We start from the raw sequence: 144,179 nt of genomic DNA on the forward strand, positions 1-144,179 counted from the left end.
AAAGCTGGAGGCATCACACTACCTGACTTCAAACTATACTACAAGGCTACAGTAACCAAAACAGCATAGTACTGGTACCAAAGCAGAGATATAGATCAATGGAACAGAACAGAGCCCTCAGAAATAATGCCACTTATCTACAACTATCTGATCTTTGACAAATCTGACAAAAACAAGAAATGGGGAAACTATTCCCTATTTCATAAATGGTGCTGGGAAAACTGGCTAGCCATATGTAGAAAGCTGAAACTGGATCCCTTCTTTACACCTTATACAAAAATTAATTCAAGATGGATCAAAGACTTAAATGTTAGACCTAAAACCATAAAAACCCTAGAAGAAAACCTAGGCAATACCATTCAGGACACAGGCATGGGCAAGGACTTCATGTCTAAAACACCAAAAGCAATGGCAACAGAACCCAAAATTGACAAATGGGATCTAATTAAACTAAAGAGCTTCTGCACAGCAAAAGAAACTACCATCAGAGTGAAAAGACAACCTACAGAATGGGAGAAAATTTTTGCAATCTACTCATGTGTCAAAGGGCTAATATCCAGAATCTACAAAGAACTCAAACAAATTTATAAGAAAAAAACAAACAAACCCATCAAAAAGTGGGCAAAGTAGATGAACAGACACTTCTCAAAAGAAGTCATTTATACAGCCAACAGACACATGATAAAATGCTCATCATCACTGGCCATCAGAGAAATGCAAATCAAAATCACAATGAGATACCATCTCACACCAGTTAGAATGGCGATCATTAAAAAGTCAGGAAACAACAGGTGCTGGAGAGGATGTGGAGAAATAGGAACACTTTTACACTGTTGGTGGGACTGCAAACTAGTTCAACCATTGTGGAAGACAGTGTGGCGATTCCTCAAGGATCTAGAACTAGAAATACCATTTGACCCAGCAATCCCATTACTGGGTATATACCCAAAGGATTATAAATCATGGTGCTATAAAGACACATGCACACATATGTTTATTGCAGCACTATTCACAATAGCAAAGACTTGGAACCAACTTAAATGTCCATCAATGATAGACTGTATTAAGAAAATGTGGCACATATACACCATGGAATACTATGCAGCCATAAAAAATGATGAGTTCATGTCCTTTGTAGGGACATGGATGAAGCTGGAAACCATCATTCTCAACAAATGATCACAAGGACAAAAAACCAAACACTGCATGTTCTCACTCATAGGTGGTAATTGAACAATGAGACCACTTGGACACAAGAAGAGGAACATCACACACAGGAGCCTGTCATGGGGTGGGGGGAGTGCGGAGGGATAGCATTAGGAGATATACCTAATGTAAATGACGAGTTAATGGGTGCAGCACACCAACATGGCACATGTATACATATGTAACAAACCTGCATGATGTGCACATGTACCCTAGAACTTAAAGTAAAATAATAAAAAAAAGAACAAAGTCTTGTTGAACCACCAAGGAGGAAGAAATTTTCCTTTTTGAGGATATCATGGAAAGCATCCCAGAAGAAGTCTGTTTGAAATGTTTCTTAAAGAATGAGTGAGAGTTCAAGAGGTGGAGAGGTGGAGAGGTCATTGTAAGCATGGAAAATTTAAAGATTTCAGGACTTAGTTCCTATGCTCTAGATTTATCACTAGGTGTTTGTGTGGGAAGTCATGGGAAATGAGATCTGAAAATTATACAGTCTGCTGTAAATGTGTGAACTCTTGAGTTTTCTGCTAATAAGTTTGGGTAGTATGCAGATTTTGTTGATCATTTAAAGAAATCAATGTAACATGCTAGCATCAGAATCTGCTTCCCCCTTCTATCGGGGGAACCCACCCCCAATATTTCAACGTAGGTTCTGTCTATTTTCCATAAGTGTCGGCCAGCTGAGAAATAAAGAGAGACAGTATAAAGAGAGGAATTTTACAACTGGGCAGCTGGGGGTGGCATCACATATCAGTAGGACCATGATGCCCACCTGAGGCTCAAAACCAGCAAGTTTTCATTAAAGGTTTTAAAAGGGGAGGGGGTATAAGAACAGGGGGTAGGTACAAAGATCACTTGCCTCAAAGGGCAAAAAGCAGAACTACTAATAAGGGTCTAACAAAGATCACATGCTTCTGAGGGAACAGGACGAAGGGCAAAAGCAGAACTACTGGTAAGGGTCCAACAAAGATGACAAGGCAAAGGGCAAAAGCAGAACTACTGGTAAAGTCTATGTTCAGTGGTGCACGTATTGTCTTGATAAACATCTTAAACAACAGAAAGCAGGGTTCAAGAGCACAGAACCAGTCTGACCACAAATTTACCAGGGCGGAGTTTTCCCCACCCTAGTAAGCCTGAGGGTACTGGAGACCAGGGTGTATCTCAGTCCTTATCTGAACCACATAAGACAGACATTCCCAGAACAGCCGTTTATAGATCTCCCCCCACGAATGCATTCCTTTCCCAGGGTATTAATATTAATATTAATATTCCTTGCTAGGAAAATAATTTAGTGATATCTTCCCTACTTGCATGTCCCTTTATGGGCTCTCTGCAAGAAGAAAAATGTGGCTCTTTTTGCCTGACCCCACAGGTAGTCAGACCTTATTGTTGTCTTCCCTTGTTCCCTAAAAATTGCTGTTATTCTGTTGTTTTTCAAGGTGCACTGATTTCATATTGTTCAAACACACGTTTTACAATCAATTTGTACAGTTAACACAATTATCACAGAGGTCCTGAGGTGACGTACCTCCTCAGCTTAGGAAGATAACAGGATAAAAGATTAAAGTAAAGACAGGTGTAAGAAATTATAAAAGTATTATTTGGGAACTGATAAATGTCCTTATTAAAATGAAATCTTCACAATTTATGTTCCTCTGCTGCAGCTCCAGCTGGTCCCTCCATTTGGGTTCCCTGACTTCCCGCAACACCCTTCCCTTTTAAAGAACAGATGTTTCTATTTTGCAATTTTTTCTGACTTGTGAACTACCTTTAATAGTATTTTTAGTATTTAGTATTTACTTTAATAGTAATGATATGAATTCTATAAAATTATTGCTATTTAACCATTCCAACCTACAAAAGCATCAATTTCATATGGTTCAAACTGTATATTATGACAATAATACCTAAACTTTTAATAATTTTTTAATAATACCTAAACTTTTAAAATCATTTTAATGTTTTTTATGTAGTTGATAATAAAATATGCTACTTAGTACTTTTAAAAAATTATATAATACATTATGATTGTATTATAAAGTTTATTTAATATAATTTATACTATTAAAATAATTGGTAACCTCTTATTTACAAATAGAACACTTGTTTTTAAAAATACTATTAAATTATATAAAGAAAAGCATTTCTTTTCAAATTTTCAATGATAATATATCATGTTGATCTAGGAAAAAATGATTGTTAACGTGTTTATATACCAAAATATGGCCAAAAAATAGTTTTCATAACCTCATGTCTGAAATTGCTGGAACTTATTTAGAATCTCATTGGAATTATTTTTATTAAAATGTTAATGATTTTTAATAAATAAAGAAATAAAATTTATCTGTAGGCATTTCTCCAAAGCCCAGGATGAGAAAGGGTCTCCTGGTTCCTGGTTCCTTTGTGATGTGTTCCATGTGAGAGGCAGGCCAGTTTCCTTAACTGTAAGAGTGTTTAGTGTAACCTTATCTACATACATCTTCCAAGAGTGTCATTTATTTTTCCCTTGAAAACCAGTCATCCTAAATCCACAGAGATAAATGAAGTAGTCCTTTCACTGGTCCATAATTTCTTCCCTTGAAATTGGTGCCCTAAGTTTGTTTTCTGCTTTTTCTCAAGTCTGCCATAATTACAACTGAGCAAAGGTTAGTTGTTGATGGCTGTTTCTGAGTTTTATCAAAGAGACTTTGAAAACCTCCTAAGTGTGTGACTAAATTTAAATCCTAGCTAAGGAATTTTAATTCTGTTCGGACTCCCATCTATGGGAATCAAAGAAAACGTTAAAACAACAAAACAAGGACAAGAAAAAAGCTACTTCACAGCACAAATGGCAATTTATCTTGTCAACTAAAGTTTATTGAATGGCTGCTATGTTTACAGATGCTTCTTGGCTTAGAAAGGAAAAATCTGTTAAAAAAAAGTAATTATTCAATTCCTAAATATATTATAGCTCCTGATGAACAAGAGCTGTATGTATTAGATTGGCTTCTGCATAAGAAAGTCTGAGCCCAAGATAAGGATTTGGGGGATGGGGATTTATCTGGGAGATGTTCCCAGAAAGTAGTGAGGGACTAAGGAAGTTGAGACAGGAAAAGAGCCATAAATAAATTATTGAGGTCAATGTCAGGAGCAACTGTGGGTTGCTCTGGGCTATTTGAAGAAAGGTGCAGAATCCTTTCAGAACTCCCCTACTGAGTCAGCATTTCTGTGTCTGCCACAATCTATCACTGTTGAGCAAGAAAAAGAGTGGGAAATTGCATTGGCAGACAGGAAGATGTTGCAGCAGTTTTAAGCTGTGAAGGGTAGATGGAAAAAGAAAAGTTAACATCTTATGGAAGAGCACATGTGGTGCTTTGTAGAAAGAAATATTGTGATGGCTGAAGGGATGATCTTTATAAACTCCTATTCACGTTCAGAGTTTAGCTCAATGCAAGTTCCTGCTAATTCTCATTGCTCTACCCTCGCAGGCTCACTCTTTTCTGCACCCTAACCTTAGAAATCAAGAGGAAAGACCTAGAGACAAAGATTTTTGTTATAATGCTTTATATCTGATTTTCATATTCTTTTACTACATGTCTGAAAAAGAAAGTTGCTATATCTCTTAGCTTTCTAGTATTTTTACTTCTGAATATAGATTAGATGGTTTCTAGGGTAACTTTTAGGCCCAGAATTAGTTACGATTTGCATCTCCTTAAACATGCTCATCTACCAGTGTTGCCTCCAGCATCTTCCTTCTCTAAGCCATGTGTGCACAGAGTTATGTGCATATGGAAATAGAGTGGGTTTAGAAGGTTACTGCAGATCATTGCCTGTACCGGTAGAATCTCCTCTCTTGATCTGTTAAATGTCTGAGGTTCTATTACATTGTATTATTTGAGTTAAAGTATATTTCCAGAAAGTCTGTGTAAAATATTCAGTATATAAATAAATAGGGAGCTGTAGATACTATAGTCATAGAAATTCTAAATCTGAGCCTAGGAGCAGTGGCTCATGCCTGTAATTCCAGCACTTTGGGAGGCTGGGATGGGTGGATTGCTTGAGGCCAGAAGTTCAAGACCAGCCTGGTCAACATAGTGAAACCCCATCTCTAAAAATAAAAATAAGAAATAAATTCTAAATGTGATTATAAATAAAAGTTTCCTAATTAGATTATCATCAGATGGACAAATTGGGTTCGAAGTGGCAAAATTTAAGTATTGGCAAATGATGACCAGAATATAACTAGTAATACACTTGATAATGCTATTGCAAAAAATAATGAGGATGTGTGTGTATGGGGGCCTTCCACTGTAGTTACTCTCCTGGATGAAGAAAATAAGTTATTTTTAGATTAGCTTGCAGTTTCTCTGATGCCCCAAAGTCAAGTCTTTCAATGATCAGTTCTTGTGATGTAAAAGCAAATATTGAATTGATACTACTACTTAGGAGTGAAATGTCATTTCTTTAAAAAATTTTTTGTTTCTAAAATATCTATTTTTTCCAATTCATAGGAAAATTTGTTTCCTTATTTGTTTTACTAGTATGTTGACCAATAAGTGAAGGAAACTTCTCAGCTCGAAAGGCTTAAAGAGAGTGGAATAAATTATTTAGCGTTATTCGCTGTAAACACGTACCCAGTTGAACAACTATGTAGAGAAAGAGGGGCTGTTAACCGTTCTCTGCTTCCAAACACTCTAAGCCAGGACACCAGGAAAAGCAACAGTGACTCCACCGCTCTCTCAGGTAAGGTCCCTATCCAGTGTGTAGGCAATTTCCAGGATCATTCATAAAAACTCAAGGGAAATGTGACAGGTATAGCATATAGTTTTGATGATTTTCTAGTTCAATTATAACATGGCATTTGCATGTTGTTTATCTTTCTGTACTAGATATATAATTTATTATTCAGTAATAAAATCAAGATTTTAACCTGGGTCAGGATCTTGAAGATTATAATCAGCTTAAACACTTTCTATTTTGGTGAGGAAATTGATATGTACAGAAATTCAGTCAGTTTTTCTCATATTACAAAGGTAGTCATAGAGCCAAGACTAGAAATCAGGTTTCTGACTTCCAATGACTTTGGCTAATTAGACAAAATTCCGTCATGGTAGATGATTAAATAAAGGCTAAGTGCTGTTTCTGCCTATAGTTCTTAGTGAGTAGCAGTGGCGTGCTAAGGATAAGGCCATGAAGCTTCTATCCTGGCTTAATTGTTCTCGGGGCAATTGTTTAGAGCTTAGATTAATAAATGATGTTTCAAGGAGGAATATTTTTATCACTGACACTGTATAGAATTATGGGCACATGGCTATTATTGGTTTTTGTTGTTGTTGTTGTTTTGCTTTTGTTTTGAGACAAAGTCTCACTCTGTTGCCCAAGCTGGAGTGCCATGGCACAATCTTGGCTCACTGCAACCTCCACCTCCTGGGTTCAAGCGAGTCTCCTGCCTCAGCCTCCCTAGTAGCTGGGACTACAGGCACGCGCCACCTTGCCTGGCTAATTTTTTTGTAGTTTTAGTAGAGATAGAGTTTCGCTACGTTGGCCAGGCTGGTCTTGAACTACTGTTTTAAAATTCTATATAGGCAATGTATGCTAATGTGGATGACTCCTAGCTACCCTGTCATTGGTATGCCACAGATGAATAGTAAACTGATAATGTTCATTTAAATTCCAATACAATGTGTTGAGAGCTTAACTGCTGCTGATTATTACATGATATTTAGGTCAGAAGAACTCTGATGATTGAATGGAAGTGGGCTTTGAGCATGTACCCAGACTTTATTATACAGTTAATTTCCCTAGAGGTGTTAAATTTCAGTTTTTGGTCTAGAAGCTGTAAGAATATTCAAATTTGAGAGAATACATATTTGTTTTTTACAAGCTCATCATCTTATGTATCCTAATACTATGCCAAATGTTTTCTTGGGATTGAATAAATGTAATTTTTTTAACTTGGCCTCTGTTGATTCATTGGATGTTTGTTACTTTGAATATAAAAGCAGAACTTGGCAAGTCATACAACTCTATTTGGCAGATCACTCACTCTTAGCAAATGAACTGTGCCCAACATAAATCCACTCTAAAGTTTACAGAGGTTCAGTTCTGTACCAGTGGAAATGAGAAGTTAGCTAAGAGTACAAGAAGCATGCTGATTGGCTGATGCAGGGTAAGCAGGCTACATAAAAGGCAGCTGTAGAACATCTGGGAAGGTCAATGATAGCATCTGCCTAGAGTCAAACCTCCGTGCTTCTCAGACAGTGCCTTTTCACCATGAGTGGGTGCCCATTTTTAGGAAACAACTTTGGGTGAGTATTTATCTTTATTCTAAGTGGGTTTTGGCTTTTAGAAGTATCAGGTGTGAGCATTTTAATTTCTGAATTTAAGGAGCATTGAAAACTGTCACCTTTATTCCTTTGTCTAACAATCTACTCTAAAGAAAATTTGCAATGAGAATTTTAATCACCCATATCATTAGTTAACTGTGTTTTCTAAAGCACTATTTTTCCCTCTTGATTTATTAAATTTGCAGATATACTTTTAAAAAACTCCCCGTAGAAGGCAGCGAAGAAGACAAATCACAAACTGGTGTGAATAGAGCCAGCAAAGGAGGTCTTATCTATGGGAACTACCTGCATGTAAGTGGCAGGGTCCTTACAGGGTTTGGTGTCCATTGTTAGGCACTCAACTCTGCCAAGTGACTTTTTATGATTTTATTTCTTGGAATTAGGGAAAGTCACCAATCGTTTTCTGGACCTAAGGATATTTTTATTCATAAACACTTTTACGTTTTCAACTTTTGTTAGAATAATTCAAGAGACTTATAGGATAAAATTCATATCTCCAGTGGAAGTAAGAGCAGAGAATCTAGAATCTGGGAGGTGTATACATGATAAGATACACTGTGGATAATTCACAGGCATTGTGCAACTTGTATAAATAAGACATGGTTAATAAATGTCAGCCTAGATAACTGCAAATGTATCTTGAAAAAGTTCTCCTTTAAATCTCTTATCATAAAGTCGAAATGTAAAAGGCACACAGAGAATTTTCTTAAAATCATTAACATATAAAGAGGGATGTTAATGAATGAGATATTGGGAGATTATTCTGGGCCAAGTTTCAGCCTGTTTGTCTTCTATTTTTTTTTAAGAGGCAAAATGATTAGTCCTTGATGTCTTCATCGGTGAGTTTCTAAGGATTAACTGATAAAGAATGTTAAAATATTCTTAGAATAGGCTCTTTAGGGGAATAAAAGAATGCCAAATGCATAGTCAGCTCAGCAAGTTTTCAAGTTTTCACCATATTCATTTCATGAAAAGGGATATGATGTCTCAAAGAGCTTAATAGGATTTATTATGATAAAATCCTACCAAATAGAAATTTTCTGAGAAGAATAAAAATCACAAATTCAATTCACTCTTTATGATGAGATTCGTCCATTGTTTAAAAGAAACTAGATTGGTTTCTGAGAATTTTGAGTTTGGAGGAGCATTTGTCATTATCATATTCTACTTCTTACTAAAGTTGATAAAAACCAAGTTCTGCAATTTCAGACAGGCTTTTTATTTTTCATTTCAAGTTGGAAAAAGTTTTGAATGCACAAGAACTGCAAAGTGAAACAAAAGGAAATAAAATCCATGATGAACATCTTTTTATCATAACTCATCAAGGTAAGTTGCACAAAGGTTTTGGACAATATTCCACAGGCATTTCTCATTGATAACGAGGAAAGCTACAATTTTTAAACTACAAAATGATGAAAGATCATGGAATCACCTCTGTTAGAAATGTTTGAGAATATTTTGCTGCCAGATGAATTCTCATAGGACTGATATAAGGATTTCAATAGTCTTCTTTATGTTACTCCTCTGCTAATAGGTGAAGTAGGACTTTAGCTTTGTTCTTAACTCCAAGGGGACTTTCTGCCTCTTGGAATTTCACTAGGAATTCACAAGTGAAGATGTTACGTTTCTCACTTCGGAACACTAAAAAACTATTTTCAAGATCATTGAAATTTATGCTGGATTGACATAATCCTATACAAATATGGTAATAAAGACAAATGTAAATTTTGTCCAAAAATGTATGTTTATCCTTTCCAGATTTCTATAATAATTTCTGGGCAGTGGGTTTTTTTTTAGCCTATGTGTTCATGACTTCAGAAGTTTAGAAGGTCCCTGAACTCCAAAATTATGCACAAATTTTCATGAATATTACCTTAAAGAGGTCTGTGACCCCAAAATATTAGTAACATTTACTTTAAGCTTTTCAGTACCACTATACTGACCTCTTAATGACTGGAGCCCAATCACTGTTGCCTGCCAGTGCCCCACATCTAGATGTGTTTCCCTGCCTTACCAATTCTTTGTGTTCTTTCCTCAAACGGATGCTTTCCAATGTGATTGACTAAATTAATAAATTCTGGTAAAGAAATTAAAAGTTAAAAAACTGGCTTAATGTGTCAGTTCTCCTGTTTTTATGTTTATACTTTTATGGGTGGCTTATACCGAGGCAATATCAATAGGAGAAGAATCATGGTATGGTAGCATAAATTAGGAATTTAAAAATTGTTTAGAATCTCAGTTCTACTGTTATAAATTGTGTGACTCTGGTCAAGTTGCTTAGATCTCAGGACCTCCATTTCCCCATATGTAAAATGGAGAGAATTACTGATGCTCTCACTTACAGAGTTCCTAGGAAGATAAATAAGATAATGTGCATTAAGCATTTAGCCCGAGGTATAGCACATAATAAACATGCAACAAATGGTAGCTATCATTATTTTATAAAAACACTTTTCTTCTATTCTTTAGTTATAACATGTAGGCAGTGGTTACATAGGGTTAAAAAAGATATACATAAACTGATCAATAAATGTTTGATTGTTCTTTGCTCAAATATAAAAATTAGGTCCCCCAAAGTCTTTTTAAACATAACTTAGAGTTATAATTGGATTCTCTTAATTAGTATGGAAACATTGCCTTTATCCATATGATAGAACCAAATAGGATGCACTGAAGATCTCTAAGATTATTGACTTCCTGTGTCATCTAATTATTACAATGTCTATTTAATTTATTCATAAAAATAAAAATAATCACCCAATATTTACTTTGTGCCTGACACTGTGCTAGGTACTGAAGAAAAATGGATGAGTATGAGTAAGTCCTTAGTTTCTAGTGACAAAGAATACTATGGGAAGGACAAATCAACGGGGAGAACCATTTATATTTGCTATGAATCATCTAGCAACACAAAGGAGTCAAAATGTCTATCCATGTCTATCATACTGCTGTAAGTCTTAAGGTTTTGAATCATAGGTTTCCAATTGTAGGTGGGTAACTGATCATTTTGCAAATGAATCAACTGAAGTTAAAGAAAATGGTTTTGCCCCAATTGACACAGCCCGTCACTTCAGATAGATTGATTCCAACTATGCTTCTTCCAACATGTCATTACCGTATCACTTTTCTTTAACGCCAATGTTACTGTTTGACAGCCCATAGTAAAAGGGGAGAACAAACCTAATCCTTTGACAGAAAAGCTTTGGCAGTATTCAGGTTTGAACAAATAAACCTTGGACTCATGGAAATTCTGAAAGATGATCTACTGGATAATGTGAACTCAATTGCCACAAAGTTCCCCCGGGAATTAGCTGTTACAGTAATATGAAGCTTTGTCATTTTCCTTTGACCACAAACATCTGGCCGCTTTCCCATATGTGCTAAGTCTATGAGTTGCTAGGATTTTCACAAATAAAACAAACAGACAAAATGCTGCATTTTAAGTAACTTAGCTTTGTATTTTCAAGTTCTTAAAATCCTACAGTCTTTCATTTAGGTTAGGAAATATTAATTTCTCAGTGTGTAGTTGAAGTTGATTATCACTTCTGCTTCCCCACATACTTCCAGCTTCCATAGAGGAAGCTAGAATTAGGTTATGTGCTATATCCTCAAAGACCTAAAAATGCATTTGTTGAGAGGAATTAGTGTAATAATAATGAATATGAAGCATTAGGTAACATGTCTAGCATATTAAAACATTTAATAAAAGGAGGCTATTACAACTTTAACACTAACATTTATTTCTGGCATACAATGGGACTATATTTACATTTATTGATTTTAAGGTAACATTTTAATTTCTCTTTCAACATGTTAAACACATCTTTCATATAATAATGGCCAAAAAGGCTCCCATAACTTTCCAACTGACAATGATTTCCTTATTACAGCTTATGAACTCTGGTTTAAGCAAATCCTCTGGGAGTTGGATTCTGTTCGAGAGATCTTTCAGAATGGCCATGTAAGTTCTTATGTCACAATATTGGTTTCATGTATATTTTTGGAAGATATGGAAAGTATTATTAATGAGAGAAAAACATTAACACCTAATGGTGGTCTTAACGTTTAATGATAGAACAAACAGACATTTTATGAATGAATGAGGAGTTCAGTCATATTTTTCCATTGCTATTTTGAAATTACATGTGACTTTAAGGTTCCATTCAAATTTCAGTTTCAAGTCCCTTGTTTAGAACTCATTTCCACCCACAAAGATGTTATAAATGATGGTGGATTACCAAGCTAATGGGGATCCTTTAATTAACAGGTACCAGAATTGTATTTCTACTGAATATTAGCTGCAGGAAGATGGGAGCAATAATAAGGAAAGTGAAAAAGGAAGAGAAGGAGGCAGTAGAGAAAGAGTGGTGGGAGGAAGAAAAAGAGGAAGAAAAGGGGGAAAAGGGGAATGGGGCAATGGGGAAGGAAAGGACAGGAGGACAAAGAGTGAGAGGAGAGGAGGGAAAGCTTCCAGTGATGGCAGGAGTTTGAGGTGCACTTCTCCATCTCCCACCCTGCTTTCTCTTGCCATGGCTCTGAGGATCCTTCCTTGGGTCCTCTACCTCTGAGCCCCTGCTCGAAGAAGGGCTAGGAGACAGAGCACATGGGACCCATACAGATGGGACCCTTCCTGCCTGCATGAATCCACTTCCCATTTGTGTCAGTGGCAACTTTGGCCCTCAGTAAAGAGTAGATTGATCCACATGTTGTTTAACCCTCACTCAGAAGTTCCTGTGTTATCTTGACCTCTGTTCTTTGAAACAAAACTAAAAGAGAAACTTGTTTTGAAATCAGTGGGGGGTTGTATTCTAGAATTTACTTCTACTATGCTTCTATATAATTTTCTATTGTCAAAGAAAGAAAAAATTTCTTATTTTGCAGAAATTCCTTGCCCACAATTCAGAACTGTTATATACTCTTTGCAAATTTTAGTTTCAAAGTTTCCCTTTAAAACCAAATTAGAGACAAAATTAATGGGAATGCATTGCCATTGTCTATTTTGTATTTTCTAGAGGTCAGCATTGCTAACTCAGTGTTTCATTTCTTAACCTTCAGGTCAGAGATGAAAGGAACATGCTTAAGGTTGTTTCTCGGATGCACCGAGTGTCAGTGATCCTGAAACTGCTGGTGCAGCAGTTTTCCATTCTGGAGACGATGACAGCCTTGGACTTCAATGACTTCAGGTGTGCACATTTGGCATTTTAAAAAATGTGATGGAATTTACTTTCTCATTTTGGTGGGGTAAAAGCAGCATGTGTGTGTTTTGTGCCATGAGGAGCCTGTCTTACTAACACTTTGTCACTATATGGACTTAGGGGTCTTCGATCACAAAGCATTTGAGAAGTTATTAAAAATATTTTATTATTCATTTTTACATGTAAGCATAATATGATCAATTAATTTAAATTCATCACTGTGTGTCCTGTTTTTCTCCAAAAAGAATTTTAGACAACTTAGCACATTGACTAAAATAGCTAATAAAATACATGTAATTAAATTTAAAAAATATAAAAACTCAAAACAGGAGTGATATATACAGAAGCATGTCAATCAAAGTAGAAGTTATGGATTAAACCATAAATTTTACCTGTACATTTCAAGGCAATACCATATAGATAGCTTTTTTCTTACCAAAATGTGAGAAGAAAAAAGTTTAAGAAACTTCCATTGGGTGTAGGATGTAACATGCATGTCCTGAACATGTCTGACAAAGGAAAAGTAGAATTTGTGGTGAATTTAAAACGTTAAAGTCTTAGCAGCAGTGAAATGAAAGACATTCACAAAGATATAATATGGGGAGTGGGAGTAATAACATTTTTGATATCCGATGATATTTAAGTAGCTCATTTTTCTGATTTCAGTGAGTCAAATCACAGGTCTAACTCTAGACAGTTGTGTGTATCTGCTCTTGATATCCAAGAGTAAAACTGACAGTCTCTACAATCTCTTACAATAGAAGAAACCATTATGGTGGTTGATAATGTCAGCTCTTCTCTTCTCTCCTCTCCTCTCCTCTCTTCTCCTCTCCTCTCCTCTGGACTCCTCTCCCCTCCCCTCCCCTCCCCTCCCCTCCCCTCTCCCCTGCCCCCACTTTCTCTTCTCTGCTCTTCTCCTCTCCTCTCTTTCCCTTCCCTTGCCTTTCCTTCCACCATTTAATCTCAAAGAGAGTACTTATCTCCAGCATCAGGCTTCCAGAGTTTGCAGTTCCGACTATTAGAAAACAAGATAGGTGTTCTTCAGAACATGAGAGTCCCTTATAACAGAAGACATTATCGTGATAACTTCAAAGGAGAAGAAAATGAACTGCTACTTAAGTCTGAGCAGGAAAAGACACTTCTGGAATTAGTGGAGGTATGGATTCATACAATTTATAAAGTTTAACTCAATACATCTTCTTAATTTAGCTTTTGCTAAATCAGAATTTTAAAAACTTATATCGAAACTGAGTTACATTCAGTGGAAATAAGGATAGAAAGAATTCATAAAAATACATGAATTTGTAAATTCATGTTACTAAAATATTGAAAATGTCAAGAACCCTGCTGAGAACTTCGGAAATACTTATGTAATCAATTGTATGCTAATATTTAATAACCTTATCATCTCAATAAAACAATTCCTTAAATATCCCTTCTGACACTTAATTAGCTGATTTTTAGACTGAGTGTGATTATTTAGTGAACTTTATTGTTTTAAAATATTCTGTAATTGAAAATTTCCAGTTATTTAGTATTTTTCTTAGCTGAACTAAATTACTAAGAATATACATCTCAGAAAATGTTCCCTTCATATCCAAATTTCCTAAAGGTCTGTAAGTAGCCTTTAGGAATTATTAATTTTTTCTTCAAAATAGATTATTAAACAAAGATTGTATTGTCTTGCTTTCCATTACAAAGCCTTTTCTTCTGCAAATTAACTTTTCTTGTGTTGAATTATACTCTGCTCATTAATCCTCTGGGTATTGTAAATGTGGATTTAGGTTAATGTATTATATATAATGCCAAATAATGGCATATAAGAATAGGGAGAAAAAGAATTACAAAGCTAATTTCAGAATTATAATAAGTATAGGTTAAATGAGAACTCACAGAGGTACATGAATTTAGTTTTATTTCTAGATTTAAAAACATTTTAAAATCTCAAAGTAATTGCATGGATGGTTAATTTCAAAGTTGCTAAGTATACAGTGCCCATGAATTTAGAAGAGATCGTATCTTATACATATCGTAATTTCTTAAGCTCCTATGACATAAAGTAACTTGAGAATAAACCAGAATATATTAGTAAAATAATTATTAAGAATATACTCTTTAAATATGTTTAGATAGAACATATGTTTAAATATGTTTGTAGATTTCTAGAAGACAATTGGAATTTCTGTAATCACATATTTCTTAAGAAATAAAGAGTAAACATTATTAACCATTGCCATAAAAATTAAGAAAATTGAATATATTAATTATTTCATAAATGAAGAAATTGAAGAGAAATAAAAAACATTTACAAATAAAACTTGTAGCATATGTTTCTGGAAACCATGAAGATTTCTTGTTTTAAGTTTATACATGTCGGTTACAATGAATTTTACATAATTTTACCATGTACTCACTTAAAAAATAATGTTTATTTAAGGCATGGCTGGAAAGAACTCCAGGTTTAGAGCCACATGGATTTAACTTCTGGGGAAAGCTTGAAAAAAATATCACCAGAGGCCTGGAAGAGGAATTCATAAGGATTCAGGTATTTAGATGACATGAGTTAATATAAATTCAATACAGAAATATTCAAAATTTTATTTTAATTATTTTTTGCTTTTCTCTTAACCTTTTCTCTTTCTCATATTTTTTTCTTAGACAAATGTATTTTCTTGGACTATGTGACATGATTGATTTCATTTTCTTTATGTGTGATAAATATTATACTAAAATAAGACCTTCATTGCACGGGAGAATTTTGTCTATGATAACTAGCTGAGATTAATATTATTTTTCATTTCTATTGAAAATTCTATATTAGAACCAATTTTAGACAGAACTAGGCCCACAGTGGACTAACGAACCAAATCTATTTAGCCCTGTAGCTTTGCTTTTGCTCTTGTATATTTACTGGGTGCTTTCTGGCAGCTCTCAGACAATGTCAGTTTTCTCCTACTTAAAAGATACTGTTGATTGCTCATTGCCCTGATCTTTCAGGTCTCTCATCCTCTTGGCATGACTAAATTTCCTGGAAGACTTGTTTAAATTCTACATCTTGAGAGGTTGCATCAGGTAGTGCTGAAAGCATAGACTTTGAAGTCATGCTACTTGGGTTCCATTTCCACTTCCACTTCTTAAACAACTATGTGACAGAGAACAAGTGACTGCACCTCTCTTAGCCTATCTTTCAGCATTGGCAAAATAGAAAAATAAGAATATCTAACTCATAAGATTATTATGAACAGGAAATTAAATAAATACTTGTAAAGCATTGAAAGCAGAAGTCAGAATAATTATCTCTCAGCTAATCCTGAGCTTACTTCAAGCTGTCTTCCTGTACCATCATTCTCATGTGGCCTTCATGTACATAAATCCAATGGCCATTTTTAATCTTAACTTAGTTGACCTCGCAGAAACATTCAATACTAATGACTACTACTTATTCTTTCTTGAACATTCTTTTCTCTTGGATTTAGTACATACCATTATGTTTGCTTCTAATTCTCTGGCCCTTATTTCTCTATCTCTTTTACTTGCTCTTATTTCTCTCTCAGACCAATAAATGGTAGAGTTTTGTAGTCCATTGGCTTAGATCCTTTCTGTTCTATCTCTATACTCTTTCATTAGATGGTGTCATTTATACCCACTGCTTCAATATCTACTTAGCCACCATAATTCTCAAACATTTATCTCTGGTTTATATATCCCCTTAGATTTCAGAACACGTATATAATACCTTACTTGATATTTCCTCCTGGTCCTCTCAAAAACACACCAATAAAACCAAACTTGAACATTTCCCCTTCCGTCCACTCTCGTACCAACATTGTCTTCTCTGCATTAAAGAATTTTTTCTCCTATAATCCATCTAGGCTGTCGTCAGACTCTTATCAATCAGTGATCCTTGGCTCCGCCCTCTTGTTTCACCACTTCTTCAAGCTATCATCAAGTCCTACCAATGTTACCTATTAGCTCTCAAATATCATCCTTTAATCTACCACTACCACTCAAGTGCAACCCTCCATCGTTTTTCACCTGGACTATAATAATATCTGAACTGTGCTCCCCCACCTTCCCAGTATGCCTCTATTCCAATTTAGTCTCCACATTGCAGTCTGAGTAATCTTTTCAGAAGGCAAATCTGATCACATCTCCCTTTTGTGTAAAGCCTTTTGATGTTGCCTCATTGTTTTTAAAATTAAGATAAAGTTAACCTGGTCTATAAGGCCTTTATGATCTCACATTCATGTGGTCAAGCCATATTAAGTTTCTTTATTAGCTAAGTTTAGTTCTTTGGATTTATCACCAAGGAGTCCTTTTATGTGTTCTCCTCTGGGCTTGGAATGTTCTTCCCCAACTAACTCCTTCCCACTCTTAAGATCTTGGCTCGAGGAAAACTTCTTTAGAAAGGTCTTTCCTAAACTCCTTATTACTTTAAGTTATGACATATAGCATAGTCTATGGTTGTAATTTAATGACTGTACTGGGTGATTATTTGTTCAATGTCTTATTCCTACCAGATAATTCCTGTATAATATCACGACTCTCAATTTTTGCACACAATTTTATCTCTATCATCTTAGCATGACATGTATTGAATAAATAAATCATTAATTTGAAATAATATGCATATAGGTTAGTACTACACAGTGTGGTGGTTCTGATGAATTGGAAATAATTGGGTTAAATAATTTGCCCCAGCTCAATTAATTGGCTTATAAGCAGAATATGTGTTGTAGGCAGAAAAATAAGAATTTTCTTAAACCAATCAATAGATAGATAGAAAATGAATAAAACATGAGTGAGAAATATCTAAGAAATTATATTTACAGAATTCAACACTGAATATAGAACATAGAATTTCAATAGGGTTAATAGTTCTTCTGACTAGGAATTCTTAACTTTTTCTAAGTGAAGTTACCTTACTTCCTGTGTTAAATAATTCTTGTTTAAAATTAGATCATTATTAACTGCTGGTAGTTATCTCCAATTTTGTCCATCTGAGTCCATTGCTCATTATATTTATGAAGATAATATTTAATATTGAGAAATCATTTAAACTTAAATAAAAGAATAGAACCACTGAGTATGTGGAAGATTCCTTCTCATAAGACATAATTTCCAAATAGTAATATTAGAAGATACAGTAAATATTAAAAGTACATCATTTCTGCAACCACAAGTCTTTTCCTCATAAGCAAAGTTTTCTAAAATATCAATCTACTTATTCTCTCTCAGGACTATTAATGCCATATTTTTCCTAAAGGCTAAAGAAGAGTCTGAAGAAAAAGAGGAACAGGTGGCTGAATTTCAGAAGCAAAAAGAGGTGCTACTGTCCTTATTTGATGAGAAACGTCATGAACATCTCCTTAGTAAAGGTAGATATTTTTACTTTATGAATCTTTTCCCTGAAATGTGTGAATATGAGATCAAGACATCATTTTATAAGACTATCAAGCCTTACTTGGGAGAAATAGAATGAAAATTGATATTCTACTGATAGAAACAAAAATGGAGTAAATGTTTTTGGTGATAAACCTATTTTAACGGGTTTCCATGCCCAGATTATTTGAAAAACATTAGAAAAAAATTTATAGTCTCTGCCAGATATATGGGATATCAAGATGAATTACATATAGTTTCTCAAGTAGTTCACAGCCTAATAGGGACAGAAATGAAGACAAATCATTGTAACAGTAAACACTATGGTAGAGGTAAGAAAAGGAAGGAATAGCTACCGTGAGAGCAAGTACTGATGTCGCCCCATTGTTTTAGAATTAAGATAAAATCTTTAACGTGGTCTATAAGGCCTTTTATGATCTCATATTCATGTGGTCCAGCCATACTACGTTTCTTTTATTAGCTAAGTTTAGTTATTTGGATTTATCATCAAAGAGTCTTTTTATGTGTTCTCTGGGCTTGGAATGTTCCTGCCCTCTTTCTCTCTTCCTCCCTCCTTTGTGTGTGGGTGAGTTCTTTCATACAAATCTGCTTGACTGACCAAGATACCAGGAAAGCATACATTTAGACTTTTGGCACAATTGGTACTGAGCTGTTAGTTCCTGAAATTTATTGAGCCATAAAATCAGTACTTTCATTTCTAAACTTTTGTGTTCATTTTGACTTAGAACTTTTATTGTAACGCATCCCAAACCTTTTTGGAAATATGCAGAATAAAAGTAAAAATTAATTTTTATAACACAAGTACAAAACATAGCAATACATGAAATTGGTATTAAGTTTTATAAGCTTAAAAGTTGTTAGCTTCTGTTTTCTTAAAAAAACAAATCTCAGTAAAGAATAGCAAAATCTTGTTTCGCTGCAGCAGGGAGAAAGTCTTTCATTAGAGCACACATGTATGATTTTACATAATTGTGCTCATTAAAAACAAGTTAACTAATGTCTAGTGAATTAATGAAAACTACTTTGAAATGATGCTTATAACACATCACTACTTTTTTGAAATGAAAGACACATATTCTTTTACTCGGAAAATGAATTTTATTATGAAAGTCAAGTATTTTCTAGAAAAATCAGGTTTTCCTAACATGCTATTTGAAGGTTTTGAAAATTTAAAATATGTACATTTTTAGTTTGTTTTTTAAAATCCAATGTTAAAATTGTATTTTAAGTGATATGTTTACAAATTCAACCTAAGGGATAAAAAATGTAAACTGAAACTTATATTGATTTCTAAACACATGTAATCCATTAAATTTTTTAAGATGACGATGCCAAATTAATACAAAATTACCTTAAATGACCTAAAAAATTTAAATTTAGTATGTATTTTGCAGGTGAAAGACGGCTGTCATACAGAGCACTTCAGGGAGCATTGATGATATATTTTTACAGGTAAAGCAAATCCGAAGAGAGACTGAAGTTAAAATTGAGGGGTGGATATGGATAACATGTCCAGTATAAAACCTAAAAATTACAATCATAGTTTAATGCAGTAATTTAGTTTTTGTAGAAAACTTAGAAGATAATTAGTAATGAAGTTTTATGCCCCCGTCCCTTTTTTTTTCTTTTAAATAGTAAAGGCATAACTTTTTCCCTGAACAGGGTTAAAAGGGGTTAAACACTGCACAAATTAATCAAATATCCTTTTTAACTGAATTCTAAAAAGCACTATGTAACATTAAGTGTCCTAAATGGCCAGTTTACTCTCTCAGAGACTCACTCATGAAATGTGTTCTATCATTAAACAATGCTCTAAGATTATTCCTGTTTAAGAAAATAAAAAATGCATGAAGTGAAAATAACTTGCAAACTGTACCACTTATTCAGCAATTTCAAGTAAAATTAGCTTCATTGTCTAAAAAGTTTGAAGTATTCCTGAAATATTGACTCACTCCTACTCTATTGTATGAAGGTCCCATCCTCAGGGTTCATGAATTAAATGTGTCAGAACAATAAACATCACACTAGTAAAAAAATACCCATATTTACAGGCTGTCATGCTTCTGTGTATTTAATTTTTAAAATCTTCTCAAGTCTTTCTTCAAAATGGCAACATAAACAAAATCTTTTGACTTTTTTCCTAAACTCAAGTAAATGTATGCCGATTAGGCATATGTGTCCTAAGTAGAAAATATGCTGAGAAAGGTGAAGAAATAGATGTAAAAAAAAAAAAAAAACACAAAACAAAACAAAAAAACAAATCGATGAAAAGAAATAAAAAGTGGTTTTTCCTTTTGTGTTTTAATATCTTTGCCTAGAAGTGTTTGATTATTTTCGGCTGGGAAATCTGTAATAGTGCACCTGTCTCGCTTTTAATAAGAACCAATGTTAGGTGCGACTCTAGGTGATTACTTCATGTATATTACATGGACTTTTCTAGGCTTCAAACAAACACTGCAAGTTGAGTAGTATTATTTCATCTTTGAGACGGAGAAACTGAGACTGAGAGAATAAGCCAAAGCTGCCACAGCTCCTCACAGGCAAAGCTGACATTTGTTTCCAGGGCCAACTGATTGTCAAACTCATGCTCCTCCTAACACACTCGATTTACTTGAATATATTCTTGTTTTTCTTCTTTTTTTCCTTTAGGGAAGAGCCTAGGTTCCAGGTGCCTTTTCAGTTGCTGACTTCTCTTATGGACATAGATTCACTGATGACCAAATGGAGATGTAAGTCCTTCCCACTCACCCCATGTTGCTTCCCCACATGCTGTTCCTGTGCTCTTTATCTTGGTCTTCTGTGTGCCCTCCTGCCCACTTTCTCTCTTTCCCCCTCCTTTGTGTGTGGGTGCATTCTTTTATACAAATCAGCTTGGCCATCACTCTCTCCCAGGGCCAACTTATCCATATACACACTAGGCACAGTACCTAAGGCCCACAATACTTTTGGGGGCTCACGAAAATATTTTATTTTAAAATCTAAAGGAAAAATTAAACTTTAGGTCATAAAAGTTTTATTACATAAGAGTAATTTATTTGCCATTATGCCAATGCAGTTTTAAATTTTTAATTTTAATAGTTTTTTTATTTTTTTAAATGAAGGACCCCATAAAGGCAAAGGTGGCATGGACTCATGAGTCATATTATGATCCTGGTCTCTTCTATTGTATCCATGGGCTAAATGCAGTGAAGGATGGAGTGAAATGCATGTAGCCTGAAGCAAGTGGAGCGCTAGGCAACCTCACAGTCTCATCTGGCTCTCATGTATGAGCCTTCCATATGGCCGTTAGTTGTCAACATTTTCTCAGAAGCAATTATCATTACCAACCCCTCATTGTTAGAACATTGTGGAACTAATGGTGGAAAAATATCCATGGAGTAAATTTGTATGTTTGCCTAGATAACCATGTGTGCATGGTGCACAGAATGCTGGGCAGCAAAGCTGGCACCGGTGGTTCCTCAGGCTATCACTACCTGCGATCAACCGTGAGGTAGGTGGGGAAATTCTCCTTTCTTCCTGGTGGCAGTCACCAACAATTAGTTTCTCCACCTATACATTTGTTATCTAAAAAAAGCCATTTTATTTGCTCCTGTCTGAACTACTAACAACACGTTTGTAGTTAGAATATTCCAATTCAGTCTTTTGGTGGTAATTTTATAAAATCTTTAATTATGAACCTTCACTGTTTTGATCCTGTATGAAAAGGGATATGGTATCAATGCCTGCATGATATGTGAGGACACAAAGGGTTTAACAGTGCTTACATCCAGGCAGAAAAGTCTTCAACTCATTGTGGCTCAAGTTTTGACCAGACTAAGACATTGATCATTAATTCTACTAATGTCTTCCTGGCTAGATTAATGACACAGTTAAAGTAGCGTCTTGTTTTCTGATATGACTCTATTTTATATTATAAAACTATTTCCATGTACTCCAGAGAGTGCCCCTTTTAAAGTGTTTACAAGGAAAGAGATCAACATTTATTGAGGACTTAAAATATGCTAGAGAGGTTTCTAAGGGATGTACATTCTTATTTTGATATTCACAATATCATAGATAAATGGACAAATGGATACATCGGGAAACTGAAAAACTTCTATGGTCCCTTGAAAAAGAAGAATCAATTCAAGAATAAATTAGACATTTGCATTTAGCCCCACCTCAAATCTTTACAGCACATTGCTTTCGTCCCTACTGTTATTACCAGCTTGGTTGGTTTCTAAAATACGCAGGTTTAAATTTTCATCATTTTTAGACATTTTCACTTTCCCTGGAAATGAATTCTGTAAGCACAAAACAGTTGATAACTGCTTATACCAAATAAGCACACACATCTGTGGGTGGTGGGAATAATGAACACAAATGGCATCTCTAGGGTGTTGTTATCTCAGTTTTAAAAAGATCTGACCAAAAGGAAGGACTAAAGTTTTCATTTTATAGAGTTAGAAACTGGGGCATTGAAGTTTAAACAACTTGTCAAAGGTCCTTGAATTGTAAGTGATAGAACCAGAATTTGAACCCAGATTTATTTGACTTCAAAGGCAAATGTTCTTCCTCCATAAAATTGCAACAGTTAAAATTGTTGACTAACAACACAAAAGCAATTTTAGTGTTAAAACTACTTCATGGACATTTATTATGAGTCTAAGATGGCATTTCAATTTATTAAACCTTTCAGGGCAGTTATTTGGCATCTTTTCAGTTGGAAATATTTCCAAATGAGCATCTAAGACTCTGTATGCTTTAAATGTATTACCTTGCATAGCATCCTTCAGAAGTAGGAAATGAGAACACGTCCTTATCTTTATGAAGGTGTCAGCAATAAGACTCTCGGTTTTAATAGGAAACACCCTGTTCTAAAACACATAATACTGTTTTATGGGCATAAACTTTGAAAATGGAATAAAAAGTAGGCAATCAATACTAATACTACATAATACCTAATTTAATATATGATATATACAACATGCAATATATATTATAATATTGAATACTAACTATGGAAAATATCTGAGAAATAAATTTTCTGATTGAAAACTTTAAATATTTCATGTCAACCAGTGTAACACATCTTCATGTATGTTTTTCCAGTGATAGGTACAAGGTATTCGTAGATTTATTTAATCTTTCAACATACCTGATTCCCCGACACTGGATACCGAAGATGAACCCAACCATTCACAAATTTCTATATACAGCAGAATACTGTGATAGCTCCTACTTCAGCAGTGATGAATCAGATTAAAATCGTCTGCAAAATCTATGAAGAATACTGGTTTCACAGTCTATTTTTTATTTTCTATGGATTTTCATAAATACAGTTTGAATATATGTATACATATATTGTTCAGCACCACGATGCTCTGATTTAGTTCTAGAAATAATTTGATTACCTCTTGTTTGTGACAAGACTAAGCATTAAGATGAAAAAGAATGCATTTAAATAGTAACATTGTACATAGGGTGTTTTCCTATTAAAAATTCAGTTTCCCCTGAGACTTAATGTAACCATTTAATGTAATCACTATCTCATTGTTTCATCTTTATAAACTTGTAAACTTCAGCTATTTCAAATATTTTATGCAGTACATTATGTTATTCTGTACAAAGACTTTCAAACAAAATTTTTAAAATAATAAAGTATTAATCTTTCTCCCTGTATTGTTTTTGAAATATTGATTGTATTTGTTAGGAATCTTAATGACCAAAGACAGAAATCTATCTGAAGTTTGTCTAGAGGGGATATACTGGAGAATTACTAGCTTGCAGAATTCAAATGAACACTGTCCAAAAAGCCTTGAAAGAGGAGCCTGGAAACTCTGATGCCGCAAGGACTGGGTCCAGTTCCTGGAGTGCTATATTCCTGGAACACTCTGAGATCTTTTTTGTCTCATCTCTTCTCTGCTGGTGTTGGCTTTATTCTTTCCTGTAGTAGAACAGCTTCTGTCTCAGGCTGGGTCCCAGTTTCCAGCACCATCAGACTCACACAGGGCAAAGCTTCTCTTTCCCCCAGCTCCCATGCCTGTGGTCTGGGAGGTGGAGTGAACTCTAATGCATGCAGAACTGAGGTAGAAGCAAGGAACAGTCCCCTCAAAGAAGATGTGCTTTCCAGAAGAAAGTACAGAGACTGGACAGTGACCCAGTTCATTTCTAATAAGATAGTAACTAAGCTAAGAGTTTAGATCAGACATGAGTTTTAGTCTTCTTTTTCTAGCTTGGCCAGGTTATTGGGAAAACTTAAATTTTTGTTATGGGAGGAAGTACATAATATTATTTAAAAAATCTAAAATGTATGTCAACCTTGACCCAGAGTGATTATCACTGGCAAGCAGTAAGTTATTGATGGAATTGAACTATTCTTTGGTTTCAATTGCAAGTTTCTTCTTATAAGGTCTTATAAGGATTATATCATCTAGTTTGTCTCAGAATTACATATAATTGCTTTTGTCTCCATGACTGTTGTGTGCTTATGTATGTGTGTATACACAGTATCTGATGGTGGCTAGGCTGATATAATACAGAGGCAAATGGCATGGTGGCTAAAAGGCACTAGCTTTGAAATCAACAAGCTCGAGGGCAAATTCTGGCTCTGCCATTTATTAACTATCTGGTACAATCACCAGTTGAAGCCTAGTTTCCTATCCATCTGGGGATAAAAGTACTTATTTTATAAGCTTTGCTATTTCTCAGGAAAAAAATGTGTTAATAGATATTCTGTCACCAAAGTGCCTTAGAATATTGGTATAAATGTTATTTGTCAATGTTTATCATTATTTTAATAGACTGTATTAGTCATGATTCTCCAAAGGGACAAAACTAACAGGATCGACGTATATATGAAGGGGAGTTTATTAAGGAGTATTGACTTACAAAATTACAAGTGAAGTCCCACAATAGGTCTGCAAGCCAGGAAGCCAGTCCAAGTCCCAAAACCTCAAAAGGAGGGAAGCCAATATTGCAGCATTCAGTCTGTGGCTGAAGGCCCCAGAGTCCCTGGCAAATCATTGATATAAGTCTAAGAGTCCAAAAGTTGAAGAACTTGGAGTCTGATATTCCAGGGCAGGAAGCCTCCAGCATGGGAGAAAGATGGAGGCCAGAAGACTCAGCAGGTCTGTTCTCTCCATGCCTCCTTTCACACTGGCAGCTGATTAGACAGGGCCCACCCAGGCTGAGGGTGGGTCTGCCTCTCCCAGTCCACTGACTCAAATGTTAATCTCCTTTGGAAACACCCTCACAAACACATCCAGGAACAATACTTTGCATACTTCAATCCAATCAAGTTGGCACTCAATATTAACCATCACAACTTTGTCAACTTGAACCCAACCACATCTCCTGAAATCACACATAATCTTCAACTGAAGCCAATAATAAGGTCATAATTACACCTAACACAATACAGCTATCCTTTGTACAACTGGAAGTGCACCAATCCCCAATCCAAATGCTATTACCTAAAGTTAACAACACTTAAATGCTGATATGAAGTCAACAAATCTTACATCACATGATAAAGGAAAAATAAAGGAAATAAAATGAATATATTTTCTTAGTACAAGTGTATATATGTGCAAACATGTTCTCAACAAAATAAGGAGGAAATACTCATGACAATTACAGTCCTCATTTCTGCAACTGGTCACATGGCTGAAGCTGCTATTGATGACTACCTTATTCCACTACCCCCATTCCTTATTCTCTTTGCCTTCAGCAAGCACCTCAGCAGGTTGTGGTTTTGTACCTGCTGGAGTGACCCAAACCTTCATTCCTGAAGTGTCTGGGCCATTTGTAGTCCTGCCAGGATTGTGCCATTGTAGTTTCCCATTGACATTAATCACAGGGCATGGCAATACTAAGAGACACCCTAAGAGTTCTCCTGTGTTCCATGCCTACTCTTCCTTACCTCCATTGTGGAGTAGTAGACTGATTTCGTCTTCATAGTCCGGGTCAATCACCCTGGCCAATATTGTAACTCCCTTCTTAGCCTGTTGTATTAGTCTGCTGTTATGCTGCTAATAAAGACATACCTGAGACTGGGTAAGTCATAAAGGAAAGAGGCTTAATGGACTCACAGTTCCACATGGTTGCAGAGGCTTCACAATCACGGTGGAAAGCAAAGGAGAAGCAAAGGCATGTCTTACATGGTGGCAGGCAAGAGTGCTTGTGCAGGGGAACTCCCATTTATAAAACCATCAGATCTTGTGAGACTTATTCACTACCATGAGAACAGCAAGGGAGAAACCACCCTCATGATTCAGTTATCTCCACCTGGCCCTGCCCTTGACATATGGGGATTATTACAATTCAAGGTGAGATTTGGGTTAAGAGACAGCTAAACCATATCATAGCTAAACCATATCATAGACTATATGGTTATATTTAGTTCTTTACACCTATATTTCTTGGTGTGACTAAGCTAGAAGTTGCAAGAGTTTTATCAAAGCATATATCAGTCATTCTTCATGTAAATATCAAAATAATTTAGACTGCAAGTTCCCACCCTCCCCAGTCACACTTGCTTCTAGTGCTGATGACCCACTTTATAACTTTTAAATGGGTTAGAAAATCACTGTAAGGTTGGCTAATTTAGTATTCACTTTGAGATCTTTGTGAAACCACATCCAGAAACACGTTGATGACTTTCATTATGACTTCTAATTATTAGGTGAGGATTCTGTTGCTTTGACTTCAAGTAGTTTGTTATGGCTGGATCACAGCATAAGAGTGATCAAACTATGCAGCACAGCAGCAATCATGGTTGAAAAGGTAGAGAGGGGCTTCTTCATGAAAACTCACTTAAAAGAGCTCACATGGTATCATAAGGCATTGGGAGCCCTTGAACGGTTGTGAACAGAGAAACTGATAACGTCTTTGAGAAACGTAAATGCAGGGGAAATATAGTAGATGGACTATAAGAACACCAATCTGAATCACCAGACTTTGGGTCTGGACTAAGGGACATAGAGAATAATGAGTAGGCTACTGAATAATGGAGATAAATGACACTAAAGAACATGCAACTAAGAAATGACAGTAGCCACAGGAGGTAGGTAATTCATTGATGGGTTACCAAGGTGTAGATGACCTGCTTAAATGTTTAGGATTTGTCTTAATTTTATTGATTGGGTGATTCCATAATGTTGATTCCGTTAACCAAAATAGAGGCTCTTGGAGGTAAAGGAACTTTTTGTTGGGGGCGGTGGGAGAAGTTAGGGAGGATGACGAATGGAGTTTTGGAAACACTGAGGTTAAAGTGCCTATGGAGAAAACCAAAAGCTGGATATATTAATTTAGAGCTGAGAAAACAGTGTAAATATAAAGCACATTAATACTGTGTTGACAAAATGTAAGCCATACACTTAAGAAGAGGTTCTTTTTAAACCAAAGTCAAATGTAGGTTGTTTTATCGTAAATGTCATCAAAATCCAGAACAGCAGAAACATATTAATCAGTTTGAAATTTTAGAAATCCTTTAGCACTTGAAAAAGAGTATTACAAATGCATCTATATCCCATAGAAAGTCAGCGAATACAAACTAGACAAGCAGGACATAGTTCTTTTCTGGCATTCCCGGATAATAAGAATATTTATCAATTAAAAGGTCAATATCTGTCTTCCTGAAATAACTCCAAACCTGAGTCAACACACATTCTTTTCGTATTGGTTCTGATTGGCATAAGAAGAGAAATACAGCATTTTGTTTTTTATTTTGTTTATCTAATCACAGGGAAGGATAAACAAAGGGCAAAAGTGAGAGAAAAAGTTAGATGTCCTTGAATTTTTTTTTTTAGTGGTTGCTACTGCATTTCATGTTTCATTTTTGTTAGATCATATACATTAGAAAATAATGATACATTTTAGAGAAGAAATATGTACATACATAGTATCAGAAATAATTTTCTTGTATTGACTCATTTAATATGGTTGTGCTTATATTCAATCAGAAGGTCAACTCCTTTGCTCTAAGGTTCTTACACTGCTAACAAGAAATGGCTTTTTTCCTGTTGCAGGTCATGAGCAGCACACAGTGTCCTTTCTAGGCACACAGGATCACTGATCACTGTGTGGACGCAGGCTAATCAGAATTGCACCTGAAATCACTTGTGCAATTGGTGATGCAAGAGTGATCACAGGAATCAAGACTGGGAGCCAAGAGAAAGAACAAGAGGTGCACAAAGAAGCAGTTCGGATGGGAGACCAGGAAAGCCAAGGGGAAAACTGGGAAACAGATTCTGGAAAACTCACAGTTTGATTGATACCCAGGGTTAAGAGATGGGACTTTGATAGGAGTGGTGCTTATGAATTAGGGGAGGAAGAAAGAGGTGAGATCCTAATGTCGGTAAAGGTACAGAGACAAAGGGAGCCAACTAAGTGGTAAGAAAATAGAAATGGAAAGTAAAAATGAGACTTAATTCTTTAGTCAGGGAAGCCAAGCCACCAGGAAAACTTGGTAAAGAGTAAGAGAAAGAGGGAGAAAATATGAGATAATATTTTGGTATTTAGATATACTACAGAACAAAATATTATTCTGTAGTATAAAAAGAACAAAGTAAGCAGTATGATCTATTGGATTCCTATTCACAATGAAAATTATCAAACAATAATTTGTCTCTCAGGCAATGCTACTAGAAGTTACTTATATAGTTGCCTTATTGTTCATTTAATTTCAGTTTAACTGAAGTGATTTTGCCCTTTTCCTTCCTCCTACGTGGTCACTCTGCTGTTCAAAGGGTAAGCACCATTTGTTCAGGTAAAGCAATTGGTGTTTGAAATCCTTCCGATAGATATACCATCTCAGAGGGCTGCTAATATAACTAACTGTACAAGACACAGATAATTTTAGGTTGGCCATTCTTGTGTATAGGGGTAATCTAAAGCTAGTAGTTACACCCCACAAAAGAAAATAAATTCTTATGACCTCTTTGATCCCACCTGAAATATCTCACAATAAACAAACAAATAAATAATAAGCAAACAAAAACAAACAGTAGCCTTCCCCAGTTGCAGGGGCCTAAAATATCTCCTAATCTGAATTTCGTCTCAGGACAGGAAACTATTCCATAGGCTTCCTTGCAGGCTTCTGTGCTGGAGTTTGTCCCACTGACTTTGGTTGTCCATCTCTCTACAAGAAGGGAACATTCTGAAACTTAGTTTAAATACTACTAGGCCTTAGAATCTTTTGTAGGTAGTTGCTGAAACTTGAAGTCGAATAATACTTTGAAGTACTATGTTACATTGCATTATGAAAACCTTCATTTTTGTAACTGTCTCTTGATCTGCCCAACATGTCACACAAATATAGAAGAAACGGAATCTGCAATACCTAAGGGAAAAAAAAGGAATTATTAGTCTATTTCCTCTTTAGATGCTTTTGAAATTGTAAATTGAAGCAATTTTTCATTTGGGTTCAGAAAGAGTATCTACTGAGAAAATAATGTAATACTTATCACAGCTTGTCAATGTAAACATGGTATCATCAAAAGCAGATATTAGAAGAGATTAGGCATATTAGAAGTATGCCTAATATTTTTGTTTTAAGAAACTAAAATAATTTTAAAGATTTTAAAAATCCACAACAAAAACTACCTGTTAACTGAATAAATGAATGCATCTGGAAACTGTATTAAACTAATACATTATTTCTTAGAGGCAAAATAACTTAAGAATTATTTTAAATACAATTTCATAACTCAAATTCTAAAATTTGAATGTGGGTAAAACTTTAATAAATCACAAGTGTGCTATGCTTTCTTTACACATGAGAACACAGATTGCAACATCATGGCAAAAGCAATAAATAGCCTATCTGAAGACTGGCTTTTATTGTAACTAACCGTATCTTCGAAATCTCTTGCAGCTATGAAATACTATCTGCCTTATACCATTGTTCATAAGAGTAATATGACATCATTGTAACTTTCAGGGAATACTCACTTTCAGGAAGAATTTGAATCCCTGTATGATTACTAACCAGGCATGCCCTTAAAGATTTACATTATGAAAGCAGGTAGAGAGCAGAAATTATCTCCACTCACCCTTAGTAGCTGAGGGATGGAGAAAGGTTGTGGTGAGGGACATAGTTATAATTGAGGCAATTATGAACCAATATTTGAATTATGTTATTTTAACACTCCTGTAAGAGGTTTGAAAGCAGTCACCCCTCAGCCCAAATCCAGGATCCACCACTGCTGCAGTTGGACATAATATACGTTCAGCAGCAAGGGTTCAATGATTAGCATCAGTAATTTATCTGCAAGTTCCAAAGATGTACGAGTCCCCAGTGATGCTGAAAAGTGGAGGCCTGATGGGGTTGCTAGTACTCTGGCCAATATATTTCTGTGATGTTGACTTTTTTCAATGAATAACTTATAAAAACTGTCTCATCAGGGTGATAGAATAGATCACTCATGAACTCTCATGGATTCTGCCTTATGGAATGATTGGTTAATAGTCATTGAACATAAACTTTCAAATTTTTCTGTAACTATTTAATCAGTCTCATAATCTGAAAGACTCTGCATTTAAAAAATATTGTATATATGTTGGAACAAATTATAATAAGAAATGACATGATTGCTCTAATATGTAACTTAGTTTGGGTCTAGCTTGATTCAGAAAATATGTTGATTTCTAGACCAAAAGTTTTAGAATATAGGTTTGAATATAGTTTTATAACACGGTTAAAATTCTTAACTAGCTATTTTAGTTTGGTTGGTGGTTCATTTAAAAAGTTGTCATTCAGGCTGGGCGTGGTGGCTCACGCCTGTAATCCCAGCACTTTGGGAGGCCAAGGAGGGCAGATCACGAGGTCAGGAGATTGAGACCATCCTGGCTAACACGGTGAAACCTCGTCTCTACTAAAAATACAAAAACAAAAAATTAGCCAGGTGTGGTGGCGGGAGTCTGTAGTCTCAGCTACTCCCGAGGCTGAGGCAGGAGAAGAGTGTGAACCCGGGAGGTGGAGCTTGCAGGGAGCCGAGATCATGCCACTGCACTCCAGCCTGGGAGACAGAGCGAGACTCCATCTCAAAAAAAAAAAGTTGTCACTCAATAAAAAAGCATGTTTGGTATTTGCCTAAGCCTCTCAATTCTAGTAGGTGTTTTGCTAGGATTTTGTAGGTGGCAAGGGGCATATTAAATCACAAACAATACTAATGCTTAGTTTTCGTATATTTTAAAACAAAGAAAAACTCTTGATAATCATTGAGCAGATATTATAATACACAAATTAAGAAAAATTTATAGTTATGAAATGTAAATTTGGAACAAGACATTTCTGCAGGAGTCCAGTCTCCTAAGCTGTGTGTTTATCTCATTTTTAAAGCAATTAACCTTGGTAAATTATTACTTTATCTTATGTTTTGAGATATACATGTAATATATATTTTTTACTAAGGTCCCTCTTCCTTTTTCAAATACTAATATGTTTAACAGTTCCTCTTGCAAAACACTATTTTTTTAATCATTTGGTTAAACGACAAAAATTATTACTGCTAAAGTGGTTTAAGTAGATTGTAACTCTAAAATATTCAAATAATCTCCTTAATATTTATATTGAGGTTTTAAACACAAACTGATGACTTACCACAAACATTACTTCCCATTTTGACATGGGCATAACCATCTACTCCCCATGAACTTCCCCAGGAATTCCGCACAATCCAATATGGAGTGCTTCCTACAGTGAAACATAAATAGTAACAAATCCTGAAAACTCAAATTTGTTATGAATGTTTAAGTTTCTTTATTTTAAGTTGGATTCTTGCTAAGGATAGTAGCTCTGAGAAGAAGATTAAAAATGTAATTTAATGGTAACTTAAACTACTTTATTTTAACTAAGTAAACCTGAGCAGTACTTACGGACACTCTACAATCAGTAGAAATATATGTTTGAATTCACTTCCCTTTATACAGGGACTGCATAAAATGAAAACAAACACTAATTTCCAAGGAATCAGAAAAAGAAAAAAGAACTTTTAGATATGTATGATAAAATAATATGCACTTACCTTTTCCCAACAATTATTCTAAATATTCCCGATACAGTTTTATATCAACAAAAATTATCATCATTTTAACAGGATATCCACTCAAAAATTGACAGGCGGAATCTGACAAGACATTTACATTGGGAACAGGCCCCCCAAATCCGGCCATAAACTGGCCCCAAAACTGGCCATAAACAAAATCTCTGCAGCACTGTGACATGTTCGTGATGGCCATGATGCCCACGCTGCAAGGTTGTGGGTTTACCAGAATTAGGGCAAGGAACACCTGGCCGAACCCTGGGCAGAAAACTGCTTAAAGGCATTCTTAAGCCACAAACAATAACATCAGCAATCTTGTGCCTTAAGGACATGCTCCTGCTGCAGACAACTAGTCAGACTTATCCCTTTATTTCGGCCTATCCCTTTATTTCCCATAAGGAATACTTTTAGTCAATCTATAATCTATAGAAACAATGCTTATCCCTGGCTTGCTGTCAATAAATATGTGGATAAAGCTCTGTTTGGGGCTCTCAGCTCTGAAGGCTGTGAGACCCCTGATTTCCCACTCCACACTCTATATTTCTGTGTGTGTGTCTTTAATTCCTCTAGTGCTGCTGGGTTAGGGTCTCCACGACTGAGCTGGTCTCGGCACATTTACTCCTATAAGATTGTTGAGAAGTTGTGAAGGTCTTATGAGGACTTAATCATAGCAGAACCAAATTTCAATGTTCTACAGGATGGTGATCATTTTGCAGTCAGTGTCCATGCTGGAAAGCAGTCAACTGAGTCTTATCAGCACTTACCTGTTTTATCAAACCCAGTTATGAGAACTGCATGATTTGCTTCTCCACTAGAGCAGTGATGCTGTATAATGCCTCCCAGATAATCTTGCCAGCTCACTGCATCTACTATGACTACCAAAGGGCCAAAGGTAAGAAGTGCTTTTGCCATTTCATCTTCTTGGTTACTACCAAAAGAGGAAATATTTGGTTAGAAAATTTAGTTTTTAAGGTAAAAATAACAATGATCTATATAATCTGTGTATGATTCTGAGTAGGTTTGGTTGCAGTTACAAAGGACCTAAACAATGGAAGCTAAGTCTGAGAGACTGGTAGTCTATGGCTGGGGTAGGGTTTTAGGATATCAGGAACCCAAGCTCTTTCTCTATCATTGCCCTGCTATTCAAAAGTTTCCATTTTCAGGGTCCATTCATGGTCCAAGGTGGCTGCTGGGACTCCAGCCATTTAACACATATTTAAGACAGCAGGAAGTAGAAACGAGAAGTGGTACATCTCTGTTGAGAAGACTTCCCAGAAATAACCCGCAACACTTCCACATATATCTTCACGGATCTCATTGGCCAGAACTCAGTCATATGGCTAAGTCTAGCTTAAAGGAAGATGGGGAATGAGTTCTGTAGCTGGCTGGAAAATTAGTTAAGACATAGGGCTTCTTTTATTAAGGAAAGTGGAAAGACTAGATATTTGGAGATACCTTGCCATCTCTGCCACACCATGAGAATCAAGAGACTAACTTATGTTAGTCATTGTCAAATATAGAAATTATAGGGAAGGGCTACTCAAAAGTGGCTAATATAATTATACAATAGAAGCAATGTTAAGCAAATATTTTAAAAAGAGAAGAAATGTTAGGATGCTTGGAGAACTAGGTGTTCAACTGTGAAGACTGCAAAATACACAATTATTGTTTTCACACATGGACATAAAGTCTCATATTATACAACATTTGTCCTTCATTGGTCTTACAAGTGAGTGATGAAATCATTATTTACTCTTTTCAAAGGTCAGCTTTGTGGGTGAAGGATACTGAAACCAAGTTCCTAATAGTTCAAACTATTAAGATAACATTTGATAGTTTACTGCTATAGCAAGCCATGGGTGGATTAGTGGTAATAATCCACTAATAAGTAAGTAAATAATCTTTCATGACGACCAGCTGGAGACCAGTTTCTAGAGAGGGAATATTTTGTCCACAGAGGAGCAAAAAGTTGACTGCATAATAATGGAATTGATTGAAATAGAAACTATATATTCATTTTATACATTTATTCATGTTACCTATTAACATGAATATCTGCTTTTTGAGATCTATAAGTAGATATTTCTAATTTTTGCTACTGTAAAACAGTTCATATTAACAGATTATCCTGAGACAGGCAAAATTGTAAAATTTTTAAAAGGCATCATGATAGGTTATAGGTTTTTAATTATCCCACACCTGGGTTCAAATTCCAACTATACACTGCAGCCATTCAACCTACCATGCAGAATCAATACAAGGATAAAATTATGGCATACAATTTTGCAAGACATAAATTATGTAGCATGCCCAGCACGTAAGTTTCACTCCAAGTTTACAATAAGGATTATTTATTTCCCTCATTTCTAACTTATCTAATAACTAATTTTGTTCCCCATAGGATTTAGTGTATAAAGTATATCTTATGGTATCAAAATTCTTAGCATAGTTCATGATTTAAACATGATATATATAATAATCTTCCTATCAACCAGAACACAGCCGTCTCCATCAATTTAAGAAAACGAAGGATTACTGGAAGTTCATCTCATCAAAGATCCAGTTTCAGGGATACCAGGAGAAAAGCAGAAAGATCAAGAAGAAGGAATATTTTTAGAATGCAAAGGGTAACTGACATTGCAGAATCAAAGAAACAATTTAGTAATAATCCCTGATTTGGGCCAGAGCTGAAAAAAGGTATCAAAGATTAGAAGTAAGAAATAGAAGGACAAGCCTCAGTCATAAGCAGAGGCAAATGTTCCATTTAGCCCCAGAATTGAGTGGCATTGCTATCATTTGTCTTTCAGAAAGATGTCAGCTTTTAGAGAGTTCAAATAATGCTCCAGACAGCATTTTAATTTCCATTATTAACCCAATATAGAACTACTATCAACATGTACATTGTTATAATGGCTTTATTATCAAACATTGATTCCATGAGCTTACTATTCATTTCACAGATTTCCAAAACCTACCATTTTGGAAATAATAATTCATTATTATTATAATGAATTATTATAATTATTATTCATTGATTAATGAATTATAATTATTATTCATTATTATTATAATGAATGGAATAATAATAATAGTTCAAATAATTTTCCTAAATTTTATTGTCATCAAGATGTGGCGATGAAGGCAAGTCTGACCTGTTACTGACGCTTCATAATGTGGATTTTCATCTCATCTTCCCTAGAATTCAGTGTGTTATACTGTGTCTGAATTTTTCTGACTACTGTTATATGTAGTAGGTTCCTACAGTTTTTGTTTATTTACACAGTCATTCTCATATTCTAGTTTGAGTCCTGAAATTTCTGGGGTCTGATAAACAAAAATTCATGAAGAACCCTGGGTGGGAATGGTCATTTTGCTTTAAAATTAGGTTATGTTTTTATATTTTAGATGATTTTTTTCCCTTCTTAGATGTTTTCAGGTTCTGTACAATGTTTTAAGGAGCGTTTGGGTGAAAACCTAAGACCACATGACGTTACCAATAGTGTTGGGAGTAAAAGCACAAGCTTTGGAGTTGAACAGATACGAGTTCTAATCCGACTCCACAGTTTACTGGCTATATGGCCCTGCCTGAGTCTCAGGCATCCACCATACATGGAAATAATATTATTGAAGTACAAAGGACCAGGTCTCGTGCCCAGTTATAGCAAATGCTTTGGAAGACCTTCACACATCCTAAGGCTGTCACCACTGCAATGCACACTCACCCAACTTGCAACAATGAGATCCTGCAGTTCTTTCCCTGAGCCCTTTTCCTCCTAGAGCCAGGAAAGCAAGCCCAGTCCCCATCTCCATCCCCAGCTGCACCCTCAACTAATGAATCAGGGAAGACGACAATCATCAATTTGGGTGGGATGGCACTGAAGTGTACATTTTACCCTGGCTGCCAGAGTTCCCCAGCAGGACTAAGCATGAGGTTAGCCACAGCACTAACTGGTTTAATCAAGAAACCCTGCTGCCCCGGTTCTCTCATTTCCCCACCCCAATACCAGTCTTTCCTGGGATCACTTCCTAGGTGTTCCAACTGAACTCTTACTGTTTCCTTCTAAATCTGTTCCTGTCTTAGACTTTCAAGTTTCATTAATGGTAATTCTATTTTTCAGTCATTCAGATCAAAAGGCCGGGAATCCTCCTAGACTGTCTTCTCTCTTATCTCCTTTCCAATAAAAAACTGCGTAGGGCTTTATCCTCCGTTAGGGGTACTAATCTATACATACCCCTCATCTCTCATCTCCAAGGCGATTCTCCTAACACCCTGCTCTAAGGCCACTGCTTGGTGACTGATATGGTTTGGCTGTGTCCCCATCCAAGTCTCAAATTGAATTGTGTCTCCCAGAATTCCCATGTGTTGTGGGAGGAACCCAGGGGGAGGTAATTGAATCATGGGGGCCAGTCTTTCCAGTGCTATTCTTGTGATAGTGAATAAGTCTCATGAGATCTGATGATTTTATCAGGGGTTTCCACTTCTCCTTCTTCCTCAATTTCTCTTGTAGCTGCCATGTAAGAAGTGCCTTTCTCCTCCCGCCATGATTCTGAGGCCTCCCTAGCCATGTGGAACTGTAAGTCCAATTAAACCTTTCTCTTCCCAGTCTCGGGTATGTCTTTATCAGCAGCATGAAAATGGACTCATAGTAAATTGGTACTAGTAGTAGATTGGCGCACTGCTGAAAAGATACCTGAAAATGTGGAAGTGACTTTGGAACTGGGTAATAGGCAGACAGTTGGAACAGTTTCAAGGGCTCAGAAGAAGAAAGGAAAATGTGGGAAAGTTTGGAACTTCCTAGAGACTTGTCGAATGGCTTTCACCAAAATGCCAATAGTGATATGAACAATAATTAGGTCCAGGCTGAGGTGGTTTCAGATGGAGATGAGAAACTTGTGGGAAATGGAGCAAAGGTGACTCTTGTTATGTTTTAGCAACCAGACTGGCAGCATTTTGCCACTGCCCTAGAGATTTGTGGAACTTTGAACTTGAGAGAGATGATTTAGGGTATCTGGTGGAAGAAATTTCTAAGCAGCAAAGCATTCAAAAGGTGACTTGGGTGCTGTTAAAAGCATTCCATTTTAAAAGGGAGACATAAAGAGCATAAAAGTTCAGAAAATTTGCAGCCTGATGATGCAGTAGAAAAGAAAAACCCATTTTTTGAGGAGACATTGAAGGCAGCTGCAGAAATTTGCGTAAGTAGCAAGGAGCCTAATGTTAATCCCCAACACCATGGGGAAAATGTCTTCAGGTTATGTCAGACACCTTCATGGCAGCCCCTCCCATCACAGGCCCGGAGGCCCAGAAGGAAAAAGTGGTTTCGTGGGATAGGCCCAGGGTCCTCGTGCTGTGTGCAGCCTAGGGACTTAGTGCCCTGTGTCTCAGATGCTCCAGCCATGGCTCAAAGGGGCCAACATAGAGCTCAGGCTGTGGCCTTGGCAGCTTCCATTTGGGGTTGAGCCTGTGGGTACACAGAAGACAAGAATTGAGATTGGGGAACCTCCACCTAGATTTCAGAAGATGTACGGAGATGCCTGGATGCCCAGGCAAAAGTTTGCTGCAGGAGCGGGGCCCTCATGGAAAACCTCTGCTAGCACAGTGCAGAAGAAAAATGTGGGGTTGGAGACTCCACACAGAGTCCCACAGGAGCTGCGAGAAGAGGGCCACTGTCCTCCAGACCCCAGAATGGTAGATCCACTGACAGCTTGCACTATGCACCTGGAAAAGCCACAGACACTCAATGCCAGACCATGAAAGCAGCCAGGAGGGAGGCTGTACCCTGCAAAGCACAGAGGCAGAGGTGCTTAAGACCATAAGAACCCACATCTTGCATCAGCATGACTTGGATGTGAGATCTGGAGTCAAAGGAGATCACTGTGGAACTTTAAAATTTGACTGCCCACTGGATTTTGGAGTTCCATGGGCCCTCTAACTCCTTTGTTTTGGCCAATTTCTCCCATTTGGAATGGCTGTATTTACCCAATACCTGTATCCCTACTGCATCTAGGAAGTAATTAGCTTGCTTTTGATTTTACAGGCTCATAGGCGGAAGGGACTTGCCGTCTCTCAGCTGAGACTTTGGACTGTGGACTTTTGGGTTAATGCTGAAATGAGTTAAGACTTTGGGGGACTGTTGGCAAGGCATGACTGGTTTTGAAATGTGAGGACATGAGATTTGGAGGGGCCAGGGATGGAATGATATGGTTTGGGTGTGTCCCCACCGAAGTCTCAACTTGAATTGTATCTCCCAGAATTCCCACATGTTGTGGAGGGACCCAGGGGGAGGTAATTGAATTCATGGGGGCTGGTCTTTCCCATGCTATTCTTGTGATAGTGAATAAGTCTCACAAGATCTGATGGGTTTATCGGGGGTTACGCTTTTGCTTCTTCCTCATTTTCTCTTGCTGCCGCCACGTAAGTAGTGCCTTTTACCTCCTGCCATGATTCTGAAGCCTCCTTAGCCATGTGGAACTGTAAGTCCAATTAAACCTCTTTTTCTTTCCAGTCTTGAGTATGTCTTTATCAGCAGCACGAAAGCAGACTAATACAGGGACAGTATGACCTCATCTCCTACTAGTCTTGTCTTTCTTCTCCACACTACAGCCACAGTGGCTTCATCATTGTTCTAACATGCCAGACATGTTTTTGTCTCACGATCTTTGCATTTACAGCCTCTCTGCTTGGAACCATGTTCCCCCAGATATCTGCGTGGTTAAGTCCACGCACTTCTCCAAGTCTTCACTTGAACATAACCTTTTCAGTGAGTGAGGCCCTGCCAGGCAACCCTTTCTCAAATTGTACACTCCCCCTACTACCAGATCTTTTCTCTTCCTCCCACTGTTTTCATTTGTTCTCTTTGTTAATTATTACAGCTAAGATGCCACATGTATTTTTATTTTTTGTGACTGTCTCAATTACTAATGAGGGCAAGGTTTTTGTCTGTTTTGTTCTCTGCCAAATCCCCAGAACTTAAAAAAAAGTCAGTAAATATTTGAATGAATAAATAAATCAAAGAAAGATCTTCTTGCAGTCAAATGCTATCAGTTTAGCATTGCACTGTTAGAGTTTAATCTTCAATATAAACAAGAGATTTTGATTGGGACCTCTTCCTTCCTAATCAAAGGCCCAATGCCAACAACTCCTGCATTCTCTCTTTCCCTTAATTCAGACTAATGCCTATTATTCTTTTGCTTCTTAATTTTTTTTTCAATTTCCTACCATGATAAGGGATTCCCTTAATCCCTTTTAATGATATTTTGTAAATCTAGTTTTTTCTTTTACACATCCTTCCCTTATACTCTCAAGGAAGTCACAGTTTATAGGGCATACTTTCTGATTTTAGAAAGCACATTACCTTTACCCCCAAATGAGATGTTGACCACGGTACTCAGTGACCCTGCACATTTTATTATAAATCCCACATAGCCTGCCAGCTGTGGAATTAAGGCTGTCTGGTATATGGTTCCTAGTGTCACCCTGAGGACCCTTGTTGCAGACCAGAGCTGTGTTGACAAACTGCCAGTTCTCTGGCACACTTATGCTCATTTAAACGGGTACATTTTGTTCAAGGATGCAATTTCACCCTTGATTTCTTTCAGATCCCATGGGTAGATACCATCTGGATCAAGGGATTATTTTATATTCAGGACCACTAAGTCATAGGGGATTCTGTTACCTTATCCAAATTTAATTTAGTTCCTGTTTTCTCTGTTTCAAAAGACTGCAAAGTTCCCATCATATATTTTCTTAATGAAGCCAGGAGTTGGTTGGGTCTCCCTTTGTCCTTTTCACCCATGAACACCTATTTCGCACTCTATCAAATGGTCATGATGAGTCTCCAGCCAGCTCTGTGTTTTTCATGTGTTTTTAAAGCATTTTTAATGATTGTTTTCCCCAAAACTATCCAAAGTTATCCTGCCCTTCAATTCCAACACAAGTCCTTTTCCTCAGCCTGTCTTTATCTATCCCTACATTCCCATCATGCTTATAGTGTATGCTACATAATTTATTTTCAGTAGTATACACTTCCCTCTTTTTTCTAATCTGAAGTTTTGTGTTATATTTTTCAAATGGCTGATGTCTTGAAAAATGCAAAGAACGTAGAAGGTGTTCAAAATATGCTTCCTGATGTGTAGCCTACGCGATATTAGCTGCACAGTCTGTACAAAGCAATTCTGGATGGACTCACCATTAAGATTGAAATATGCTAATGGTAATATAACACCTAAATTTGATAAGATGAAGGTGGTATATATAAATATAAATTATGCGCTAATAATTTGCAAGTATAATAAAATATAAAATATAACAAATAAATATACATATAAATTGTACCTTAAACAGAATTAAAATTTTTCATTTCTATCATAAAGACACTTGGAAAAATAAGTAGATTATAATTAAGAAACAACATTTACAACATTTCATTGTAATTGCTACTCTTTCTAGTAAAAAGTAGGTTTTACAAGGATTAAGAGTATGCAGTGATGCCTTCAATCAAATTATTAACCAGCCAATAGATCATAAATTAAAAATATATAAAGAAAAACATAATACAATAAGATCTTTACCTGAAGTCATGTGCAGAATAACCTTTGATTGAAAATCCAGAATGTGAACCAGAAAAGTAATGGCACAGACCATTTTGTGCTTTAAAAGGATATTCTGAATCTTTCACCAGTTTTACTTGCATCTAAAAGAAAACAATCACTGAACATGTTTACTGTCAATTGTTTTATAAATCAAATAGAACTTACTTCACTGTGTCAAAACAGGTTCAATTTCACACACCTTCATCATGTGGATATACTTTGCGTTCTTTTTTTTTTCTTTTTCTTTTTTGAGACAGAGTCTTGTTTGGTTGCTCAGGCTGGAGTGCAGTGGCTCGATCTCGTCTCACTGCAACCTCCACCTCCTGGGCACCAGTGATCATCCCACCTCCGTCTCCCCAGTAGCTGTGACTACAGGTATGAGCCACCACGCCAGGCTAATTTTTTGTATTTTTTGTAAAGATGGGGTCTCACTCTGTTGCCCAGGCTGGTCTTAAACTCCTGGACTCAAGAAATCCACCTGCCTTGGCTTCCCAAAATACTGGGATTACAGGTGTGAGGCATTGTGCCCAGCCAATACTTTGGGTTTTAAATATTATAAATTAAATCTTTAGGTGCTTGTTCTGGATAGTCTAGACATTTGGAGTCAATATCTCTCCTTCTCCCTTACTTCTCTTTATCTTACAGCATCCTTTTGTAGATCCTCCATGGATCTAATAACAGCCTTGTCATCTTTCTCCTGACGGTGCTATAGGGCAGCTCACTTTCCTCCCAGTGCTTCTGGTTCCGCCAAGTCTTTCAGATTCCATCCAGTGGTTTATACACAGGCAACAGTTAGGCCAAGCATTCTTTCTATCACTTCGCTTTTATGCCATTCATATAGCATGTGTCAAATACTTCATAGTTATCTGTACAAAATCCTCCCTTTTTGAATGCTAGGCTAATGAAAGGGAGGAGACTCATAATTCATTGTCGTCTACAGTGTGTACAGAGCAGGTCCTGGAATACGTGATTAAAAATGCAACCAATGGATAATGGAAGAGAATTCAGGTTTGGGGAACTCTGGTTTGATGATGTTTTACAGAACCTAATAGCACCCTCATTGGCAAATTTCATGCAGTTGATATCGGATCTGGGACACTGTCAGGGCAAGTGCTAAGAACACTGAGGGACACTGGGGTATACTGAGCAAAGCCCTACTGTGAAAGGCTGGGGACTGAAGGTACAACTCCGGCTCAGCTACTGACCTGGCAAAATGATCTCACTTCTCAGGCTTCATTTCTTCATCTATAAAAAGAGCTACAGGCTGGGTGCGGTGGGTCACGCCTGTAATCCCAGCACTTTGGGAGGCTGAGGCGGGTGGATCACAAGGTCAGGAGATCGAGATCAGCCTGGCCAATATGGTGAAACCATGTCTCCACTAAAAAAACAAAAACAAAAACAAAAAAAAAACAAAAATCAAAAAAATTAGCCAAGTGTGGTGGTGGGCACCTATAGTTCCCAGCTACTCTGGAGGCTGAAGCAGCAGAATCACTTGAACCCGGGAGGTGGAGGTTGCAGTGAGCCAAGATTGCGCCACTGTACTCCAGCCTGGGTGACAGAGTGAGACTCTGTCTCAAAAACAACAAAAACAACAACAAAAAAGAGCTAAACAATTAGTCTCTAATGTTCCTTTTAACCTTAACATTCAGAAATTCTATGAAAATAAAAAAATATATTCTCATCTTTCTGGAATATTATGAGATATTCGGATCTGCAAAAAAGCATGTATATATTAAGAAAGGTTAAGAAATAAATATAAATATTTCTCTGAAGACAGACTTCAGATTTTTCCCCTTTTGATTTCTTGACAACTGCTTTGCCTAGAAGTGATTCATTTTTAAATATTCTGATTAATTACTTCATGCTTTGATCATCTACATTTCCGAACGTGGAAACATTATCTAATATATGTGAACAAACTGTTTGAATTTTGAACACAGAGTAAACAAGCAAAAAAGGAAATAAAGAGTTTAAGAGGTTGAGAGACTAGTCACCTTGTTTAACCAGTTCAAAGCATTGAGAGTAGAGCCTCCATTGCAGCCATAATTATTATACGAACAGTCAATGACCTGCTGGACACTTAGGTCTTCCAGGGGCTTCCCCTTTATTGCATAAGCAGATTCCACTGCTCCCACCACGCTGAAGGCCCAGCATCCTCCACACTGTTTAAAAACAGAAAAAGGGGTGGTATTTCTAGGGTTTAAATCAACTTACCAACATCTCTAAATGTAACAAGTTATCAAATCAAGTAAGGTTTCCAGATTCTGGAAACCTACAAAATAAATACGCCTATCCTCTAGATTTTTAAACTGAAAAAAAGAGAAAACCAAAAGTCTCTTTTGAGCATCATTTAATTATTAGTTCATGTTGTCAGCATTATTACTATTCTAAATTTGGCAATGCAAGATAAAAGTGAATTTTTAGAGACTGAGGAAATACTTGGGCTATCTGATGATCTTCTAAAAGACTGTTCAGTTCACTGAATATGTGACTTCTCTTTGTAAGTGGCTTTTCTGCTGGAGAGTGTGTGCCGACTCCCGCCCCATCCTTCCATCCCCCTTGCTTTTCTTAGGGCACTCTGCTTCCATGGTCATACACCACTTCCATCCTAAGGGTGAGGAGGGGAAAGATGTATGTCGTGCTCATTATTTGATGGAGATAAGAGAATTAATAAATATTAATGAATTACTTTTTAGGCTATAAAGATGCCCTATTAAGTATGCTTATAGTGGATGCACATGAAATGTCCTAAGGATATAAAACCATATTAGTCATTACTCCAGTATTGGCTGCCAATCATGCTGATAGTGGATCTCTTAATTTGCTTTTACTTAACAAACTAGAACAAAAGAATAAAAGAACTAGTCCGAAAGAAAGAGAGGAGACAGAGGGAATGAAATTAGGGCTCATAGGATCACGTAAAAGGAAGAAGGATCCACAGAAAAGGCAGAAGAGAGTAGGATTTGAGACTGGATGAAACTAACATAACCGGAGGGCCATGTGTGGCAGAGTTAGACCAAAAAAAAAAAAGGAATGACAATTGGATATCTTTGCAGAGTTAAGTTTTGAGCAACTTTATGGCTTTAAGTGCTTTTTTAAAGGTTACATCTCTATCTCTAGTGCCTATGGCATAGTAAAAACACTCACTAAGTGACTATACAGCAGGGTCTCCAAACTTTGACAAAGGTGAACACAGGGCAGCTCACGCCTGTAATCCCAGCACGTTGGGAGGCCAAGGCAGGCAGATCATGAGGGTCAGGAGTTCAAGACCAGCCTGACCAACATGGTGAAACCCCGTTTCTACTAAAAATACAAAAATTAGCCAGGCATGGTGGTGCGCACCTGTAATCCCAGCTACTAAGGAGGCTGAGGCAGGAGAATCGCTTGAACCTGGGAGGTGGAGGTTGCAGTGAGCCGAGATCGCATCACTGCACTCCAGCCTGGGTGACAGAGTGAGACTCCGTCTCAAAAAAACAAAAAAGAGAAAAGGTAACAGGCTGCTGACACCACCCCTATAGCCAGCTTTAGTCAAGCCACAAGGGCAGTTCCTGCTTAAAAAAAAAAAAAAAGTCTCTCGTATATTCCTTTAATTAAAGATCTCCAATTAAAAGTTCCCTCTTCAATACACTGTGGACAATTTTTGAAAGGATTAGATTTATGTCTAATTGACATGTTATTACAAATCCAATAATAAAGCAAATGATTTGGTGGTAAAACTTTAACGTACAAAAATAAATATAGATTCTGAGAAGCAAAAATCATTCTAACTACACATTGACTGCGAAACAGCTGGCACCAAAACACTTTCCATAAAAGGGAAGGCTGAATGATCTGTTGAGGTTTCCACTGCAGACAAACTGAGACTATCCCCTCTGGTTAGGGGTTTGACTTTGCCTCTTTGGCAGGCATTCCCTATGCCAACAGTTGGGAGTGTAGACGGGTAGGGAAGGTCAGCAAAGTATGCACACACCCCTCAAACGTCTGCCAGCTAGGTGGGTTCACTACATGCATTATAGGTCATACCCACCCACATCTGCTCTTACCACTTTCCTTCCTATTTCAAAGGCACCTCCTTCCACCACTTCAGAATAACTCACAAGCTGCTGCCCTGCCAACTCCCATGTCCTCAGCACACTTTGAGTCTCTTTTCAAGGTAAATTGCTATATTTATTGCAGTACTTACCTATTTCTTAATCAGTAAACATGTGTAAAACTGTGCTACTGTGTCTATTAGTTTTCTGTCTTTTAAAAAATATGTCATTGACTAAGTTCCTAAGTAGCATGACCTAACCTCACTTCTCCCATAATCCCTGTCATGCTACTGCTCAATTCTGCATAGGTGGTGATTTTCTGGAATGTATATGTCACGTTATGGCTGAGCTGACTACTAACTATACTTTTAAGGCCCACAGATTCAAAGGTATATGATCCTGTGAAGATGGGGGCAGATTTTCTGATAGAGCTTGCAAGATGAGGCTTGAGAACCCAGGAGATTCGGCCACACTGTTGGTAAATGTATCCATTTTCATTTTACTTTTTCACTTTTTTTTTTCTTGAACCATTTGAGCCTTTAGTGCTCATGTTTACCTTCTCCAGCCTTCCATCTGCTATTGTACAGAAAGCTTGGTATCTGTGATACAGCTACTGGGAAGTATCCCTGAGCTGTTATTACAGCTACTGGGAAGTATCCCTGAGTTATTGTGTTGGTGGCAATGGCAATTAGTAAGAGTACACAGCAAGGAAGGTTTATCTTCAGAAATAAAAGTCAGGGCTTTGACATTTGACTCTCATTCCTCCAGAGATTCTCTTTTCATTGTCATTTTTGAATGACTGAGATGTGATTTTCCTAGAGAAATGATGGTTCCATTACAAGTTTGATTAAACTTGACCTCAAAGCTGCCTTTCAATGCTTAGATGATTAGAAAAGAAGAGGGATTTCAACTTACCATCTGCTGGTTTCTCACTTGTGTCACAACCTGCTTGTCCCTCCAGTCAAATCTTAACGGCAAAGACACATTGGGGATGGACATATGTACTTCTGCTGAGTATCTGGGAAACTTGGAAGGTTTGCTTCTTAAATAAATGGCTGAGTAGAAACATAAAATGAAAATACAACCAATATTATATTACAATATATTATATATATCATATATATTTGTTATATATAAAGATAATCAATATTATATTATAGGGAGACAACCAATACTATACTAAAAGACAACCAATATTATATTATATTATATCCTTGAGATTCTTTGGGAGGAACTTTTAAAGAAGAAACAGTAGCCTTCTAGTAGACCTGCTATTTTAGATTTTCTCTTGTGCTTTTCTATAACATAAAATGCATTCGTTAAAAACTACAAAAGAGAATTCCTACAATAAGGCTGGAGTTGACACATAAAATGACTTGTTTGATAGAACCAGGTCAATAATAAAAATAGTATAATTGACATCATTTGTTCTATCATAACCCATGGAATCATGTGTGTCCTGAAGAGAAAAAGCACTAGAAAACTGCAGAAGTGATTAGACAATTATCCTTTATAGCCACTTGGAAATGTGCATAATTATAACATTCATTTCTTAAGCAGTAATCAGAAGAGACTGGCCATGAATTTATTTTCTTATGTGAGCACATGGTACATGCCTGACATTTAGTAGATAGTTAATAAATGTTAACTATTACTCAATATATTAGATTTACAATGAAATATTTATCAAAAGTTAAGCAAGCAAATTAAAATCAGGAAACCACCTAAATAGCAACATCGGACTATACCTTTAAACTCTTCAGGAAACAAATGGGAAAACTGATTTATTCCATAGAAGGCGGTGGAGTTTTCACTGGGAAATAAAGAATTCAAGTATCGATGTCTATTAAGACTTTCCTAGAAGAAAAACAAAAACTATTTCATATCCACTATGTCAGTTTTCCAAAGTAAACTGTGTATAACTAACTTGGAGAAATTTTTCAATTATAAAGTTAAAGCTTGATTTCCTTCAGACTACAATGTAAAGTTGTATAAGATATCCATAGGACATTCATAAATATTTTCTATTAGAATTATTATCTAATTGCAGACATTTTTTGAGGCTGAGAAAAGTGTATTTTATTCATTTATAATTCCCCATCACCAGGCTTGTTGCAAGCATTCCATATACAGCTGTTAAAGTATTGACATAGTGGGAAAAAAGAAATAGACTGCAAATAAACACTAGATACTAGAGGCAAATTGTCACCTTTAGACATTCACTCATGTGGTTAAACAATTATGAATATGGAATATGTCCTCTTCACCTTTGTGTTTCCCGGAACTAAGTAATGAAGCGTGAAAAACAGACTGGGTAAATAAATTAATAAATCAATCTGATTCTATTAAAGCTTTATAGATATCTCTATCTCATGTAGGGTACAAAGGCTCTGTGACAGATGCAATTCTGGAAATATTTGAAGAAGATAGCCTGGTTTCTCTATCTGGAGGGGAAATGTGACCATTATTTACTGATTTCTCAACTTTGAATTTTGTGACAATTTATCTTAAGCTTATCTTTTATATATAAACATGCTTCAATTTCGTAATACTAACCAATTACATAGAATAAATAAAATTTCAGGGGGCTATCATTTGGTACCTTTCCAACCCTAGGGCTTCTACATATTTGTCTATGTACTTATGTGTTTATTGTGTGTCTGTATCAAAAACCTATAAGCAAAATGATGACTGCTTATATGTCTTATTCCTTATGGTGAGACACTCACTTAGCACATGCCTGGCACACAATAGATCCTTGATAAGTGTTTGTTGTTGAATAAATAGATAAGTGACATTTTCCATATCATGCCCTTAATAACTTTAAGCTGTTTATTTTTAAGTAAATTATTGCTGGAAGTTGTCATAATCTTATTTTTTTCCCTTTTGTGCATACCTAGGAAGATTACTAATCAACAAATTAATAAAGTTTTTGAGGTACTTAAAAATAATCTTGATGAAGCAAGGCTTTCAATATAACCTGGATATATAAATGTAAAAATAGAACTAGAATACAAGGTAATTCTGTATATGGCAAATGACAAATATAAGCCAGAGACTATTAACTGCTAAGGAATTCAGAGGATTCATTCAATCAATAAGTACTGCCTGGCCATCTTTGTGAGCTGGAGTAGTCAGGAAGGCACTGAAAATGTAGGATGTTAAGAACGCACAGGAGAGAATGTGGCAGCCATGAGAATGTGCCTCCCAGCCTTCTTTCTATAGGGAGTTTAGCTCCTGCTAGTTGAAATCTCCATGATCACACCAAGGGAAGCCACAGTTCTTACGGGCTGCACCTAGCTCATGACTTAGTGCTAAGGCTTGCTATTTGGGGGACAAATGGGACTCCCCTGACAGCTGGTTTTTGATTAACGACTCCCTGATGGCCTTGCCAAACCAAACTTTCCTTGGACTGTGAGACAGCATGGAACTCTTCCCCAGTCTTCCTTCCTTTTTTCCTTCACTCAGGGTCAGAATTACATTGCAATCAGATAGCTCTACCTGGACCTCTCCCTGTTTGTTCACAGGAATTGCTCCTGTGATTGATTAAAAAAAAAAAAAAAAAAAAGGCTGGGAGCAGTGGCTCACGCCTGTCATCCCAGCACTTTGGGAGGCCGAGGTGGGTGGATCATCTGAGGTCAGGTGTTCGAGACCAGCCTCGCCAACATGGTGAAAGCCTGTCTCTACTAAAAATACAAAAATTAGCCAGGCGTGGTGGTGGGCACCTATAATCCCAGCTACTCAGGGGGCTGAGGCAGGAGAATCGCTTGAACCTGGAAGGTGGAGGTTGCAGTGAGCTGAGATCACACCACTGCACTCCAGCCTGGACGACAGAGCGAGCCTCCAACTCAAAAAAATAAATAAATAAATAAATAAATAATAAGAAAAGAATGAGAAGACATGAATAACCAATTTACCAATATTAGGAATGAAAGAAGAGCCATGATTACAGATGCTTCAGGCATTAGAAGAATAATATTTTGACAACTTTATGACAATAACTTGGCAAACTGTACAAAATGGACAAACTTTTTACAAGACACAGATTGCCAAAGATGAAAGGAGAAATAGAAAACTTGAGCAGGCTTTTATCAGCTAAAGACATTAAATTTGTAAGTGAAAACTGACTCACAAAGAAAACTTCAGGCCCAGGTGGCTTTTTGGTGAACTTTATACAATAATGAAGAAAGAAGTAATACCAATATTATCCTTCGAGAAAATCAAGAAGAAGGGAATACGCTGCAACTTAAATAAGACCAGTGTTACCCCGATTCTAAACCAGAAAAATGTATCTAAATAAAATAGAACTACATACCAGTATCCCTCATAAATATGCTGTAGACACAAAATCCTTAACAAAATAGCAAATCAAATCTAACAATATATGTTAAGGACAATACATTGTGACCAAGTGAAGTTTATTTAGAAATGCTAGGTTGGTTTAAAATTTCAAAATCAATCGTCAGTATGATACACCCTATTAACAGAACAAAAAAGGAATATACCACACACACACACCACACCACACCACACCAAATGCGCGCACACACACACACATGCACGCACATGAGGTATAGACTGGTACGCCCTTTCAAGATCCTTAAAATTACACAAATTGTTTAATTAAGAAAATCTAATTCTAGGAATGGATTTTAGACTCTCGAGTGTAGGCAATGCTGTACGTGTGGGTTCTACACGTGTGTCTGGGAGGGGAGGCAGTAGTTGAGCCACATACTCCATTTAGTTGGAGAGCTAATGCAAGTTTGTCTCACTAGATCATTTGTGACATCTACGAGAAAAACAATATATTGCCACTCAAGTTGGCAAATGCCAGATGAAACAAACTTATACATCGTTGGCAGGGAATTCCCATGTACTTCTCCTAATTTTTGTGTTGCCTTATGAGTGTCATTTCACCATCCAAAGTTTAGGTGTTCTGGTTGTGAAGTAGTTATAACAACACCAATTTAATAATGAAATGAATGTATTATTTATTTATTTTAAATATTTATGTCCCTAATTTTCAATGATGATTCCAATAACAGTTACTTGGTTTTGGTCTTGTGCCATGTGTTTGAAAAGACAAATATCTCCACATATATTTTCTATTTGTTACCACTTGATACACTGTTCTTTGATTTATGTCAGCGGCATTAGTATCTGCAGGACTTCTGAAAATGTTGCTGACTTCCACTTGTTCAACCAGGAGCCAACTTCTAAAAGAATTCCATTTGCTATTCTGGTGTAATGACTCCTGTCATTTCACAGCTCTCCATAGCCCATGTCAGGGCTACTCAATCTTTATACAAATTGTTGACTTCCTGCCAACAGCAAAATACTCTAAACCACTAAGTGCTCTGCTTCGTCCTCTCCCTTCCACTAATCTCTACCCACTTGTTTTGATTTTGCAAAACCATTAATAACATTAAAAGTACTTCCCTGGAGGCTTCTGAACACAGCATAATAATAATAATTATTATTATTATTTTGAGACGGATTCTCGCTCTGTCGCCCAGGCGAGTGCAGTGGCGTGATCTCCGCTCACTGCAAGCTCCGCCTCCCGGGTTCACGCCATTCTCCTGCCTCAGCCTCCCGAGTAGCTGGGACTACGGGCACCCGCCACAATGCCCGGCTAATTTTTTTTGTATTTTTTTTTAGTAGAGATGGGGTTTCACCGTGTTAGCCAGGATGGTCTCAATCTCCTGACCTCGTGATCTGCCCGCCTCAGCCTCTCAGAGTGCTGGGATCACAGGCATGAGCCCCCGCGCCTGGCCTCTTTTTAACTTTGCAACAATTTGAAATGTCTTACCATTGCTGTGCAATTTTTGGCTATATAATCAACCTCTCTGAGCTTTATTTCCATCAACAAATGGAGTAATACTGATCTGGAAGAATGTAAGGATGAAATAAAATAATAATTGGAAAACACTTATTACAGAGACTGGCAAAATAAATGCTCAGTTAAAATACTCTCATCCTCTATCTTCCTTTTCCTTTAAACAGAGTATTTGGATTATAGAAATGGCGCTCAAAGACCATACTTTCAGATTCACTTGGAGCAAGTATTTCTCATGTCATTAGAAATGAGGATCAATATTATCTACTGAAAGCAATCTGTTGCTTTCATGGTAAAATAATACTATCAGTATATCCAAGAATATCTATTCTCTTATTTATTTATTGTCTTGTTTGCTATACACTTATCAAGTTCACTAACATGGGTTTCACATCATTTAAAATTTAAAAAGCCCTGTATTTCATTTCTTGAATTATCAATTCTTTTAAGTGACTTTTCCGGTCTCTCTTGATTCTGGCTATTAAAGATTTCATAGAAGCATCACAAACTGAAGTCTGTATGAGGCCCTTGCTGCTCATTACATCCAACAACCTCCGTTAGGTAAAGGATCAGTGGCCACATGTTCTCAACAGAGGATATGATAGGGAGCAAATTTAGAGTAGCCATCTCTAAAGTCATATAAAATATTAAAGAAAAGACCTGAACCTTAACTTCATTTATGAGAGGAAAGACGTAAAGTTTTGATGAATACATAGGAAACTTCTCATTGATACTTTTGAAAAGTGCAGATGTTTAAACATTAGATCTTACATGAGAAAAATTAGAGCTGATAAATCAGAACAGCCTTGGTGAACAGATTTGGTGAAAAATAACTACCTTCACCTTTTTTTTGTTGTTGTTAAATGTGTTTAATTGAATGAGTTACAAAGGGAGATACCAGATTCCTGAACAGAAGGGTAACTCAGAACCCAAGAGCTTGAAGAAATCATCCTGATTATAAAACTAGGAAAAACATGTCCCTTGGGCATTAGTACGTCTTGTGCATACTAAATCTCTATTTATTATAGGTATAACCTCTCAACTTTATACCTAGGACCCTGTCCCTGTAAGACTGTGTCCCTAAAGCTATCCTTATTATGACTTCTAGCAGCCATCCTTCTAAGAGGTAGAATCTCTTAAAGCTGCCTTTGTGTGTGTGTGTGTGCACATGTGTACTGGAGGTGATCACATATTGGAACTGTGATTTAAATGTAATATGTTTCTAAGCAGCGTCTTCCATATTCTAATTTCCCGCCTGTTAGCCTAGCTAGGATGCTTCATGAATATGCTAAAGGAGGTTGATAAGAACTGCAGAGTAGTCATGAAACATCCCAGCAAGGCCAAACAACAAACAGAGGATGGGTTCAGTCTGATCATAAAACAGGATAACTCTATTGACAAGAGACCTGAACCAGTCTCATGAGGAGGTTAGGCTGCAGTTTTAAAATTCCTCAGAAATCAACATTTTTCTTACAGGATCAGAAAGCCCTTCCAGCTATCTCAGGCATCTTGGCCCTCTTACCTTTCCAGCTGTGGGTAACCACAGTCTTAGATAATGCTCCGGCTAGGGTAAGTTAAGAGGAAAATGGTCATGTTCAAAAAATCTAAGAGTAGAAACCCACGGAGGGTGGCTTGAGGGGTTCTCAGATATTTCCTTAATCTACTTCCCTGAGGGGAAAAATCTATGAAATCTTTCTCACAGACTGCCACTAAGTAAGAGTAAATGAAATCATGTATTTTCTTCTTGCATGTACTCAACTGTTTCTAAAGGAGTAAGCGAATCTTTTATGAGCAAACTGTTGAGTTTTCATTTCTCTGCAAGGAAAGTTCTCAGCCACTGAATGCACTAAATACAAAGGGTTGAAGGGATTGTTAAATTGAATGCAAGTATTTATTCTAAGTGTTTTACATGAATTAACTTAGCCCTGTATAAAGGTAATTGCTAACATTACCCCTCTTCACAGAATAATAAATCTGAGAAACAGATACATGATTTGCCTAAGATCACACAACTAGTATTTGGTGGAGGGGTATAGTTATTTAGCCTGCAAGAAATCTACTGAAGCGTTATAAACTTTAAGGGACTTCATGTCTGTTTTATCAGCTGAAAAGGCAGTGAACCTCTATTATTTTTCCCCATTGATATCTAGGTTTCCTTCCACTAATGATGATTTATTTGCTCTTATCAATATATGCAATGATGTGTGTATTCCCTTACAATGAATCCCATGTATCCATGGGATAAGTTTTATATTGAAATTAACAGAGACGCCTAAGGTACTTTGGAAGCTCACTTTATCTTCGGCACTTTAAACTCATTGTTTGTCTTGAAATTCCATTACTCAGACTTTTAACAACTTTCATTTGCAGATTTTGAAGTTTCATAGGATAAATCGTAAATTGTACACATAGATTTAAAATGTTCTCCTTGGGAGTGCTTTCATTTCTGGAAATTGCAGTAAATCTGAGGATGAGCAAAAAAGGTAAAATATTTGTATACAAAGAGCATCACTGAGAATTTCTTGGAAGACTTAGGAGTTGTAAACTTTAGATCAGTGATTCTCAACTGAGGATAATTTTGTCCCTTATTTGTCATACTAGGGATTGTCATACTGGTGGGATGCCACTGGCATCTGGTGCATAGAGCCCATGCATGCTGCTACTCACCCTACAATGAAGAGGAAGGTCCCCCACAACAAATCACTATCCATTCTCAAATGTCAGTAGTGCCACTGTTGAGAAGCCCTGGATTAGAACAATAAAAGCTTTTTAAAGGATACACTTTTATAAATTACTGCTTTTGAAAAGTTTCTTAGACAAAGTATTTTCTATACAGTGTACTGAAGTGTGTGTAAACATATTGCAGATATATATTTACTATGTATGATAAGAAATGTGTAGTCAGTATTTGTGTGAGCATGTACACAAAAAGATTGAATTAAAAATACATTCTTTTGTGAACTACTTGGGAGAATCTATTTCTCCAGTGTATAAGTCTTTACATTCTTTTTATTTACAGGAAAATGTTTATTTACAGGATACAATGTTTAAACATAACGATATTCATTTTTTGTGTACATTTCTTACAGGACAGCACGTGTCTTATTCTCCACTGTATCCCTCAGAAAACCCAGACCAGTTCTTTAGACACAGTAGAAATTAAATAAAGTATTGGATGAATGTATGGAAAGATGAATAAATTATAATCTATGATTTTAAGTTTATGATATATTTCCATTTAGTCAATGTATGCTTTAAGTGAGAATCATCAGAAAAAGTCTGCTGAACAACATTATCTAACATCAAATTCGTGTTTTCATCTTTATATAAGGTAGAACAGGAGTCTCAAAACCCTGGGCCATGGACCAGTACTGTTCTGTGGCCTGTTAACGACCAGGCTGCACAGCAGGTGGTGAGGAGCCTGCGAGCATGCATCACCACCTGATCTCCACCTTCTGTCAGATCAGCAGCAGCATTAGACTATCATAGGAGCACAAACCCTACTGGGAACGGTGCATGTGAGGGATCTAGTTTGCACAGTCCTTATGTGAATCTAATGCTTGATGATCTGGGGTGGAACAGCTTCATTCTGAAATCATCGGCATCCTCCTCACCCCACCCCCACACCCCAGTCCCTGGAAAAATTGTCTTCCATGAAACCAATCCCTGGTGCCAAAAAGTTTGGGGACCACCGAGGTAGAAAATAGGTTTTAAAGCTTTCTTGGATAAAGCCTATTTGGAGGACCTAATTCCAGATTTCAAGGGGCTGATTATGGCAAGCACATATAAGTGGCTCATTAGTTAGGATCACTTGTTATAAAGATGCTATGGCCATCTATTTACACATGAATAAATATTCCTAAATATATAAATAATCTTATAATAATATAACCTGTGTCATTACAGCAACTGGTCTTAAGGTGAAGCTTTGGAAATTTTATGTAAAATCACATGTACTTTGGCATAGATATTATTCTAAAGTGAGAGTATCAAGCAACTTTTATTGGATCCAATATTGGGTCTGTGCCTCCCAAAAGGATAAGAACACCAAATGTTCTGTGGTAAAATAATGAGCATCAGTAAATATGAGGGCATAGCTAGGTTTTGGCACAAAGGAGAGTAGGCTAAATCCAATAGTTAAGAGCTTCCTGAGCACTGGAAGTTTCTAAAGGAGTGAAAGTGCAGAGATAAGGGGTGCCATCCAAAGTCAGGTGTCTTGTGAGGCATCCCATAATAAACCATAGTGGAGTCTAGTTTTCACTGAACAATACTATAATATTTTGTGGGAAAGTCATGGGCTAACCTAACTTTCATTTAACGTGCATTCCTGGGAAACTTACAAAACTATCTAAGGCTAAGATTAAAACAAATTTTAAAACCTTCACCATTCTCTAAACCCATGACCATGAAAGACATTACTAATTAATCAAGGACTTTCTTGAACCAGATCTTCAGCTGCAAACCCCTGAATCATCAATTCACCAATGAATTAACTTGATTTCAACAAGAAGTTTCACGGTTACCAAGGAGGCAAGGCCCTTTCCACCTTTCCCACTGTCCAGCTCTCTATCCCAAGTCCAAACAGCAATCTCCAGCTAACTAATCTAACTAATTCCTGATGGTCTTTAGATGAAAGACTTTCCTCCCAAATCCATCCATCCCCCCCACTTCCCTCCTCCCGTCCATGGAAAAAATGTCTTCCATGAATCCGGTCCCTAGTGCCAAAAGATTGGGGACCACTAAGGTAGAAAATCGGTTTTAAAGCATTCTTGGATAAAGTCCAACTAAGCACCGAGAGGTGTTCAGTTTCCAGCAACTGTGCGTTGAAGCCTCAATGTTCTCTTTTTTGGGTATCCATCTCATGAAGCAAATTCTTACAGGCAGCAATTGCTTTGAAAATTTTTTCAGTATTTCTTAACCCGAGGTTTTTAAAATGTACTAAGAGTCTTCATAATTCGATCCTCCTCCACTTCCAACTTTCCATCTTTCAACCTGGTTCTTTGTATTTCTCCTGAGAAAAGTTACATTTTCTAGACATTCATCAGGGTATGGCCTCTTTACAGGACCAGTATGAGTCACTACATAAATTATACACATATATATTTATAAATTATCTAAAATCTAAATAAATGTTAAAAATATATTTATAAGTCTAGCCCTTTGAGCTTTGTCCTGAAATATTATTTTTAGGAGCCTGACAGTGTGTTTATTTATTTAGCCAATGAATACATTACCAATAAAGGTGAAACTGACTTTTCCCCTAAGGGGTTTGGTTTACCAGGAAAACGAATGTAAGTTGAGGATAGGGGTAGAATACAGGCCAGAATTTTGTTCTTGAAAGAGTAAGAGGACTTCTGGTTTTGAAAGCTAGAACTGAACTCAAGAATAATAAAGTGGAGATAACAGTACACATCTCGGTTTGGACAAAACTTAAGAGTGGACAGAATCAGGGAAGGCTGGCCTTCCTAAACATTGGAGCTTTCCAGGAGAGTCGGGGGAAAAGAGCACAGCTATGAAATCCTGTGAGAAATTCCAACACCAGGAAAAAAGATACACTTCCTTGAGCAATATTACTCAACTCAGACTTATGTTTGATTCAGAATGAAAGAATTTTCTTTTCCAATAAATTAAATCATGATAATGGCATCTTTCATGAATTTAAAAATGTGTTAAATAGTATCAGCTATCTAGAACATAGTGAGGCGAACACTAAATCGGCATCCCTTGCAGTTTCCTTGGTTTCAGGAAAATCATTATTTGTGCTCAGCTAACTGGTCCCTTCCAGAGTTTTCATGCTAGACTCAAATCTAAGCATTTATTATAAATATTATAAAAAAATATAAATTATATTATATTTCGTATAATAATATGAAAAGGAAATTAAATGTTTCTCTTTTCTTCAACTCAGTCTCCGCCAAGGCAGGAAGAACTTTTAAGGTGGTGCGTTAGTTTAAGGAGAATCATAGACCATCAGGATTCTTTAATCTGGCTAAAGGCAGGCTCTTTGTTTCTAACTTCTGATCACTAGCGCCCTCCTCGGGAAAAAAAACACGACAGGTTTCTTCCACCAACAGGCTGCTCCCTGTTTCTGGTTCTCATAAAAGAGAAATAGAAGAGCTTTGGAAGCCAGTGGCAACGATCGAGGGGATTGCTAAAAGGGGGTGCTTCTTCCCACCAAAGACACTTTGGACGTATCTATGGATTTATTTGGGTGCGTCCCAAAAATCCATAGCGACAAATCTTTTCTGGAAAATCAAGTCTTTTGGTTAGCAAAGGCATGGGGGAGTGACACCATGGCACAAGGAGAGGGGAGAAAGAAGCTGGCTTTTGCACCCGCAGCTCAGGGCCCCAGACGCATCGCAGAGCCACGGGTGCCCACAAGCAGGGTCAGCTCTCGGGGGCCCTCTTCCGCAGCCCAGACCCGGGACAGGAAGTGAGGGAGCAGGGACAGATCCCGGGGAGGCGCGCGCTCGGTACCCGGAAGGCGGCGGCCTCACGCTCGCGGCTCCGCGGCCAGGTCGGGGTGAAGGGGGCGCGGGAGTCCGCATCGCCGCCGCGCCGGCACAGCAGCCACAGCAGCCACAGCAGCCACGGCAGCGCCCGCACGTCCATTGCGGCGCCCGGCTCCTCTGCCGCCCGCGCGGCCTGTTTTCTCTTTCGGTTCCTCGGCTCCTCCCAGCCTGGGCTCGAGGGGCGGAAGGAGCTGGGTTGAGTGCACGATGCTGAGATTGACCCTTTTTTAGGTCCCCGGTGTTCTGTGACTGAAAATCCGGTCAGCTGGAGGCTACGGACCTCCTTGCTGAGGCTAGTTTTTTGTTTTTGTTTTTGTTTTGGAAGAGTCAGGCACTTGACCATGTGCTTTCGAGGTTTCACTTCCATCCATTAGAAAAAAAGAAGCCTGAGAGTCATTCTTTTTGTGTGTGTGTTGAGATCAGGACTCACTGCAGCCTCGACCTTCAGGTTCAAGTGATCCTCCTGCCTCAGCCTCCAGAGTACCTGGGACTACAGGCGCGTGCCACCACGCCAGGCTATTTTTGTATTTTTAGTAGAGATAGGATCTTGCCATATTGCCCAGGCCGGTCTCGAACTCCTGGACTCTAGTGATCCACCCGCCTTGGCCTCCCCAAATGCTCACAGGTGTGAGCCACCTGGCCTGCCCTATGAGCCACCGGAACCTGCCTTTTTCCTTCTTGCCACAATCCCTAAGTTCAAGACCTAGTTCTGAGGTGATGTGGGCCAATACATAGAGTCATCCATTCAGCAAATGTTTATAAATACGTAACAAAATTGTACAGATGTGAAAAGCATACACAGTTTTTGGATCTATTATGGCAGTTTCAAAACTCTTGAAGCCTGTTTCTCCGTTTGCAAAGGAAGATAGAGCCAAGTACATAATTTGCAGGGTTCCGTGTAAACTGAAAATGAAGTTCCCTTGTTCATAAATTGTGAAGAATTTCAAGACGGCAACAGCAGAGCATTAACCCAAGCCATGGGCCTTCTAAGCACCCACTTCTGCACAGGTCACACACTCATGAACCTGGCTCTACCGAGCCTTTCTATTATAATCTATTCTGAACAAGGCTTCCATGTCTGTGAAATTCATATCATTACCCTTGTAGATTTTTAGAACTAACATCAGATTTATGTCTTTAGTTTTTACCTAGGTGCAGTGAGTTACAATATTCTCCAATGCAAACTTCGTAATAAAAATAAAAATAATGTTCCGAGTATTAAGAGGAAAAACACAAGAGTTTTTTATGTACTTTCATGATAAGATATATTGTTCTTGGCAAGTGTGGTGATAAAGATTTTATTTAAATCATAAGTTCACAGAACGATGTTCATGTTAAACTCAGCAGTTCTTTTGTACTTAGCCCTTTTTTGTAACTCATACAAGCACATACTTTTCTTTTTAAACTGAGCTTTGCTTTCAGATCATAGTCCCTGTTTATTGACAACCTACTGAGTCAGGAAATTTAAATATAGGCAGTCATCTTTACTTTAGGATAATTGGTATTGTAAAAAAGCCCCTTGAACTAAACTCATTTCAGGAGCTCACATCAAGTAATTATTGAGTACCTGCTAAGTGTCAGGCATTCTTCTAGGTAATGAGGATATATCAAGTAAGTGGATAAGTGACTAAAGGGATGAAAATCCCCATCCCTATGGGACTGATATTTCAATTGATTTACATCAACAAATATTTTATTGAGTACTTCCTAAGTGTCAGGCATTGTTCTAGGTCATCAGGACACATCATGGATGGAAGTGCATAAGTGACTGAAGAGATGAAAAGCCCCACCCTGTTGGAGCTGGTATTTCAGTGAGGGGGAGAAACGCAATAAAATTACTACAGGTTGAGGATCCCTTATCCACAATGCCTGGGTCTGGAAGTGTTTCAGATTTCAGATTTTTTCCCCCCAGATTTTGGAATATTTGCATATACATAATGAGATCTCTTGGGGATGAGACCCAAGTCTAAACACAAAATTCATTTGTGTTTCGCTTATGCACATATCCTGAAGGTAATCTTACTGACTATTTTAGGTAATGTTACGCATAAAACAAGGCTTTGAATGCATTTTGACTATCACCCACCACATGAAGTCAGGTGTGAAATTTTCTAGGTGTGGCATCATGTCAATACTCAATAAGTTTTAGATTTTGGAGTATTTTGGGTGTTTGGATTAGAGATGCTCAACCTGTACATGTGTTAAAGGACAATAAATCCAGATAAGGAGCGTCATCAGTGTGAGGGGTGGTACTGCTATTTTAAATAAGCTGTTCAATACTGTCCTCACTGATGAGGAGACTTTTGAGCAAAGATTTGAAGGAGAAGAAAGTGAGCCACATGGATATTCAGATATCCAGGGAAAGAGAAGCTAAGACAGAAAGAACTGTCAGCACAAAGGCCTTGAGATGGAAGTTTGCTTGGCACGTTCCAGAAACATAAAAGAAGTCAGCATGGATGGAGTAAAGGAAAAAAAAAAAGGATGGGGGGAGAGTAGAATATGAGATAAGTAAGAAGCGCACAGATTGTGGAGAATTTTGGGTCAGTTAAAAGGGAGATCAGAATCATCTATCAAGTAGTAAAACAAGGTTTTCGAAAAGTGGCTTGAAAAGTGAAGGTGGCAAGTATCTGCTAATTCTTAGAATAAACACTACAAATTACATGTATATGTAGAGGTGTGTTTTTTTCATCAAATTTGCAAAATAGCACATGGAACTTCCCTCAACTCTGTATTAGATATCTATTGCCACGTAAAATATAACCCTCAAACTTAGCATCTTAAAAATACGAATTTTTCTTATCTTAAACAGTTTCTGTGGACCAGGCGGGAGCAGCTTATCTGGGTGGTTCCAACTCAGAGTGTCTCATGAGGACGCAGACAAGCTGTTGCATATGGCTGCAATCTTCTGAAGGTTTCTCAAATTTAAAGGATTCAGTTTCAAGCTCATGTGGCTGTTAGCAAGAGTCCTCAGCTCCTCTTAGGCCTTTGGACAAAATCCTCAGAACCTTATCAGAAGGCTGGGCTTTTCCTACCAGCTCTTTGTTCCTGCAGAATGAGTGAATAGAGAAATTGAGACAGTGGACCAGGGAATGACTGAGGTGGGAGCAGCAGTGTCTTTTTATAGCCTTATCTTGAAACATATCATCTCTTCTGCCATTGGTTACACAGAGCCAGCCTGGTATGATGTGGGAGGTGGAGCTGGCATAAGGTGGGGTCATCAGGTGCCATCTTGGAGGCCCGCTACCACAGCCTCATGTTGAATGTTATAAGCCCAGTAACAAATGCAGTCATTTCTTTATGTGTGAAAATACTCCAGAGCTAACCATTTTCACAAATACCTCTTAACCTTTATGATACACAAATCAATATTTACTGTTGTTTTTATCCTGTTATGCACCTTCTGGGTTTTCTTCCATTTTTAATCATGCTACTTCATGTTTCAGTGACTTTGCTATGGAATTATTTTGTTTCTTTTTCTTACCTGTTTTTTGTTTGTTTGTTTTGTTTTGTTTTGAGACGGAGTATCTCTCTTGCTCAGGCTGGAGTGCAGTGGCACGATCTCGGCTCATTGCAGCCTCAGCCTCCCAGGTAGCTGGGATTACAGGCAAGTGCCACCACGCCCAGCTAATTTTTTGTATTTTTAGTAAAGACGAAGTTTCACCATGTTGGCAAGGCTGGTCTCAAACAACTGACCTCAGGTGATCTGCCCTCCTCAGCCTCCCAAAGTGTTAGGATTATAGGTGTGAGCCACCGCACCCAGCCTTGTTTTTATTTTTACTTGAAACGCAACACATTCATGTGTTTATTATGATTTACCACTGTGCTAAACATTTTGCAAATATTAACTTTAATTCCCCCTTGCAGAAGGTAGTATTATCATCATTTTTTATAGATGTTATCATAGATGATAGATTTTATCATCATGTTTTATAGATGAGAAAACTTAGGCAGAGAAAAGTTAAGTACTAATTGCGTGAGATATTGGAAACCTCATATAATCAGCTAGAGATTATTACATAATTTGAAACATAAACTGAGAAAAATGCTCGGGTTAATCTGGGGAAAATATTGCAATGAATACTAATTGTATAAGAGATTAGGTATTTAGTGAGTTTTTCACGATATGAAGAATTTTGCATCCCCACAACCTCATGACTGCAGGGTTTCAGATATTTAATACACTGATAAGAAGGAACCATGTCTATTACTGCTAATCCTTACAACAACCCAGCAAGGTAGAAATTATTGTTCTCACTTTACACATGAGGGAACTGACATGTATAGCGATTAGGGACTTATTCAAGATCCTAAGTAGTAAGTGGCCATGGTGAGATGTAAATTGAGCTGTCAGACTTCAGAGCTCATGCCTGCGTTTTCTTCTTCACCAGCCTGCTCTCGGGAAGTCCAAGGCCTATCTTGCTATTTGTCATTACTATTTCTATTTTATATTGGCTCTTCTTTATTAACATACCTTTGGTAGTACACTGTGAGCTTTTTATGTTCTAGTTTAACTTACAGGCAAGCGTGGCATTCGGTAATGGACGTGAGTCATTGTAGTCCCTCTGAGTTTAATTGTTCAGGCTTTTTTTCCCCCTTTTTAATTTTTTTTTTCTATATTATGGGAAGGGACATTATTTCTCCAGGAAACTAATTGGCTTGTGTGTGAGTTGAAAAAGTTGATTATCTTTAATCTTAGATTTTACACCTGAATATTTTACTAATGCCAGGAAATCCTCTTTTTTATTGTGGTTGTTAATTATGTTCATAGTCATTGCTTTGTTCTTAACTTCTTATAATGGTGACATTCCATAGGGATAATGCAAATCTTGAATAAGAAAATGAGTTACATAAATTTCTAGGTAAGAGATGTTCAAACTTCCTTTCTGGCTGAAATTGAAGAAATGCTGTCTAAACAGCCACTGCTAACAGGCAGGATTTGTCAGGTTGTAGAAATTGCTCATCCCCGTTTCTCAGCTGGAGGGGAAAGGCTGTAAGAGGGGTTGGCAAAAATGCCATAAAACAAAGGAAGACGTGGTAACTCCACCAGCCAACTTCTAACGACAAAGTAAATAGCATAAATGAAAAGCCATAATGTATACCTCTTTCTCCAAACAGTTAATGGAACAAAAAGCCCCAAGAAACACCTGAACTCAAGAGCAGTTTCTATGGAAACCTCAATCCATTTCTATTCTGCTGACATTTGAATAAATGTGAGCCGACGCATGCTTTAGCTCAGTCCCATTACACACACTGTGGAGACAGCGCTAATGGGTTTATCTTAGAACCATTATTAACTACTCAGAGCAAAATCGCATCAGTTCTCCCCTCATAGACTTAAACTATTCCACAGTCTTAAGTACTTCTGAAAAATCTGGGATCAGTAGGCAAAACAACACTTTTGACATGACTACTATTTTGTAGGCTCCAAAAACTCGCTCTCCTACTCATGTAAAAATGTTAAAGAGCCAAAATTTGTCATTTTCATGATCTAAGAAAATAACTCCGATATCTTTAATGTGTCATTAACACTAATGCATGTCATTAATGCTAATGCTCCATTCTGCTTTAACAGCCCTCCGTTTCCCTCAAGTTAGATGGAGACTGCAAGAATTACACACCTTTTGACTTCTATTGCCTGAGCAAAAATCACATTATCCCAAAGGAAGGATGCAAGAGAAAGCAAGACTCCCAGGGAAGACATACACCTAGAAAAAACTGTCTTTAGATGGAATTCATATAAAATAAGGTGACTCGTCCTAATTGTAAATCCTGCCTTCCAACTAACCATTATAGAAAACCCTGTAGCTCAGGCAGCATATGAGAAAGACAGCCAAAGAGGCAGTTAGCTCTAAAAAAATTTTGTTTTGGGCATAGTGGTGCACACCTCTAGTCCCAGCTACTCGGGAGGCTGAGGTGGAAGGAACTCTTGAGCCCAGGAGATCAAGGCTGCAGAAAGCCCAGATTGCACCCCTGCACTCCAGCCTGGGCAACAGAGTGAGACCTTGTCAAAAAAAAAAAAAAAAAAAAGACAAATTTTGTTTCATTGCTTTGAAGAACTATTTGGTTTAAATGATTTTTATTTGATCTTCATTTTAAATATCATATTGGTCCACCTCATGGTCTCTAAGGTAATCTTTGGCTAAGACCCCAGGTAATGTCAAATGACATAATATAGTAGATACAACACATTCTTGAATTCCAATTAACATGGATTTTTCTTCTTGTTTGTTTACTGGCTTTTGTGACCTTAGGCATGTTAGTTATCCTTCTTTAGCTTCTATTTCATTACCTGTAAATTGGAAATGATAATTTCTAGTTCTGGTGGTGTTCTGAAGGTCAGAGAAAATGAATACAGAATGCTTGGATCATAGGTGTATACTCATAATGGCAGTTATAATTGGCGATAAAGTTTCCTTTTGTGGTAAGATTTAGGATCAACATTATTAGACTTTACTCTCTTCATTGATAAGTCCTTGGACAAAAATAATTTTACATTTGAGGATCATCGCCCTTCCCTGTCTATTCTGCTTCTAAATGATTTTCTTGGTAACATCAACATTGCATTAATAATTATATCATATTAGAAGTAGCTATCATTAATACTGGAGGAATATGACAATTTTTAATGACTTTACTTGTTTAGGTTTTATAAATACAGTAATTCCTCCCTAGTCATAATTTCTTTTTAGATATCTCGCTGATCCAGAAAACTTAGAGAATTTTTGTCTAAGGTGATGTTTCTAAGGTTGGAGATGTTTCGGGAAATAAGGTTTGGGGGTTTGGAATGGAAAAGAGAGGTAATATGGATAGCAGAGAGGGAAGTGTGATTTCTGCCATGGAATTTGGGGAAAGAAAATAGTAACTGGAGTGGAATTGCTAGCTTCCTGTATCTGCGCAGTGCTTTAAGAAGAGGCTCTAATGGCACGTGCTCTGGCATTCGGTTATAATGCGCAGAGATAAGACCATTAACTTCAACTCTTACAGAGGTAGTTAAGAAATAGGAAAGTAAGTTAAACAAAGCCTAACCAAGCACAAGTCCTCCTCCCATGGGGGCTTTCTGAGGCTTAATCCACACAGCCAGGAAGTGACTGTGGTATAATTCAACAAAGCAGCCCAAGGAAAGAAAGTGGCTCAGAACCTAAGACTTTTAGGATTACTAGAAAAATGGAATGTGGAGGCTAGCAGAGCATGTCCAAATCCTGTAGCCCGCCTCTTTAATTTGCAGATGAGAAGTTTCCTAGTAAGATGAACATGCTCCTAAAATCACAGAGCTGGCACTTGGAGAGCCAGGGGTTGACACGGTATCCTGCCTCCTACCATCCACCTCCTTCTGATATTTTAGGGTGCCTTGTTGAGTGGATAAGCCCCTCTCACTTTTAAAACTAGACTTACTACATTTATTTTCCTTTATGGAATTTAAAACACAGCCATTGTTCATCCGTCCCAGGAAGTCATACATAAAGTTATAAACTTGAAAAAGTTTTTCTGAATTACAAAACTTCAGATAGACCTATTCACACTCACAAGTGATAAAGTTAGAACTGCCTAGAAAACTGGTACTCATTTGTTATGGCTACATGTTTTATCTCTTTATTCATGCCATGATTAAGAGTGAATATAGGGCAGGGTGAGGTGGCTCATGCCTGTAATCCTAGCACTTTGGGAGGCTGCGGCGTGTGGATCACCTGAGGTCAGGAGTTTGAGACCAGCCTGACCAACAAGGTGAATATTAATTATTAAATGAATGAGTATCGTACATAATTTAAAAACACGTGAACATTCTGTGAGCTAATTCTGTATCAGACATTATGTTAATGCAGTTTTCACATATGTTACCTCATCACATTTCAAGCTTTCTATGTGCATTTCCTTGTGAATGTGTCTTGGAAACAGGAACGAGCTCTTATAAATATAAAATGGTTGAGTGGGAAGCTAGTGATGAAACAGTTTGGGCTATGGAGTCACACAAATTGAGTTTGATGATGGCCTTACCATTTTATTTATTGTGGTGTCTTCGCCCATTCCCCAAAAGTGGTTTAATTTCTTCATCTGAAAAATAATAGATTAAAAAAAACCTATCTTAGAAAAATCAAATGAGATAAGATATGTAAAATATTTATGGTGCCTAGCACATGGTAGTTTTAGTGCTCATTACAATTAACTAATATTGGTATTCATGTTTGTAATATTATTTCTACATCAAAATTTTACATCACTATGAGTGAGTTAATGCTTGGCACTTTTGTAAATAGATGATTCAAATTGATTTGAGTATTGACTGTTTGTGAATTTTAAGCTCAAGTGTAGGATTTCATTCATCATTCATTAAAACAAAATTTAAAAATGCACTGACCAGTTTTAGTAGTCGTTTATGTGTTATTTCAAGTCTGACCACATGAGGGCAGCATGGTACCTTTTAAGACAAAGCATAGCCTAAGTGGAGGGAAAAAAAAATCTAGTATTAAAGCTATTAAAAATCATGGGTACAAAATTAAAACTAGAAGTCTCCATAATGATCTTCTTATCCAAACTTGAATTTTACAATTGAAAGAACTGAGGTCTAAGGAGGACAATTAGCAAGTCCAATCACACAACTGATATCTTTTGAAGGTAGAGCAAAGAACCATTCAACAGCATTAATAGTAGCAATAATAATTGCATTATTGGAGCACCTAGTTACTTTAAGAGACTTTTTATTAAGCACTAATATTTTGTGTGACAATACTTTAGAGGCAATCGAATGTTTCTGATAATGAATTAGCAAGAGGAATGTTCCTTTCTGAAGAAAGAGAAAATAAACAGAATCTTATTTCTAAAAGGACAAGTATGTTCTTGAAGGCAGAAGAGTTAACTGCGTGATTTTTCAAGGTTGTTATTAATATTTTGCTCACAACCGTGTATTTGTGAGCTGCCTTGAAAGTGCAGCACTGTCTCCAAGAAGCCGCAGCAAACAAGAGAAGGGTTCTTACTGGTTTTGGCTAGAAATCTTCTAGCTTTCTTTCACCTACTTTTTCTCGTCATTCCCACCCCAGTTCCATAGTCAAACAAATCCATACACATATAAAGCCAGAATCATGCAAACAAATCCATACTCTCCCCTGGCAACACCACAGTGGGAGTGCTTTGAAGGGAGGGATGCTTTAACTTTGCAAATATAGTTGTTCTCGTACATATCCCTTCTCAAACTTCAAATAAACAGATGATCTGGATACATAGAATATGCTTACTCTACAATACCACTCTCTCCATTTCTCTCTACCTCCTTAATATCTTTTCATTCTTTGCAGATCTTTCCTTTCTACTGCCATCATTATCACTCATCTGTATTATTTCATCAGCCTCAGAAATCGGACACTGTGAGTGGTAGTTTATGTGTCAACTTGACCGGGCCATCGGATGCTTAGAGAGTTGATTACACATTATTCTAGGTGTTTCTGTGAGGGTGGTTTTTGAATTCAAGATGATAGCCCTGTATGATATGGGCAGCCTCATCTAATTGGTTGAGGGTTTGACTCTGACAAAAGGCTGACCTTCCCTGAATGAGAAAGAAGTCTTCCCGTCTGACTGCCTTCTAACTGGGACACAGGCTTTCTTCTTGCTTTCACACTCCAACTGATACATCAGTTCTTTCCAAGTCTCTAGTCTGCTGGCCTTTGGACTAGAGCTTTACCGTAGACTCTCCTGGTTCTCAGGCCTTCTGACTGAGATTGGAACTAAACCATCAGCTCATCTGGGCCTCCAGCTTGCTGACCTGCCCTCCAGTTCTTCATAATTCCATGAGGTAATTCCTTTTAATCCCCCTCTATATATACATGTATATATCTTATTAGTCCTGTTTCTCTGGAGAACCTAATACAGACCATTATACTGTTTTCAATATATTTTCATCTGAAACTAGAGAGCCATTTGTACAATAATTTATGAATTAGGATTATATACTAATTCAACAAATAATGTATTAAATATGGAAGCCCTACATCATGCTAAGCAGTAACCTTTAGTCCTCAATGGTCATCATTGTGTTTGGTGTTTAGTAGGCATTTAATAAATATGTGTTGAATAGGTGAATACATAAATTCCATCAGTTATTTTGTGAAAGAATTTTTGCTTCTACTAGAGTGCCAGCGTTTTTTCTTCCATCTATATTAAGGTGATTAGTTTCTTGCAAAGAAAGGGCTAATCATTTTGTTGCTAGGAAACCACTTTGTCCAGCTGCAAAGGTATGTGTATTATAGTTTTAGGACAAACGACAAAACAAGTTCCGAGTATGATTAACATAAAATAAAGAGGCTTAATATATGTTAGTTTTTAGTCAATATGTTAGATCTTGAGATTTTTGATTGAATAAATCTATTAAAATCTGTATTGGTACTATGACTGTAATGATTCCCATTTTTTACAGGTTATAACAATGAGAACCAAAGAGTGGTTTACTTCTGGTATGTATAGTTACTGAATGGTGCGGGAGTGATTTTTAGAAACCCAGTATTTGCTGTTTCTTCATGGGCACACTGCTCTGGAAGTCACCATCATCTATGTCAAAACTCCCTCAGGGACCTGGCCCCTGCCCACTCCCCCGAACCCCCAAGTACCACACTCACCCTTGCTCCGTGGGTGTCAGGCAAGAGTCTTTTTTCCCCATGTCTCTTGAACACCACAGGCTCATTCACACATGACAGCCTCTTTCCTCTTTTCTGCAGAGCCTAGAAATCTCTTTTCACAGTATCACACATTGCTGGCTTCTTCTCTTATTTTTCCTTTAGATTTCACTCAGATGTCTTCCTTGACCTCCCTATTTCAAGCGGTGCACATCTTGCGAGTCATTTTCTATCCTGTTTCCAAGTTTATATTCTTCATAAAACTTTATCCAAAAATATATTTTCTTTTCTTTTTTGAGACAGGGTCTCACTCTGTCACCCAGGATGGAGAGCAGTGGTGTGATTAAGGCTCACTGCAGCTTCCACCTCCCTGGACTCAGGTTATCCTCCCACCTCAGCCTCCTGGGTTGCTAAGACTATAGGCATGTGCCACAGCCCTCAGCTAATTTTTGTACTTGTGGAGCTTGGGTTTTGCCATGTTGCCCAGGCTGGTCTCCAGCTCTTGGGCTCAAGTAATCCACCCATCTCAGCCTCCCAAAGTGCTGGGATTACAAGTGTGAGCCACTGCACCCAGCCTTTCTTTTTAATTTGGTTTGCTCTTTCTGTCAATATCACTGGCAGACAGTATCTGTAAACTATATTGTCCATAATGACTGAAGCTGTCTCTACTGCTGGCCTTTACATTTTGAGTACTCAATGCCTAATATATAGTAGATGATCAATAAGTGTTCTCTGAAATGACTGACCTTTGATTCAATGAACAAATCATATGAAAATACAATCATGAGAATAAGACTTCTTTGAGATGCTAATCTGAAAAAGATTCAAGATTAAATTAAAAAGTACAACTTTAAATGTTCTTTAAATCAGATAGTGCCATTATTTAAATTTATTGGCTAAATTTTTATGGAATTTCTGTACTTTCAAATTAGGAGAGTTTTTATGTATATGTTACTGGGATTCTTTATGAATAAAATATATGTATGTGTTTAATGTAAAAAGATAATTTCAAGAAGTTCGAGACCAGCCTGGCCAACATGACGAAAACCTGTCTCTACTAAATATACAAAAACTAGCTGGGCATGTTGGCGAACACCTGTAATTCCAGCTACTCTGGAGGCTGAGGCTGGAGAATTGCTTGAACCCGGGAGGTGGAGGTTGTAGTGAGCCTAGATTGTGCCATCGCAATCCAGCCTGGGTGACAAGAATGAAACTCCATCTCAAAAAAAAAAGATAATTTCATAATGTCTCAGATACTTAATATCAGTTGAATAGGACTATACAAAACCCTTAAAGCTCATACTTGCCATCATTTGAATGAGGTTACCAAGGTATCAAATATAGGGATGTATGTCATGTGAAAAGTAACTGTAAATCTTAGTGACAAAGGCTACAATAAAACATAAACTATCTTCTACTATATTTCATGACTTATTTGGTATTTAGGAAGCTCAACAGCTTATACTCACTTTTTTCTTTTCTTTTTTTTTTTTTTTTTTTGAGACAGAGTCTTGTTCTGTCACCCAGGCTGGAGTGCAGTGGTGCTATCTCTGCTCACTGCAAGCTCTGCCTCCCGGGTTCACGGCGCGATCTCTGCTCACTGCAAGCTCTGCCTCCTGGGTTCACGCCATTCTCCTGCCAGCCTTCCGTGTAGCTGGGACTACAGGCGTCTGCCACCATGCCTGGCTAATTTTTGGTATTTTTAGTAGAGACGGGGTTTCACCGTGCTAGCCAGGATGGTCTCGATCTCCTGACCCCGTGATCTGCCTGCCTCGGCCTCCCAAAGTGCTGGGATTACAGACACGAGGCACCGCGCCAGGCCACTCACACTTTGTTTTAAATAAAAATGTAGTATTTAAAATCAGATCATATATTTTTAAGTATATTGCTTAAGTAGTCCAGATTAATAACACTTTTGCTGATTTATGACTTTCCTATTTTGAGAATAAGCACTATCCTCCATAAGAAGCTGGATAATTTAAAGGCAGGAAACACTCTGTAGTCATGGTTGTCAGGTTCTCGGTGCCAGATGCTTATGGTGAGAGCTTGGCTATTGGGAGCACCTGACCCAGGTTAAGTGAGTAAAAATAAAGGGTTTGGTAAGAGTGAATATGTGAGGGAGAGCCGGAGCTAAACCCAGAAGAAAAGCTGCTGTTTGGTAAAACATTGCCAGAATACTAAACCAAATGAAGGCCAGGAGGGTGTGCTATGTAACCGAGTCATGGAAGCATCCCTATCAGTGCCTGAAAGAAATAACTGAACAGTCATGGGGCTTCCCTGGCCTGGATCAGATGAGCCTGAGTCATCCTTATTAACCAGTTTAAATTGCCACATCCTGACCTCTTTTGCAATCATGATTTTCTTAGCATAGTGTTTATAAGTTATTACGAGATACTAGGTTTTATTCTCTCTCTCTTTACTTACATACATGAGGTAGATTGTATTATGAGTCCCTAATTTTCCCTTCTCTCCCCTACCTTCCATAGCTTCCCTGTGGGTGTAGTCTGTTTCCTTACCCCATTGACTTAGGGCTTGGCCAAGTGATAATTCCTTTGGCTAACGAAATAGTGACCAGAAATGATTATGTGCTTGTACCAAACTGATGGTTGAGAGACACATAAAGTTACCCCCAGTGCTCCTGGGATATCTGCCCTTTGCCACAAGTGGAGCAAGTCTCAGGAAATTATTGTTTTCTCAGCCTGGGTGCTGAAATGAAAACCCAAACCCATCTGAGGCCTGTGATCCACGCTAGGGCTGAAAGCCTAGGCAAGCCCAATTGAGATGAGCCCAGTGGCAGATCCCCCACTAACATAGGAGTGTGGCAAAAAGATTGTTTTTATAACCCGTGGGCATTACCTGATGTAATCTCTGGAAAAATCTAATTACAGAAGAAACCTGATTAATTCAGAAGAAACCTAATTAATTCACCAACTGATAAAGTACCGTGAATAACATAGTGAATTTATTGAAGAAAAGATAAAATGATTAATAGAAAGAGTGCTTATAGGAATTAATATTGAATATTAATGACAAAAATGATATAATGACTATGCATTTACTTAAATAACCTGCTAGAGCTCTATAGGATGACTCTAAGAATTTACTGGTGACAATATCTAAAAACAACCAGGTTGGATGGGGCAACTCTGGTCTTTGAGCCACTGTATTTTTTTTTTTATGCCATAAAGCAATTCTGTGGCAAGATTCTATTTTAGGAAAGGGTAGATAAGTAAAATTTACCAGGACACTGGTACCTGAACATAGTGATCATAGAATTTGATTTTTCCAGCGAGCTCTTTAGAATAGTACATGTCCCATGTACAAAGTTATGTATGAAACTGTTGATTGTTCTAATGTGGAAAGCCTCTCATTATTCCTCTGTATTGTAATAGATCAATCCTATGCTTTTTTTTTTTGTACTACATTCTTCTTTATTAGACTCTATCTCTTCCAAACAGGTAAAGAATTAGAGCAATATTCTTATCTTTGAAAGCATGTGTGCTGGCCGGGTGCAGTGGCTCATGCCTGTAATCCCAGCACTTCGGGAGTCTGAGGCGGGCTGATCACCTGAGGTCAGGAGTTTGAGACCAGCCTGGCCAACATGGCATAACCCCATCTCTGCTAAAAATACAAAAATTAGCTGGGCTTGGTGGCAGGTGCCTGTAATTCCAGCTACTCAGGAGGCTAAGGCAGAAGAATCGCTAGAACCCGGGAGGCAGAGGTTGCAGTGAGTAGAGATCGTGCCACTGCATTCCAGCCTGGGTGACATAGTGGGACTCCGTCTCAAAAAAAAAAAAAAAGGAGCATGTGTGCCACAAATAAAGGCTATGTTGGCTGCATTTGTCTATGTTTCCAAATTGCTGGCATTTTATTCATGTGTGTTGATGCTTTTCTTTAGGTTTCCTATTTAATTTTCGATACGGTGAAGGCAGAGACTGTTGCTCTCTTTAAAGTTATCCATGGGACATGCTAGAAAGGTTTGTGGAAAGTGAGTATTAAGTCATTGTTGCTGATTGCCTTTCTTCTACACTTTGCTATTACAGACCTGGCCAAAGACTTTTTGTTTAAATGAATCCTGTCTTTTTTTTCCAGCTAAGCTAATAATCACCCTTCTGGAAGAGGTTAATTTTGGTCTTAAAAACAAGAAGTAAGTATGCATCACACATTGAAGGAAAGCTGTAGCTTAGTATATGCATTAAAACAATGTAAACTAAAAGCCAAATTATTTTACTCCTCTGAAAATTCAGACAATCTGGAGTTTCAAAAACGTTTTTATTTGATTGTCTTGATCTATATGATCATTTCACACATCAGTAAGTGATGCTTTCATTTTTTTAAAGTAGCATAACTATCCGAAACCTGGAAAATTTCAGTAACACTAAAAATAAACCAGTTAAATAAACATAGGGACATTTTCAAAGATAGTTTGGGACATAAATACTTTAAAAATCTACCCCACCTGCAACTGTGAAGTATTGATTCTGAGGCTTTTCAGAGTTATGCACTATACAGTTCATACTGTAATATGAATTAAAGGGGCTAGGAGAATAATGGCACTAGTTTTTTTATAAGCTGATTTTTATGATATTAATATAATTTCTTAGAAAACCTTCAACTCAACTGCATAAGTTCCTAGACATTAAATGCAATTTTTTTCAACTATCAAATTACAGACCATGTATTTGTAAAATCTAAAAAGGAATAAACTTTTGTGTGTTACGGTGGGATATTTAGTTTCTGTAGTGATTGAAATTACTTTTAAGTGTCACTTTTATTCTCTGTATGGTATATTTCCATAATATACACCTATTAGAGACACCTTTCAAGACAATGCTAACACAATTGCCAGCTTTAAAGATATTGAAAACTTAAAAAAATCATTTCTCTGTTTTAATGAGGGCAACACTGTCATATTGTAGTAAGATTTTTGTTCATATTAAATTGAAGCAACATCTGCACAGCAAGATAAATAATCAGAAGGGTAAACAGACAACCAATAGAGTGGGAGAAAATATTTGCAAATTATGCATCAGACACAGAACTAATATCCAGAATCTACAGGAAACTCAAACAAATCAACAAGAAAAAAAAACACAAATAATTCCATCAAAAAGTGGTCAAAGGACATGAATAAACAATTCTCAGAAGAAGATATATAAACAGCCAACAAACATATAAAAAAATGCTCATCCTCACAAATTATCAGGGAAATGCAAATTAAAACCAATGCCATACCACCTCACTCCTGCAAGAATGGTCATTATTAAAAAGTCAAAGAACAGTAGATGTTGGTATGGATGTGATGAGAAGGGAATATTTTACAGTGCTGGTGAGAATGTAAGCTAGTACAACCACTGTGAAAAACTGTATGGAGATTCCTTTTACTTTTTTTTTTTTTTCTTTTCTTCGAGACAGTATCTCGCCCTGTCACCAGGCTGGAGTGCAGTGGTATGATCTCGGCTCACTGCAACCTCCGCCTCCCGGGTTCAAGTGATTCTTCTGCCTCAGCCTCTCAAGTAGCTGGGACTACAGGTGCACACCACCATGCCCAGCTAATTTTTGTATTTTTAGTAGAGATGAGGTTTCATCATGTTGGCCAGGATGGTCTCAATCTCTTGACCTCGTGATCCACCCGCCTCAGCCTCCCAAAGTGCTGGGGTTACAGGTGTGAGCCACTGTGCCCAGCTGGAGATTTCTTAAAAAGCTGAAAGTAAACTACCATTTGATCCAGCAGTCTCACTACTGAGTACCTACCCAAAGGAAAATAAGTCATAATGTGAAAAACACACATGCACACACATGTTTATAGCAGCACAATTTGCAATTGCAAAGATATGGAACCAACCTAAATGCCCATCAACCAATGAGTGGATAAAGAAAATGTGGTATATATACACTGGAATACTAGTCAGCCATAAAAAGGAATGAAATAATGTCTTTTGTAGCAACTTGGATGGACTGGAGGCCATTATTCTAAGTGAGGTAACTCAGGATTGAAAAACCAAATATTGTATGTTCTCACTTATAAGTGGGAGCTAAGCTATGAGGATGCAAAGTGGAAGAATGATACAGTGGACTTTGGGGACTCGGCGGGAAGGGTGGGAGGGGGGTGAGGGATAAAACACTACACATTGGGTACAGTGTACATTGTTTAGGTGACAGGTGCACCAAAATCTTGGAACTTATCCATGTAACCTGTACTCCAAACAACGTTGAAATTAAAATTAAAATTTTAAAAAGTTGAAGCAACAAATAATGTAACAAAATGCCTATTCAAAATGACAAAGTAAACAATAATGGCTTCTTTCTTCTATCAAGTACATTTGAGGTGATGACGGTCCTGAACCATCTCAGGGAACTAAATATTTAATAGGTCACTCTCTTAACCCAATAGTTATTGGAAATTTCCAAAGGAAACTTATCAGTATAGATAATTGATAGAAAAACACACAAACAATTCCATAGAGGACAGGGAAGACTGCATCATTAAGAGGGTAGAATTACATGCCTCACAGGCTATCGGGGTGAGGTACCTGACAGAGAATGTGTGTCTAGCCTTGCATAAGCCAAGCAAAGTGTGGATCTGCAGGGAGAAGTGGCTGGCCCTAAATGAGCTGAGTACTGTGCATTAGTCAACTGCTGATTCAGCCACAGATGCTAATCAGAACATCCAGGGAAGAAACCGGGCTTTATACTCCTCAAGAAATATCAGATGTAGAGCCAGGATTGGCATGGACCTCAAGGACACAGGACAGACCTGAGGGTCTATTCCCTGTGCCCCCTCACAATTCCATACATGTCCTTGCACTCACACATCAAACACTGTCTAGAGAGGAACATGGTGGAGAGCTGGAGAGCAGAAATAATAGACTGAAGTCTTTCTACTGCCTTGTGTGGGAGCTGTGAAGACTAGGTTAGTTACAAAGTTGTAGTTGGAGTAAGTTTGTGACCACATCACGGAGGAAAAAGCAGAATCTGCGTACACCTAACGTTTGTGCTTCTTGCCATTTATTCAATTCTATTGTTTCTCAGGCTTTTGTTTCCCATTTGCAACTCAGCACTGATGAAAATTTTTCCCTTTACCCTAAAACTGTTAGCCTGAATTCACGCCTGAAAACTGGCAAGAGGACCTACCCCACATTGTAAAGACAACCATGAACCATTGCAACCAGACACCTGCAGAGTCAGCCCCATGAAAAGAGGAACCCCTCCAAGACTATACGAGGAGGTGCCCCAGGAGGGGAAGAAAAATTGCCCAGTCGTCTGGGAATTACAGTGTTAGTGGAGAGTATTGAGTCCCTCATCCTCATCTAAGGAAGAGGCACTCCCTTCCCAATGCTCAGGTTTACTGGCAGCAGGGAAGATTCATGAGAAGGGAATGAAAGATGGTGGGATTGTCTGCAAAAAACGGAAAAAAGGGAAGCCTCGTATTCTGATTTGCATTTAGATGCCTGGTTAGGCCACACTCCTGCTTTTCTCCTTATGCCCTCCTGAACAGGGGAAAAGGCGAGATGGAGAGAGGGGAGAGGAATAAGGCAGGGGGCACCCACAACCCTGGCATGGAAAGGAAGTGTGTTTCTCATGAGTCAAGTGGAACCCTCCAGAGGGAGTTTCCACTGCATGAGGGGAAGCCAGGAGCAGTGGGCTCAGGGTGGACTATGAGGGTCTAGGGCTGGAGACTGGACTAGACCCAGGTTTCTCATCTCAGAGAACTGTGCCCCAGGAGCCCATGGAGGGCATCCCGTGGACCACACACATGTGCTCAAGGACAGGGTCAGCACGGGGGTCTGCCTCGAAGAAGGCTGGATGGCCAGTCAGTGAGAGCTGGAGGGGCAACAATGACCCGGCCTGGGAGCCCTGCGGCTGAGTCCTGTTAAACAGTGATATCCTCCTGCTCCCCACAATCCAGCCTCCTGCTCACGATTATCCAGGGCTCAAAGTTGTCCAGGGCATGGAGGAGATAGGGAAAAAGCAAAACATGTCCCTTTTCTTCGCTCACTTCACAAGCATAGGCAGAGATGGCAGAAGGGAAAGCTTTGAATTAGATATGAGACTAGAATTTTAATATGCACAAGACTGAATTCTAATTTGTTAATTCTAAACAGAAAGATATTCAGAAAGTTCTAATATCTGCCCAAGATGACATTCAAGGATGGGAAAGGGAATTCAAGTGATATGGGCTGAGAGTAGTGACTGAAAAAATATAAAGCCATTTCATTTTTATAGCCTCAAAAAACTGCTTTCACAATGAATGTGGAATTATGAAGTTAGATCAGAATAATGGAGACGATTTTGTAAGGAAAGCAGAAAGAATGCTGACACTTATTGTACAGACATTAATAGGTAAGTAATTTGCAAGGGGTCTACGTCTATTACCTCATTTAATTCCTACAGTGAACAGTGTATTACTCTCCTCAATTTAACTGAAGCCGAGAGAAATTAAAACTTGCTCAGGGACACAAAGCTAATGAATGATAAATCTGATAATAAATATAGGTAAATGTAGCGTCAAAGGCAGTACTTATTCCACTTGTACTCTACTGCCACCAACTGTGGTGGACTGTGAGACATTTTTCATACTAAAACTTCTGTTGTGTCTGCTTTAATTATGTCTAATCTAGTATGAAAAGACACGTTAGGGTAATAGTATACTTTAGTTGAACCTGTCAATGGTATATGATGATTCTTTGTCAGTTCAAATACTAATTCCCTATTTTAAAACAAAAAGGTACAGTTTTGCCTTTACTGTGAGTTTCCTTTGTTTGGGTGGTGTACTTTGGTGCCATGGAGATGATATTCGCAGACAGATGTTAATGCGTCATTATAAACACTGCCTGTTCTTGCTCTCTCATGAAAATGAAGAGTTCTGTTAGTATTTCATGGAACATCGCCACCTGGATTTGACTCAAACCTTCTCTGTTGACACGTTTTCACTCTGAATGACTAGTTTCCTTTTTGTTTGCTTCTGGTTCAGATTTCGGAGGTCGTATTTCACTGTCCATTTTGAAAAGTGAATGGTGGGAGAAGGAGGAGGCAGAATGTAGGTTGGGCAGAGAAGATGGCCTTTTAAAAATGTTTTTATGCTGGAGACTTTTAATAGAACAATTCTGACAGCAAGCATTGAGTGAGTGGTTTATTCAGATATTCCCATCTGAAGAATTCCATGATCCTAAAAACACAGATCAATTTTTCTGATATTTATCTACTCCCTTGGCTTCCCCAAATTTGATAATTGCCGAATTTTGAGAGTGAATATTTGACTCTGTGCTCAATATCTGATTAAGTCTTACTAGTGCATTCGTGTTGAACCTAAGTCTCAAATGCCTCTTCTACATTCTGTATTTTATTACCCTTCTGTAGAACCAATCAAGGACATTTTCTCTTACACTACAGATATTCAGTAGTTTTATATCTTAAGAACTCATATGCTCTTAGTCATAACATTTATATTCATTTGGACCTTTTTTTTTTATTTGACCTGGGATTCATTCCAAGCAGTAAATAGCTGGTCTTATAGCCGTAGTCTCTCATCAACACCCAGAAAGGCATCTCTGAGTTGAAGAGGAAAAAAATGAATAAAACAAAAGAGGGGGTCAATATAGATTTTATTAATAATGTGTTAGAAATCAAGAGGTTGAATTAACTCACATCTGTACTTCAGACCAATTAAAGGGGGGGAAAGAAATGTAAATAAAGTCTGTAATTATACCCAGAAGTTTTAAGGTAAAACTTTAGAAGGCATACTTCTAGCATTCCATACAAGTCTTACATTTTGATTCTGTGTTCACAGTTAGACTCTAACAGGAGGCCTGATGAATGGATTTATGGAGGCAGGAGACCAGCTTAAAATATATATATATATACACACACACGCACACACATATAATATATTTTTAATATATAATATTAAATATAATATATACAATATATTGAATATAATAAATAATATATAATACAATGTATATTATATAAAGAAATATAAATAAATATATATATATTTATGAGACAGGGTTTCACTCTTTCACCCAGATGGGATTGCAGTGGCACGATCTCGGCTCACTGCAACCTCCACCTCCCAGGCTCAAACGATCCTCCTGCCTCATCCTCCTGAGTGGCTGGGATTACAGGTATGCGCCACTACCACAGGGCTAATTTTTTTTTGTATTTTTAATAGAGATGAGGTTTCACTATGTTGGCCAGGCTGATCTCAAACTCCTGACCTCAAATGATTCATCTGCCTCGGCCTCTTGAACTACCAGTATTACAGGCTTAAGCCACCGAACCTGGCAGAGATCAGCTTAATCTTATCTGTCCTTCTTGTTTTTGTGGCTGTCCTTCTTATTATAAGCATTGGTACTTCTGTCTTTATTTTCCATTCTATCTTTACGGTGGTATAGGAACAAATGCTTTATAAAATCCAATGAACAAGAAAATCATCCAAATAATGACGCAGACTCTGCTTTATTGACAAAGAAGGTGACGTTCCGAAAGGAAGTCATTGGTCAGAAGACGATGCAAAATGAGGTTGCTCAAAATATTGAATGCCACGTATTGTATGAATGTCTGAATTTGACAGATGGGAGGTGACTTAGAGTTGTCAATACATAATATATATAAGTATAGTTTGCATGAAAGTTGAACTTCAGAAAAATTTAGTCTAAATTTTACATTTGCATTTTACCACATTAAGTCTAGATTTGGTGGTATGTGTAGAGGAACAAAAGTTACAAATATCCCACCTAGATTATCTTGAATGCCTCTGCTGTCAACTTTAAGGGCGACTCGTGGTGCTATTCCTGACCTAATATCTGCAGAAGGCTGCAGGCTATGGCCATCGTGGGCTGGTGTGTATTAAAAGAAGCTGGAGATCGTGAATTGGTTAATGCATAGTTGGTTGGATGAAACTGCTTAAAAGCAGCTATTTAAGTTCACATCACCAGTCAAGTGACAATGTGAAAGGGGTGATTGTATTATATTTAGCACTTGTTTACTCTTTTTGAGGTGAAAGGACAGGAGCAACCGCCTGGATTCACTTTTAAAAACGATGGTAGCTATCAAGTTCTCTGAGTATTCCTATGAGCCCTCCCTTCCAAGCAATAAGTCCTTCCTACTGAGTGGTTATTTGAAAAGCTCAGTGAGGAAAAGCTCTTTGAACTGTATTTTTTCTTTTCAGCTGAATGAGAACATCTGAAAGTCCATCTCCCATTTTCTTTCATTGACACTAACTCACTTTGACAGTCTGTACCCAACAGAACTATATATCACAATGTGAACTAGAGTTGGCCAGACATTTCAATGCTTACCAGCCCTGAACTCACAAGGCCATTTTTAGCTTCTAGTTTGTTTGTAGACTGCTGTTCAAGGTAAGTTCCTATGTAAAGTGACTGCCTTTGCTCTTCATGAAATTCAGTTTTATTTCTTAGGCAATATAATTTTTTGTTTTTTATTACATTGCAAAACACTTTAAGACTCCAAGAAAGTAATTTTGCCTTATTTTCCATTCACTATTTGTCTATTTGTAAGTTTATGACAAAACCAGATGTCCATCACAGCAATGAGAATCAGATACTTGATGAATACATATAATTATGCACATAAAACTAGGTGCAGTTTTGTCCATGAAGTACATGTTCACTTGAGGCTTCAAAGAGTTCTGCTTTATATTCATTTAAATGAATGGTATAATTTTTGCATGATTTTTATTGATATTTTTGAAATTGTTCCAAACTTGAATCCATTACTATTAGATACTGTTTATACCATGATAATATAAAAGTTAGAATTTTGATTATATATGTGTTACTTCATCTATTGCTAGAGGAAATAATTTCATGGCTTCATAACTTGGTGGAAGAAATTACATTTGAAACATGCAGCTTCTATTCCTGTTTTGTCCTGTTCCTAATTATATTATGACACCCTATGTGTTCCCAATTTGAGCAAATAGCTGTAACCTGATGAAGCCATCTCTGTCTCTATTTTTCAGTGCCTAACATTTGGGTATTTATTGAGTGCTTTGACTGACTAAAGCGTGGGGACTTTGTTATAACATGAGCTTTTAGTCTCAGCAATTGTTTCTAAGCAAAGCCCTTAAATGTATTCTTTAAAATACTTCATTTTATCTTAATGGACGAGACACTGTTTGAGGATAAAAGATTCCTGCTTTTGAGCATTTTATCTTCTAGTGAGGAATAAGCATGTATACACTCCAACATAATCTGTGCAGCACTGTGTTATCCAGAGGTAAGAGAGTGTGGGAGGGCGCGGGGGAGGGAGAGATTGTCATAAGACTCTTCTAATTGAAGAGAGTGTAACATATCCAAAAGATAGTTAAGAACTTGACACACAGAAATGAGATTGAGGAAGGAAGTGGGTGGGGCACCACAAACATCCCAATGCCTTGGAATAAAATTCAAACTCCTTTCTTTAGCATCCAAGGCTCAGATCAGTGATTTTCCTCTTTGGCTGAAGGTCAGAATCCAACTCATGAACTCCAAAATCTTACGCCTAAACTTCATCCCCAGAGATTCTGATTTATTTCAAACCAAGGTAACCCTTAGCATAGAACCAGAGCTGACACTTACTGATCAGAGTGATCTGGCCCTGGCCTGCCTTTCAGGCCTTCTTCTGTGTTCATTTAGCTCCTGCCATCTGCTGACCCCACTCCCTCCAGCCCAGCAGCTTCTGTTCCTCTAAAGCACAGCTTTACTAAGGATGACTTGTTGCTTCTGGACTATTATTTCTGAGATAATAATAACAGCTGATATTTGCTGAGGACACACAATGTCCCAGGACCCAGACAGCACATACACTGTAAAATGTATTAACTCATTTAATCCTCCCCACAAATTGATGGGTCGTCTTTATTTTCTGGTGGAAGAGCCTGACGTACAGAGCTGTGATGTCACGCCCAAGTGGTTGCAGAGCTGGGACTGGAAGTGATGAGGCTGGTGCTCAGAGCCCTGAAGCCCAACACTCAAGCTACCATTTTCATTTTTTCTCTTCGTATCATTTAAGCCTTGATCCAAAGGTTACCTTCTCAGAGCATTGCTTGACTAACCTCACTCCCATTTCTCTAATACTTTACTCTGCAATTGCAATCAGTGTTCATTTATATATTTACTTAATTTTTTTTTCTAATACAATGTAAACTCCACAAAGGCTGACTATATCTGCTTGTTCACCATTGTATTTCTAGTACCATAAAAATGGCACATAGAAGGTTTTCAACAAATATGTATTAAAGGAAAGAATGAATTTCTGGTGTAACAAGTATTCAAGGAGAATACAATTGCTTCAGGCACTACTCTTTCCTGGTATTTGTCTGGCATAACGATTTCATGATTTGAAATTCCAAAGAAAGGGCAGCTAATGGGTGTTTGATTTCATATACTCAGCCCACATTTCAATATTCCCTGAACCTAAGCATTACAGTGGATGCCTATAGGCAACATCTTTGCTTGTTAAGCAAGCATCCATTGTGCCCTGTTTTCTTGCTGGCAGAGCATTAATATTGCCCTGGTTTTTCTTCTCCAGGAGGCTTCGGTAGTGAGTGGTGAGAGCGTGAGCCTATCACAGTGGGTCTGTCCCCCTTGCTGATCATTCAGGTTGGGCAAGTGTCACAGTCCTGGCAATTGAGACCTGAGTGAAGTTCTGCAGGTGATCCTCTGGTAAAGATCTTTTTGTTCTTAAAATTGTAGACAAGAGAGTGAGCCCCTCCACCCTTATACACCAACATGGTCAGGTATGAAAGGAATCCCTGCAGCTGCAGTTACATCTTGAGACAATGAGGTTAGATGGCCTAATAGTGAAGAATACTGGATTTGGAGTCAAAATCTGGCTTCAAATTCCAACGCCGCCCCTTGCTAGCTACATGGTCTTGTGTTAGTTGGCTAATCTCTCTGTGCCTCATTTCCCCTTTCCATAAAATGGGTAATATTAGTGCTTATTTCAGAGAATATTTGAGGACACATGAGTTAATATGTATTTAAAATTCCTTCATTTGTAAAAATAAAAATAAGGGGTCAACTTCATAGGACTATTGTGAAGAATACATGAATTAAAACATATCTGAGGTACTTAAACTAAGGCTGGCACACAGATAGTGTTAATAATTATTAGCTAAAAACAAAACAAAATAGTGGGAGGACAGAGCCAAGACAATCTCGTGAAAGCAGAACTGAACCTTGATTGTACTGAACTTGGGACCATTCCTTTATATCAGATTTTAAAAATTTATACTGTCATCATTTAAGCCATTAAAATCAGAGTTTTCTGTGTGTCCTCCAGTGAAAGTCTATTTTATTTATTTATTTATTTTTAGACAGAGTCTTGCTCTGTTGCTCAGGCTGGAGTACAGTGGCACAATCATAGCTCACTACAGCCTAGAACTCCTGAGCTCAGGCAATCCCCTTGTCATGGCCTCCCCAGGAGCTGGGATTACAAGAAGCTACCACGCCCAGCCATGAAAGTCATCTTAACTGACATATTGCACATAAATGTGGAAGTAGTAGAACCAGTGTTCATCATTTATGAGACCACTGGGGCCACAAACTTCTTTCTGCATGATAATTCAGTTTGGAGCCTGCATGAGAATGGAGAAAAACCTCTTAATCATACTGAGCACTCTGCTTTCACAAGAATGGATATTAGTATTTTAATTCAATCCCCAACCGTTAAATGTTCTCAATTTTAATGACCAATATAGCCAACAATAATTATAGGGCACAGCTCTGCAAGGAGACACTGTTAAATGTCCTAGAATCATGCAGGGCTTTAAGAATCTTTATCTCAGGCTAAAGCAACAGGGAAAGCTTTATATTTTGTTTCCTTCCGAATCTAGCTCCCATGACGAGAATCTTCAAGTCCAGAACATGCAGTGTTTAATTATCTAACAACTACTGAATCTCATTTGAGCAAAAACAATTTGATCGATGGGTCCAGCTGTGACCATTGTGTAGTGTGAATTTTCTGATCACTTTAAAATGTTGGCTATGCAGCTGTCATCTGGAACTTTAGAATGCACTAGCATTAAAATGCCACAGCTATTTTACAGACCCGTCTGTATCCATGAGAGAGATGGCATTCTTCAGGGGATCTTCAATATACAATTTGTTACATATTCTAGAGATGCTGTAATCAGTGCTAATGTTTTCATTTCTCTTAAATTCCTGTATTAGTGTTTCTGAGCAATTTAGAATGGGGTTACCTAAGGATAGATTTTGCCTAGTAAAGGACTATTTGTTGAAGTTCTGTTTTGCTTCTCCCTACACAATGCTGCTTAACATGACTGAGACTGTGGAATGGGATTCTTGTTTTTTATATTCTCACAATTCGTACTAATGATTAGGGAGACTATGGGAGGAAGGGTCAGTACAGAATCTTTCTCACCACAGCTGTCAGTTGGCAGGAGGACAAAGGGCAAGCCAGAAGCAGTAAGACTGCTTCTCTTTGAGTCAGGGAAGCATGGAGATGATGCAGTAGCTGGCTCCAGGCTTGTATTTGAGTCATCTCTGATACTTAGGGTACATTAGTTAGTTTTATCCCCATCTTCCATAGAAACTATCTGCACTTCCCTTGCAGAAGTACAGGGGTAGGATCAGAGATAGTAATTTCTACAGCAACTTAAGTGAGAAGAAGGATCTGGAGTTTCCAAATGGCCAAGGAATGCAAGACAACTTTTTAATATAAGATGATTTTAAATGATGTCTATATCTCCTTTTCTGTGCTGCAGTGACATGCCTATTCCCAAGTCTGCACAAATAAAAGCAATCTAAATGTAAAGAGGATATATTGATATCCAATCCTGAACAAATGGATCATTTATTTTCTTTCAAAGTCACCTTTCCCATTTTCAAACCAAAGGAGAGAAAAATTATCATTTAGCTGGAAGTGTCTGTTTGACATTATAGGAGGGTGAAGAAATTTTTTTCGGACTACTTCTCTATGATATCTATAAACATTAATAGTGTGGTCCACTATATAGAAGTGTAGCTCTCTCTCTCTCTTTTTCTCTTTAATGATATTGCTGCTGTAAACCCAGAAGAAATCTGTAGCTAGTGATATGGTTTGGCTCTATGTCCTCACCCAAACCTCATCTCAAATTGTAATTCCCATGTGTCAGGGGAGGGTCCTGGTGGGAGGCGATTGGATCATGGGGGCGGTTTCCCCATGCTGTTCTTGTAATAGTGAGGGAGTCTTCAGGAGAGCTAATGGTTTTAAGTGTGCCACTTCCTTGTGTGTCTGGAGTTGGTTCCTTCTGGTGGGTTTGTGGTCTTGCTGACTGCAAGAATGAAGCCGTGGACCTTTGTGGTGAGTGTTATAGTTCCTAAAGATGGCAGGGACCCAAAGAGTGTGTGGTAGCAAGGTTTATTGTGAAAAGTGAAAGAACAAAGTTCCCACAGCGTGGAAGGGGACCCGAGCAGGTTGCCACTGCTGGCTGGAGTGGCCAGCTTTTATTCCCTTATTTGTCCCCTCCCATGTTCCGTTTTTATCCTATCAGAGTGCCCTTTTTTCAATCCTCCCTGTGATTGGCTACTTTTAGGATCTGGCTGATTGGTGTGTTTTACAGAGCGCTGACTGGTGCATTTTACAGTCCTCTTGCTAGCTACAGAGCGCTGATTGGTGCCTTTTTACAGAGCACTGATTGGTGCATTTTACAATCCTCTTGCTGGACAGAAAAGTTCTCCAAGTCCCTACTCAACCCAGGAAGTCCAGCTGGCTTCCCCTTTCATTCTTTCTTTCACTGTCTGTCCTGCCACCATATAACTTGTGCCTTGCTTCCCTCTGCCTTCCACTATGAAAGTTTTCTGGCCGTGTGCAGTGACTCACGCCTGTAATCCTAGCACTTTGGGAGGCAGAGGCAGGCAGATCACCTGAGGTCAGGAGTTCAAGATGAGCCTGGCCAACATGGTGAAACCCCATCTCTACTAAAAATGCAAAAAATTAGCCAGACGTATTGGTGTACGTCTGTAGTTCCAGCTCCTTGGGGAGGCTGAGGCAGGAGAATTGCCTGAACCCCGGAGGCAGAGGTTTCACTAAGCCGAGATTGCGCCACTGCACTCCAGCCTAGGCGACAGAAACATGCGGAACTGTGAGTCAATTAGACATCTTTTCTTCATAAATTACCCAGTCTCAGGTAGTATTTTTATAGCAGTGTGAGAACAGACTAATACAGCCAGTTAGGAATGTTAACGTGGGAACAGTTTGTGACCTTGACCATCATAGGTGCTCAGCAAATGCTAGCTGATGTGTTCAGTAATACTGAGAAAGAGAATAATTAATTGTAGAGATATGTGGAAAGCTTGATACCATATATTTTAGTGAGCATTCAGACCCTTTTTTTTTTTTTTTTTCGACAGAGTCTCGTTCTATCACCAGGCTGGAGTGCAGTGGCATGATCTCGCATCACTGCAACCTCCGCCTCTCATGTTCAAGCAATTCTCCTGCCTCAGCCTCCTGAGTAGCTGGGATTACAGGCACTCACCACCACACCCAGCTAATTTTAGTAGAGACAGGGTTTCATCATGTTGGCCAGGATGGTCTCGATCCCCTGACCTTGTGATCCACTCGCCTTGGCCTCCCAAAATGCTGGGATTATAAATGTGAACCACCATGCCTGGCCCAGACTTTTTTGTTAGAAAACCATTCCATATGAAGTAGAAAATCCTCTACAGTTGTCAGGGTTATTTATCTACATAAAATATTTTGACCTTTGTTTTCTTTCAGCGAAACTGAATTTTCCAAGTTTGACCTCCTCTGATCAATTGTATCTTCATCTCTTGTAGGTGACATCAGCCGCTAATGATTTTAGTTCTTTTTATGTAGAGACATATTTTCTTGTTTTTACTATTTTTCAGGTCTAATGGTCAAAGGTTTAAACTTGTTTATGTTTTCCATTGAAAAGTACTAGGAAAGCAATCCTATTGCAATACAGCTGGTGCTGATCTCATGAGAAGTTCTGGTCAAAGAGAAGGAATGAAATCGTATAGCTGTAAAGAAAACAATCAAATGGACATGTAGTTAAGTTTGGCTGGTATCTCCAAGTTTGGGATCATAGTGATTATTGAAGGAAGAGATCAATAAAACATCTTTCAAAAATTTTTTTTCTTGCTTTTCCTTTTTATTTCAGGATATATGATTAGAGGATGGGAGGAGCTCACAAAGCTTGTAGAAAACTTCATAGTTAGAAGTATTCCTAGAGCATTTCCTCTTTTTATAAAAATGCATAATATGGTTAACAATTACAATGTTCATTCCGATTTTTCTTAGTAAACTAAAAGAAAAATCACATAGAATGTATTTTTTTTAAGCAAAAGAGCACTTATCTGCTTCAATCTTGAAGTGGTTTGTATTTAACATACAGAAATTCTTGTTTTTATATTTGTTACCTAGAAGACTGTGCAGTTTTTGTGTCCTTTGCCTTGGAAAAATTTTTTATAATTTCTATGATACAGAAAACTTTTCTATATATTTAAGTGGTCAGTTGTATTATATTTATTCACACCTGCTTATAAAATCTTTTAAAATGTCCTGCATACTGTATAAAAATCTGTCTTTCCCCTTCCAGTTGGTCAGGTACAGAGAAAAAAAAAGAAATTTAAAATATAAAGAGGTTTAGGCATCAAAGATAGACTAAGAGGTGTGATATTTATCTAGCAGAAGTTCCACAAGAAAAGACAATGGAAAGAGGAGTAACTAAACTAAAAGGAATAATACGTGATTTTTCCAGACTGATAAATAAACAGTTCCTCAGATAGAGATAGAAGAAACATGAGTCTTGAACAATAAATAGAAAAACTGCAGAAAAACCAAGATGAAGGTAAAAATATTAAAAGAAGCAGTGATGAACCATAAATTATAAGCAATGATTCACAAGAATTATAATTTGTCTGAAGCAAATTTTACATTAGCAAAAACTGATTGTAGAAAAAAAAACCTTGACAATACTGAGAGAAAATGGCTATCAACACAAAGTGTCATTTAATAATGAGGCTAAAATAAAGATATTTAACTCAATGGTGGATTCTTATCACTCATAGAATTTATCTGAAAGAACCACTAGATGATGACATTTATTAAGAAAAAAACTCATCCCAGAAAAGAGCTACAGTTTTTTTTTTTTAGATGAAGTCTTGCTCTGTTGTCAGGCTGGAGTGCAGCGGCCCGATCTCAGCTCACTGCAACCTCTGCCTCCCGGGTTCAAGTTATTCTCCTGCCTCAGCCTCCCGTGTAGCTGGGAGTATAGGCGCATGCCACCACACCCAGCTAATTTTTGTATTTTTAGTAGAGATGGGGTTTCACCATGTTGGCCAGGATGGTCTCAATCTCTTGACCTCGTGATCCTCCAGCCTTGGCCTCCCAAAGTGCTGGGATTACAGGCGTGAACCAGTGTGCCTGTCCTATAGTTTTTTTTAAGAAGATATATTTACATAAATATTTGTGTAAAATATAATAATTTAACAGTGATAAAGACACATATGGAATTTTGAGTACATAGGGAAACTGATATACTAGGCAAAAATTACAAAGATATGTGGGTCAAAGCATTCTAAAACCCTTTCGTTGTTTAACAGTAAAACAGAAATATTATCATACACCTTTAGGAAGTCAAGTATGCACATTAAAATTTTAAGGATAACAAATAAAAGAATAGGATCTTATATAAAGTTAGAGTGAAGGTGAGTGACCTGAAAGGAAAATCTAATGATATCGTTTAGAATGCACTAAAAAATAAGCATATGTAAAAATTAAAGAGAGTTTAAGATACAGAGATTTAGAAAGTTTAAGAAATCACTAATTGAAGTTCCAGAGGAATACAACAATAAAAAGAGAAAATATTTGAAAACATACTGAGACTATTCTAGAGTTGATAAGAGATTATAATTTGCAAATTCAAGAAGTCAAATAATTAAAAGCATAGCTACATTGTGTAAGGCTACATTATTATTCCCAAATACTTGCTACTCCTTCCTGCAGAGGAAAATATTTGTTCACCCAATGGATATTGGGTGTGGTAACGTAACTTGCATTAGTTAATGAAATAAAAGCAGAAGCAGCACATGTCTCTTCTAATTAGAGGCTTAGGAGCTAGCATGTTTTGCCATTCTTTCTTTTTCTTTTGCCATAATTACTGGAAATGCCCTAAATTAAGGCTCTTCTGTCAGCCTAGATGTCACACCAATGGAACATGGTGCAAAGCCATGGGTAACTTGTAATCGATGTGTGGCATAGAGGAGACATTAACATTTGTTGCTCTATTTATTGATATATATTTGAGAGGTTTGTTGTTAACACATTTTAAACTAGAGAGCAGTTCTCAATAGACAGAGATTTTGCCTCTCAGGGAACATGTCAATGTCTGGAGACATTTTTGGTTAGCACAACTAGAGGTTGTGATGCTCCTGACATCTAGAGGACAGTGGCCAGGAGCTCTACTAAACATCCTACAAGATACAGGACAGCCCCACAACAAGACTTTTTCAGCCCATAAGATGTCATCGGTGCCAAGGCTGGCAACCTCTGATCTAGCCTATCCTAACGATTTTATATACCCAGACACATTTGCAGGTCACCAAAGACACAGTGTTGTTAAAAGCAACCACAACAAATGGACTGATTATAATAAAAAATACTATAAAAAGCAATATAGGCTTCTTTAAGCTTTTCAACCCAAGGACCAAAGTTGGACTCACACTTAGATGGGAAATTTTTGGTGAAATGAACATACATATATTAAAACATAAAAGAGAGAAATTTGCAAATTCATGTGTCCACATTATTCCAGAGCCAGACTCTGGCTACTGTGTTGATTGGTGTTGAAAATTAATGACTTTGTTGTATTCCGTGATAATGTGCAGTCATAAGATAAAGCATTTTAAGGTATTTTCCATTATGTGAACCATCAATGAAAAATTCATTATTTAAAATCCGTGGGAAAATTAATAGATATACCAATTACATGCACAACAAATGGAAATATAAAAATAACTTTTATAATTCATTCACTATGAATTATTATGTACTTTGGCCAAAGGCGACCAATAGCCAGATAGAGTCAAGGTTTAAATTTATAATTATGATTTTTTTTTAATGTTAATATCAGGGATTATAGAGAAAAGATAGCAAACAAATTAAAGTTATGAAGAGAATACAAAGCATGCAATCCTGACAGCATACAAATTGGTTTCACAGAGCATTTTGGTCTAGATGTTAATGAGAATTTTTTGGACTAGTTTCATCTGTGATTTTAATAGTCTTCATATATTTATTTTACTCTTCACGTATTTTCTCACAGCACAGGTGTTGCACGTAGGACAAGTTGACACAATTAATAGTTACTTTTCTCAGACTGACAGTTTAAATATATCTTGTGATCGATAATAACTGGACATATTACTTATTTTCCAGATGTCTTCATGCAGTATAAGAAAATGAGCAAATAAATAAAATGGTTTTTTCCTCAACAACTTGAAAAAAATTAAAGTAGAAAAAACTTATTTTAATTTCATTTTGTCTATATTTGAACCTAACAATCACTTTCTGAAATACTTCTCTCCCTTTTTTTTTTTTTTTTTTTTTTTCAGAGACAGGGTCTTACTCTGTTGCTGAGGCGGTAGTGAAGTGGCAGAATCATAGCTCGCTGCAACCTTGCACTCCTGGGCTCGAGCAATCCTCATACCTCAGCCTCCCGAGTAGCTGGGACTATAGGAATACGCCACTGTACCTGGCACTCCATATTTTTCTAAATGTTTGTTTTAGATGATGTTCTACCCATAACATACTCAGTACCGCAAATTACTATTTGATATTTTGTTTTCACATTAAAATTGTCTTTATGAAAAACAAATAGAACTGAATTTTGTCGTCTTAAAAGTGATCTCTAGAATGCCTCTGTATTCCGTTTGCAAATATGTACTACCAAGACTTTATTTTGAGAATTGTACTATGAAAGCCTTTACATGCGGTTGTCAAAGCGGTAAATGAAATAGGATGTGCAGAAAAAGAAAACATAATAATAGTAACAATAATAATAACAACAGCTCAAAGAGAGGTCTGGTCTTCATTTTTAGTTACTTGGAAGTAACTTCTAAACCCTTGGAATTCTGAGAGTGATTGGAATGTCTTTGTTATTCATGGTAATCCCCTGGTACCACATCTGATAATTAATGCCAATGAGATGACTCAGAAAGGAGCAAGCCATGCCAGAAAGACAAAACGTATGATTGTAGTTTTGTCTAGTTTTGGAGTTTGGGGCCAAGTGATATCAGCCTGACCTCCCAGGATTGGGGTGCTACAGATCGAGCTCAACCCTGTGGATGATCATTCCATTAATCCTGACTATGTAATGAAACCCCAATAAAATCACTAGCCCCTAGAGACTCTGATGAGCTTTCTGGGTTGCCAATACTCTGTGCACATTGTCACACATCTATCTATTTGTAGAGCTTAATGCACGCCTGATGCAAAGAGAGATTCAAGTTTTGGGATCCTCCCAGTTTCCATCCTACGCATTTTTTTCTTTAGATGGTTCTAATTTGTATCCTTTGCTATAATAAAACTGTAATTGTAAATACAGCACTTCCTGAGTTCTATGACTTGTTTTAGTGAACTGTTAAACTTGAGGGTGGTTGTGGGAATCCCCAAATGTGTAGCCAGCTGGTCTGAAGTGAGGGTGGCTCTGGAAACTCCCAAACTGTCAGTTAGTGTCTGAACTGAAGGTGATATTGTGGGGACAGTTCTCTTAAACTTCACAGTTGGACAGTCTCATTGAGTTGGCGTCTTAGACAAATTTGACAGTTGGAGAACTGTGCCTTTAACCTTGAGTTATGCTAACTCTGGATAGAAAACGAAGTCTTAGATTTTTTAGTAGTTTGCTCCAAATCTTCTAATATCTGGAGAATTCGAGATCTGAATTTGAGACCCTGCAGGGTGATCTGATTCCAGGATCCATGCAAGAACTTTAAGCTGTTTTAGAAAACTGCAGAATAAAAAGATAGTTTGGATTCCCCCTGAAGACCTTGAGACAAAGATGTAAGTGAAAATAGTGGTTTGGGGAGGTGCAATAAATAACAGTTGGAGGATGGAGAATTGAGCCAGAAAGAAAAGGCAGCCAGTGTTATGTGTTATCCAGACAACTATCATTGCAGGTGATTGGAGCTTACTCCATCTGGGGAACTGTGAGTAAGGGTAAAACACGTGCCATCTGGGGGTGAGAGAGCTGTGACATTGACATTCCGATGTAGTCTGTGGTTGAGGACAAAGATTCAGGGAAAAGGGTGAATTTTATTTCCCTGGCACTTCTAGACGACACACTGCACAGACAGAGTGCTTGCCAAACGTTTTGGAGAAAGCTGTTTAACAAGCATATGCAGTTATTAGCAGATGGAAATCTAGGCTTTTGGGGATTGGGCACACTGAAATAGCAAGGTCTAAGGGATATGAGCATGCACAGACAGCTCTGACAGCAATAGTAGGAAATACAATAGCACTGTCTTAGAAAGTGAGGGGTTAGAATAACAAACTATACCAGACTGAAGCCTCTGCTGTCAAACCTGAAAGAGAGGTGAGGCGTATGGCTAGACAATGTATTGGAATCTTCAGCCACATCAAACATTAGAAGTCCACAGTAATTAATAAGGTTATCTGCTGTTCAAGTATTTCTCCCTTCAAGGGTGAAGGGTTTGTTCCCTAAGCAGATAGGAGTGCAACCTAAAGATGCCCGCCAGGCATCAGTCTCTGCATATGCTTCTGTTGAAGAACACTGTGTTGTCCTGGGTCTTAAGTACTTCAGGGATATTCTGCATTCCATGACTGATCTACACACAGATTCTTTGAAAATCCTTCTTAGTCCTAAAGCTCCATATAAGGTCAACTGTGGCTTTTGTTTGGTCTGCATTTCAGCTCAACTTCTCTGCCTAATCTGGCTTCTTTTTCCCCTCTTCTACAGGTGCCAATTTCAGGAACAATCCTCTAGTAAACATCCTGAACAATTATCAGCTTCCCATAAAACCCAACTTGAAGCAATCAGAATACTTTAGCACTTCTTATAATGCTAAGTTGAGATGGTACCATTTCCTAAATATGAAGAAAAAGTAAACATGATTCCTGTAAATGTCTTACAATTTTCTGATTCTGAAATATTATGTAAGATGCTATTCTTATATAAACTCAGTAGCTCCTTATGAAAGTTAATTAGCCAAGATCCCATAGGTCAAAACACATGACTAGTGTTAAGTTAGTCAACAGTGTTGGGGCTCAGAAAATGATACCTTAAGGTATGTTGCTTTGGCATTCTGAATGCTTTGAATTAAAGGAAATTGGAAGGTCTTAGGTAGAAGCTGCCTCAGAATCAAGGTCTCTCTGACTTTCCCTTGTTTCTCCTCCACAAGTATGGGAGGGGCGTTCTCTGAAGTTCTATTATCTGACGCAGGGAAGTTCTTCCAAAAGGAATGCAATTGTCTGGAACCCCTCCCTAAGAATCTCATCCAAAACCCAGGGAATATTAATCACAGAGAGGAGATTAAAAGTCATCCCTGCACCTGGACTGGCTATCACTTATTCCCCCGGAGGCTGCCCCCAAACAAGTTTTATCACCTGAGAGACTTTATTTGCATAGTAAGACAACCAGTGCTCCCCTGCAGTGCCTCCCCTCTTCCTCCCACAACTTGTTGCCACCTCCCTCCAAAGCTCAAGCCGCTATTCCTTCATGCTTAGAATGCTTCAGTCCTCTGGTCCTTTGAGTCTCGTATTCTTCTGTGAGGTTCCTGTGTGCATGCATGTAGCTAACATGCTTTTTCTCCTGCTAATCTGTTTATTGCTATTTTATTTCAGCAGACCTCATTATTCCTTCAGAGGGAAAGTTTAAAACTTCCCTACACTAGAAGACAGAAAATCCTGTTTTGCAAATTAAAAACAATTTTAATTATGAAAATGACAAGCTTAAAACCATTTTTAAGATATTTTTATAAACCTAATTTTATTTATGATATATACATGTTTTATTCTAAATAAAAATGGATTAAATATTAATAAATGATCGGAGTGTTTCATAATTCAGGAGGCTTTGTTCAAAAGTCACATCATTATCTATGGCTATGTGAATTTTACCACCTTTGAAATGCAGTTTTAAAGAAGATACTTAGCTTCTTTTTCTTTGGTCAATTTTATCCCTAGTAACAAATGGTTAATTCCTTTTTTTGTTGTTGTTTTTTTTTTTTTTGAGACAGGGTCTTCCTCTATTGCCCAGGCTGGAGTGCAGTGGCCTGATCTCGGCTCACTGCAACCTCCTTCTCCCGGATTCAAGCGGTTCTCCTGCCTCAGCCTCCTGAGTAGCTGAGATTACAGGTGCCCACCACCAAGCCTGGCTAATTTTTGTGTTTTTAGTAGAGACGGTTTCGTCATGTTGGCCAGGTGGGACTCAAACTCCTCACTTCAGGTGATCTGCCTGCCTGGGCCTGCCAAAATGCCGGAATTACAGTGCAAGCCACTGTGCCTGGCCGACAATTAAAAATTTTAATCACTAAATAATCATGAACTAAGTTCTTCATTAATTCAGCTCTTACTATAGAAAGATATAAAACAAATTTTCAGAGCTTGTGTTGAGCACCAGAATCCCTAAGTCAGAGGCTGTCAGCTAGGAGCAAGATGCTTCCTACTGTAACCGTTCAATGGGTTCACCTTGCCCGCTGCCTTGACAGAGCCGATTTATCAAGACAGGGGAAATGCAATGGAGAAAGAGTAATTCACACAGGGCCAGCTGTGCGGGAGACCGGAGGAGTTTTATTATTACTCAAATTAGCCTCCCTGAGCATTCAGGGATCAGAGTTTTTCAAGATAATTTGGGGAGAAGAAGCTTGGGAAGTGGGGTGGGGAGTGCTGATTGGTGGATTGAAGATGGAATCACAGTGGGGTCAAAGTGAGGTTTTCTTGCTGTCTTCTGTTCCATGGGTGGGATTACAGAACTGGTTGAACCAGATTACCAGTCTGGGTAGCATCAGCTGATCCATCGAGTCCAGGATATGCAAAATATCTCAAGCACTGATTTCAGGTTTTACAACAGTGATGTTATCCCCAGGAATAATTTTGGGGAGGTTCAGACTCTTGCAGCCGAAGGCTGCATGACCCCTAAACCGTAATTTCTAATCTTGTAGTTAATTTGTTAGTCCTGCAAAGGCAGACTGGTCCCCAGGCAAGAAGGTGGTCTTTTTGGGAAAGAGCTATTATCAGTTTTGTTTCAGAGTCAAATCGTAAACTAAATAACTTTCCAAGGTTAGTTTAGCCTACACCCAAGAATGAACAAGGATAGCTTAAGGTTAGAAGCAAGATGGAGTTGGTTAAGTCTGATCTCGTTCACTGTCACAATTTTCTGTTATAATTTTTGTGAAGGTGGTTTCACCAGGGGCTTTTTAGATAAATGGGCGTGTGCTTGTGTTGCTGCTTCAATGATGGGGAACTCAAGTGGCACTTATGTAGCAATGGCCACAGGTATAAAATAGCCTGAATAACCTGAAATAATCTCATATAACACATCAACTTGTCTTAAATTTAAAAAGCAGGCATACCATGGAAAGATGTAGAAAACAGTCTGTTTATAAATGGAAATGTAAACTAGACAAGATATATTGGGCAAGTCACTTGTTTTCTAATACTAAATAGTAACATCACTCTTCCTTTCAGAGTTCATAAAAGCATTTTTCAACCATTAAAGTTCTATACAAACTTTATTTATTAAAGAACATGTGGTTGGGCGTGGTGGCTCACACCTATAATCCCAGCACTTTGGGAGGCCAAGGCCAGTGGATCACGAGGTTGGGAGATGGAGACCATCCTGGCTAATATGGTGAAACCCCATCTCCAGCCTGGACAACAGACTGAGACTCCATCTCAAAAAAAAAAAAAAAAAAAAGTGTGTTATTTGAAAAATACATCCAGGCTCACAAATTGAATCAGATAATGGCATTTGAACAAAATTCATGTGGTGATTTACTTAGTTTAATGAAGTCTTTAGAACCTAATTTCTGTACTCTTTAAGTTTTGCAAGACTTAAGTGAAATATATTTAATTTTGTTATATAGCAAATTATATATTGATGGGAGAGGAGAAAGGAAGAAACCTGTCAGGTAGGCAGTTAGGGTGGGTCCTCAGTTAGATTCTTTCAAACAAAAGAACAGCCTGTGGCACAGATAAGGGAAATTGCACAGGGGTCTTCCTTAAGACATGCCCACAGCCACACACATAAAAAAGTCGGCCAGGCGCTGACTTCCATTTGATTTCATTTTTGACCCTATGATCATTCAGGAGCAGGTAATTTAGTTTCCATGTATTTGCATGTTTTTGAAGGTTCCTTTCGGAGGTGATTTCCAGTTTTATTCCACTGTGGTCTGAAGAGTGTTTGGTATAATTTCAATATTCTTAAGTTTATTGAAGTTCGTTTTGTGGCCTATCATATGGTCTATCTTGGAGAAAGTTCCATGTGCTGTTGAATAGAATGTGTATTCTGTGGTTGTTGGATAGAACATTCTGTATATAACTGTTAAGTCCATTTGTTCCAGGATATAGTTTAAATCCATTGTTTCTTTGTTCACTTTCTGTCTTGATGATCTGTCTAGTGCTGTCAGTGGAATATGGAAGTTCCCCACTATTATTGTGTTGCTGTCTATCTCATTTCTTAGGTCTATTAGTAATTGTTTTATAAATTTGGGAGTTCTAGTGTTAGGTGAATTTATGCTTATCGTTGTGATATTTTCCTGTTGGAAAAGGCCTTTTATCATTATACAATGTCCCTTTTTGTCTTTTTTAACTGCTGTTGCTTTAAAGTTTGTTTGGTCTGATATAAGAATAGCTACTCCTGTTCATTTTTGGTGTCCGTTTGTCTAAAATGTTTTTTTCCACCCCTTTACCTTAAGTCTGTGGGAGCCCTTCTGTGTTAGGTGAGTCTCTTGATTACTGAGGAAGATTTTTATTTGCTCTCCTTTGCTTATAAAGTACTACGATTAAGTGATACTATAGCTTTCTCCCTCTACACCCTGAACATCCCTCTTCCTGCATTTTCTTTTGTGACTGCATTTTTTCTGCTAGAGATAAGAATTCTTTTTATTATGTGGTAATGAGAAGGGGAGCTTAAAGCAACTGGGGCCCTTTCTGCTTAAAGTTCCAATTGAAAACAGATTTTCTTTCTTGTGTAGGACAAAAAATTTCCCATACAACTCTGGAAATTATTGTTTGATTTTTTCCACCTAATGAAGAATATATTACAGAAAACGTGAAAGATTCAGGTTTCTGCCTTCAGGATTGCACCATTGTGTGTGTGTGTGTGTGTGTGTGTGTGCACGTGTGTGTGTGCATGATGTGTGCCCTTGTGTGTGTATGCCTGTGTGCATCCGTAATAGAATAAAGAACCTAATGGTGCGTACCACTACACCATGTATACTATAAATGTTTTAAGAATGTGTTTTCCAAAAAATCATATATTTCATGTTTGATTCATTTGCATAACCTAATAAAAAGTAGTATCATTTCATACATTTCTTCAATTTCACGGTTTTCTTGTGATTTTGTGTACTTGTGTTTTCCTCATTTTTGCTTGATTAGATTGGCTGGTGGTTTTTCTGTTTGGGTTTTCTTTCTTTTTTTTTTTTTTGGAAGAATCAGAGTTAGATATATTTACCTATTTTCTGTTTTTGTTTTATTTTCAAACTCATTCATTACTACTTTTAACTTACAAATCATTCTCTTCTTCTTTCTTTTGGTTAATGTTGTTTTTCTTCCCTTACTGTTTTATGGGGTTATTTTCCCTAAGAGCATCTTGCTTAGATTGGTTAGTTTATAGGGTCCAGACTCCTCCCAACTTTGTGAGTTTCCCTTGCACATCCCATAAGTGAAGACTAGTTGCAGATTTCGCTGTAGTTTTCAGATTAGCCAATTGAACTTTCCACGCTAAGTGGAGACCCCTAAATTTGAGGATTGCTACCTATTTGTGATTTTTTTCCCCATAGGTCCTAGAACTCTTTGATGTGTATTGGTTGTTCCCCTACCTTTTTTCACATGGTTACTGATAACCAGTGGATCATTTTGTTTCCGGTGGCTTGACCGCATGCACACGTGTTTTGGAAGTCTTGGGAGATACGTTGTCATTTGTCTTTCCTACATGTATTTTTTTCTGTGGGCTTTTTTCCTCCTCTCTTTTGCTCTATTTGTTTTTGTGGGAGAGTTAGGGACCTTCCAAAACCATGAAGCTGTCACCTTCTTCCTTCCCTTGCCTAACTTTTAAATGATCACAGGCTGCTCCAGCAACGATGTGTGTCAAGAATGTATGGGGAGACTGGAAGAACAGACATGAAGCTACTGCTATGGTGAGGTAAGAAATGATGGTGCCTTGGATACTTTGAAAGTGTGGACTGAGAAAGTCTCTCTTAAGGACTAAGTTTTTAGCTGGAACCAGAAGGATGAGAACACATAAGAGCCAGAAAAAGAGCCTTCCAGACAGATGCAGGCACAAATGGTAGTGAGCTGGAGTCTGAGCAATAGACACTTGGTTCAGAGAGAGAACAGAGAAGAAAATGAGTCAGATCATGTCAACAGGATCCTAAGTCCTCTGGCAGCTGTCTCTAACCCTTTGAATGTGAGGACATTTTCGCTTATCTCTGGTGGTAGATATCACAAAAATTATGGATGGACCCTTTTTTGTTTTGTTTTTAGCTCATCAGCTGTCAGTGTTAGTGTTTGTAGACCAAGACAATTCTTTGAATGTGGCCCAGGTAAGCCAAAAGTTTGGACACCCCAGCAAGGTGACTGAAATGCACTCTGATGTCATTTCAGATCACAGCCTGTGGATCTATACAAGGAGACAATTGTAAAAGGAAGCACAATGAAAGAAGGGCCGAAACAGAGATAAAATGAACTCACTGTTCTACAAGATTGAAAAGAACAACCTAATTTGACTTTGACATTGGCATATATCTTTATAGCATTTATGGCTTGAAGGATGAGTAGGATATCAGTAGGTAATGAGTAAGGACATAAGAGCTTTCGACACTTTATATTCTGAGAATAGTTAGTTTTCAGGAAACGTTTACTATTGTATAGTGTATCAAAATATATTTAATAAACACTCTCCAAATAAGCAAGTAAACTCACCCCCAAAAAAGTAAATTTAAGGCATGTTAAGTTAGAACGTACCCAATTCTACATCTACTTATGGATGATATATGACCGCCTCAGGAAGACTCTCATGCCAGCTGTCATATTTATGTTTTATTTTGGTAATTTATTTCTACAAACAGCATAGGGGAAATTGACCAAGTTTTCAAAGGAGCAGGTGTATCATCTTGCTTTTTTGGCCCTATTACATGGTGGTAAGCATAATTAATTGGTAAAGATATTAACCAATTTTTATTGGCATATAGTATAATAATGATGGTTAATAAAAATATTATCTATAGCTAACACATGTTAAATGCTTTACTTGTATCATCTCACACTTCGCTTTAACTCTCTGAAGTAGGTAATATTATGATCTTCAATTTATAGATGAGTCAACTGAGGCTCAGTGAGGTTCAGGCTACACCAAGGACATTCATCTGTGAAACTGCTAAGCTCTGCCAGCAGCCAAGTCTTTGTTTACTATTTCAACTAACAAAGCCACTTTTTTTTTAACTGAATGTTAAGAGGTCTCTGACTTTGAATTCTGTAGACTGCCAGTGTTTTATAAATTAATCCGATATTTCACAACCTACTTGACCTTTCTCGGAATATGCTTTGTTTTCTGGACATGTCAAACAGGGTTAAAATTGCCTTAAATAAATAAAGCATATTAACACAAACAGAATTGTTTTTTAATGGCTAATTTAAGCTCTTTTGTAATGTGCTTTTTATTTTAGTACAGCTTATTTTGTTATGCAAATAAGATTCAGCTCTGTTGTGTATTTGTTTTAAAGCTAGTTGCATGCCTTTTTAACAGAAGCCTTTGTATGATGTTGTTGTTTCATTACTTTCAGATTAGTTGATCAACAACCTGCAACACAACATTCAATTTCGTTCCCTGTGAAAATGTTCAGGCTAATAGGTTTCATACGTTGTTGTTTAATTTATCTGCCTATTAGAAGAAGTCATTAAGTAGAAGAAACCAGCTTTTAGAAAGAATGCATTTTTCATTTACTGGTACAGGCATTTTCTTTAAAAAGGCATCATTAATCACATAGTGAAACCACTAATTAAAAATGCTTTACTTTGATTTGCTTTATTTTCCTGAACTGCATTAAATACCAGTTGGTCATGTGCATGGCATGCAAAGATCAAAGGCCTCTGTGCTCCCATTTCTCATTAAAAAATTAATAATGGTTCTGCTTTGCACCTCTTTTGTCATGTGTGCATGTGTGTGTGTGTGAGAGAGAGAGAGAGAGAGGGATTCTACTCAAGTACATGTGTGAGATAGATATATTTTTCACTAATAGAGAAGCTACCTTTCAAACTATGTAAGTAATGTCAAATACAGAAGCCAACTATCTAAATGTAGTGAATGTATCAAAATGTAAGTACTTTCCTTATATTTGCAGTTTTATTTTTATTTCTGTTGATTTCTTTATGTTGGCTTAAATGTAAAATATTTACTTTTAAACATTGCATTAGGCATGAGTTGTGCTTTGAAGAGAACTAACGTGTTCCAGTTCTTTTATAATAAATTATTGGGGCACCTCTAGAAGACAAGAAGCAAGGTGTTTTGGAGGGAAAAGCACTAGAATGGAAGCCAAGGGACTTCTGTTTTGTTTCTAACCTGCCACAAACTGCTCTGCGATGCAGACTACTGAAACTCTTTGAGCCTCACCTTTCACAATTGCAAAATGACCAAGCTGGAGCTCATGATTTTATGTTTTCTTCTATATCTAATGTTCTATAATATTAAATTATGATTTTGTTTTCAGGTAAAGAAACAAAATTTCCAAGATATAGGCATTTAAAATATATTTTCTTTCCTCATATATTCTACTATTTTACAAAGTTTTATATTATTTGATTTAAAGTTTCTGAACCACTGAGTTAAAGCCTCATATTGAATGAAGAAAATAACAACCGAAGATAAATGTCTTGATATCACCCTTCACCCCCCTAAAAATGTAGAAAGGTATGGAATATTTGTGTTACGTAAGCTAAATCTAAATATAAAGCATTACTGTTTGCCCAGTATTGCAGTGCATTCCAGGGGTACTGAAACTTTGACATTTGCTAACATGGCACATATATTTTGAAGTAGAATCTTGTATTTATTTCCTAATTTCCATTTTCTGCACATCAAAAGTGAGAGCGGTGAAGAAATATAACTGGAGGTATAAATAGATCACCCACCTCACTCTAATTTATTTGAAATGTTACCTATTTTCAGTACAGTGGCTATGTTGATAGCTAAGTTAGCATTGGCGGGTGTGCTGATAAAAGAAACCATGGCAACAAGTGAGGCAGGGAAAGAGGAAGATTCTATACAGCAGCACACCAGAATTATTTACCTATTGCTTTTTCTTTGGCTTCTTTCCATCCTGAAAATTTCAAATGTAGTGTAACAAGCATGGGTTTTAGAGTCAAGGCTGGTTAGTTCTGGTTGGAAAACATGGACAACTTATTAGACCTTAGTGAATCTAATTTTCATCATTTATGGAATGGGGCTAGCAGTGTCTACCTCACAGGGTTGACTGATGGTTAAATGAAATGCCATTGTTCATACATCAGCATTCACTGAGAACCTATCATTTCCCAGGCATGGGAATAGAGTGGGGAGTAAGAATGGCAAGGCCCCTTTCCCAGTGGATCTTATATTCTGGTGAAAGACAGACATTATGCAAGTAATGAATAATGTATGACATAGTTCCTTGAAGTGGTAATTGCCAAACATACACTGTGTTTACTACAAACTATTAGGTCACTTACTTTCATGTAATATAACTTTTTATCTAATGCACATTATACAATATAATTACACACATTATACAATATAATTACTCAATAATTGATTAGACTTTGCTTGGGCAACAATTGAGAACTTACCTTCCAAGAAACTCCGCTACTTCATTGGGAAGATTTTGAACTTTATGTTGAGTCAACTTCATGACCATTCAACAGTTTTCACTGCACCTGAGAGACATTCAGATATTTGAAGTCTGAAAGCTCCAGTCCCTGATTTAACTCTTCCCCAGGCCAGCACCCTACTTTCTTTGACCATGTCCTAGGCAGAATATTTTGTTTTGTAGCCTGTCACTGATCTTTTAATGTTCTTTAGTTTCTCCATTTTCTTCTTAAAATCGAAACTCCGTAGAGCTTATGGTCATATGCTGAATAAAGTGCATTACAAAGAACTTGGGTTTTGAAAAAAAGTCTTCATTTTAGAAATAAGACATTTTATTCAATTAATGTATTAATTGAATAGAATTAGTTTCTATAAGTAATTTATGCATGATTTATAGACAACCGCACGTGATATATGTGGGAGTTGGACATAAACTTTCAGTTTGCCTTAATTAAGCAAAGATAATAATACATTGTTAGCCAGAGTTCTTGAAAGATGTGCTTTGCTCTGGTTTGGTCTAGATTGCCCTTTGTTGATTTTTACGTTATAGTGACCTAGCTCCGAGGGTTACTTCCTCTCCTCATGTCTGTATTTTGTACCCCTCACTTCAGAATTGTTTTTATCCATTTGTGTGGACCTGAGACTTGTAGTGAGTCTTTGGGGTCTCATAATTATATATCTTGGTTTCTGTGTTCTATTCTTTCTTAGCTGCCAACTTATATTGTGCCTAATTAGTGTCCTCTACCAGGAAGGAAAAGAGTAATGGTTTGCATGCTTTTGCTGGCAAGAGTGTTTCCCAATTGTTGTCCAAGCTTGCATTGTCACCCACTGAACAGAGTTATTGATATAGCGGCACATTCAATGTAGCAGTAGTAAAAATGCCTTTCAGTGATAACAATTCTAGAGAAGTTTGTGTGGACTAGAGAGACATTTAGAAAAGTACTATTTGGCCTTAAAATGCTTCCACTCAAGGAATATTTACTAATACTCACTAATTAGAACAACTTTATCATTTGTTTGGCCCCCACACAAAAATACATCAGAAGCTCAACTAGCATGTATAATTCCATGGTAACAATTCCATGCACCTGTTCATTTGAAAGTTGAATGACTAGTATTTAGTGATAATACTCTACATGTTCTTAATTTAAAATTATATGAAACATACCTAACTCCTTGGGATTTCATGTAGAAAATAGAATAATTTCTAAATTGAAAATTAAAGTTTATTATAAACACCTTTTTAGAGTTAAACTTTTTATTTTGAGATGATTATAGATTCACATGCAGTTGTAAGGAAATCATACAGAGAGATCCTATGTAGGCTTTAGTCAGTTTACCTCAATGATAACACTTTGTAAAACTATAATATATTATAATAATCAGGAAACTGAAATTGACGCAGTCAAGATACAGAGCATTTTTATCCCCACAATGATTTCTTCATTTACCTTTCGTGGTTGCACTCATTTCCCTCCAGCTCACTCCTTCCCTAAACTTAACCCCTGGAAATCACCAATCTGTTCCTTATTTCTACAATTTTGTTATTTCATAAATATTATATAAATATAATCTTGTAGTATGTAACCTTTTGGGATTGGCTTTATTCAGTCTGCATATTTCTCTGAAGATTCATCCTTATCATTGTGTATCAATAATTCTTTCATTTTTATTGCTGAGTAGTGTCCTATGGTATGGATATACTACAGGTTTTTTTTTTTTTTCTCTTTAACAATTCACCTGTTGAAGGACATTTGTGTCATTTCCAGTTTGGGGCTATTATGAGTACAACTGCTATGAACATTTGTGTACAGGTTTTTGTGTAACTGTAAGCCTTCATTCTCTGGGATAAATACCTAACAGTACAATTGCTGAGTTGCATGGTGGTTCCATGTAATAATCATTTTCACTGTCACAGATACATCTATAAACTGCTGAAAATTACACAGGAAAATACATTTGTAAATTGAATTTTTATAAATTAAATTACATTTTTATTACAGTAGTAGGTCTCTGTATTTTAGAAAATGAAGACTCTATCTGTATTAGTAATAATTTTTCTCTAGTTACTAACTTTATTCCACAGCTCCCTAGCTTCCTTATGTATAAAGGCCATTTACTTGACAGGCTCAATTCAATTTCTGTAGCAAGTGCTCATTTCATAAAGAGTATTGGAGTTACCTATGTGTCACTCTATTGACCGTTCTGAAAATTTGTTATTATCATGGCCTGAGGTGTTATATTTATATAATCCGGTATTGAAATTGGGTTTAAATCATTAAGCTTTGGACTGTTTGGGTAAAACAGAAAACAAACAAAAAAAAACTTCCTTTTCTTCTTCCTGTATTGTTCATCATCAAAGGACAAGAGTCTGTTTCAACACTATGGCATTTGGGAATTTAAAGAAAAAAGTCTAGAAGATCCTTGAGTGTTGAAATAGCTTGTACCTTCTGATTATTTGACAAAACTTTTTTTTCCCCTGAGGTCACAGACATAATGTAGTTCTTAATGTGAAACAAATACTTGACTTAGAAAAAATTTTTAAGATATAGGTTTCATGGAAGACTTTAATATCCTAGTTTATTTAATTAAAGAGTTATGTTTGCTTATGCAGTTTTTCTTTTAAGCAGACTTTTCAGTGTGTGAATGTTCATCATTTTTCTTAAATATGCAGAAACATATTTCATATAGTTCTGAAAATGTAGTCTAATTCTGATATCTGACAAAAACTGCTGAAAACGTAATACATTTTAGTGCATTAAGATATGTTAGATTTACTTACTGGTTACCTCGTCCTTTTTGAAAAGGACAAATTATTTTATGTATTGAAAGTTCTATTAATATTTATGAAATCATTATAATTAAGTGCAAAAGTCTCTAAAGAAAAGTATACGGAATTAGTAGCACTTTGGTGAGATTTCCATTGTATTAAATGCCCACACCATATCATTCACGAGTTTTCCACCTGATTTTCTTGCGTGAATGTGGAACCCTTTCTGTCTGTGTGCTAAATTGGAACAAAAGTTTTCTGACTTATTATAATTTATTTCAATTATAATGGCTATCTTTAGCGACAAATTGTTTAAGCCAAAGGAAATTATTTAACAGAAATAGAAACAAATTAATTGTTTGCAAGACAATCTAAAGAGAACGTTAGCTCTATTTTGTTGATAGCGAATATTGCACTCAGAAGCTATTAATCCTGAGAGAAATGATAACTGTATGTACCCTTATTAATCAAATACCATTAGGTCTCCCTTTTGAATGGGTTTCTATGGATATGTATGTGGAAGACGTTCAAGAAAGACAACAGTTTTTAATCACTAACTAAGATCATTGCCCTCAAATCCTAACCTGGTTCTCATACTTTAGATTAGTGTGCTGAGCCATGTGTAAACATCAAGGACATTTTAGCTCAAGGTCAGGTGTGAAGCCAACCTGAGTATCATTGCTTCTTTTCCCCAGATTAGTTCAAAGGAGACACATTAGAAAGGGGCCACTTTCAGACCCTGGCCTACCAAACCAGCTGCACTGAAGTGAAGAAGGGGTGGGAAAGACACACAAAGGGACAAGCAAGGAAAGATCAGAAATACGACAGCAACTGACCTCACGTGGTTCTATTTATATTTTTCTTTCTTCTCTTATAAACTCTCTTCCTCTGGGTGGACTATTTTTGAGTCCTTGTGGACCCCATATTCTCTTTGATAACAAAACATATCCTTCTTGAGATTTCATCGTGATGGATGGGAGCAAGTGATTATTTCAACTCCCTTATATAGCAAGTCACCCAAACATGAGAACTAGAAAGCATCTTATTCAACACTTTAATTTTACCAGTGATGAGTTTTAAGGTTTATAGAGTTTTATATGCTTTTCTAAATTCACAAAACTATTTTAACTTGAATTCACCATGTTGCTCAGTTCTGATATTATTTTTCCAGACTTTTTTTTTTTTTTTTTTGAGATGGAGTCTTGCCCTTTCACCCAGGCTGGAGTGAAGTGGCACGATCTTGGCTCACTGCAACCTCCTCCCCGCAGGTTCAAGTGATTCTCCTGCTTCAGCCTCCTGAGTAGCTGGGACTATAGGCACCTCCTACCGCACCGAGCTAATTTTTGTATTTTTAGTAGAGACGGGTTTTCGCCATGTTGGCCAGGCTGGTCTCGAACTCCTGACCTAGTGATCCCCTGTCTCAGCCTCCCAAAGTGCTGAGATTACAGGTGTGAGCCACCACGACCAGCCTATTTTTCCAGACTTTCTCATTGAGTCCCTAACTGAGACTCAGTTCTTGCAGGAAACTACATAGTACAAGGTAAATAAAGTTGTGTTTTAAGTTTCCAAGAGAAGCTGTGGAATTCCAGCCCTATATAAATAAGAAAGGAAATAGGATGACCTACAAGTTTCTGTTCTAGTTCAAATCATTCTATTCTACTACTCAAAGAAGTGGCTGAGGGTATCACCTGCTGATCGTGGCCTCTCAGTCACTGCCCTGGGCAGTAATCAAGTCACTTCTCCTTTCCTTCTCCTAGGTTACTGGGGATTCTTTTCTTTTTTCACAATATTCATCCTCTGTTTTGTTTTTATGAGTTTTCCCCCCTAAGGAATAACAGCAGAATTTAGAATGCAGTCTTATAAACAAGAGACACATATAATATATTTTACTGCTAACTATTATGAAACAAAATATGTAGTGAAAAGAAAACAGAAGTCATGGTTCTGGACAAATTATGAATAGTTTATAAATTCAAAATCACAGTCCTCTGCTTCTTAAGCCCTAGTGTACAGGAGAATTTCCTGGAGTGTTTGTTGAATGCTTAGCTTCCGAGCACGTCTCCAGAGCGTGAGGCCCAGCAATATACATTTTAAATAAAATTCCTACTGGCCTCACCATGGCCAGGTAGTTCTGGCTAGATAATATTCTAACAAAACTTCATGGAACATTGTCTTTTCATGCAGTAGGTGAAAACTCTCCTGACAGGGGTGATTCTTGAAGCCACGTGATATAATTCATATGCTAACTCAAAGTATGTTTGGCTCATCATAACTATTATATCTGGTGGAATTCTCAGTCCTTTCCAAAGCCTCCCTTCTGGTTGCTCCTCTGGTTATTGTATTATGTTATTATTATAAAATCTCTTTTTTCCCAACCAGATTACTTGCCATTTTAATTTATTCACCTCTCCTACTGTTTCAGCTTTTTAATGAAAAACTTGAAATAGATGATCTCTAAATAGTCTCCTGCTCCTGAAAGGCTGTAATTCTAGGATTCTGCCTAGTCAATTAATAGAATAACTTATAGTTGACAGTGGTGAAACCGAGATGATGTTGGTAGCAGGTCAGAAATTTCCAGCCCTAAAATAAAAGTAAGAAGCGTAAGTAAATGTGGGTGTTGTTTTAGAAGCAGAGCCATCCTTATTTTGCTCTAAGTAACCTTTATTATTGTTATTTCATTGATTACCTATACCAGAACTTTACCCAAATGATAAAATATGAAGTTTATGCATGGGGGTCTATTTATTTACAAAATTTACATATTTCATTTTTTAACTTTACTGTTATATAAATAAAATAGGGGATTGCATAGATAGTACAGATTTACAGATTGGGAAACGGAGGCACAAATGTCAAACACATTCCACAATTTAATAACATAATTAAAATTGGAACTCAAACTCTTAATATGTATAGTCTGGAAGGAAATTTTCAAGTGCACCAATAGAATACTTATAAGGTTACAGTGTTCCTTGGTGTCTAAAGGGCTCTATTTGAGTGTAGTGCACGAAGTCAGCCTGTCAAATATCCTGTTGTGTTCCAAATACCTTGCATGCCTAAGGATTGCTGCACTCCTCTTGCTATTTACGCCTTCGTTATAAAATAATGCAAGAGGCCAGACCTGCTTCCATTCACACATGAACTCTCTTGCTCTATGTCTATATTCTTCAGAAAAATACAGCATAATCATGTCTTTTGGAGTTTGTTTTCTACAGTGAAAAATACCAATGCATTGTATAACATTGTCATTAGATCAACCTTGGATTCTCTATGCCACTTAACTGTTGCAACTCAAAGGAAATAGACGCCTTATTAAATCCACATTATATTAGCTTATTAGTCTTTGAAAGTATGGAAAAAGCAGGTTCATTTTTATCTTTTAAAAAATTTTGTGAGTAGGTGTTGCAATAGATTTTTAATAGTAAAATTTCAAGAGAGAGAGGTGTTACTTTTGCAGTGCTGACATGAAAATTTAAGGAGTTGTGGACTACTCATCACTCACAGTAAAACACCACAGCTATTTAAGTTAACTGAATTTCAAATGACAAAAAGAACAAAAATAAGGTAACTACTAATAATCATAACCAAAAATGTGGCTAATGCTATTAAAATTTAATGAAAAAATATGTATTTAATAAAATAAATACTGGGTTCCTAATCAAGGTAATATAATGAACTAATATTGTAATATCTCTTTTAATATACTTATTGGTAATACCTAAGAGCTAATTTATAATATTCCTTCTATATTATAAACTCTCTTTATATTAGCAGGAACAAGATTATAACTATATATATATGTATATATATATACATATATATATAGTTTTCTTAAGATACAAGATAACTGAATAAAAACACAAATTTAAAAATAAAACAAGTCCCATACCCACGTAATTCCTACTCAAAGTGTTAAATAGAGAATGAAACATTATTTCCGGACTCAAATTATATTTTTCTTGAAGAAAGATATTTGAAGAACCTCTTCCAATTTGGCATAAAGAAAAAGAATGTAGATTAATAAAATAACATTTGTTAGAAATTATTCAAAGCTGGTCAAAAAATTCAACTATTGTCAGCATTTTGAGGTTTATATTTATTTTTAAAGTCAGAAGTCATAATACTTTATATATTTTTCTATTTTTTCAATATATATTTTTGAAAATATATATTGAAAAAATCTATTTTTCAAAATATATATTTTCTATATATTTACTATTGTTTAAACTCTTAGCATGCATAATTGCCTTACACTTTTCACCCATGTATTTATTGACAGTAATAACTCCTGGGGCATTAGGAATCAGCTGAAACCTTTCAAACAATTGCATTAAAAGGCATAAAACATACATATGAAAACTTGTTATATTGGTACCAAGAGCTACTCTTTGTATCTGAAGATTTTGTGTGAAGACAAAAAAATGATCAGAGAGCTTAGAAAATAGAGTTAGTTTTCAATCCCTATGGAGATAGGCTGTCATTAGGAAAGGGTTCACAGGGAACAATTTGCTTCATAAACTAGGTGGAATCATTTTTATGCCATTTTATACATAGGCATACCTCAGAAATATTGTGGATTCAGATCCAGACCATCACAATAAAGAAGTCACATCATGTTTTTTTGTTTCCCAGGGCATAAAAAAGTTACATTGCACTATAGTGTACTCTGTTAAGTGTGCAATAGCATTATGTCTAAAAAACAATGTCCATACCTTAATTAAAAACACTTCATTGCTAAAAGAAAAATGCTAACAAGCATCCAAGGCTTCTGCGAACCATAATCTTTTTGCTAGTAGAGAATCATACCTCAGTGTGGATTCTGCTGACTGATCATGGTGATGGTTGCTGAAGGCTGGGATGTCTGCATCAATTTTTTAACATAAGACAACAATGAAGTTTGCTACATCGATTGCCTCTTCGTTTCATGAAATATTTTACTGTGGCATGCAATGCTGTTTGATAGCATTTTATCCACTGTAGAACTTCTTTCAACATTGGAGTCAAAATTCTAAAACCCAGCCACTGCTTTATCTACTAAGTTTATGTAATATTCTAAATTTTTCATTGTCATTTCAATACTGTTCATAGCATCTTTGCCAGGAGTAAGGTCCAAAAGAAACAACTTTTTTTTTCCCTCATCTATAAGAAGCAACTCATCATCCATTCAAGGTTTCTCATGAGATTGCAGCAATTCAGTCACATATTCAGGATCCACTTCTAATTCTAGTTATCTTGCTACTTCCACCATATCTCAGTTCCTTCCTTTACTAAAGTCTTGAACCCCACAAAATCATCCATAAGAGTTAGATCAACTTGTACCCAAGTCATGCTAATAATAATTGGACCTCCTGTCATGAATCACAAATGTTCTTATGGCATCCAGAATGGTGAATTCCTTCTACAAGGTTTTAAATTTACTTTGTTCAGATCCAACAGAGGAGTCACTATCTATGGTAGCTATAACCTTACAAAATATATTTCTTTAATAATAAGACTTGAAAGTCAAAATTACTTCTTGATTGATGGGCTGCAGAATGGATGTTTATTAGCAGGCATAAAAACAACATGAGTCTCCTTGTACATCTGCATCAGAGCTCTTGGGTGAACAGATATATTGTCACTAAGCAGTAATATTTTGAAAGAATCTTTTTTTTTCTAGCAGTAGGTCTCAAAGTTGGGCTTCAAATATTCAGTAAGTCATCATGTACACAGATGTGCTTTCATCCAGGCTTTGCTGTTCCACTTCTAGAGCACAGGCAGAGTAGATTTAGCATAATTCTTAAGGACCCTAGGATTTTCAGAGTAGTAAATGAGCATTGGCTTCAACTCAAAGTCACCAGTTGCATCACCCACTAACAAGAGAGTCAGCCTGTCCTTTGAAGTTTTGAAGCCAGGCATTGACTTCTCCTGTGTAGCTAGGAAAGTCCAAATGGCATCTTCTTCCAATAGAAGGCTGGTTCGTTTACAGTGAAAATCTTTTATTTTTTCAGTGTAGCCACCTTCATCAATGAGCTTAGCTAGATCAGGATAGCTTGCTTTAGCTTCTACATTAGCACTTGGTGCTTCATCTTGCACTTGGAGACACCTTCTTTTCATAAACTTCATGAACCAACCCCCGTAGTTTCAAACTTTTCTTCTGAAGCTTCCTCAGCTTCTCAGACTCCAAAGAATTGAAAAGAGTTAGGGTGGCTCTGGATTAGGTTTTGGCTTAAGGGAATATTGTGACTGGTTTGATCTTCTATCCAGACCACTGAAACTTTCTCCGTATCAGCAGTAAAGCTGTTTCACTTTCTTATCATTCTTGTGTTCACCGGAATAGCACTTTTAATTTCCTTCAAGAACTTCTTTGCATTCACAACTTGGCTAACGGTTTGGTGCAAGAGGACTAGCTTTTGGCTTATTTCAGCTTTCAACATGCTTTCCTCGCTAAACTTAATTATTTCTAGCTTTTGATTTAAAGTGGGAGATGCAACTTTTACTTGAATACTTAGAGGCCATTGTAAGGTTATTAATTGGCCTAATTTAAATATTGTTGTGTCTCAGGTGTGGGTGGGGAGAGCCCAAGAAGGAGAGAGGTGGGGGAATGACCAGTTGGTAGAGTAGTTAGAAGACACACAACATCTATTGCTTAAGTTTGCCATCTTATATGGGTGCAATTCTAGGTACCCCAAAACTATCATAATAGTAACAACAAAGATCACCGATCACAGATCATAACACATCTAATATTAATAATAATGAAAAAGTTTGAAATATTGCAAGAGTTATCAAAATGTGAGACAGAAACACAAAGTGACCACATGCTTTTGGAAAAAATGGTGCTCATAGACTTGCTCGATGCAGGGTTGTCACAAATCTTAAATTTGTAAAAAATGCAGTATCTGTGAAGCACAATTCAGCGACAGGCAATATAATAAGGCGTGCTTGTGTTATTCATTTGACTCAGGGTAGAATAAGAACGTTTCCTTTTTTTCCAGCTGGTAATCATTAATATGTATTTGCTAGAATAAATACTATGCCTTGTAACCTCATTCCTCTATTTTATATTTGGATTTTTCATCTCAGTTAAAAGACAAGAATAGAGGTACTATAGGCTGCTTTATATTGTACTCCACTTCCTCTCTCTCTTCTCTCACCCTATAAAAAGATGGTGGGGAAGCAGAATATCTGGCATGAATCACTGCAGTATGGCTGTGATATATCTTTGTTTTATTTTTATGTTTTAAACATGAAATTCTGAATAAAAGGAATGGTCCCTTTTGTGATGTGAAGAATCAGCACTTAGAATCAGCATCGCTTAATTCTATTGAATCTCGCCACTCATCCTGTTTGCAGTGTGTTTTCCATTTATGCTGGGCGATTGGAAAAGAAGGCTGCCTTCATGTGATTTTATTCCCTACGTATTTAACATGGGAGAGGATATATTGATAACATATGGCTTTAAACAGCTTAGTGTTCAGCCTCATTTTGACATTCCTCCTCACGAGAATATCTTTTGTTTTCTTTATCTGTGGTTTGGTAGAAAATCAAAAAAACATTTATCTCAAAGCCAATATGTATTGACTACTTCATACACATCATTTCCTTACAGGTTAAATGTATTAGATTAGTTATTATCCCCTATTGACAGGTGATGAAAATGAAACTCAGATAGGAAATAAAGTAACCAAAGTCACCTACCAAGTAAATAGTGAAGAGGGCATTTAAAACCAAGTGCCTGACTGCAACCTGTTGTTGAACTGCAGCTGGGCACTCTACATTTGCCATTGGCTTCTGGATACACAAAAAGTTACTTAGCCAGTTAAACGAATCTTACGGTTTCACCTGGCTCTCCTGATGAACTTTGACTATTGTCTACCAACCACACCCACTTTCAGCTTTTATTCAACAAAGCTGCACCTGAGTGCATGATTCTCTGAGAACAGGAACAAAAACATTTTCTTCACTATATACATCATAAATGTGAGTCATTTCTCTCTCTCTCTCTCTATCTCACCAGTCACCAATCTCTTTCTCTTACATCCATGGAGATTTTGTTCTTTCTTGTCTCTTATTTGTAAGGAGAGGTGTAGCTTTCCAAATAAAAATGAAGTCCTTTATACAAGGATGCAATCTCTGGTTTACCACCATTAACTTTGAATTTATTTTAAGCTGCTATAGTGATGACTATTTGATAACACTACATCATCCACAACTTAGAAGAAGCATTTTTTGGTACGTTACTTCTGTGATTTGGTTAGGATATGTGCTTTGGACACAGTGATCATAATAGGTATATATAGAAATGGAAAAAAATAACCATATTAACTCTTTTAGCTCATTAAGACCTTCTCTGTTTTTTGAATGAAAATTGTAATCTTCTGAAAGTACAATTTGAATTTCTTCATTATCTCATACAAAAGGTAACAAAATATTTGCTGACATAAAATCATTATTTTTGCTGTTCAGAACATTAGAAATCTTTATACAAACCTTCAACTTTACAGTGGCCATTTCCTAAACTTGTTTCATTAACCTAGGAACTTAGAGATGGCATTAAGTATAATTTTATATATCAAAGAGTAATGAAGACTTGGACTCAAGTCAAATTAATATTTTTATAATGAAAATGATCTGTGAGACAGCATGCCACATAGAAAGCTTTCTGGCTTTCTGATTTGTAGTGATGCTATTTCTTATGATGAGCTTTTTATTTAATTTAAAATAGTACAGGGCACGTACCTGGTATATACATCCATTTGGTTAACATTAAATTATGGTTAACTTATTTGCCAAATCTAATCTATCAGGTTGTCATTTACATTCAGTGATGACAAGAAAACTATTATTTTTATTGCATAAAAGCAAAGGCTTTTTCCCCCAAGTGTTTGTTGTAGACAATAAAAGTATAAATATTCAAGTTATGAAACAAAATTTCTCAAGTCATTCAATGGTTCATTTTTATAGAGCACTTCAATTAGTGATTAAAAGCAAGGGTCTCCTCTCCACCAACCCCATGTAAATTGTCCCAAAACATTTTCTTATTTCACTCCTAACTTTGAATAAAAATGTGTCTGATGTTTCTGTGACCTTGGGGAATAATTTAAAGGCAGTGCAAGGAAACAAGCTGATAGTTGTAGCAGATGCAAAGTGAGAACATCTGTATTTACTCCCAGTAAACGTAGAGCCTTTCATTAAACTGGATGGCAGGGCAGAACATCAGGAACAGTAGATATGAATGCTTGTCAACAACTTCATGTCAAGCCTAATGTCAACCAAGTATGTTATCTAAAGTCTCCTTATGGGAAGATCTATTTTCTCTTTTAATTAAAGGAAGAAATTCCAACCTTGTCAATGAAGAAATTTTGTGTGGAGATGCACTATTAGAAAACTGGTTCTTACTTGCATTTGCATTTGCCAACATCTTCTGTTGTAAATGGAGACTATATTGTGCTACACACACACACACACACACACACACACACACGCAGGCACGCGCATGCGTGCACATGAAGGTATATTTGAAATTAAAGCATAAAGACAAAGCTATTTTGTTTAATGTAGCTCTACCTCTGCATAAAAACAGATATAGAAGGAGATGCAGCCAAAGGTGTTACAGGGATCTAGATTGTAGCTTCTTTGATCCACAACTCCGGGTTGCTCTTGGTCACTGTTTATACTCTCTATGGTACACGTTCGTACTACTGAGTTTTTGAAAGAACATTTTATAATAAAATAGTAATTCACAAGCAACGGATGGGAACAGAATGTTTTTTCCTTCTTTCTTAGGCTAGAATGACTCATTTTTATCTCCTGGCTCAGTGTGAAGAAAGGACTACCCATGGATATTATTTTAAATCATATTGCAAAGTATGCATGAAATGCTTTGTAGCTCGGGGTTTTGGATAGAGTTGACATTGGTCTTGCAGGGAAACCATACTATTTCAATACTTCTTTTGCATTTTTTTATTTTTTAAAGCAGTAGTATTTTCTGATCTATTCTATATTTCTGTCATGCAGTCATAGCTTGTGTAGTAGACGGAGAGTCACCTCATCCCTTGGTGATTGAAGTAAGACTATCTTGATCTCCAGGTCCACAGTCCTGGGCAGGTCAAACCCTCATTCCCATGACTCATTCCTCTTGCTTTTTCTTTGTCTCCACTTCAGAAACATTGTGGACTATACAGTCCTATCCAACATCATACTGAGATGTTAAACCTCCATTATCTCTCCAACGTTAGATCACACAAGCATTTTGAAGATTTAGGGTGGCAGAGGGGAGGAATAACCATACTTCATGAATAATCTTTTGCAGTCTTGATAATTCAATTTGCTCATACCCCAACACTTTCCAAAGTCTTGGTTGCTGAAAGAAGGCTGTTGTAGAACCCTCCCAGCAATGCGGACCACTTCTGCTACTCATTATTGACAGTGATCAGCCCAAGACAGATACCCTGGATCTCTGATGAATAAAATTTTCTCTGTAATATATTAATAAATCTTATTGATAAGACTGAACTATTACTCATAACCTCTAAAAATATTGCCAATATTCAATAAAACGTCCAGTCTTGGTTGACCTGAGTAAATAAGGTCCTCCGGAGAATTGCCAAGTATTTTATTTTATTTTTATGGATTTAGGGGATACTAGTGCAGTTTTGTTACATGGATAAATTGCAGTGGTGAAGTCTGGGCTTTTAGTGTAGCCATCACCTGAAGAGTGTGCATCTTATTCATGAGGTAATTTCTCATCCTTCACCCTTCTTTCCACCCTCTCATCCTCTGAGTTTCCAAGGTCTATTTATATGGACTCTTTGTTTGTGCTAATTTGATGAAAGTTGGAAACTGCTGGGAAGCAAAGATGCAACACATTCTGAAGGGTGGTTCTAAGCTGCATGCCCTACTTGTGACACCAGACAACCTCAAAGAAACTTAAAACTGAATGGTAAGGAGTTCTCCTTCTCGTGCCCTCCAAGGCAAGTGCCAGCCATCTCAGTAGGCTAAATTTAATTATTATTTATAGGTGACACAATTATATTCTGTTCTCAAAAAAGTGTTGCAAAAAGCATACTTGAGGAATAAAATTTTTATTGAAACAAACAAAGCAATTAAAATCATTGATAACTAATTTTAAAATATAACAATAATCCAAATCCCTTTGAATTTAGATATTCTTTTAAAAATTAGAAGCACTGAGCCTAGCAAAGTGAATCTAGAAGGGTATTATTAGCTTGACATTGTAGAAAAGCACTTTCATCTGGTTTTTTAATGTGCAGCTAGAGGGATGGCCTGTGGATACTGGGCAGAAAGAGACAGAAGACAGTAAATGTTTAGGAACAAAACCTACATTTTGAGTGGGTTTCTTTTTTAATCTGCAGAAAGTCATTTCCAGATATATTTGCCATTTGACTAGACTTTGTTTCTTCTTGCATTACTTTATGCTGCTTTTTTTTTTTCTTTTGGAGATGAAGTCTCACTCTATTGCCCAGGCTGGAGAGCAGTGTGCATAGTCTTAGTGCACCTCAACCTCCTCCTTCTGAGTTCAAGAGTTTCTCCTGCCTCAGCTTCCCGAGTAGCTGGGATTACAGGTGTGTGCCACCATGCCTGGCTAATTTTGTATTTTTCTTTTTAGTAGAGATGGGGTTTCACTATGTTGGCCAGGCTGGTCTCAAACTCCTGACCTCAAGTGATCCACCCACCTCAGCTTCCCAAAGTGTTGGGATTACAGGCGTGAGCCACAATGCCCGGCCATATGCTGCATGTTTTTTAAAAAGCAGGTGCTATATTTATTTAGTTGCATTATTTAATATTTAATCCAACAGAGTCAGTCCCCCTATTTTCAATCCCAGAAATGTGCTTATTTTGATGCTGTTTTAAAATGTATCGTTTCTGAATCATTTAAATTCCCGATTCCATTTTAACTATATTGATTTTTCTCGAGCTGCTCTCTGTACTGGCTTAACATGCAGAGGATTTTTTATTCAGTGCAATCTCTCAGGAAGGGATTCTAAGTTCTAGTGTCAGAGTGAGACGTAGTCTGGGATGGGGGCAAACGTGTCAAAAGGGAACACTGAGAAAGGAAGAAGGACAGAGAGAGAGAGACTCCTGTTCATGCCTCAGGGTAGATTCAATGCGAAAGACAGGAGAAGCTGCTCCAGTTTCCTCTTGCTTAAATTTCTTGATTTAGCATCACATTCTCTGTGGTAGAAGGAAACATCATTACAGATTGACCCTGAGGCAGGAAGAAAACAACACTGTGGCTCTTAAAAGAGAATTGAACTGTGGTGTTTGAATATCCCCCTCATCTGTATCCTTTGTCTTGGGCCTCCCACACCGGGGCGCGGGTTCAGCAAAGCCTCAAAGAGCCAGCAGGCAACCCTGGAGTTAGCAACAGCGCCCCCTGACTCACACTGGGTGTTCTCTTTGTAGGTCTCTAATCTAATAAATAATTCAGTCTGACTCTGATGAATTGATGAGCCCCATGGGGTGTTACAGCCCACAAATAGGCAGTCTGAGGTCTTTCGAATGGCTGAGAAGCATTGGAAGAATTTTACGGCAATGTTTTTGGAAAACTTTTCACCCACATACAATCACAATATTTTAAAACAAACTTCCACTTCTCCTATATCGCTACTACACTTCGTTGAAATTGCTTGTTTAATTACCTGAAAGGTTTTGGAAAATAAGAACCATGTCTATCTTTCTCTCTATTCCATCCTCAGGATATAGTGTAGTCCTAAGCATTTAGCAGTCAGTGTGTGTGTGTATGTGTGTGTGTGAATGTAGTGTGTTTGTGTGTGTAGACATGTGTATATAGATGCATATATATAATCCATATTTACCTATATCTATATGTCTATATCTATAATGTACATCTGTATATATCTACATATATCTGTATCTATATCATCTATATTTATGCCTATATCTATATCTGTATATCAACATCTATACTTACACTTATGTCTATATCAATATTTATTGAGCTCTTATTATTCTATTCCAGACATTTCTGTATATCGCACATACTTCAAGTTTTTTTAATACATGTATATACCCATGAAATAGGCATTGCTTCAGAGAGATTATACATCTTCCCAAAAGACACATGTGAGTTTGTGGTTGGGCTACAGTTCAAATCAAGTTTTCTGTGAATTCGAAGCTATTTTACATTGACTCTTGTATGGTGACAAAGTACATTTACTCTAATTATGTTTCTTGGTAAAAGAAATGGCATTACAGCAATTTAATGAAAACTTGTGTTCTCAACTCATTTTTCTAAAAATAGTAACACTTGTAAATGTAAATATAAATATGAGTAGTCATTATTCAGCATTATTGGGCATTGGTTTCCACTTACTCCTAGTGCCCCACTAAAGTGACATTAAAAGAATAAATCACACAAGCATAAAAGAAAGGGAATTTAGAGATTGGGGAAGATACAATAATTTAACAAACTTCCAAAAGATAGAGAGATGATTGATAAAACTTCATAATATTGTTCTGAGAAAACTTTCATTTTGCTATTTAAAATAATTTTTTTTTTTTTTTTTTTTTTTTTTTTTTTAAGACAGAGTCTTGCTCTGTCATCCAGGCTGGAGTGTAGCGGCTTGATCTCGGCTCACTGCAACTTCCACCTCCTGGGTTCAAGTGATTCTTTTGCCTCAGCCTCCAGAGTAGCTGGGATTACAGTCATGGGCCACCACACCCTGATAATTTTTGTGTTTTTGGTAGAGACAGGGTTTCACCATGTTAGTCAGGCTGGTCTTGAACTCCTGATTGTGTGATCTGCCAGCCTCGGCCTCCCAAAGTGCTGGGTTTACAGGTGTCACCCACCACGCCCGGCCTAGAATAATCTTTTATGGCATCTTTGCATACCTGCCACACAGATTGCTGATACTTAAAGTATAATATAAAGAGGCATCATGGCTTTTAAAACAATGGATACGATAAAATAATGTCAATAGAAGATTTTTCTGTATGCGAATTACATGGGGATGAGACAGGCTGCCTGGCACTGCTGCAGCCCCAAACCCATAGAGCTTAGGAAGTCAGGCATTTACCCCCGCAACAAGCAAATTCTAGAAATGTTTTCTTTAAAAGGAGTAAAAGGCGACTTCACTGGAAAAAACTATTGCTTCTAGAGTAGACACTAGAACTTAAGGGATAAATGTAGCATTTTGATGGAACTTTTCCAAAAGCAGGTTTGCCTACCACCTGTTTATCACAGATAGGAAGCTGCTGAACAAAACATGGAGCTTTCAGACAATATAAGTTCTTGAAGGGTCAAAGAAGGAAATTCACACAGCTAACTAGGTATAATGACCCAGAAGTCCATTCTTAAACATGAATTGAAAACCAAAATTAGCCAAACAAATGAGAGGCAAAGCCAGCTGGACTTCCTCAGTCGAGTGGGGACATGGAGAACTTTTCTGCCTTACAAGAGGATTGTAAAATGCGCCAATCAACACTCTGTAGCTAGCAAGAGGATTGTAAAATGCACCCATCAGTGCTCTGTAAAAGTGCACCAATCAGCACTCTGTAGCTAGCAAGAGGATTGTAAAATGCACCAATCAGTGGTCTGTAAAAACGTACCAGTCAGTGCTCTGTAGCTAGCAAAAGGATTGTAAAATGCACCAATCAGTGCTCTGTAAAACGCACTAATCAGCAGGATCCTAAAAGTAGCCAATCGTAGGGAGGATTGAAAAAAGGGCATTCTGATAGATCAGAAATGGAACATGGTTGGCGGGGGGAGCACAAATAAGGGAATAAAAGCTAGCCACCCCAGCCTGTAGCAGCAACCTGCTCAGGTCCCCTTCCACGCTGTGGAAGCTTTGTTCATTCGCTCTTCACAGTAAATCTTGCTGCTGCTCACTCTTTGGGTCCATGCCATCTTTAAGACCTGTAACACTCACCGTGAAGGTCTGCGGCTCCATTCTTGAAGTCAGCAAGACCATGAACCCACCAGAAGGAATCAACTCTGGACATAGTGACATGGAACAGAAATAAGATCAGTAGTACATACACACACACACACACAGACACACATGCACACACACACAACCCAAATCTATACAAAAGGAATGAGAGCTCTGAAAGAGCAATGTCAGAAAATAAGAGAGATTAGATGTAAACAAACTAGCATATTAGATGATAAATGCAATTTGCTTTGTGTGTGTGTGTGCATAGAGAATGATTATTTAAAAAACTGGCATTTTACACCACTTAAGAACTCAGCTGATTTTTACTATTTCAATACTCAGATGATCATTCAGAAAGGCATTCAAAGGGTGTTTTTTTTTTTGTTTTTAGTTTTCTTTTTGGAAATTAGACCAAAATTTTTATTTTAAATATTTCTCATATTTCCTGAATCAAGATTCTTCTACTCTTCTCTATGTACTCAATGACTCACTTGGCTAGAATAAGAAATGGTTTATTGTGGACAGTATTGTTATTTAGAAAATATATCTAATTGACATTAGTCATTAAATTAATCTAGTATTTTAAATTCTGTCTATTTAAATATCATGTAGTCATTCACCAGTCTTTGTTGACTCGAATTCTTCATAGACCTAGAGAGAATTTAAAAAACTAATCTGACTGTATCACTTATAGCCTTGGAATCCTTCAATGGCTTTGTCTCTAGGAATCCCATGATCTTGCACTGCCAAATTTGTTAAGATGAATATTGTGTTACTTTTGGAGTAAAAATAATAAATTTCTTAAAAATGGTTGATTTATATTCTTCAGGACTTCTTGTAGAATAGTCAAGCACCATCTTCCCTGTCTTTTCTCCCTAATCTCCTCACAAACTGATGCCCTAAACTGTTCGATCTAGGACATCAAGGAATTAAAAAGAACCTGCAGATGACCATTTTTTTGTAGTGAGTCTACCCTACTCCGCTTGACTGTTGAGGGTCATAGTGCCATAGTCCCACTGCAGAGTAGATAAGAGAAAGGCAGAGCTGAAATAAGGGTTCATTATTGCTGCTTCAAAATCACTTGAAGCAATAGAAAAATAATCCGGAAGAGAAAAAATGAACACTGTGGGAAAAGGAGTAACAGAATGAAGATATAACCTGTGGGAACTTCATAATATTGTCCAGAGAAAACCTTCATTCTACCATTTAAAATAGTGTCTCATAACACCTTTGCACACATGGTTCACAGATTACTGATCCTCACAAGAGTATAAAGAGGTACCCAGGTTTTTAAAACAGTAGAACAATATAATAAAATAATGTTAACTTATTTTTTTCTATATGTAAATTAGATGGGGATTAGGTGGTGGTAAGATTTGTTAAGAAGTTGTAATCATCTAAGAAAATAGGGGCTGGGTGAGAATTGTTTCTAGAAAAAATACTGTACTAAAGCTATCATTCAGACTTAACCTGACCAAATTGCTAGAAATAGAGCAATATTTTATTTTGTCACTCTTCTGTATTGAAATTTTCATATTTTTAAACTGAATAAGAGTATTTAAATTTTTCTCTCCTAAAACTTGGTCTCAAAAACTCATTTACGTGATGAGATTATTGCATCTTGTTAAAATTTCCTGACTTGGTTACAATTTGTGGTCTCTTGTTTGCTTTCCTGGGCTTTTGAATCTCTTGATTTATTACAGCTGCTACCACAGAAAAATAAAGAATCATTAGAGACTCTTACAAATGATTATACACCAGCAAATTGGAAAACCTGGAAGAAACAGACAAATTCCTCAACACATACAACCTGCTAAGATTGAATCATGAAGAAATAGAAAACCTGAGCAGACCAATAATAAGTAACGAGATTGACTCAATAGTAAAAATGCCTCCCATCAAAGAAAAGCCCAGTGATGACTTCACTGCTGAATTCTACCAATCATTTAAAGAACTAATACCATGCCTTCTTAAACAATTCCAAAAAATTGAAGTGGAGGGAATTCTTCCAAACTCATTCTACCCTGAGTTAAGTAAAGAATGAGTTAAGTAAAGAATCTACCCTGATACCAAAATTAGACAAGAACACAACACAAAAAGAAAACTATAAACCAATATCTTTGACATTGGGTAGTGTCATCTTTTCAACAATGTATTCCAATACATGAATATAGACTACCTTCCCATTTAACTGTGTCCTTTTCCATTTCTTTCATCAATGTTTTCTAATTTTTATTGTAAATACATTTCACTTCATCAATTAAATTTATTCCTACATAAATATAGATGCAAAATCCTTAACAAAATACTAGTAAATTGACTCTAGCAAAAAAACTAGTAAACTCATCTTTTGATCATTAAAAAAGATCATTCACCATGATCAAGTGGGATTCACCTCACGGATGCAAGAATGGTTTAACACAGGCAAATCAATAAACACCTTACATCACATTAACAAAATGAAGGACAAAAACCAAATGATCATCTCAATAGATGCAAAGAATGCATTTGATAAAATTCAATATTCCTTCCTGATAAAAGCTTTTAACAAACTAGGGATAGAAGGAAAGAACCTCCACACAATAAAGGCTATAGGTAACAGTTAACATCTTATTGAATGGGAGAAAATTGAAAGTTTTCCTTTGAGACACGGAACAAGATAAAGATGCCTACTTTCACCACTTTTATTTAACATATCACTGGAAGTCCCAGCCAGAGCAACTGGACAAAAGAAAGAAAGAAAGGCCATCCAAATTGTGAAGGAGGAGGTCAAATTGTCCCTGTTTGCAGACAATGTAATCTACAAGTGCTGTCAAAAAACTTTTAGAACTAATGAACCAATTCAGTAAAGTTGCAGTATATGAAATCAACATACAAATATAGGAAGTGTTTCTAGACGCCTATAGTGAACTATCTCAAAAAGAGATCAAGAAAGCAATCCTATTTACAATAGCTACAAAAATACTATCTAGGAATATATTTAATCAATGAAGTGAAATCTATTTACAATAAAAATTATAAAAACTTGATGAAAGAAATTGAAAAGGACACAATTAAATGGGAGGATATTCCATGTTCATGTATTGGAATATATTGTTAAAATGATGAAACTACCCAAAGAGATCTACAAATTCAATATAATACTAATCAAAATATCAATGAGATTCTTCGTAGATATAGAAAAAAATCCTAAAATTTGTGTGGAACCTAAAAAGACCCTGAATAACCAAAGCAATCTTTAGCAAAAAGAACAAAGCTAGAGGCATCACACTACCTGACTTCAAAATATACTACAAAGCTACAGTAACCAAAATATCATGGACCGGCATAAAAACAAAATTCATAGACCAATGAAATAGAATACAGAGCCAGAAAAAAGTCACATATTTACATCCAATTAATTTTCACAAATGTCCCAAGAACACACATTGGGGAAGGGACAGTCTCTTCAATAAATGGTACTGGATAAACTGGACATTCACATGCAGAATGATGAAACTAAACCCCCATTTCACACCACATACAAAAATCAACTCAAATGGATTGAAGACTTAAATGTAAGATCCAGAACTATAAAACTACTAGAAGGAAAGAGGGGAAATGCTTTATAACACTGGTGTGGACAAGGATTTTTTTGGATAAGACCTCAAAAGCACAGGCAACAAAAGCAAAAATAGACAAATCGGATTACATCAAACTAAAAAGCTGCACACAAGAGAAACAATCACCAGAGTGAAGAGAAAACCTACAGAATGGGAAAAAGTATTTGCAAGTGATCCATCCAACAAGGGATTAATATTCAGAATATATAAGGAACTCGAACAAATCAATAGCTAAGAAAACAAAATCCATTGAAAAATGAGGAGACGCTCTTCACGTAGAGTGTCCGCGGTTTCCTGCTTCAACAGTGCTTGGAGGAACCGGGGCTTGTCCCTCACCCTGGCCTGTGGCTCACAGCCAGCCTTCCACCACCTCCTCACCGCGCCGTGGGACCTCCCCAAGGTCCCCGCCGGCTCCAGCGCTGCGCAGCCTCTGTGGCCTCGGCCTCTCCTTAGCCCCGCCATGAGGATCGGCGTTCTCACAAGTGCCAGAACTACCACCAGGACTCAGAGGCTGCCATCAACCGCCAGATCAACCTGGAACTCCACACTTCCAAGTCTACTTGTCCATGTCTTACTACTTTGACCCCGATGATGTGGCTTAGAATAACTTTGCCAAATACTTTCTTCACCAATCTCATGAGGAGAGGGCACATGCCAAGGGAACTGATGAAGCTGCGGAACCAACGAGGTGGCCAATCTTCCTTCAAGATATCAAGAAACCAGACTGTGATGACTGGGAGAGGTGGCTGAATGAGATGGAGTGTGCATGACATTTGGAGAAAAACATGAATTAGTCACTACTGGAACTGTACAAACTGGCCACTGACAAAAATGACCTCCACTTGTGTGACTTAATGGAGACAAATGTGTCCTGGATGGATTTTCACCCGAAGGAGCAGGTGAAATCCATCAAATAATTGGGTGACCACAGTGACCAACTTGCACAAGACGGGAGCCCCAAATCTGGCTTGGCAGAATATGTATTTGACAAGCACGCCCCGGGAGACAGTGACAATGAGAGCTAAGCCTTAGGCTAATTTCCCCATAGCCATGGGGTAACCTCCCTGGTCACCAAGGCAGTGCATGCATGCTGGGGTTTCCTTTACCTTTTTTTGTAAGTTGTACCAAAACATCCACTTAAGTTCTTTGATCAGTTTCATTCCTTCAAATAAAAAAAATTTGGTACCATCCCCCCAAAAGAAAAAATGGGCAAAAGATTTGAATAGACATTTCTCAAAAGAAACCATACAAATGGCAAAGAAGTATATATAAAAAAATCCTCAACATCACCAATTATTTGGGGAATGCAAATCAAAACCGCCATGAGATAGCATCTCATCCCAGTTAGAATGACTACTATCAAAAAGGCAAAAAATGACAAATACTGGTGAGGATGCAGAGAAAAGGGAACATATATACTGTTGGTAGGAATGTAAATTAATTCAGCCATTATGGACAACAGTGTGAGGTTTCTCAAAAAATTACAAATAGAACTACTATATGATTCAGACACCCCAACTAGTGGGTACATATCTAAAGGAAATGAAATCAGTATGTCAAAGAGACATCTGTACTCCTATGTTAGTTGAAGCACTATTTATATCAGCCAAGATATGGAATCAACCTTAAGTGCCTATCAACAGATGAATAGATAAAGAAAATATAAAATATTTACACAATTAAATACAATTCAGCCATAATAAAGCATGAAATCCCGTCATTTCTGGCAACATGGATGAGCCTAGAGAACATTATTTTAAGTGAAAGAAGCCAGTCACAGAAAGACAAATATGGCACAGTCTTACTCATATGTGAAATCTACAAACATTGATCCAATAGGAGTAGAGAGTAGAATTGTGGTTACCAGAGAATGGGAAGGGTAGGGGGAGAGTGGAGACGTTGGGAAATGGGTACGGAGTTACAGTTAGATAGGAGGAATACGTTCTAATGTTCCATTTCACAGTAGGGTGACTTTAGTTAACAGTAATCTATTGTATATTTCAAAATAGCTTGAAGGGAGGATTTTAAATGTTCTCACCATAAAAAATTATTAATGTTTGAGGTGACTGATATGCTAATTGTCCTAATATCATATATTATATAGATGTATTGAAACATTATACTAAATCCCATAAATATGTACAGTTTTTATGTGTCAATTAAGAATAAAACAAAAAAGAAAGATTATAGGCTTAAAAAGAAATTAGCTCATATTTGTGATAAAAAACATACCAGTATTTCTATTTAATATACATAACTATTTTTTTCCTTTGAAATTTAAAGACTTTACTGCTTTGCAACATTATTTTTCCCTAGTGGACTATTTTTCTTTTGCTGCAGTTTTTCACTAAGCGAACTAAGACAATTGAGAATAAAAGAAATGTATTAAAGTTGGCAGCTGGTTGACTCAGTTTTACCTCATAGCTTTGCTTTTCTCTTCCTTGATATGTCAGACAGGGTTTGAGATGAAACTTTGTAAGAGAAATTCTGACAGAACATTAACTGAAAGTGTACATGAATTAATTAAAGTTGGCTTATTTATGGGAATAAATTAGTTTGAAAATGCATTCAAAACTATTGTCTTCTCAGACTGATCAATAACTTTTTCCTTCTACTCCACCATGATGGATACAGAGTGTCTATTATGTGTGAAAATTGATTCTAATCACCTACTATCATGTTATGTATGTGAAAATTATTAACATAGTGTCTGACATGTACTAAATATTCTTTATTTTACTGTTCTCATATAAGTAATTTCTGAAGCAGCCTCTGTAGTGATCTAGCTTCTTGCCAATAAATCCAACAAAAAAAGCATCTTGTTTGATTAGTAGACATTCTTATTACTAGTTTTTTTTTTCTTTTTGAAGTCAAAATCTCACCGTAATTTCCAACAAGTAATTCTAGTTCTCTTCTGTTAAGGAACTCAAGTCAAATATTTGAGAGAATATATTCTTCTAGTTTTCTCTTTTCCTAAGCTGAACAGCAATAGTTTCTTTAAACGACTCTCATATAACATTTCAGTTCTCATACCATCTTTTAAGTTATAGTAATAAAATATTAAGTTGGAACTAGGTGACACATATATGCCACATTTGCCGCTTCTTTCTTATTTTATAATACATTTTCTGCTGTGGAAAAATATGACTTTAGAATCTCTCTTAATAAAGCATTTCAATAAGCCAATAGTGCAAAGGATTGGAAACTTATTTACTGTATTTGATAGTTTAAATATCTAATTTTAAGTTACTGTAGCAAGGCTCAAGGAATCTTAGTAAATTACCCATGCTGGTGAAGCTAGTTGTGATAGTCTGATATCAACTTCTACTTCTACTTTATTGCCAACTTCTCTCCTGAGTAAACTCCAGTACTTACCTACCTTGTTAAAACCAGTGCCATATTTGGTGTTTTTCAGCATGGTTTGCAATCTATAAAAAACCTGAAGAAACTTAAAAGTTTGTAAAGAAGGAAACACTGAATACATTATGGTCTTCATTTTACTTTTGAAAAAAATTAGATTTATGTGAATAGACCTAAAAAGATATAATGACAAATGAAAAGATAGATCCAAAATGATATAGCCCTGGTATGGCAGCTCATGCCTGTAACCCCAGCACTTCGTGAGGTCAAAGTGGGAGAACTGCTTGATATGTGTGTGTGTACTGTATGTACATATACTAGCGTATGTGTATATATACATGTAGATATCTGTAATGTTAACTTACATTTATACACATTAATAATATTATAAATAACAAAATTAACATGTATAAATTTTATAATATATAAAATTTTGCTATATATAGCAAAATTAATGTGTATAAACCTTTTGCTGGGTGACTATGAAAGGAAGATCTTGTTAGCATGATTGATTTTTTTTAAAATAACAGAAACAAAAGGAAAAAATAAGAATAAAGGAGAAGGAAATATATTGCCTTGTGGAACTAAATATTGAATGAAGTGCTATATTTAGGCATGGATAAATAAGCGATATCACCTAGTCTTTGTTTTTCAATTTTCTAGCTTTGCTTCTTCATGATATTTTCATTCTGTGAGGAGCTGCTCTCACTGACCAGAAAATAATGCCACAAACAACTCCAGCAACATCCTTACTACGGCCCATGATCCCATTGGAAGTGAAAGCATTGTTTCCTGTTGCTCAGGTAGAAATATCTTAAGGACGGTGGTTTCTGGAGACACTAAGATGATCTTCTTGCAGACTGACAGGCATCTAGATATTTTCCCACCATTCCAATTCTTTCTTCACCTGAGAAGAGAGAGAATTCATTATTTGTCCTATTGCTTTTGATATATGGTCATTGAAGTCTCTAGCCATTCTGCTAAAGAAGATAATTTTTATGCACTTAATAAATGGAGGAAAACATCTCCCTCTGTCTCTTTCTATATGTATACACACACACGTGTATAAACACTAAAATTTAGAAAACACTATATTTTAGTGTATGTAATGATGTATACTTCCTGTATTTTGGTGCTTTTCCAGGGAAAAGGGAAGAGAAAACAAAAGGAAATTGGCTTCCAGTGCCTTGAATGTGAAAAGAATAGCAATTGGATTTCACAACCACTAATTGTCTGGTTTGGATAAGAAGGATCCTTTTTGCAGTTATCTGTCAGAGCTTGGCTAGGTAATAATCTTCCCTTTTGTCTGCCCATTTTAAAATAGTAGAGATCTTCATTGGCTGAGATGTCAGGAACAAAAGAAAAATCTCAACAACAGAAGACAGAAAAAACTCTGTAGGCAATACTGTTATGTAATATTGTCCCTTAGACAACAACAGATTTTGCTTAAAAATCCTTTTGAGTTATTTGTGTCTCATTCTGTAGTCTTTAATAACTGCTTCAGAAAAAGAATTACAGACAGTCCTCAACTTATAATGTTTAAATTTAGGGTTTTTTTGACTTTATAGTGGTATGAAAGCAACATGCATTTAGTAGAAACCATACTTTAAATTTTGAATTTTGGTTATTATTATAATAATAATCTTATTATAAAATAAGCTTTGTGTTCAATAAGTTTGCATAACTGTAGGCTAATGTAAGCATTCCGAGCACATTTAAGGTAAGCTGGGGAAGCTGTAATGTTTGGAAGGCTAGGTGTATTAAATGTGTTTTCAACTGAGGATCTTTTCATCTTATGATGGCTTTATTGCTACCAAATCACATCATAATTCCAGGAGCATGTGTATATATTGATTCCCTTTTCTATCAATACAGCAAATTAGATGTACAGCATTTAAAAATACTGTATAGGATACTTAAAATATTTTAAAATCATTGATAGTAATTAAAAGTAAGACAAATAAGAATGCATAAAGGATGGGTAAATAAAACTGTAGAGAAGTAAAAACTCGAAGCTCACGTTTGCTCTAGGAAATCTGCTGTATCTTACTACGTGAGGAATTTAAAATGAATTTACTTTAAAAATAGCCTCAAAAATTCTGATACAAAATATCTACGCAGTGTGTGATTGCAATTAAGAATCACAAACACCTGACCAAAAAAGCCCTGATATGAGAGACAGATAAACAACAAATTGCAGAATTAGAACTTATTTGAGTCTGTACTTTGAGAAGAGTAATATACAGCGATTATTAATTGGGAGTTCTCTAAGTAAAACGTGTAAAAATATCTAGTAAAGTATATATAAAATATCTAGTAAAAGACCAGAAATGAGAGTATAACTTCCAGAGTAGTAAAAGTGAAGTGAACAAACAAAAATAAATCAGTTCAACTGAATATAAGTAAGAGAGGTGGGGAGAAACATAGAAATACAGACAATTAGAAATAAAACATTAGAAGTTGGAGTAAATCAGTAATGAAACAAAATCACTATAGGAACAGGAAGACTCTAAACCTTTGTGCACCTAATACCGTAACTTCAAAACAGGTAAATGAAAAACTATCAGAAGTAAAAGGTGAAATACATGAATTCGCTAAACTAGTGGGTTTAACACATCTCTTTAAGAATTAATAGATTAAGCAGATTCCAATATTTGTAGAGTGACATGTACTGTCTAAGTGTCTGTGCTAATGTTATGAACAGTTATCAGCCAGTGTGAGTACCCACAGCTGTCTTAGTTCGTTTTGTGTTTCTGTGATGGAATACCACAAACTGGGTAATTTATAAAACAAACAAACAAACAAAAAACAGATAGCTGCTTCCTACAGCTCTGGAGGCCGGGAAGCCTAAGGCTGAGGGGCCCACTCCTGGTGAAGGTTTTCTTGCTGCATTATCCTGTGGCAGAAGGAAGAAGGCCAAGGAGCGGGAGAGAGCAATCAAGAGCTGAAATTGCTTTTATAACAAACTACTCTCACAACGACAAACCCACTCCTGTGATAATTACATTCATCCATTTATGAGGGAAAAGAAGGAAACAGTCCAGACTCCTTTGTTAACACTGATACTGCTACTTTTTGGACAGTGATACACTACTAGCAAAAAAGCAGTCATATACAAATATAGCAATACGGAATGATCAAGTTGGCTTTATCCAGGATGAAAAAGTAGCTCCACATCAGGAAGTCTGAAAACATAATTCATTGCACTTAACAGATTATTTTTTAAAAAACGATCTTTTTAGAAGCAGAAAAGCCCTTCAAAAATTCAACATTAATTTATGATAATAACTTCTGAAGCTACAAGAAGCATTTAGTATGCATTAAGTTCCCTAAACCACCTTCTTCGAAGAGAGCTTGACTAAAATTCCAAGGAGGCAGACGATAGTTTAACCAACATTTTAAATATCACATAATAAGGTCAGGCACGGTAGCTCACGCCTGTAAACCCAGCACTTTAGGAGGCTGAGGCAGGTGGATCACCTGAGGTCAGGAGTTTCAAACCAGCTTGGCCAACAGGGTAAAACCCTGTCTCTACTAAAAATACAAAAATTAGCTGGGTATGGTGGCAGACACCTATAATCCCAGCTACTTAGGAGGCTGAGGCAGGAGAATCACTTGAACTGGGAGCCAGAGGTTGCTGTGAGTCGAGATCACGCCATTGCACTCCAGCCTGGGCAACAGAGCGAGACTCCATCTCAAAAAAAATAATAATAAAATAAAATAAAAAATAAAAAAGTATCACATAATACAGTTGCCTATTTTTACACTAGTCAAAAAATATTTCTTAAAAGGGAATAATTTTCTGGTTGCTCTAGGATAAGAACCTCTATTTTTTCTAGGACAATGGTAGCTTTATACATCTGAGTCTGTCCACAGGACAATAAAGAGAGTAAAATAAATCCACAAATTATTACCGGCAACTACAGAAATAAATATAATATTTTATTAGAGCTAACTCTAGAGCTTAAAATAAAAGAATGAGAGCATGGTGGTTGGAGTTTGAGAAAAATGCACAGAAAAGAGGAAGAGAAAAGAGAAAACCCAACATTACTTACGAAATAGTGAAAAGTGGTCTAGAATAGTACAGATCATAGCATAGCTATTGGGGAAATCCGGTAAGTGCGGAGGAAGCTGGAAAGATCTGGAGCGGTGGTCTCAGAAAGAGATATTTTTTTCTGAGAGTAAGTAAATGGAAACGGAGAGGCACTGTTGGAGATATGATGGTAAAGAAGAAGGAAAGGGCTGGGCTCGGGGGCTCACACCTGTAATCCCATCGCTTTGGGAGGCCAAGGCGGGCGGATCACCTGAAGTCAGGAGTTCGAGACCAGCCTGACCAACATGGAGAAACCCCATCTCTAGTAAAAATACAAAATTAGCCAGGTGTGGTTGCACATGACTGTAATCTCTGCTACTCGGGAGGCTGAGGCAGGAGAATCCTTTGAACCCAGGAGGCAGAGGTTGTGGCAAGCCGAGATCATGCCATTGCACTCCAGCCTGGGCAACAAGAGCAAAACTCCATCTCAAAAAGACGAAGAAGAAGAACAAGAAGAAGGAAAAAAGTGGGAAATAAGTAGAAAATAAGAATCACACAAGAGCAAAAGAGAATACTAACACACATCAAACCCTCCCAACCACCAAAACTGGTCACCCATTAAAGAAACTGCACCTCCCTATATGGATAGAAGTGAGTACTCCTAAAGTAGAAATATTGTAATGACTCCAAACAGTCAAACTGTCCAGAAATTGCAAAGAAAAAAATAGCTACAATTATACAAAGCTACTGTAAGAAAAAAAACAGAAAATGAAAATCAACATTTCCACTCTTGAACTTTCCTACCCTGCAATTAGTTGAATGGACATCTACTTAGCTGTAATGGAATATATCTAGCTGTAAAAACACTGAATACAATCTCTATGAACTTATATGGAAAGATTTCCAGGATATTTTGATGAGTTAAGAAAGTAAAATACATGGAGAATACAAAATATTCTACTTTTGTGAAAGAAACAAGGGGCTATAAGAATATAAACATATATCTGCTACTTTTTGTCAAAAGAAACAGAAGGGGACACACCAGAAACTAAGGTGTATTTGTTTTTTTTTTTTTTTTTTTTTGAGATGGAGTCTCGCTCTGTCACCCAGGCTAGAGTGCACTGGCGCTATCTTGGCTCACTGCAACCTCCGCCTCCCGGGTTCAACGATTCTCCTGCCTCAGTCTCCTGAGTAGCTGGGATTACAGGTACGTGCCACCATGCCCTGCTAATTTTTGTATTTTTAGTAGAGACGGGGTTTCACCATCTTGGCCAGGGTGGTCTTGAACTCCTGACCTCTTGATCCATCCGCCTCAGCCTTCCAAAGTGCTGGGATTACAGGCATGAGCCACCGCGCCTGGTCCTATGTGGGGATGGGAGTGGGTTGGTGTGGTGGAAGGAAACAGAATGGAAAGGATGAAGGAAGTGACGCTTCTTTGAATATAACCTTTGTTATTGTCAGGGCTCAGAACAGATACCCAAAGTATGATGCTTTTTTTTTTTTTTCAAGGTGAAGAAGATAGGTGGGCCTCAGAAAGCAAGAAAGTCTCTCTGAACTTCTCCCACCTATTTCCCAAAGCAAACCATTAAACCCAGGAAGGTTACACTCTGACCTACCTATTCTGAGAGTAGGGTGTAAGACCATCATGTGACAAGTGTCCTGCCCCATTCTTGGAAGAAATGAATACTACACAAAGAAACCAAAAGAATGTGAACAAACAGGCCTTGTTGAGCTCAACCCCCAACTGTCGGCACCACCCCCCAGTTTGTTAAATTAGATCATATCTCCTTTTTTGTCCAATCATATTTCTCTACAATTATCCACTTCTTTCATCAGACATAGCATAAAAATACACAGTGTCTCAGGGTGTTTGGACCTTAATTTACGAAGAATTCCATGTCATGTAAAACTCTGATTAAATAAATGTTATGCTTTTCTCTTGTTAATTTGTCTTTTGGTACAGGAGCATCAGCATGAACCTAATGATGTTATATTGAACATTAAATAGCTCAACACTATTTTTAAATGGTAATCTTATCTAATTATTTAAAATACTGATTTGACGTGGTCAATGTTTATTTTTTGTTAAACATTTAGGTCTTTGAGATGATTGTGTACTTAATGGTGACACAGTACTTGAAATCATAATGCATTTATTAAGTATGATGAATAATGTCTGTATCAGTCTTTGATATTTAGTACTAGGATTAAAAATGCTGGGTTTTTTAGCTTTGCTTGTTGCTGATAGACCTAAAAGGCAATTTAAAAATTCATGTGGTGTACTGCAGAAAGACTCACAAAACTGACATTCAAAATTCATTATACAGAGTCTTTGAGTCACATTTCAAATCTCAGTTGTGATTTAACAGTAGAAGGTTTCATCAAATATTGGGTCCCCACGATATGCGACTAGCACCTCAAGCAAGTATTCTGAAAACTGCCTCCTACACTAAGGACATGACAATCTCACACAAAGAATTGTTTATATACTGACTTTCCATGGCAATGCTTTTGGTTAAAAAAAGAAAAAAAAAAAGAAAGGAAGAAAAGAATGAAGGAAGAAAAGGAGGAAAGAAAAGAAAAGGAAAAGGATTCATCAAATTCTCTCTATGGCTATCACAGTACATGTAGGACTGAGTACAATAGATTCTAGGGTCACATAAATCAAGGTAAATATTTGTTAAGTCACTCTTTCTGTAAATAATATTATAGTCAAAAACTGTCAAACTCCTGATTAAAATTTTTAAACCCAAAAAAGGAACATTTAAGTATATTAACAAAAACTAGTGTTTTATTGGATTCAGTGAATTCTAAGTTCGTATGTATTTTCATTCTTGACACTCTGCCCTTTAAAAAATGTTTTCAAGAATGTATGTCATTTCCGTCTTTCCTCTGTTTTTCTCACATATCATTCCACATGTCCTGGATAGGACACTGGGATGCCTTTGTTATTATTATAGGATTTCACATATGATTGTAGTAAATAATATATTGCCTAGGCTTTTTTCTTTTTTGTAAATATATAATCACATCAAATATTCTAATGTATGATGTTTTAGATGAGTTCACATGTTTTTGGAAATGAAATAAAGCTTTTTCTTTGCATTCAGGAAATAAATACATGATCCAACAGCCCCAATATAGGTAAGTAAAATAATTTTGAAAGATTATTTCTAGTTTTTATTTTATAACTCTATAAGAGTTCCTATAGTTTTTGCTGTTCACATTATGAAATGATTTATTGATCACTCACATTTTTACTATCTTCAGAACACAGAAAATTTCATCATCATTTATTTTCTCACATTTGGATTTTTGTCTTAAAACTGCATGGAAAATGCGACCAGTGTGACAATAAGTCCCAGTTTGTCTGAGACTATCCAGATGGCCTTTATTGTCTTGGCATGATTACTAATAGCATCCCTTTCACTCCCAAAATGTCCTGGTTTGTGATAATAAATTGTACAGTCATCCTACTCCTGATCTATTCATTCGAATTTAAATTACAAGAATTTTCCAAAGTGATATCTAGATAAATAATTGTCACTCGTGGTTGCACAGGAAATGAGGGTAATTGACCTTGGTAATTCCCAAAACTGTCAGGATTGTTATTGTTGCCAAAGTGAAACGTTTAGTGGCAATATTATCCTTAATCATAGGCTTTCTAGAAATAAAGTCAACTTTTGGAAATTCGTTAAACCATCAAAATCATTTGACCATTAAAAGGGCACTTTTAGGCTGGGCGCTGTGGCTCACGCCTGTAATCCCAGCACTTTGGGAGGCCGAGGAGGGCGGATCACCCGAGGTGGGGAGTTGCAGACCAGCCTGACCAATATGGAGAAACCCGTCTCTACTAAAAATACAAAATTAGCCGGGCATAGTGGCGCATGCCTGTAATCAGCTACTTGGGAAGCTGAGGCAGGAGAATCGCTTGAATCCAGGGGGCGGAGGTTGCGGCGAGCCGAGATCATGCCATCGCACTCCAGCCTGTGCAACAAGAGAGAAACTCCGCCTCAGAAAAAAAAAAAAAGAAAGAAAAAGAAAAAGGCACTTTTGTGAATGGAAGATAAATTGAACGTTACCATTAGAAGGACATCAACATGCATGCCCGTGACCTTGCCTCTGACAAAGAAAACCTCTTTCATTCCACACCAAACACTAACTAATCCCACAATTTTTTAAGTACAAGTTATTCAACAGTGCTGGGTTTGTTTCTTTATCTCTAAAAGATTTGATCCAGATCAGAGATTTTCTAATGTTGGTCTGCTAGCCACTGCTGATCAGTATGAAGTTTTCATCAGTCTGTTACATCATCTGCAGAAATTAAATCATTTTTTTCTGAAGTTAAATTGGCTGAACACAAGCATTTAATGTTTAAGATTATATACTTATTATATTTTGATGTGGACATTGTATAAGGTAGTTGGCAAAACTTTTAATTTATTTGGCCCCATTAATTGATAAATTTTATTGAGCCTACCTATAGTTCATGTGTGTTAGTATGAAGGAGTGATTATGTGAAACGCGGATAGGGTGAATTGGTAGATATTTTGCTCCAATAGTTGTGGCTCGCTCCATTTCAATGCATAGGGGCTCAGCTTTCAAGCCTTTATTCTTTGAATGTGTGCGTTTGCATTGACTCTACTTACCTCCAGTGAAAACTAAATGCACAAAAGAGAATATCAGAATATTAGATCTAAATGAATAGCCTCCTTAGTATTTCATAGGCCCAGTTACATATTAGGATTTGTGGAAACTAAGTGACTCAAAATTGTAACAGAGGTGAGCAGCTGTTGCTCAAACACCATTTTAGATTAGAGGCGCAGCCTTACAAAGAAGATAATAAATGTATTTTTCTCTTGGGAAAAGCATTTCTTTTTGTGAATGTCCAGGAGTGCTCTTTAAACTCAAAACAAAATTTTGTATGATGTGCTTTCCTTTATCTGGCTGATTGTTCTTGTATGACTGTTGGAATAAACACAACAGCACTATAGGAGGCCATCACACTGGCTTTCTGGAAAAAGATGAGCGGGCCAGAAAAAAAAGTCGAAAAGCTTTGACGGTACTGCAGGAAACCACTTCAATACTCTGGCTGACATAAAAGCCATTGAACACATGAACAGACATACTATGAGTTCTATTAATAGTAAATGTAATGTATAAAAATAGGGGAAATGCCCACAGGAAGAGTTTGTATATAAAAATGGTCACTAAATCTACTTTAATTCTTGAAGTTAATTACCAGTTTAGCATTCATTTTGAACAGAGAAAATAATATTAAAAATTGATGGCTGATCATTATTTTGTCTATGAAAAAGTACCAGGACACAAAGCAAACCTGTAAATACAAATGTACTTGTGAAGTCAAAGTGATTTTACTTACTAAGCTATTAGTTAATCAACATTTACTGGGTACCTGCTCTACAAAGGATGTGGTGAATATTCAAAGGGTTAACTGAGAAGCCTTTGATCCAGGCATTTTTCTTTAGACAACTAACATCTGGTGAAAAACTAAACAGCAGTAGGGAGAGATATTAGATGTTGTGACGAGGATACATCACCCTGAATATGGCTTTTTGGCATAAGGATGATTTTGAGCTGATTATTTTGAGACCCAACAGAAATAGACACTATGTCTATACATCTATATATATCTATGACATAGACACTATATCTATAGACATAGACATAGAAGCTATGAAAACAAAGTGGAAGTTACCCTTCTGCAAGAGAAATTTACATCTATAAAGAAATTTCCATTTGTAAGGATGTCTCTCTCTCTCTCTCTCTCTCTCTCTGTCTGTCTCTCTCTCTCTACCAGACACAGAAGGAAGACTAAATCACAGGAGATGTAGCCTGCAAGAGAAATTTACATCTATAAAGAAATTTCCATTTGTAAGGATGTCTCTGTCTCTGTCTCTCTCTCTCTGTCTGTCTGTCTGTCTCTGTCTATCAGAAACAGAAGGAAGACTAAATCACGGGAGATGTAGCAGGGAATCAGTGGAGAAGGCACTAATTCAAATTTGCATAACAAACCTTATTGGTGTTTAGGGTACTCTTCCTGGACACCTTTCCATAACTGTCCTCCACTTCCTTCTCTCTTTTGTCTTTGACTGAAGATGGTATTTGAGCCTGAATTCTAAGCCACCTCTGAGAGTCACTCATTTTCCCTGGACATCTCCCATGTATACATGAGGAATATATGCTAATAAAATTCTATTTATTTTTCTCTTGTGAATCTGTCTTTTTGTTACGGGAGTGCCAGCTGTGAACCCAAAATTATCTGAGGCAGGTCTCAATCAATTTAGAAAGTTTATTTTGCCAAAGGTAAGGCTGTACCCGGGACACAGCCTCAGGAGATCCTGACAACATGTGCCCAAGCTGGTCGGGGCACAGCTTGGCATATTACATTTTAGGGAGACATGAGACCTTAATCAATATGTGTAAGATGTATATTGGTTTGGTCCAGAAAGGAGGGACAACTTGAAGTGGGGGCTTCCAGGTCATAGGTGGATAAGAGACAAAAGGTTGCATTCTTTTAGGTCTTTGATCAGCCTTTCAGTGAATACACAATTTACATTTGAGAGGCAGGTAGAGGAATCATCGCTTATGCCTTAGTCTGGCTCAGTGAATCTGCATTTTTACATAAGCAATAGGGTGGAGGAAGCACTCAGATACACATTTGTCTTGGGTGAGTACAGGGATGACTGAGTTTTGTTCTTTGTCCTGCACCTGTGAAGATAAGCTATCAATTTACATTGCCAGGGTGAAATTCAACAGAACTGCTTTAGGGTAAAAATCTTGAAGCCCACAAGAAATTTCCTTGTGGACAAATTGTGAGGAAAGTACATAGCTTTTTTTTTTTTTTTTAATCTTCGTAGCTATCTTACTTAGGAATAAAAAGGGAGGTAGGTTTGCCAAGATTTATTTTCCTTTCACACAGCTGTGAAAGGAACTGTGAAGTATAGAGGGAAAATTATTTTTCTTTCCCTACAGTGTCATATTATTAGAATAAGGTCCATTTTATGGATCCTCAGTGGGGTGAATGTTTTGATTAAATAGTTCATACAGGGCAGTTACTTATTAGAAAACACTGCTTGAGAGATACGAAATTTGAACTGAGTTACAAGAAAGGGATTTGGATATAATTTGGACAAATGAAAGACATATAAGGAAGGGGAAAAACTTGAGTGAATTCATGAAACCAAGTGATATGGTTTGGATTTGTGTCCCTGCCCAAATCTCATGTGGAATTGTAATCCCCAATGTTGGAGGAGGGGCCTGGTGGGAGGTGATTGGATCATGGGGGCAGATTTCCCCCTTGCTGTTCTTGTGATAGTGAGTGAGTTCTCACAAGATCTGGTTGTTTAAGAGCGTGTAGCACTTCCTTCTCTCCTCTCTTCTTCCTCCTGCTCCAACCATGTGAAGACATGCCTGCTCCCCCTCTGCCCTCCACCATGATTGTAAATTTTCAGAGGCCTCCCCAGCCATGCTTCCTGCACAGCGTGGAACAGTGAGCCAACTAAACCTCTTTTCATTACAAATTACTCAGCTTCAGGTATTTCTTTATAGCAGTGTGAGAATGGGCTAATAGACCAGGCATGAGAATAACTGACAATAAGAGATTGTAAGGAATATAGTCCAGTTTGAAGAATGTTAACTTCTAGATATTATCTTTTTGGTAAGTTTATGAAAGCAAAGAAAAATCAGAAAACAGAATTGTATGATATTAAAAGGAAATGCTCCCAAACTTTCCTATCTATTATTCATTCCTAGTTGGTGGCAAGTGTGGCATTTATTTTTCAGATATTTTCAGGGTTTATATGATCACGTCTATGATGTTTCTGTCAGGCCTCCGAGCTTAAGCCTGCACGTATACATCCAGATGGCCTGAGGCAACCGAAAACTACAAAGGAAGTGAAACAGCCAGCTCCTGTCCTAACTGATTGACCAACCTTACAACATTCCATTGTGATGTGTTCCTGCCGTGCCCCAACCGATCGATCGATCAACCTCGTGACATTCTTCTTCTGGACAATGAATCTTAGGATCTCCCCACCATGCACCTTGTGACCCCCTCCTCTGCTGACAATAGATAACCACCTTTAACTGTAACTTTCCACTGCTTACCCCAGTCCTATAGAACTGCCTCACCCCATCTCCTTTGGCTGACTCTCTTTTCGGACTCAGCCCACTTGCACTCAAGTGAAATAATCAGTCTTGTTGTTCACACAAAGCCTGTTGGTGGTCTTTTCACACAGATGCACTTGACAGTTTCATATGTTTATATGCATATCATTTTATTATATTCCGTTTTTGTAACTCTCTTAAAAATTCTTAATACTATATAAAGGTTACATTTTCTTATATTTGACCTTGTGCCTTTTAACAGCTGCTTAGTATCCGTCTCCATGGATATAACCTAATCGGTCTACCTGTACTCCACTGATAAACACTTAGAGTGTTTCTGAGACTTTGTTGATATAAAAATTTTAGAATGAGTAAACAAAGCACCCATGTGTATGTCCTTAGAGGTAGAATCAATGAATCAAGACAAATTCCATTGTAAAATGTAGTAGATATTGCCAGTTGTTTTTATCTGGATCAATAATGTTAGAGAGGCATGAACGTGTAGTGGGGAAGGAAGAGCTTCCTCTCTGCCCACTGAGGTTCACTGAAATCGTGACAATAGGTCAGTAGGAGAAAAAGGCATAGAAATTTGTTAATCTGCACGTGGACACGAGAGTCACAGAAATATGAGACTCAAAGGCCAAATTACTGAGACTTATATATACCTTCTTCACAGGAGAGAGGGAAGTGGGATGCTATAAGAAATTTTAGAAGGGTAGTAAGTGATTTTTTACAGGAAATAAATGAGCTCAAAGAACAATTTCCTGGGATAAAGTTCTTCTGAGCTCTGGGGGTGGTGGTGGAAGGTGAAGAATAGAACTTCACTGTGAACAAAGTTGTCTTATTATACAGATAAAGTCTCCCAGGTAAGGTCTCAGAGTTGCCCCCATAAGAATACATGAAAAGTCTGTCTGCACATGGTGACAACTCCCAGTCACTTCTCTTCTACAGTGGTTAATCTTTCCTGGTTAGTTGGTGAGATCCCTAGGGAGGGAGTCTTAAGAAAATTGCATTTCTTCTGGAAATAAGTTTCTCCAGTCAAAAAAATTCCAGAGAGAATCCCTGCTGGTGCTTTGGGAAAGAAAGAAGATCAGAGAGATTAGGGGGTGGGGGAAGGTCAGAGAGAAACTTTGATTCTGAAGCAGCGTCTAAGGCCTTCCAATTTTAGTTCAAAATGTTCAGTATGTCAAAGCACCAAATTTTGGGGGTATCATTTTCTGAGCCCTAAATACGTAAAGAATATCACATACAACATACATTCTTGGGGTAAAAGCTAGAGTGAGAACCTGGAAGAAGGGCAGAAAAATCTTTTGAATCTTCTTTAATTGATTCATTATTAATATATGTTATAAATGATAAGGCATGTTATTGTAGGTCAGCTTCAGAATACAAGCTTATAAGAAGTGACAATCTACAATAGCCATGGTGACATCTCTGAAAATGTTTGTTGTACAAGTTCACAAAGCTGTCTTTGGTGGAAGAAGTAATGATCAATCCTAATTGTACTGAGGTTGAGTCCCTGGATCAGGCAGTGGTCCTACGGGAGCAGGGATTATCACAGTGAACTGTGCTCACTGATGGATACCTTTTAAAGATGAGATGAAACAGTAGTGCCTCTTCTACACACGCAGTGAGTCCAGCCTCACAACAGAGACAAAACTGAGCAATGTGTTTCCCAGTCCATTATTTTCCCTGTTGTCCTGGCTTAATCCTTATGCCTTTCAGTGTAGTTTTTTTTTAAAAAAATTACATAACAATTACTTCACATTACATTCATAAATAAGATATCTAAAATTGTCCAAATGGAAAATAAGAATATCTGAGAAAATCCACTCATCCTGATTTGAAAGGTAATGTTAGTTTGGATAGTTTCAGGCTAAATAAATAAAATGAATGATAAAAAACATAAATAAAATTAGCCGAGCATGGTGGCGGGCTATTTTAAATAAAATAAAATAAAATAAAATAAAAAGTTATTTTAAATAAAATAAAATAAAAAGTGTGGCCTAGACATGGTGGCTCACGCCTGTAAACCCAGCAATTTGGGAGGCCGAGGCAGGTGGATCACTTGTGATCAGGAGTTCAAGACCAGCCTGACCGATATGGTGAAGCCCCAACTCTACTAAAAATACAAAAATTAGCTGTGGGTGATGGTGTGCTCCTGTGGTCCCAACTACTTGGGAGGCTGAGACAGGAGAATTTCTTAAACCCGGAAGGTGGAGGTTGCAGTGAGCTGAGATCGTGCCACTGCACTCCAGCCTGCACAACAGAGCAAGACTCTGTCTCAAAAAAAAAAAAAAAAGTGTAAAGAGTTCTGGAGGATAAAGAAGGAAGTGTAGAAAAGAGAACAGTATTTTAGGTGGGCAATGCTTTTAACTTTTGATGAAATTCAAGGAAATGTGGCTTATATTAGTAAAAAAAAAAAAAATGATGTTACAAGAGGGGTGATAAAATAGGAGGTAGGAAGGAGATAGGCAGAAATATAAATGAATCCTAAAATGGAATAAGGAGAAATCTATTATAGTAGAAAAATTAATTATGATTTTTAAATACATCCAGAACAGGAAAGGGCAGAATTGACCCTGTAAAAACTAAATGAGTGATATGAAGGACAAACATGATAAATTTTCTCTGAACTCAGGGGAAGAGACAAAGATGAAAATAAGTATATTTCTATGTAGAGGGAAGGCAACAGAAATACTAACTACATACCTAATTGGTTAATTGGGTCTTCTTAAGAAACAAATTAAAAAATGGAATATTACAAATATTCAGAGACATAAGCAGTGGATCGAGGACAGGATGTGAGAGAGAATCCTGAATATTGACTTCTATTTGCAGATCTACAAAGTTAAATAGGTACCAGGTACAATTACAGGGGTGAGAAAAGTGTTAAAAGAAACGAAAAACAAAACAAAACAAAACAAAACAAAAACTAGACATATCTTTACAAAAACTTTTACTTCAAGAATAACAAATCTTATGAGATTCTTGGCAGAAATAAAAGTTAAAAGAAAGAAAAGGGTGCTACAAGTGAATAAAATTAGACAATTATCAGACAGCATCCTAATACTAAGAATGAGAAAAAATACTTAAAGCATGAAATAGCAGGACAAAAACCAAACAGAGTCAAAACCCCAAATACCTTAACAATAGCTGAATAAAGGACAGGAATGGGCAAGTAATTAAAAAATTAGATAAAAAGAAATTCAAACACTTCAGATAAGGTCAATGCTTCAAATATGGGGCCAATTAAAATTAAAGTTTCTCTTTTTTCACTACCATGTTGACTATAATTCAGTTTATATTAGTGTCAAGTGTTTTCTAAAGCTCACAAAGCAATCGTGTCATGGATATTTGTTAGGGTCCCACAGATTAATTCACTCCTCCTTCTAAGGACTATGCCTTGATTTTCCTTTAGGAAATTACCCTTCTCTCACTCTCAGCTGATAAATTTAAAGATAACAGCCCGGGCCCGGCATGGTGGCTCATGCCTGTAATCCCAGCACTTTGGGAGGCCGAGGTGGGTGGATAACTTGATGTGAGGAGTTCAAAACCAGCTTGGCCAACATGATGAAACCCTGTCTCTACTAAAAATACAAAAATTAGCCAGGCATGATGGCACAACCTGTAGTTCCAGCTACTCGGGAGGCTGAGGTAGGAGAATTGCTCAAATCCAAGAGGTGGAGGTTGCAGTGAGCTGAGCTGGCTCTACTGCACTCCAGCCTGGGAGACGGAGCAAGACTGTCTCAAAAAAAAGACAAAATAACAGCCCACAAGATGACAGAGGTTGATTCAGAGATAGGCAGAGCCTATGCCAGACCTGTTGAGATTAATTTAAGGATTTCTTTTATAATCTCAAGGAAACTAACCATTCTGCTAGATTTGGTGTTGCCATAATGTAAATCTGAAGCCACTGGGGTGGTTGGAGTCGGGGGGGTGTTTACCACAAGGAGACTGAGAATTAAGCCAATAACTCAGAATAGGCAAAGCTGAGTTGGATTCTGGTGGCATTGTTTCAGCTCAGCATAAAGACATATCTAAAGTCAATTCTACCTCTAAAACGTTGAGCTACATGAGCCAATCAATTTTCCAGTGAGTTGGTTTGTTTTTCACTGGCAAGAGAAGGGGTCTTAACCAACATGTGTACATACCCTTAATCTCGAGTTCTAGGAATTTATTCCAAAATCTAAGACTAATAGGTACGTGTGTGTATGCGAGAGCAGGATGTCACCACAGAGTTAGTTTTACAATAATAGAATGGGATTTACTAAATTACAATATAACCAGAGTGTTGAATAGGCTCTGGTGTTTTAGAATGATAACAGTATAAGGGATACAGGACTCATGGTACTATCACAATGCATCTTTTTAGATTTTTGTCCATCTATTCCAAAACTGCCAATAGCTGAGGCAACTAGAGTCCTCTAGCCCTGCTCTGTTCAAGCTATACCTGGAGCTTGGGTAGGTGATATAGTTTGTATATTTGCCCTGCCCTAATCTCATATTGATTTGTAATCCCTAATGCTGAAGGTAGGGCCTGGTGGGAGACGTTTGGATCATGGGGCAGATTTCTCATGGCTTGGTGCTGCATTTGTGATAGTGAGTTCTTGCAAGATCTGCCCATTTAAGAGTGTGGCACCTCCTCGCCCTCTGCTCCTGCTTTCATGGTGTGATTTCCCTGCTCCCACTTTGCCTACTGCCATGAGTTAAAACTCCCTGAGACCTCCTGAGAAACTGAGGCATGTCAGCATCACAACTGTACAGCTTGCAGAACCGTGAGCCAATTAAATCTCCTTCTTTATAAATTACCCAGTCTCAGGTATTTCTTTATATCAATGCAAGAACAACCCAGTACAGTAGATTAAAGCCCAACACGATGTTTTTCTTAGCCTTTCTTTATCTCTTATGAATATATTTCTTCAGAGGCCTCTATGGAGTGGAACACAATTGAGAACAGGATTTGGGGTTTGAAAGAAGACATTTATTTATTCTATTTTTCTATTCTCAGTAGTAATCTCTGACTAATAGCTTTAATATTTTTGTTTTATTCACTTGTTTTATATTTTTCCCAATGAATATGTTTAACTTTTGCAATAAAAATCTTATTAAATAAGGAAAAGTCAGAGAAATGCAATGAAACCAAAGATAATGTATTTGTAAAGAGACTCCCAAAGATGAAAATCTAACAAGACTCTGAAGAAAGACTGAGATGTACAAATCAGAAGTGTATGTTGCAGGGGGGATGAAGGTTCAAGGATCAGTTATCTTTCAACTAAGTGTATATTCAGAATGAAAACTGGCCAAAGTAGAGGCCAGAGTGTTTTAAGAGGGGGAGAAACAGAGCAGTTTGGAGGTCTGAGTAAAAGATTTGTAACAGCTGGCATTTTAAACTTAAGAATGGAACATTAATAAAGGGAAACAAAGGGTTGCTAGGAGGGCCCAGTAGAAGTTGGATAGTAAGCAGTTTTAAGATATCAAAACCACAAAATGTAACATGCTGGTGAGGATGGAGAGGAAAAAGAACTCATACACTGTTGACAGGAATGTAAATTAGTGCAGCCATTATGGAAAACAGTATGGAGATTTCTCAAAAAACGAAAAGTAGAACTACCATACGATCCAGCAGTCTCACTACTTGGTATTTACCCAAAGACGAGGAAATCAGAATATCAGGTTCACTGCAGCACTATTCACAATAGCAAAGATAGGGAATCAGCCTAAGTGTCCATCAATGGATGAAAGAATAAAGAAAATGTGGGGTGTGTGTGTGTGTGTGTGTGTGTGTGTATACACACATATGTGTATAATATATATACACATACCACATTTTCTATTATATAATTATATATGTTATATATAAATATATATATAGTATATATAATTCATTGTGTGTATATACATATACACACACACACACACAATGGAATAATATTTGGCCTTAAAAGGAATGAAATCCTGTCATTTGCAGAAACATGGATGGAAGTCATTCTGTTAAGTAAGCTGGACACAGAAACAGATGTCACATGTCCTCCACCATATGTGGGAGTTAAAAAATTTGGTCTCATGGAGGTGGAGAGTAGAATGATGGTTACTAGAGGCTGGGAAGGGTGCATTTATGGAACAGGAAGTTGAGGATGAAGAGAGGTAGGTTAATTAGTAAAAACATACAGTTAGATAGAAGGAATAAATTCTAATGTTTAATAATACAGTAGGGAGACTATAGCTAAAAACAGTGTATATTTCAAAATAGCTAGAAGAGAGAATTTGAAATGTTAGCAACACAAGTAATCATAAATGTTTAAGGTGATAAATATCCTAAATATCCTGACTTGATCATTACACATTCTATGCATGCATCAAAATATCACATGTATCCCATAAATATGTACAAATATTAAGTATCAATTTAAAAATAAAAATAAATAAATCTAGTTCCCTGGGCTGCCTCATATTAATCTTCCCCAAACTGATCATTTAAAAGCACATAACCTCTTAGCTAAACCAACTTTTACTTTTTACAATTAAACAGGGATAAAATTCATAAGTGTGTCAGGAATTCTTTCCCTGCTAAGAAAAACTTTAACCTTGACAGAACATCAAAATTGG

The 144,179-nt window shown here is 37.1% G+C and overlaps 2 protein-coding genes, 1 long non-coding RNA gene and 1 pseudogene across 3 annotated transcripts; 3 read left to right on the forward strand and 1 right to left on the reverse strand.

Moving 5' to 3' along the window:
* Window positions 1–7,130: 7,130 nt before the first annotated feature.
* TDO2 (tryptophan 2,3-dioxygenase) lies at window positions 7,131–23,791 on the forward strand. The gene is made up of 12 exons (XM_019026046.4): window positions 7,131–7,493; window positions 7,718–7,823; window positions 8,768–8,858; window positions 11,423–11,493; window positions 12,588–12,715; window positions 13,697–13,883; window positions 15,165–15,272; window positions 17,994–18,105; window positions 19,525–19,582; window positions 20,780–20,859; window positions 21,530–21,620; window positions 23,222–23,791. Exons 1-12 carry the CDS (start codon window positions 7,459–7,461, stop codon window positions 23,373–23,375), a joined length of 1,221 nt encoding a protein of 406 aa, XP_018881591.1. The 5' UTR covers window positions 7,131–7,458; the 3' UTR covers window positions 23,376–23,791.
* A 1,172-nt stretch (window positions 23,792–24,963) lies between these two features.
* CTSO (cathepsin O) lies at window positions 24,964–57,428 on the reverse strand. The gene is made up of 8 exons (XM_004040552.5): window positions 57,091–57,428; window positions 46,526–46,634; window positions 45,693–45,832; window positions 42,741–42,908; window positions 40,726–40,847; window positions 32,922–33,085; window positions 31,716–31,808; window positions 24,964–29,453 (listed from the first exon to the last, which is right to left on the reverse strand). Exons 1-8 carry the CDS (start codon window positions 57,223–57,225, stop codon window positions 29,419–29,421), a joined length of 966 nt encoding a protein of 321 aa, XP_004040600.3. The 5' UTR covers window positions 57,226–57,428; the 3' UTR covers window positions 24,964–29,418.
* Window positions 57,429–66,697: 9,269 nt separating this feature from the next.
* Window positions 66,698–72,442, forward strand: LOC129533036 (uncharacterized). The gene is made up of 4 exons (XR_008679043.2): window positions 66,698–66,906; window positions 67,528–67,564; window positions 71,622–71,711; window positions 71,816–72,442. It is a non-coding gene; the product is annotated as an uncharacterized lncRNA (long non-coding RNA).
* A 49,861-nt stretch (window positions 72,443–122,303) lies between these two features.
* On the forward strand, window positions 122,304–123,072 carry LOC101143571 (ferritin heavy chain-like; annotated as a pseudogene).
* Window positions 123,073–144,179: the final 21,107 nt, after the last annotated feature.

The sequence above is a fragment of the Gorilla gorilla genome, chromosome 3 (assembly GCF_029281585.2).
Source record: "Gorilla gorilla gorilla isolate KB3781 chromosome 3, NHGRI_mGorGor1-v2.1_pri, whole genome shotgun sequence".
Classification (NCBI taxonomy): domain Eukaryota; kingdom Metazoa; phylum Chordata; class Mammalia; order Primates; family Hominidae; genus Gorilla; species Gorilla gorilla.

What these genes read in the sequence shown, in the direction of transcription:
- TDO2 (XM_019026046.4), top strand. Translation starts at nt 7,459, where the DNA reads ATGAGTGGGTGCCCATTTTTAGGAAACAACTTTGG. An exon ending in TTGGACTTCAATGACTTCAG is followed by an intron (nt 12,716 to 13,696) that starts GTGTGCACATTT and finishes TTAATCTCAAAG; the next exon opens with AGAGTACTTATCTCCAGCAT. An exon ending in AGGAATTCATAAGGATTCAG is followed by an intron (nt 15,273 to 17,993) that starts GTATTTAGATGA and finishes TTTTTCCTAAAG; the next exon opens with GCTAAAGAAGAGTCTGAAGA.
- CTSO (XM_004040552.5), bottom strand. Translation starts at nt 57,225, where the DNA reads ATGGACGTGCGGGCGCTGCCGTGGCTGCTGTGGCTGCTGTGGCTGCTG. An exon ending in GTGAGGCCGCCGCCTTCCGG is followed by an intron (nt 46,635 to 57,090) that starts GTACCGAGCGCG and finishes TTTTTCTTCTAG; the next exon opens with GAAAGTCTTAATAGACATCG. An exon ending in CTTTGAACTGGTTAAACAAG is followed by an intron (nt 40,848 to 42,740) that starts GTGACTAGTCTC and finishes GTTTTCTTTTAG; the next exon opens with ATGCAAGTAAAACTGGTGAA.